Genomic DNA, 144,179 nt, shown 5'->3' on the forward strand with positions numbered 1-144,179 from the left:
TTCTAAATGTGTCTCATATGTGGAACAATTCTAGAAGCTCACCCATATATGGTACCTCATCCCAGAGAAGTTACATATGATTTGGTCCACGATTTCTAATTGGTGTTGGTGACCCTGTGGTCAAGTGGGTACTCTACCACACGTTCTGGTCATGCCCCATGTAATTCCCATTATGGACACTAGTATTCAAACTTATTGAGCAGGTTTTGAAGAACTCTATATCCCCAGATCCTCTAATAGCTATCTTTCATATATATCATGGGAAACTTACTAATAACAACTGCTACATAATGGGGCTCATATTTATTACAACTAAACTACTAATTGCTCAACAATGGAAATCAAGTGTTATCCCTAATATACAGGCTATCGAAAATAAAGTACAAGCTCATTATGAATTCGAGACAGCAGGGGTCCCTTATTCATACTCAGTGTCCAACCCTCCGATTCATTGGTTCGGTTGAAATGAATATTGGGAGTCACAAACGTTCCTTGGGTTACTAAACTGAACTAAATAAAATAATGCAATATACCCAAGGCTTTATTGGCCACAATTCCCATTGCATAGTAATGATATTACTATACAACTGATTATGATGTCAATTTCTGTTGTGTCCTTATATAGACTGAATGTGATCAATTGTGTATTTGGTTGTGTCAATGCTCTCTATTCCATTTATGGACCTATGGTCTATTCTGACCTAGTGATATGTTTGCAATGCATGTACCTCTTCCAGTTACTTAATTTTGTTTTATTCCCCATTTATGTTTTTCTGTCTTTCTGAAAAAAATCATAAAAACTCATATTGAAAATAAAGAAAAGAATGTAAGATCTCATGAGCAGGGCCCTCTACCCTCTCGTTCTTCTCCTTCCTTATTACTTTCATCTACTCCTCACACCTGTTTGCTTACACCTTGTTGCTTGATTCGCTACAGATCAATATTGCGCTAGCAGCTGTGATTGTGCAGAGGTCGGCTGCAAAAATTAGCAAAATAATGCAATCACAAAGCAGTTGGCACAGCCATCATAGACGCCTACTACCACTCACATCCGTAATACCTTGTAGTGTTGCGTATACATCGGCCCCCCACGCAGAATTACAGGTCTGACCTTATTCAGAAATTGCTAACCTAGTCACGCGCAGTGAGTACACAAGCTGCATGTGCCATTGCAGTGGCTAATTTATGCACGCCCATGCAACGGCATTCAAACGGACAAGCACACCTGCGTTTCTTCGACCCCTCCTCCGCTACTCACTGTGATAGAATTGCGATCACTCACGCAAAAAGCCAATTCGTGCACTGCAATGCATGCGCAGTATGCACCATCGACCGATCTGCATACACTGTTGCGATCAGTTATCAGATATAGGTACCTACTAACCATGAATAGCATGAGCGCAGCATGTGGGCTGTGCACAAGACGACTACATGCTGTCCATTACCATATAAAGGCAGCAACCAGTTATACATTCCAAATGGGGGTAGTCCCACTGGGTCCAATGCTGCCACTCAGAGCACACACTCCCCTGCTCATCATATACGAATGACCAGTCAACTCTTCTTACCTCAGTGGAAGGTAATAAAAGAATACTTAACATTGTCTATTATTAAATCGGCATTAGATCAACACAAACTAGTAGAAGGTTTGATAACTCAGGAAACATCCTGGATAACACGGGTTTAGCACATAGTTACATATTTACCACTGTAAAATGTGTATCATGTCCATGCAATGATCCTAATGTAACTGCAGTGGTTCATATCTACAGTACAACAAGACCTAAATAAAATGTTTCCAGTCTACAGCAGTCAAAGTAACAAGTCCTCAAAATCATCACATGCATAAATCACAGGGCTGGTAAATTGTGATTTAGGCTGTGTTAAGTCACCAACAAACTAGGAATACAGACACCCCAGCTGCTGGGCATCTTTATAGCAGCACAGCACAATTTACATTTCTTAATCTTGCAAATGTACAAAACCACCTTAACCATGAGCACTAGGGGGCAGTATCACTAGGGGCAGTATCAGTCTACAGACACCGGAACGTGATGGAAATGTGTACTAGTAGTGCATTAGTATAGGTGACAAACACTGCAAGTGGTGGCTGGGAAACATCACTCTCAATTTGTAACCGTGGAAGACGCGATCATCGTTTCTCATGAAGTGCTCCGAGAGCAGCCGTGCAAGACCTGTGTAGTAGCGCAGTTATGTATAGAACATTGTGCATCTACTTCTGCAAAATCTTCAAGTTGTCCATTTTTTGTTATTTTCCACATATCCTTAATGTTGGAGACTATATGGAACAAATTATAGACAGTGCTCATTAGTTACAATTTTCCTTGCAGCCCACTGGCAACGAAAGGTACATGATTATTAACGTTGTTTTCCAGACTTTTTATACTTCAGCTGATTTGTAGCTGCAGCAGAGATCAGAGCTAGTTTGAGATCTCTCCCCCTACCAGGTACTAGCTGTTGACCACACCCTCGGACAAATGGTCACACCTGTTGCACATGCATACAGGTGACCCCAGCCAAATATACCCCCCATTATATTAAGCAGCTATTCCAGATACTAAGAATTCAGGCTGCTGCTTCCCCACTCTCAGTAACAAACTCCTCCCACCTGTTGGACACCCCCATGGCTAATAGTGCAGTGCCAGATTAATGTCCACATGGGCCTGGAGCTGAAATTTATGAAGGGCCTATTGTGTGCCGCTGCAGGGGGTGTGACCAGCGCTGCAGCAGTGTGACTGGTGATGTGGGGTTGTGGCTAGTGTGGTGTAGCTGTGATTTACATAGGGGTGTGGCCTGTGTTGTGGGTGTGTTTTGACTGCATACAGTGCCATAACCGCAGGTATGCGACCGGTGATGCTGCACAGAGCGCAGGGCTCTGTTTGCAGCACCATCACTACCCCATGGCCTTTGTTACTGGCTAGCAGGGTGCTTGCACCCTGCAGCCAGTATCACTGCTGCAGTACTGCCCAGACACCCTGCAGTCTTTGCAGCCTCCTCCGGATGCTCTGGGCAGTGTTGCACTTCCAGGTGCCGGTGGCCCAGGCCCCTCTACACGACAGCATGACGTCATGTGGTTAAGGGGCAGTGCCGGCACAGGGCGCTCTGGAGCCAGCTGTTTGTGTGAGACACTCTGGAGCCAGCTGATTGTGTGTGTGACACTCTGGACGGCTTGTATAAAACACACTGACCCGTTTATGTAAGCAATGTTTCAGAACTTGTATTTGTCATTTTGCTAATCCTGATGAAATAATGAATACAAGTTCTGAGACGTTGATTACTTAAATGTATTCTAGTGTGTTTTATACAAGTCGACAGTTATAATGTCAATATTCATTATGTTGACATTAAAGTTAATTTAAAAATGACTGTGAAAGGGTTAGGCCGGTATACAATCGGGAAACCGGCTGCCTTAATACCGATAGCCGGCTTCCCGACTGTCATATCCCGGCGAGGGTGAAATGCCGGGCGTCTATATCTAGACGCCTGTCATTTCCCCGACGGGAGACAGGCGCCTGGCATCCCGACCGAAGGGATGCCGGGCGCCGCGAGCGGACAGCCATTTAGGCTAGGGAGAGGGAGGGTTAGGGCTAGGCACTCCCGGGGGGGGACTTAAGGTTAGGCACCCCCCCGGGGGACTTAGGTGTAGGCAGCGAGGAAGGGGGGGTTAGGGTTAGGCACTTAGAGGGGGGAGGTTAGGGTTAGGCACGCCTAAGGAGGGTTAGGTTAGTTTATACTTACCTTAGTGACGATCGGGATTTCCAGCGCTGTCGGGCTTCAGCTGCCGGGAACTCTGCTTTTGTCGGCCATGCGGCCGGCGGTATTTCATACCGATTCCGGTTAGACCCTAGGGCAGGGGAACCTTTTCTCTGCCAAGGGCCATTTTATAACATTATTCGCGGGCCAGGTGCAGGCCACGCTCCCTCCATGTGACATTACATGAGGCGGGGCCACAATCCCTGGCGATTACAGCTATGCCTGGGGCATCCTAAGGATTTTCCAGGGAGCTGTAAGGGCTCCTGGCGGCACTGGTGCATCGACTCTGGCTGCACGGTGCTATTCTAGGCACCCTGGTAGCCAGATGAGACTAGCAGAGAAAAGTTCAGAGGGCCAGACCAAATGATTCCGCGGGCCTTATACGGCCCCCAGACCTGAGGTTCCCCATCCCTGACCTAGGGGAAGGTTAAGGCTAGGCTGCGGGGGAAGAGGATAGGTTTAGACACTGCACAGAGGGTTAGGCATTAGGGGAGGTTACAGTTAGATTGGGGGGGCGTGGCTAAGGTTAGGCCCTATAGGGAGGGTTAGAGGTAGGGATTAGGGTTAGGCTGTGCCGGGGCGTTAGGCACTAGGGGAAGGTTAGGCTGCAGGGGGAGGAGTGGGTTAGGCACTACAGAGAGGGGTAGGGATTAGGTTTAGGGATGGGAGTAATACTCATCGGAAGGCAGGAGCAGCAGAGGTCATGACTGCTGGGACCCGGAAGCCGCACTGGAGCTGCTACAGCCATCAGGAGCATGTTAGTGGGCCAACAGGGATGATATGTCGGCATTCCATCACTGTCTACATGATGAATGTCGACATATAATACCACACCCACTTTCGTCCCCATAAGTGTGCCTCAAACTCCTGTACCCTCTCTATTTACCAATGTGTGTGTTTATATATATATATATATACACACATACATATACACACATATATATATATATACACATACACACATACTGTACTTATGTATATATACATACACATACTGTGTATGTATATATATATATATATATATATATATATATATGTATATACATATTTATACATTATATGCTCCTGTACCCACCTAATTTAACACACACATATATATAGCCATGTAAATAAATATATATACAAAACATACATAAATTGTACACAGGGGCCAAACATTACACTGACCTGTGGAATGTGACATGCTGGGCTGAAGTGCCTTCCCTCCTGAACTAGGCGATTGGTCTGGTGCACAGTCACAGGACACAGCTCTGCAGTAGGACGTACAGGAGGCGGAGCTTAAGGCACATAGGGGCGGGGCTTCGACGGCCAGTAGTGGGCGGGGCTTAGGTCGAGCAGCCGAGAGGAGGGGTTGGGGGTGACAATGGGCTCAGCATCTGGCGGGAGAGTGAGCTGGGAGGTGAGTGAGCCATAAGTGAGTCAGCTGGGCTGTCGGTGGTGACAGGAAAAAAAAAATATTTTTTTTCCTGTCTGCACTGCAGTCCTTGCATCCTGTGGGCCTATTTTCAATGGGAGGCCTGGAGCTGTAGCTCCATCCGCCCCATTGTTAATCCGGCCCTGTAATAGTGGTCATACACACAATGTACAATATTTAAAAACGGGGTCTCTGACTAGATGTATATTAAGACTAAAGAAAAACATATTATACAAACATGTACATAGTGTGAGGTCACAAGAGAATGAATATACAGGAATAAAACAGCAACACGCAGGTAAGTGAAGATAGAAAAACTCTAGTATACATTTATTCATGCTGTATATATATATATATATATATTTTAACACATTTCTGTTTGCAAGGAGTATTAGTATGGCTATGTAGATACATCATTGTCATTTTGAAATCTGATAGTGCAGTGTATTTTCCAAAAAGGAAGAATTTTTAAGAAAAAAAACAAAATCACCTAGAAAATTTCCCTTGCCGCCTAAGTCAATGTGGCAATAATATACATGTGTAGACATCCCAGCAAATAGGAGCCCCTTTTCCAACAAACGAGGAGAGATGCTGCACATTACATTTCAGTTTTATGGACGTGTGAATTCTTCTATTCAACAAATCTTTTTTGTATAAGGCATGGGTATAAAAAACATAATGCACCATACAAGGCCGTGATGACCAGACTGATATATTGACACTATTCAGACTCATTAAAAGGTGTAACATATTCCTTACATCTGCATATATAAACAGAGAATTCCCAGCACATTACAATCACAGGTTGGACCCTACTGGCCAGTAATTGCTAGCAGCAGACGTCTGTAGTCTCCGCTTGTATCACTGGAAATCATGGTGGCAAGGGTCTTCTGGTACGTCTGTGTGAAGGCCTGTTTGATCTGCACAAGATCAATCTGGAAAAGAAAGTTGAGAGTTTTTGTTTTTTTAGTGTATCAATTTTATGGTACTGTAACCCACCCAACACAAATTGTTCCAGTAAAAGAAAATAGTATTTATAACTTTACTGCAGGGTAAATATATTCAAAAAGGGACACGGGGCAAAGATATTCAGATCTCTAATGTTAACAGTTATGGTAGTGTCTAATGCGTGTCCTCAAACCTCCAATCAGAAACAGACATTGACAGTTAGGATTTGGTCATAATTCAGCGCAATACTGAGAAAGGAGATAGTGTAATACGTACAAAAAAAAAAAAATAGGTCAAATCTTTCACGTGCTCTGTAGTATCTGCTCATTGACGATAGACATTTACAGAATATTTTCTTTTTAGGACTTTCTTCTCTGATTCTTATATAAGAACATAGCATTAAAAGCTCCATAAACCACTGCTTCTCAACTCCAGTCCTCAAGTACCACCAACAGGTCATGTTTTGTGGATGTATTAAATCATGCACAGGTGAGTTAATCTATTTTGCTAGGTCAAAAAGTATTCCAACCAGACCGAAACACTAAAAAACATGACTTGCATTCATGAGGGTTTAGATTGAAAACTACTGCCTTAAACCATTATTGGAATTAAAACACTTTATTTACAAAGATAAAGCATCAAATTGTGTATTACAGGTTGAGTCTCCCATATCCAAAATGCTTGGGACCAGGGGTATTTTGGAATATTTGCATACTATAATGAAATATCTTGGGAATGGGACCCAAATCTAAACACAATGCTTTTATGTTTTATATACACCTTATACACACAGCCTGCAGGTCATTTTAGACACAATATTGTGCATCAAAAAGTTTGTGTACATAAATGAAATTAATTTATGTTTCATCTACACCTTATACACACAGCCTGAAGGTTATTTTATACTATGATTTCTGATGGTTTAATGTACACAAACCTTGTTTAAAAAGCACAAAATAATAAAAAATAAAGGTTTCACTTTTTCAGTCATGCTAAAAATATTCAGTATTTCGGAATATTTGGATATGGAAGACTCAACCTGTATCACACTCATGACTATGCTGGTGATGGTATTAAGCCATTGAGAGATTACAAAAATATATATAAAATATGAGATATGGTAAGAACTTACCCTTGTTATCTCTATTTCTACGAAGTCCATAGGGTTCCACAGGATACCTTGGGGTATAGGTGTGACGTCAGTCGCAGGGCACCAAAGAGTTAAGCTTTCAGCCTCCCAGGATGCACTAGGTCCCCCTCCTATACCCCGCCCCCGGGCCAAGGCACCTCAGTTAGTTACCAAGCCATAGGCCGGAGGAGGAGAAGGAAGAGAGAGAACAAAGATCTGGACACATACAAGAATCACATTCTCACCAGAGGGAGACGGAAAACCGGTGACCAGAGCAAAGCCCATCTGCAGCACAGGTGCGACAGGGCGGGAGTCCTGTGGAACCCTATGGACTTCGTAGAAATAGAGATAACAAGGGTAAGTTCTTACCATATCTCATATTTTCTACTTCAGGGTCCATAGGGTATCCACAGGATACCTTGGGGATGTCCCAAAGCAGTATCCTTTAAGGGTGGGGACGCTCCTGTGCAGAAAGGAGAATCCGCCGCCCGAAGGAAGCATCCTGAGAGGCGAAGGTGTCAAACCTGTAATACCTCACGAAGGTATGGACAGAAGACCACGTAGCAGCTTTGCAGATCTGAACTGCTGAGGCACCACGTCGAGCTGCCCACGAAGGACCCACAGACCTAGTGGAATGAGCCTTCAGAGAAGGAGGGACCGGTAGGCCTTCATGAAGATAAGCTTCAGAAATAGCCATACGGATCCAGGCTGCCAAAGTTTGCTTTGAAGCAGGTCAACCCTTTTTACAGAAGCCATAGAGGACAACAAAGCGTCCGACTTCCTAAACAAAGAAGTGCGGTCCACATAAGTCCTTAAGGCCCGCACAACATCCAAAGAGGCCTCACCCACGGAAAGACCCGGTGAGTTAAAGGCCGGAACAACTATTTCCTCGTTAACCTGAAACTGGGAAACAACTTTGGGAAGAAACTCGGGCCGAGTGCGGAGCACTGCCCTGTTCCCATGAAAAACCAAGAAAGGGGGTCTACAAGAAAGAGCCCCTAACTCAGAAACACGTCTGGCTGAAGCAACGGCCAGAAGGAAAACAGTCTTAGCTGTTAGCCATTTAATATCCACTGAGCCCAGTGGTTCAAACGGCGGTCCTTGGAGAGCCCTCAGGACCACAGCCAAATCCCAAGGCGCCACAGGTGGAACAAAGGGCGGCTGAATACGGAGAACACCTTGCATAAAGGTGCGCACATCCGGGATTGTAGCAATCCTACGGTGAAACCAGACAGATAGGGCCGAAACCTGTACCTTCAAAGAAGCAAGGCGAAGCCCATGATCTAGTCCCGCTTGCAGGAAGGCGAGAATCCGAGACAGACGAAACTCCCGCGGTGCATAACCTCTCGGTCGACACCACTGGAAGAACGTATGCCACACGCGATGGTATATCCTCGCGGAAGACGGTTTCCGAGCTCGTAACATGGTACGCACCACAGAGCTGGCAAACCCCCAGGACCTCAGCATGGCCGTCTCAACAGCCACGCCGCCAAAGACAGCCGAGTCAGGTCCGGGTGAAGGCAAGGACCCTGAGACAGAAGGTCCGGTCGTAGCGGCAACCGCAGAGGACTGTCCACGGACAGACCCTGAAGGTCTGAGAACCAGTGCCGTCTGGGCCACGCGGGAGCTATCAACAGGAGCGTCCCTCCTTCCTGTTTGAATTTCCGGATTACCCGTGGAAGAAGGGAGACCGGAGGGAACAGGTATGCGAACCTGAACGTCCACCGGACGGACAGAGCATCCACCAGAGACGCCCCTTCGTCTCTTGTGCGAGACCCGTACACCGGCAACTTGTTGTTGTGCCGGGACGCCATGAGGTCGATTTCTGGAAGACCCCACCTGTCCACCAGTAGTTGAAAAACGTCCGGGTGCAGGGACCATTCCCCTGGATGAACGTCCTGGCGACTTAGAAAGTCCGCCTCCCAATTTAGCACTCCCGGGATGAAGACCGCTGATATGGCCGGAAGATTGCGCTCTGCCCAAACCAGGATCCGAGAGACCTCTACGAGAGCCGCCCGACTGCGAGTTCCTCCTTGCCTGTTTATGTAGGCCACGGTGGTAGCATTGTCCGACTGGACCTGCACCGGGAGACCCTGGAGAAACCGCTGTGCCTGCAGGAGAGCATTGAAGACCGCACGGAGTTCCAAGATATTTATTGGAAGCTCCGCTTCTGTCGGTGTCCACCTGCCCTGGAACAAGTGTGGACCCGAAACTGCTCCCCAGCCCCGAAGACTGGCGTCCGTTGTCAACAGGACCCAATTTGGAACCCAGAACGGACGTCCCTTGTTGAGGTGGGTCGTCTTTAACCACCACGCAAGGGACAGGCGAACCTCCGGGGTGAGCACAATCGTCTGGAACTTCAGAGACTGAGGCAGCCCGTTCCACTTGGATAGGATCAGGTGCTGCAGAGGTCTAGAGTGAAACTGGGCGTATTCCACCATGTCGAACACCGACACCATGGAGCCCAGTAACCTCATCGCCGAGTGTAAGGACACCCGGCGGCTGTGCAGACAACTGCGCACCCTTGACTGTACAGCAGAGATCTTGTCCTCCGTCACGAAGATCCTTTGCTGTCCCGAGTCCAATAAGGCTCCAAGATGCAGAATCCTCCGAGACGGGATTAGAGTGGACTTCTGCCAGTTGATTAGCCAGCCGTGCCGTTGCAGCAGTGCAATGGTCAGGTCCAAGTGGTGTAACAGGAGCTCTGGAGATCCTGCCACCAATAACAGGTCGTCCAAGTACGGCAACATGCGGACTCCTTGCAGCCGCAGAGAAGCCGCCATGACCGCCATAGCGTCCTGTATGTCCAACACCATGTAGTCCCCAGGTTCCAGCGCCAGAATGATGGACCGTAGGGTCTCCATCCGAAACTTCGGGACCCGCAAAGACTTGTTGAGTGCTTTGAGGTTGAGAATCGGACGATATGACCCATTGGGTTTCTGTACCAAAAATAGATTTGAATAGAAACCCTGGCCCCTCTGGGAGAATGGAACAGGCACTATAACTCCAGCCTGGAGCATAGTGTGCAATACCTTCTGCAGCTCCGTAGCCTTGTTCCGGTCTGATGGTAGACCCGTGGTGAAGAATCGAGCCGGGGGTCTGTGCCGGAAGGAGAGGGCGTACCCGTGAGAGACCACCTCCAGAACCCAAGTGTCTGTCGTAGTGAACGACCAACACCGGGAGAACTGCAGCAGGCGGCCTCCCACCCTGGGATCCCCCAAGGGGAGACCCGGACCGTCGGGCCGCAGGCTTGTCATCTGGCTTGGGGGCCGGACGTCTGGTACTCCATGCCTGTTTCCGGGGCTTGACCGATTTCTTAGGGCCAGCCTGTCGAGGAAACGACTGTGGTTTGGGCCTGCCCTGGGCCCTAGATGACCGAAAGGACGATGGTCCAGAACCAGAAGGAGCAGCGGCCGACGGGAGACAAGCAGATTTGGCTGCCGCCAGCGTGGCCACAATCTTATCCAGATCCGGACCGAAGAGAACTTCTCCGGTAAACGGCAACGCTTCCAGACCTTTCTTGGATCTGCGTCCGCCTTCCAGGATCGCAGCCACAAGGTGCGACGAGCAGCTACTGCTGCTGAAGAAATTCTAGACACCAGAGTACTAATGTCTAGAGCCGCCTCGTTGATGTAGGTGGCCGAATCACGGAGATTGCCAATCAACTCCGCTTGTTCGGCCGGACAGTCGGATTCAAAAGAAGCCTCTAATGAATCCGCCCAGCGCTCCATCGCTCTGGCAACCCAGCAAATGGCCATAGCCGGCCGTACTGCCCCCCCTGCAAGGGAATAAGCGGACTTCAGGCAGATTTCTACCTTGCGGTCCGTAGCATCCTTAAGGGAGGACATGGATGGCATCGGCAATGTGGCACTACGGACAAGACGGGTCACGTGAGAATCCACCTGTGGAGGGGATTCACACTTAGCAAAATAATTATCCGCGAACGGATAAGCCACCGCCAGGCGTCTCTGCGGCTGGTATCTTTTGCCAGGTTGTTTCCACGCCTCCTCTAAATGGTCCACCAACTGACCCGAAAGAGGAAAGACTGTGGCATCGCCCTTCACATCTTTGAAAAAGGCATACTTAGATTTAGCCGCTGGGGGAACTTCGTCCTCAATCACCAAAGCTGTGCGGACCGCCCGAATAAGTCCAGGAATATATACTTTGGACTTAGCATCAGCGTCCTTAGTATGGAAAGGTTCCTGATCGTAAGGATCCAGAATCTCCCCATCATCAGACGTCCCTTCGTCATCCTCATAAGGAGCGGACAGAGACGCCACCGGCCTTTTATGAGGCCGCATCACAGACTCCCCTTGCAACACATCCGACAAGTGCTGTACAGAACTCATCAGGGAGTTAACCCACGCTGGCTCCTGAGAACCCGGGAGCGGGGAAAGACTGTGGGGTACCACCAATTGTCGTGGGAACCCCTGCATGGGTGACGACACCACAGACTGCTGGGACAAACCCATCGGAGTAAACGCGGGCTGCGGAGCTAACTGGCCCACTAAAGCTGTTAACGCCTGAGCGAAACAAGCCCAGGGCGGCTCCTGTACCGGTGCTGTAACCGTAATAGGCCGCGCCATGGACAAACACTGCCGGCAAAGGCCCTCCGCGCTACCCTCCCCCTCCGCTAACGGTACTTTGCACGTGGTACACTGTAGCCGGAGGGGAAAATCACTTTCAGACATGATGGCACCACGTATGTGACCTCTCTCACCAATTAAGTATTAAATAGGCGAGAGACCACCCTGCAGCACCGCACCGCAAGGGCTTTAGCAGAAAGAACAGGGACAGTAATAAAGCTGACAGTTTAGAGAAGAATAGTTACAGGCAGCGCTAGCACAGTCACATACAATGCAGAGAAATAACAAATCCTGCACTAACAGCGCTGATCACTCAACTACACAGACACAGGGCCTGGTAGGACACAGCGCTGCATACACAGACCTGAGCCACAGCGGAGGAGAGGTATGCGGGGGGACCCAGACCACGATGCTTCCTTCCAGACTTCCAGCAGCGTTCACCATGCGTTGCAGAGAAGATGGCCGCCGAGGAGCTGAGAGAAGCTGGCCTGGGGGAGGAGCGCTGACACAGGACCAGTCAGCACAGTGCAGAGAGGGCTGTGTGCAGCGGGGGAGGCGCCGGCTGTGAGACAGGGAAGGCACGCTCCCCTGGCATGCATTTAACCCCTGGGACGCCGCAGCGCTACCGCTCTGCTGCGGTCCGCTGTCCCAGGGGGTAGTGGAAGCGCAGGTTGGTCGCTTGGCTCCACGCTGCAGCCAGTCCCCAGGGAGCCCCCTGCCTGGGGACTTAGGACCATGTGATCAGCGGGGACCCACCGCGGGACCCCGCTGCTTACCTCTGTCCCCCTTGAATCCGGCCATGGTCCGGAGCATCTGGGGTCACCGCTAGCTGTGACCCCAGACGCCCACCAGCATCCCCGGATCAGTACCGGCGTTCTGGTACCGGCGGGGTGTAGGGAAGACAGCATGGACGTCAGGACTGACTGTCCATGCTGTTCATCCAGATGTGCAGCCACAGCTGCATGAAGAAAAAGCTTCAGGGGCTCTTCTAGCCCCCACTCCAACAGGTGCACCCGACTCCGGCCGGGCACCAAACTAAACTGAGGTGCCTTGGCCCGGGGGCGGGGTATAGGAGGGGGACCTAGTGCATCCTGGGAGGCTGAAAGCTTAACTCTTTGGTGCCCTGCGACTGACGTCACACCTATACCCCAAGGTATCCTGTGGATACCCTATGGACCCTGAAGTAGAAATAATACATTTTTCATATTGCATTTCTCTTATTTCTCTCTCAGTACTAAGCAATGTGGCACCTGCTTCTTGTCTGTGACCTTTCTAGGTTTTCTTCCCTAACCCACCACTATCTTCCTCCCCTGAGATTGTGGAAGAGGAGCCATGTGGTGTCCTTCACTAAGAATTCTGGTCCAGAAATGTAAGAAATAAAGCAGCAAATGGGAAATTCTTTAGTTCAGTGGTTCTCAAACTCGGCCCTCAGGACCCCACACAGGTCACGTTTTTCAGGTCACCCAGCAGGTGCACAGGTGTGTTCATTACTCACTGACACATTTTAAAAAAAATGCACAGGTGGAGCTAATTATTTAACTGATTCTGTGAGGAGACCTGTAAAACATGCACTGTCTGGGGTCCTGAGGACTGAGGGCCTGATTCAGACCCGCTCGCAAGCGCTGAGCGGGTCGATGGTGCCCTAGTGCGCATGCGCACGAAAGAGGGAGCTCAGTCGTGCGCATGCGCGAGACCCGAATAACGACGGGGTAGCCGTCGTTATGGGTCTCGCACCAAAGGGGGCGTGCTGTCGATGGTGAGTGACAGCACGCCCCCTTTGGTGGGCGTGGCTACCAGACGGAGGAGTTCCCATGGGAACGCCTACCGTCTGGGTCCGGCCCCACTGACATCACTAGTGATGTCAGTGGGAGTGATTTTGGCTCTGATAGAGCCAAAATCACTCCAGGGCTTGCGGTCACCAAGACCCTACCGCAGGGTCTCGTCGCAAGCCCGATGGTCGCGATGGTCTTGACCATCATCATGGACGCTCGCATAAGGTGTGGGTGGTAATCCACAGCTATGCGAGCGTCCAAAAGGCCGGACGGAAAAAAACAAACAAAAAAACAAAAACACGCCCTGATTCAGAGCAGGCGCTCGTTCAGAGCGTCCGGCTCTGAATCAGGCCCTGAGTTTGAGAACCTGTGCTTTGGTTGAATGCAAAAAAACCTATATGGACAGTTCGGAGAAGTGGTGGTGATAGAGGAAGCATAAATCACAAGCTGCACATATTGCTATTGTCCAAGCACATGGCACAGTTTCACCAACCCATGAGGACCTGCAGAGTAGCCAGACAGAATTCCTTCTAAACCTCAACACACACCTATTGAGGATTACTTTCTTTACCTTTGCTAGCTGTTAAATATGAGAAAAGATGCTTATGAATTGCAAATAGACATAGTAGAGTCGTGAAGCCTAGGCCACAGACTGGCAAGTAAAGTGATGTTATTGTATGTTACACTGGGCCCTATGTATCAAGCAGTGAAAAGTGTGGAGAAGTTGCCCATAGCAACCAATTGGCTCCTACCTATTTTATAGACTGTACTTGATAATGCTACCTCATTGGTTGCTATGGCAACTTCTTCACTGGTCCACTTCTCCCACTCTTTTCGCTGTTTGATACATCAACCCCACTGTTTCACTATAGAAACGCAACTCTTAAAACCTGCCTGTGACAAGCAAACAATTCAGTTATTTTAATAGGTTACCTTGTTAACATTACAAAAATGTGTACTTCTGCACCCAGTAATGGAGGCTTATGTGCTGCACTCACAAAGTACAGACATCATTTCCTTAGTCTCCAGGCAGCAAGGAATTGAGCCATGCATACTTTTGCAAGACGACTCATATTCCTCCCAGTGATGTGACCATCATGGAGGAAGCATAATGTGTTATATACGGCTGCATCCAGGCTCGGACTGGGCTGCCGGGGAATCTGTTAGATCCTTGGTGGGCCCCACCATTTTATAGCCATGTCCTCTATTGCGGGGGAGCAGGGCCTAGCCAGGTCATTGGTGCAATGCACAGTGCAGCTGCATGCAATGCCGGGCAGTCATCAGAGGCTGTTGACTGACAAGGCAGTGGGCTGAAGGAGGGCTCCAGCATTTCCTGGAATCAGTGGTGACGTCAGGTCACATGCAGTTAGCAGGCGGAGGAGTCAGGCTGCTGCAAGCACTCCCTGCAGAGACATAGAGGAGCCATGTCCAGGCATCAGTGAGGGATAGATCCTCCTTTTGAACATGTAAATGCCAGTGGAAGATGTGTGTAAACAGGATTTTGGTACTTACCGATAAATCTCTCTCCGATTCCACAGGGGACACTGGAGCTCAAGAAAGTGGAGTATAGACGATGGTAGAGTAGAGCCTGGCACTTTAAATCATTTAGAAGTGTGACTGGCTCCTCCCCCTCTATGCCCCATCAGCCCCAGTTTAAGAAACTGAGCCGAGAGGAGAACAAGGACAACAGGAAAACGAGGAGAAGGATAAGTCCACAGAACGGACTGGTATAGTATATGCACACTATTAATAGGCACAATTTTAAGTAAGTCCTACAAGTTTATATACTATAGTGCAATTTTGGGTTGATTTTTGGGGCGTGGGTCCCCTAGATTGCTTTGGTTGGTCTGCTCCAGGGCATTGCATTATAACATTTTCCTTTCTGCACAATTTTAATACTTTGTTTCATTATATTTGTATTTTCACCTATCTATGCAGCCATAGCTGCTCTTACTTTTTCTACTTCACTTTTCTCACTATGGCAATGCCCTGGGGTGGCTAGGCTGCGCTGATTTAGGGGTGTCCTGCGCTCTGGATTTCAACCATAGTATGTTAGGGACCTACCCTAAAGAGGTTACCTGGCTATAGTGGGCAGGCCCATAACCTTGGCCATGACTGTGCTAAAAACCTCTATTGATTGCAAAATCTTATTGCATTTATATATTATCAGTACTTTGGAGTTGTGCACCTGCAATCTGTCTGTTTCTGCACAGAACGGACCAAGACACACTGAAGGAGAACAGAGGAACCCACTGCAGGGAACATAGGCAGTCACACAACCAGAGAATGAACCAAACGGCAGTTACGCAGTGCTGGGCGGGCGTCCAGTGTCCCCTGTGGAATTAGAGAAAGGGATTTATCAGTAAGTACCAAAATCCTGTTTTCTCCTTCATCCACTAGGGGACACTGGAGCTCAAGACAGTGGGAACGTCCCAAAGCTAACCTCCCTGGTGGGAAGCGCAGAGAACTTGCCAACCGAAACAGGGGCCGCTATGAAAAAGCAAGAGCTGAGGATCAAGCGTTGTAGAGCACAGGACACGATTAAAATCCTTGCGACCAGCCACAGAAAATCCACAACATACAGTGTAAGTCGAATGGAATGGGAAAGCGGCTATCTAGTGGACAACAGCAGATGAGATTTGTCAGAACACTGTAATCTCAGCCGAAAACAGACCAACCTGGACAGTTGGTAGCAGTGAGCCCCAACAAGACTTCAGTAGAGAAGGGCGGTAAAACTTGCGAAAACCGTACCAGAGGTTAAAACATGAAGGTGCAACAGTCGCAGACAGTAGAATCCCAGCACAAACTGGGCATAAACACACAATAAATTATAAAGATCGAGAGAGGTCTCTATCTATATCAGATTCAGAGCTGATCCTGTCCACAGACTTCTCTTACAAAGAGCCATATAACTAACAGTCGACCACGACCATTCTTGAGGTAAGGGTGGGGGGGGGGGGGGGGGAATGTTCAACCAGCAGAAGATCGTAGAAGTCTACAAAGAGTGGAGATCCCACTGGACATGAGGCAGAGACCTCAGACAGGAGAACAACCCATTGTGGAACAGAGGGATAACGCAGCAACTGTAGCCCTCCAGCGACTCCAGGCGAAGTCCAGCATCCACTTCGCCTGGAAAAAAAAAAAACCTCCAGCAGCAGAGGAAAAGAATACCACAGCAGAAAAACCCCAAACATGATGGAAGCGTGTAGACAGAACCAGCTTCTGGCCCAAGCATAATATGAAAACAACAGATACCCTAGCTGTTAAGAATCACGGATGCAACAGCCACCCTGGGAGAGAAAGCAACCCAATAGGGAATCATCCCATAATGCAAGGCTAGAGCACTAGGAGGACATGTAGAAACTAGCAGAATTGTTAGTGGAGACATGCAGGTCATACAACAGAACCGCATTCTATGACTGTACCTGAGAGTGTTCCATTAGGGATGTGTACTCATATAGAGAATATACATATACCCCCAAAAAATGGTCTGCTTGAACACTATGTACAAAAGAGAGGCCAATCATTACAGGACCTCCTAACTGTGAAGGTAGCATTATATTAACAGTTATAATGGTGAATTGGTTATAATCTAAAGAGGCAGATTCACAGGATATTGTAAGATATTAACCCTGTACCGATCAAAGTACACATAGAAATATCACATATTTGACAATGAATCCCCACTAGTGACCCCTGACATTTATAGGAGGTCACAACAAGAGGGATATAGAAACAATGTAACACAACCCAGGCCTGACCCTACCTACCTACTTGGCAGGTGGCCCTCAGGCCTTCAGACATAGTAGCTGTAACTGCAGTCTGTTGTAATTTAACTAAGTAAGCCCTGAGGATGAAATAATATGAGATATGGTAAGAACTTACCCTTGTTATCTCTATTTCTACGAAGTCCATAGGGTTCCACAGGATACCTTGGGGTATAGGTGTGACGTCAGTCGCTGGGCACCATAGAGTTAAGCTTTTCAGCCTCCCAGGATGCACTAGGGTCCCCCTCCTATACCCCGCCCCCGAGCCAAGGCACCTCAGTTAGTTATCAAGCCATAGGCCGGAGGAGGAGAAGGAAGAGAGAGAAAAAAGATCTGGACACATACAAGAATCACATTCTCACCAGAGGGAGAAGGAAAACCGGTGACCAGAGCAAAGCCCATCTGCAGCACGGGTGCGACAGGGCGGGAGTCCTGTGGAACCCTATGGACTTCGTAGAAATAGAGATAACAAGGGTAAGTTCTTACCATATCTCATATTTTCTACTTCATGGTCCATAGGGTATCCACAGGATACCTTGGGGATGTCCCAAAGCAGTATCCTTTAAGGGTGGGGACGCTCCTGTGCAGAAATGAGAATCCGCCGAAGGAAGGAAGCATCCTGAGAGGCGAAGGTGTCAAACCTGTAATACCTCACGAAGGTATGGACAGAGGACCACGTAGCAGCCTTGCAGATCTGAACTGCCGAGGCACCACGTCGAGCTGCCCACGAAGGACCCACAGACCTAGTGGAATGAGCCTTCAGAGAAGGAGGGACCGGTAGGCCTTCATGAAGATAAGCTTCAGAAATAGCCATACGGATCCAGGCTGCCAAAGTTTGCTTTGAAGCAGGCCAACCCTTTTTATGGAAGCCATAGAGGACAAACAAAGCGTCCGACTTCCTAAACAAAGAAGTGCGGTCAACATAAGTCCTTAAGGCCCGCACAACATCCAAAGAGGCCTCACCCACGGAAAGACCCGGTGAGTTAAAGGCCAGAACAACTATTTCCTCGTTAACATGAAACTGGGAAACAACTTTGGGAAGAAACTCGGGCCGAGTGCGGAGCACTGCCCTGTTCCCATGAAAAACCAAGAAAGGGGGTCTACAAGAAAGAGCCCCTAACTCAGAAACACGTCTGGCCGAAGCAATGGCCAGAAGGAAAACAGTCTTAGCTGTTAGCCTTTTAAGATCCACTGAGCCCAGTGGTTCAAACGGCGGTCCTTGGAGAGCCCTCAGGACCACAGCCAAATCCCAAGGCGCCACAGGTGGAACAAAGGGCGGCTGAATGCGGAGAACACCTTGCATAAAGGTGCGCACATCCGGGATTGTAGCAATCCTACGGTGAAACCAGACAGACAGGGCCGAAACCTGTACCTTCAAAGAAGCAAGGCGAAGCCCATGATCTAGTCCCGCTTGCAGGATGGCGAGAATCCGAGACAGACGAAACTCCCGCGGTGCATAACCTCTCGGTCGACACCACTGGAAGAACGTATGCCACACGCGATGGTATATCCTCGCGGAAGACGGTTTCCAGGCTCGTAACATGGTACGCACCACAGAGCTGGAAAACCCCCGGGACCTCAGCATGGCCGTCTCAACAGCCACGCCGTCAAAGACAGCCGAGTCAGGTCCGGGTGAAGGCAAGGACCCTGAGACAGAAGGTCCGGTCGTAGCGGCAACCGCAGAGGACTGTCCACGGACAGACCCTGAAGGTCTGAGAACCAGTGCCGTCTGGGCCACGCGGGAGCTATCAACAGGAGCGTCCCTCCTTCCTGTTTGAATTTCCGGATTACCCGTGGAAGAAGGGAGACCGGAGGGAACAGGTATGCGAACCTGAACGTCCACCGGACGGACAGAGCATCCACCAGAGACGCCCCTTCGTCTCTTGTGCGAGACCCGTACACCGGCAACTTGTTGTTGTGCCGGGACGCCATGAGGTCGATTTCTGGAAGACCCCACCTGTCCACCAGTAGTTGAAAAACGTCCGGGTGCAGGGACCATTCCCCCGGATGAACGTCCTGGCGACTTAGAAAGTCCGCCTTCCAATTTAGCACTCCCGGGATGAAGACCGCTGATATGGCCGGAAGATTGCGCTCCGCCCAAACCAGGATCCGAGACACCTCTACGAGAGCCGCCCGACTGCGAGTTCCTCCTTGCCTGTTTATGTAGGCCACGGTGGTAGAGTTGTCCGACTGGACCTGCACCGGGTGACCCTGGAGAAACCGCTGTGCCTGCTGGAGAGCATTGAAGACCGCACGGAGTTCCAAGATATTTATTGGAAGCTCCGCTTCTGTCGGCGTCCACCTGCCCTGGAACAAGTGTGGACCCGAAACTGCTCCCCAGCCCCGAAGACTGGCGTCCGTTGTCAACAGGACCCAATTTGGAACCCAGAACGGACGTCCCTTGTTGAGGTGGGTCGTCTGTAACCACCACGCAAGGGACAGGCGAACCTCCGGGGTGAGCACAATCGTCCGGGACTGAGACTGAGGCAGCCCGTTCCACTTGGACAGGATCAGGTGCTGCAGAGGTCTGGAGTGAAACTGGGCGTATTCCACCATGTCGAACACTGACACCATAGAGCCCAGTAACCTCATCGCCGAGTGTAAGGACACCCGGCGGCTGTGCAGACAACTGCGCACCCTTGACTGTAAAGCAGAGATCTTGTCCTCCGTCACGAAGATCCTTTGCTGTCCCGAGTCCAATAAGGCTCCAAGATGCAGAATCCTCCGAGACGGGATTAGAGTGGACTTCTGCCAGTTGATTAGCCAGCCGTGCCGTTGCAGCAGTGCAATGGTCAGGTCCAAGTGGCGTAACAGGAGCTCTGGAGATCCTGCCACCAATAACAGGTCGTCCAAGTACGGCAACATGCGGACTCCCTGCAGGCGCAGAGAAGCCGCCATGACCGCCATCACCTTGGTGAAAACACGTGGTGCTGTCGCCAGGCCAAAAGGTAACGCCCGAAACTGGAAGTGGTCGCTGCGGATTGCAAACCTGAGGAACTGTTGATGGCGCAAAAGAATAGGGACATGCGTCCTGAATAGCAGGCAATCGTCCTGTATGTCCAATGACACCATGTAGTCCCCAGGTTCCAGCGCCAGAATGATGGACCGTAGGGTCTCCATCCAAAACTTCGGGACCCGCAAAGACTTGTTGAGTGCTTTGAGGTTGAGAATCGGACGATATGACCCATTGGGTTTCTGTACCAAAAATAGATTTGAATAGAAACCCTGGCCCCTCTGGGAGAATGGAACAGGCACTATAACTCCAGCCTGGAGCATAGTGTGCAATACCTTCCGCAGCTCCGTAGCCTTGTTCCGGTCTGATGGTAGACCCGTGGTGAAGAATCGAGCCGGGGGTCTGTGCCGGAAGGAGAGGGCGTATCCGTGGGAAACCAAGTGTCTGTCGTAGTGGTCGACCAACACTGGGCGAACTGTAGCAGGCGGCCTCCCACCCTGGGATCCCCCAAAGGGAGGCCCGGACCGTCAGGCCGCAGGCTTGTCATCTGGCTTGGGGGCCTGCTTCCGGGGCTTGGCCGATTTCTTAGGACCAGCCTGTCGAGGAAACTACTGTGGTTTGGGCCTGCCCTGGGCCCTAGATGACCGAAAGGACGATGGTCCAGAACCAGAAGGAGCAGCGGCCGACAAGCCGATTTGGCTGCCGCCAGCGTGGCCACAATCTTATCCAGATCCGGACCGAAGAGAACTTCTCCGGTAAACGGCAACGCCTCCAGACCCTTTTTGGAATCTGCGTCCGCCTTCCAGGATCGCAGCCACAAGGTGCGACGAGCAGCTACCGCTGCTGAAGAAATCCTAGACACTAGTACTAATGTCTAGGGCTGCCTCGTTGATGTAGGTGGCCGAATCACGGAGATTGCCAATCAACTCCGCCTGTTCGGCCGGACAGTCGGAATCAAAAGAAGCCTCTAATGAATCCGCCCAGCGCTCCATCGCTCTGGCAACCCAGCAAATGGCCATAGCCGGCCGTGCTGCCCCCCCCCGCAAGGGAATAAGCGGACTTCAGGCAGATTTCCACCTTGCGGTCCGTAGCATCCTTAAGGGAGGACATGGATGGCATCGGCAAAGTGGCACTACGGACAAGACGGGTCACGTGAGAATCCACCTGTGGAGGGGATTCCCACTTTGCAAAATAAGTATCCGCGAATGGATAAGCCACCGCCAGGCGTCTCTGCGGCTGGTATCTTTTGCCAGGCTGTTTCCACGCCTCCTCTAAATGGTCCACCAACTGACCCGAAAGAGGAAAGACTGTGGCATCGCCCTTCACATCCTTGAAAAAGGCATACTTAGATTTAGCCGCTGGGGGAACTTCGTCCTCAATCACCAAGGCTGTGCGGACCGCCCGAATAAGTCCAGGAATATATACTTTGGACTTAGCATCAGCGTCCTTAGTATGGAGAGGTTCCTGATCGTAAGGATCCAGAATTTCCCCATCATCAGACGTCCCCTCGTCATCCTCATAAGGAGCCGACAGACGCCACCGGCCGTTTATGCGGCCGCATCACAGACTCCCCTTGCAACACATCCGACAAGTGCTGTACAGAACTCGTCAGGGAGTTAACCCACGCTGGCTCCTGAGAAACCGGGAGCGGGGAAATAGGGAGACTGTGGGGCACCACCAATTGTCGTGGGAAACCCTGCATGGGTGACGACACCACTGACTGCTGGGATAAACCCATCGGTGTAAACGCGGGCTGCGGAGCTAACTGGCCCACTAAGGCTGTAAGCGCCTGAGCGAAACAAGCCCAGGGCGGCTCCTGTACCGGTGCTGTAACCGTAAGAGGCCGCGCCATGGACAAACACTGCCGGCAAAGGCCCTCCGCGCTACCCTCCCCCTCCGCTAACGGTACTTTACACGTAGTACACTGTAGCCGGAGGGGAAAATCACTTTCGGACATGGCACCACGTATGTGACCTCTCTCACCAATTATAACTTAAATAGGCGAGAGACCACCCTGCAGCACCGCACCGCAAGGGCTTAGCAGAAAGAACAGGGACAGTAATAAAGCTGACAGTTTAGAGAAAAGTTACAGGCAGCAGCGCTAGCACAGTCACATACAATGCAAAGAAAATCAATTCCTGCACTAACAGCGCTGATCACTCAACTACGCAGACACAGGGCCTGGTAGGACACAGCGCTGCATACACAGACCTGACCACAGCGGAGGAGAGGTATGCGGGGGGACCCAGACCACGATGCTTCCGTCCAGCGCTTCCAGCAGCGTTCACCATGCGTTCTGGAGAAGATGGCCGCCGAGGAGCAGAGAGGAGGCTGGCCTGGGGGAGGAGCGCTGCCACAGGACCTGTCGGCAGCATGCAGAGAGGGCTGTGTGCAGCGGGGGAGGCGCCGGCTGTGAGACAGGGAAGGCGCGCTCCCCTGGCATGCATTTAAACCCCTGGGACGCCGCAGCGCTACCGCTCTGCTGCGGTCCGCTGTCCCAGGGGGTAGTGGAAAGCGCAGGTTGGTCGCCTGGCTCCACGCTGCAGCCAGTCCCCAGGGAGCCCCCTGCCTGGGGACTTAGGACCATGTGACCAGCGGGGACCCACCGCGGGACCCCGCTGCTTACCTTTGTCCCCCTTGGATCCGGCCATGGTCCGGAACATCTGGGGTCACCGCTAGCTGTGACCCCAGATGCTCACCAGCATCCCCGGATCGGTACCGGCGTTCTGGTACCGGCGGGGGTGTAGGGAAGACAGCATGGACGTCAGGACTGACTGTCCATGCTGTACATCCAGATGTGCAGCCACAGCTGCACTGAAGAAAGCTTCAGGGGCTCTTCTAGCCCCCACTCCGACAGGTGCACCCGACGCCGGCCGGGCACCAAACTAAACTGGGGTGCCTTGGCTCGGGGGCGGGGTATAGGAGGGGGACCCTAGTGCATCCTGGGAGGCTGAAAAGCTTAACTCTATGGTGCCCAGCGACTGACGTCACACCTATACCCCAAGGTATCCTGTGGATACCCTATGGACCCTGAAGTAGAAAGAACCTAGATTCTATATGTTCTGATAGGAAATCTACATGGGGCCAGTGCTGGAGAGACTTATTTTGCGGAGATAGCTCAGTTCCATCTGCGACAAGTCATTATGGAGTACCGGAATTTATACTGAGCAGGGTTCCTGTACAGAGACAGAATGTGTAGTTATCCCCATGAAAGAAGGGATATACCTGTAGTCTCCATAAACCCAGTTAGGGTTTTAACAGGTTTTCCAGATTATTATGAAATATTCATACAAAGAATTAGAATAATATCAGACAAAATAAATATACACACACACACACACACACACACACACACACATACATATGTAAAGATAGTTGTATGAGAAGTCAGTCTCTTTGAAAGGAAGAGATAGTGCCACGGAGTAAGTTTACTGACAAACTCCTGCGCCAGGAGATCAGCATGCTTATATATCACTTAGAATACTGTATTCTTATGGTGCGTACACACTGGGCGATTAAAGTGGACGACTGAATGATATAGTTATCGTTCAGACATCCACTTTATCGTCCATTTTTAACATCAAAATGACGAACGATAACGAGCGTTCCCGCGGGTCATTCGTTATTATCGTTCATCAAGTGAACATGCAGGCCAACCTGACGATGTCGTCAGGTTGCTGCATGTTGGGGAATGGGGGAGAGAGCCCGGCGCTGAACTATATCATTAATGATATCGTTCAGCGGGTGTGCTCAATGTCATGAACGACCTTGAGCACACCCTGCCGGAGACGCACTATGCTCCCTGAGCGATATCGTCTAGTGTGTATGCTCCTTTAGTGTCTTATAAGTACCGGGCACTGACCAAGTGCACCACAGAAGGGGCACGTCAGTTATAAACTGACGGGGACAGTACCACAGTTGATATAGTCCAGGGTCGCGATGCGATAGCCCAAGACCCAAGAGTTGTGAGCCAGAATGCCCCCTTGTATAACTGCCTAAGCTGAACCGAGACACGTAGTGTCCCAGGAACAACTATGCAAGTACATCTCATTGTATACATGTTCGGACATACATGGCGGCCACAGGATATGCATAGGGTCACTTACTTGAAGCAGAGTTTTTAGTAATGTCTTAGTTCTCAGACTGACTCCCAAACTAACCAGATCTGACCCTGCTAACTGCCAAGTACAGATGAGAATGGCCAGATACAAGGTAATGTGACCGTAGGCCCTGGAGATTGGCCTCCAGGTCTACAGAAGTAACAGCAGTGACTATAGGCTACATATCATTTTCTATGAGGATGGGAAATTGGCAAAATACAGAGACCCTGATAGGGGTGTGATAAAACCTGAGTATTTGTTATTCCGTAGTCCTATCACAGCCCCTCAAGGAGGGATAAACAGCCACAGACAGCCAAAAACACAGGAAGGGGTCTAAAATATTCTCCCCTGGGAGTAGCGCTCACACTTGAAAAAAGGTGAACCCTATATGGGGTATTTAATGTGGTAGTTGAAGTTTCGGGGACGTATCCCCTTCCTCAGGCAACAATACAGTGTGTAGTGGCATAAACAAACTACACTTGTATACCCCATGAGGAAGGATTGCAGGCAGCGAGAGATCTGATAATGGGCAACATGCAATATATTGGTCCTGATGTGGATATTTTTCTTAAGCTTTTGGAATTTACATTGAAGCATAATTTCTTGTTATTTAACGGTAAATTTTACAGACTTATGACTGGATGTGCCATGGGCCTGGCAGTAGCCCCTTCATTTGCTAATAGTTTAATGTGGAAGATTGAAAAGGGGTTGTTTTTTGAGGATCCCACCATTATTCTTTATTTTCATTATATATTGACGATCTTCTAATTTGGATATTGATAAATCAACGGAGATTGTGTTTAAACAAAATACTTCTGAGATCCCTGTCAAATTAACCTCGGTAGACGATTCCATGCAAATTTGTTTTTTTAGACATCTTAATCAAAATTAAATAATGGTGTTATCAGTACCTACTTATACTCCAAACCCACGGACCGCAATATGCTGTTACACTTTAACAGCTTCCATCCAGGGTCTACTGTGAGGGGTTTACCCTACTCACAATTTCTAAGGGTGTGTAGGAGTAACAGTGACTAAAATGAGACTATTAACCATTTGGATATTATGATGAAAAAATTCCTAGAAAAAGGTTATCCTTTGAAAGATTTACAAAAAGCTAGAGATAAAGCGTTAATGGTTGATAGAGAGGAGTTACTAGCTACCAAAGAGACCAGGAGGTCCTAAAAAAAAAAAAAAAAAACTGGGGTTAATGAATATGAGTAAACACACTAAGAAAAAGGCTAAAAATGCATGGCATATCATCACCTCTGATTCTGGACTTAAATTACAGGATACCCACCTGTTGCCAAGTTATACCAGAGGCAGAAATATTAAGGATCTGGTTGTAAAAACGGACCTTACGAATTTTTCAAAAGTTAGGCCGACTTCTTAAGCCGCAAAAATGGCTGTTTTTAAATGCCTCTGCTGTACTACCTGTACATATTTAAGCATTGGTGACACCATTCTATATCCATACTCTGGTAGGAGATTTCAGATAAAATGGCCTTTGACATGCAACACAAGTTTTGTAGTTTACATAATCTTCTGCCCTTGCGGCTTATATTACGTCGGGAAGACGGAAAGCCAATTTAAGATCAGGAAGGCACACCACCGATCAGCAATTAGAGTGGCATTACAGTCTGGCACAAGTGAACAGCCGGTGACCAGGCACTTTGCCTTATTCCAACACAGCATCGCCACTCAAATATAAAATTATAGATCATGTGCCAGTGTCTATACGGGGTGGTGATAGAGCTAGAAAATTGATCTAGCTTGAAATAGTGATGGATTTTTCGCTTATATTCATTAGCCCCCCCGTGGTTTGAACGATGCATGAGGTCTCAATTTTTTATGAGTGATACCCTAGGGGTGGGAGACAGGTATTTTTCTATGTAGTGTGGTAGGGATCTAATTATGTTATTCTAGGCAAATTTTTGAGGAGGGCTGATCCTTTTGAGGTTATTTTGATTTAACCAATAGATGGCGATGTTAGGTAAGGTATATGCAGTATGCTGCATAAATTGTCAGTCTTTTCTATACAACATTAGTCTCCGGGGGAGCATCCATTAAATATATATAGCTCATCATTGTTTTACACTGTATAATTTTTTTTTTCCATCTGTAAAGTATAGTCAATTTTTTTTTTTTTTTCACTTGTTCACTTTATACGTTTTTTTGTATACTTCTCAGGATGCAATAATTGGAGATGACACATTGATCATTTTAATATTTTTAGCATGTTTGATGCTTGTATTTTTAGGTTTTATTGCACTATATCCATGGACGTCCCGGGGAGGATCTTTATGACGTCACTTCCGATGCAACGAGATTGCCACGACCGGAAGTGGCTGTACTGTACGGACGGCCAGCCTCGGAGGGATAGGGGTAAGTGTTTTGCAACACTATTTATTACTTAGTTTGTTTATGCCACTACACAGTATTATTGTCCTGAGGAAGGGGATACGTCCCCGAAACGTCGACCACCACATTAAATACAGCATACGCGGTTCACCTTTTTTCAAGTCTCAGTGCCGCCTCGTGTTTGTATACTAGATTGGGGTTTTTGCTTGCCCAGAGGAGGGCACCAGAGCAAGCTGCATTGATTTTGGTACTGGGTGCCAGGGTTGTATCACTGATATAGATGGATATATAGATAGATATACACACAAACATTTAAAACCCTATAACAGTGAGGCACTAATGTTATCCGTGCTTACAGTATGACCTAATGCCAGCTAAAAGGCTGGAAAACGCTGCTATGTAGCACTGTTAACTGAGCACACAGCTGGAATCGCGTGGAATATAGTACCGCTACCTTGGGGGAGCGATCTCACACAGTGTAAAAGCCGGCGCTGGTGCTCTCTTACAAGCACTGGCGCGGCTCTGTGCATAAGCCGGCGCTTCTCTCATACAAGCAGAGGCGTGGCAACTAACAGCCGCCGTTAAGCCCTTCCTCCAACCCCTTATGCAGTGCAAGACAAAATGCCTGAGGCTGTAAAAATGGCGGGGCTGCGCATGTAGACTCTCCACGCTATGGGAGTAGCGGGACGCAGCAGACTCCCTCTCTGAGCATAGAGGGGGGAGGTTCAGGCATCCTATGTGAGATATGCTGATCACACTGCCCAGCAATTATCTCACCAACCCTGCTAGCAGAGGTAGTGATTAAACTTACAGGTTGCTGCGGCCGGGATGCTGGGCGGACAGGGCGGCGAGGACACAAGCCGGTGTCGGCTGTGACGGGTCCTCGCAGGGTTCGATGACGCCATTGTGGTCCCCCTCTTCAGGGTCACCAGACACAAGCTGTAATAGCTGTGGCAGTACCCTTCCTGGTGGCTGCCCTGTAGCAGGCAGACTGTCACAGCAAGCAGTCTGCGTGTCCTCGTGCTTGTTTAATAAAAATAAACAAACATATGAAAAAGCTGGAGACAGCCTGATGTGCTACCGGCTCTCTCGGGCACATGATCTAAACTGGGGCTGATGGGGCATAGAGAGGGGAGGAGCCAGACACTTCTATATTATTTAAAGTGCCAGGCTCTACTCTACCACCATCTATACCCCACTGTCTTGAGCTCCAGTGTCCAGTGGATAAAGGAGAAAAATGTTTTAATGCTAGCTAGGAGAGGGGGGTGGGGGGTATATTTACACAATAAGGGGAAGGTGGGAGGCTGTCTTAACATCTGTAGCGGGGGTGTATTAGTGTGTGTGTGTATTCATATTATCTGTTTCTATATGTGGGTCACTGATGGTCTCTGCATTACTTGGGCATCACTGATGTTCTCTGCATTATATGATGGACACTGTGATGCTCTCGTAATATATGGAAGTCATTGCGAAGCTCTATGTATAGTACAGCAGGGACTGCAATGCTCTGCGATGGGCGAGGTGGTGTAGTATAGGCAGCAACACTTAGCCATTGAATTTTGAGACAGTTGAGCCTGCATGCTCCTTTGAAAAGTGTAGATACCCCAGAATCACAAAAAAAAAAAAAAAAAAATGCAGTAGACGCTGGCTCCATAATGTAACGGGACTAAAAATGGGTTTTTCCCTCACCGTCAATACTTTTCAGACTTTACAATGTTGACAGCTGTATCTAAGCTAGCCCAGGATGACTAGAACTACAGCTTCTAATCTCTATGCCTTCTGGAGACTGGACGTAAAAATGACTTACTTGGTTTTAAACTATAACCAGAATACCAGTTTTGGCATCATTTTTAATTTGGCTCTGGACCTGTGCAGTTTTATTTTACTTATGTCAGTGGTTCCCAAACAGGGAGCACTGTCAACCACCACATAACTGAACCTAAGGGTGACACATAAGCACAATTTACATTACATTTTTGCTGAATTTCTCAAAAAGAAACTTTAGGCCCAGGGGTGCCAGGGGAAAAATTCTGATACTATAGGGCGCCGTGATTCATAATAGTTTACGAATCACTGACTTATGCTCTTCTGGTAGCCAGCCATACCCCTTCAATTTTGTACGGCCTAACTTCAGAAGGGTGCCTACCATTGCATTCCGACACTGGCTACGTCTATAAAGTTACTTATTTTTGATTGGTTGTTATAAAAGAGAGCTGCTTTGGGACCTTCGATCCAGAGTTTTTCATTCTGTCTACAATATCATATCTATAGTTTGCATTAGCTTTGGTGTCTATTAGCATATTCAGTGTCCGTTATGCGTTATTGTAGGATTGTGACTTCTCTATTGCCGTTTTGCCTTTAGCCACTTTAAACTATTGCAGTTTATATGCTCTTGATTTTAAATAATGTCTGTAATAGCCAGTTACCCAGAGTTATAAATCAGCACTGTTCCCAAAGTATCAGCTGCCTGTATCATGAACATGTAACAGCTACATGTTATTCTTCTACTATAGGTATCAGTGTTCCCCACACCTCCTAGATTGTAAACTCATTTGGGAAGGACATGTTTTTCTATAATTTCTTGCTGCTTAATATGCTGGTACTGAATAGAGAGGTTTTGTTTCATTCACATTGTTTTTGGTTTTTTTAAGATTTAAGTCATTGAGAACTTTTCAAAGACCTTTTCTTGTTGTATGCGTATTTTATTTTATTTACATATTGTACACAAATAGGAACATAAAGTACTACGTTTGAGCAATTTTCTGTGATAAGGTGTTTAAGATAGTAGAAAAAGAGCCCATTGAAATGCAGGGTATGACGACAACAGGACCTATTCAATGAATATAAAAGCCAGAGACTGTATAAAACACGAAAAAACATGACTGACTATATTAAAGTTACATACGTTGTGCTGATTATAGAAGACGTTTTAATAAGACACTGTAAATTCAGGAAATACATACTGTACCTCACTGCGTGTTACAATAATCCTGATCAGGGAGGAATCATCTGTGCCAGCTCCCTTCATGGACTTGTAAACTCTCTCCGCAAAAAATGCTGGACGGTTTAGTGCACACTGCACTGTAAAGAGTCAAAGATTACACACAACAGAATTAGCCAATTTGCAGACAACTTGAATGATGATTTTCAGGATATGATGACAGTATTAGCCAGATTATAACTTGCAGCATGTCAAGAATAAATACTCTAAAAGCAGTTATTTTAATTTTCTGCATGAAAGGTATAGGCAATAAAGTCTATAGTTCAGCACAAAATAGGTCATCTAAACTAAATGACCCCCAAACGTGCCTTTAAATTGTGAATAATCACTGTAAAATCTTCCCCTACATTCTTTGCATAGTGCCTCAATCCCAGCTCTCAGAGCTTAGAACAGAGCTAACTCATGTAATACCAGGTGATCTCCTGCAGCATGCACACTGTAAGATGCCTTCACATACTTAGTGTTTGCATTAGGTGAACAATCCCATTAACAGTGTACAGACTGTAGATCATATGACGCAGTTAGCCCAGTGTAGCACCTCTATGCGGAGCCTGACAGAGTAAGGTATAGACTGAACTACACATCCGTCACTAAATCTTCATGAGCTAGCTGTCCAGGAAATCGACAGATATGAAAGAAACCGTACAATTGTGTAACATACCTGGCATGTACATATTTTAATATGTACATGCCAGGTAGCCCACTTTTATTCTTGTTTCTAAAACAGTTAGTAACTCTCCTTCATGGAAAGGAGTAAGCTTAAGCCAAAATATATATTTCACCACATGTTCTTATTGCCTGCACGTGTTCACATCACATTTTCATTTTGTTGTGAATGTCCCAGCTACCTGAGGCAGCCGGAGAATACAAGTTTCTCCGGCTGCCTCAGGGGTTAAAAAGGGTTTTTGCTCCCCTCTCTCAAAAGCTACTAAGCATGAAAACACCCACTGCTTTGAAATAAATATTAAATAGACTGTGCCAAATCCAGAATTCAGTTTAGTGCCCTTGCTGAATCACGTTTAAGGATCCATATTGTACCAGGGACACCAGGAAGACATATCAATAAATGGTATGGCGCACCCGTCTGTTCAACAGAAGATGTAGAAGGGGGGAGGACAGCAGCAAAACAATGAAGCCACTTACACAGGGAAGAGTACTGGAAATATACATATAGGTAAACTGCTTAGATTTTGTAAAAAAAACTATTTCTAGTCCCTAGATAAGCATCCCCATAGCATTTATACTTGTACCTCAATACTTCATGCTGGCAATAGCTGTTTTGGGATTATGCAGTTTTAAACTTGCACCAATGTCTAGTATTTAGGCGATGGCGGCCACTTAACCTTCCTCTGTTTTTCACAAAGTACAGAGACAAGTGGGAGTCTAATAATTCCCCCCAAAAATCCAATTTTATTTCGCAATTTAAAAACCAGAGGAGTAAGGGGGTGTTAGCCAAGATTCCAAAATGGAATGAATACTTTTTACAGCCACTTTAAGAATTTTAAACAGTCTGCGGGCTCCTAACATTACGTTAAATTAATTTACTTACATACGGCCTTTAATCCATCTTCTATATACCCAGAGAATTCTCTGCCAATTGTACTAAGCAGGTCCCGCTTTGAGATCTAAAAGATAACATAAAAACCAAGAACAAGTTAGCGCAAGTACAGGAATAGTCACATAAACAACAAGTATAAAGAGGTATCAGGAGGGGGCTGCAAGTGTACTTGTAGAGTTCCCGCTAGGCTGTTTCAGCAGGGCGCCGCACCCTGCTCTTTCTCTAAAGAGCAGAAAGCACCGTCAGCTCTCCCGCAGGCCAGAGTGTCCCACGGGTGGGGAAAACAGCAGTGAAGCGGTCACCGCCGGTGAGTGGATATCGGGCGCATGCACCAGACATACATTTAAATTGACTGCAGCGCTTGGGGGCTGTCCGGCATGTCCGTTAGTGCCAGGTACGCCCCCAAGAGTGACGAAGAGGGGACGCATCATAAAGACATGCCCCTTTTCATTGGCCACACCCTTTTTGGGCGCACGTGCCCCGAAGGCGGGTGCAGAAGTGCCCTTTCTGTAGGTCCAGCACCCTGCCTGGTGCCAGGCCTAGAGTGAACATTATACTTCTAGTGGGCCCAGTTGTGTTTCCTAACAGAAGAGCGTTAGGGATCAAAGAGGTGCTTGAATCGAATAACATTTGATTCCAATAACAAAGACCATAGATCCAGCTTCATGTGTTTCTTGGAACATACAGTTTTACTGTACCATTTTAAAAAATTGTAGGGATTTATTTTGGTGCCTTCTTTAAACTTTATGAAATATACATGGAAACATAAGCAAACATAGGGAAAATGTATTACTTTACTATTACAGGAACATTGAAAAACAAATACACATTTTTCTTTAGTCTTCTGTTGATGTGTGTAAAATGCCAATATTACTCATAACAAAAATAGACTGCAAAATCTAGATCAGATCTGTCCAAAGGGTACCCATGATCAGGACGTGGCAAAGAAAGTAGTGTGTGTGGCCTACAGCCACTCCTGGGTGAAGGTTGTGTTTTTTTTTACATTATTATACAGGAAATACTGTTCTCCCCACTAGATGCACAGCCAAGTTAATAGGCAGCACTGATCTAAGCAATGAACTGGTATCCTAACATGTTCTGAAGTCAGTCTCATCTTCCATAAACAAATCACTTACCCTGGAATATGCCTCAGCTACAGCCTTCAACTGTGGGAAGCTTCTACTAGCCAGGACCAGATTGAAGGAGGACTCGTCTGTTCCTAGCTTTCCTTCACCAGCTTGATAGAGTCGTTGAGCATCTTGCTCTGCTTGTTGCATGTTCACATTGAGATTCTCATCACGGTTTCCCTGGGTAAAGACAAGAAGGCTTTTTACTTTTGGAAAAGAACTATTAGCTGACATTTCTTGAACCTGGTAAATAATAGTCACATGCAGTAAGGAAGTTTAATCAGGATACTTGGCTGCATAAATTCTATAATGCTAAATAAATAAATGTAGTGTTAACAGTTATGACTGTATTTTAAGGATTTTTACCAAGATTCAGCCTAACAGATGTGTATCTAGACTTGGGGTTATATTCGTTAACAGTGGTTTGTCAAAGTCACCAATCATACGCAGCTTTGACCAATAGTTTTAAAACTGTAATCAATGCAAAAAATCAGGCTGGTTCAGCATGGATTCCTGTTGGCATTTTAAAACTAGCAATCAAAGCTGCCGAACTCTGACACACTGCCAGTTAGTAAATATACACCTTCCTATGCGTTTCAGGTCTCATCCAAACCAAGTAAAACAGCAGCATTTTGTCTCTGTTGCAATTTGCCTTATCCACCACAAAGTCACCATTAAATGCAAAATCCGTACACAAATTATGAGTAGGCCTCAACCATTACAGCTGCATTCAACATGCTGTAAACACGAGATGTAGTTATAATACCAGAGTGCGGCATCCCGGCTGACGAAATCCCAGGGCCGCAATGCCACTACCCTTCTAGAAGACCTGCGCCAGAATACCAACAGGAGGTGACATCCTGATGCCAGATTCCCCATAGCCGGGATGCTGAATATAAGTATAGCGGGGCTGGTTAGGACGTGCAGGGGAAGGGGGGGTATTAGGTTTAGGTGTCACGGGGTCGGGAGATAGGGGGTATCCTGAGCATTGGGATGCTGCTGTCAGTATATTAGACAGCAGGCATCCCAACTGCCAGGATTTCGTACCCATTCCGTAGACATACTGCAAGGGTGGTAAAGGGCTATTGTTTTACTATCTGTATGTACTGTAAAGGTGCAAAACAAAAAGCTGCTTGATAAGTAGCGGGCGTCTCTCTGGGGTTGGCCTAGAAATTTAAAGTAGCAATAATAAGTGTAAAATACACCATACTGTGGCACATACTAATATTGCCACTTTCAATTTCCAGGTCAAACCTGCCAAGAAGCAGCAGCTTGCGAAAACTACTGCTTTGTAAATCTAGCCCCAAAGTTTTCACTTCTCAAAACCGAAATATAAAATTAAAGACTTTACAGATTAGGCCACTCACTTGCCTATGAAAATTAGGAGTTCGAATTGGACCAAATATTGAAACTTTTCCAACCTATGCATTTGTTGAAAGCCAAACATGTACAATTGACAATGAAGTTCTTAATAATAATAAAAAAATAAAAATAAAAATCACATTAGCATGTATTCCTTGCACTGAACAAAAAGGAAAATGAGTACAAATTCCATGTCAGACTTTGCTTACCGCTCAGAAACGGTTAGTTGTCGTCTTTATAACAAACATGAGAACTGCTCAGCTTACCTGGCACATAGACACAAGAAGCCTCTCGAAGTGACCAGAAGTGTCAGATCGGATGTCCTTCTCAATGTCTCGCCCAAATTCTGACTTGTAAAGTGCAACAATGCTCTTAATCTCACTGTTTGTCCTTGTGCACAGGATCTCAATAAGCACTCGTTCTTGTGTTCCTGCCCCCTACAAAAAAAAGGGATACAGATTAAAGGGCCTAATATATATATGGACACCATGTACTGTAATATTCCTGCTCACATCATCTTCTGTATCTTTGAGCTGGCATGTAATATTCCACACCCAAGTATTTTATTTGATCATTGATGCACGTTTTTCCCAATTCTTGTTATAGCAAATTCATTTATACATTGTCACTTTAGATGCCTCGTATCATTATCTGACTTTGGTCAGCTGTGGGGAGTCAATGAGTTAGGATGCGGTCAATATCCCAACCACTGGGATTCCAGCGTTCAGAATGCAGACTCCAGAATCCCGAAATGTTGGAGGGAGGATTAGTGGTTAGAGGTAGGCACTAAAAGAGAAGGGTTAGGGTTTAGGCACTAGGGAGGGAGGGAGGGTTACAGTTGAGAGGGGAAGGGTCAGTATTCTAACCCTGTCGGGATACCGGAGTCGAGATTCTGACCACCGAGATCCTAAACGCCGGGCATCCCGTACCCAACCACTCACATTAGGAGTTGCCATTTTTCAGAATGCACCTTCACCTGTAAAAAGTTGGACATGTCACTACATATAGCCCATAAATCACCAGGAACATTAGGGATGCAGGTTTGCAAAACGATCAAATGAATGGCAAAGAGCTTCAGGAGTAAATTCACAGTGCAATTGGACGTGGCGATCAATACTTAATATAGGAGATAAGTATTGGCATAGAGTCGGCTACAATTAAAAACATGTAAAAGAAGAAGTACTGGATAGATATCCTAAGTAATATATTGTTAACATGTGTACGTTAGCTAAGGTCTGTATAGCACGGACGTAGATGGCCTCTACAGGTCCAGATTATAATGCCTGGCTGTCCTTGTTTCATATCACTGTTGAACATGAGAAATATGTATTTATAGGTCATAAAGCCGAGACTCAAATTATGCACGAGCGCCATCTCAGAACTGATTTATACTGCGCAACTTACGCTGGCCCCTGGGATATTGTAGTATGTTATTCTAATGGAAGTTTTATGCTAATTGGAATAATATTTCTAATGGGGGAAGAGGTGGATCCACTGAGGTTTTTTTTTGAGCATGTATAACCTCTGTAGATTCTTTATATCTGTATAGTGGTGTTTGTATTTATTATAGGTGTATTCATTTATTTTATTTTTCCTTTGGTGGCATATGCCATTATATTGTTATGGTATTAATAAGTTTATGGAATATATTCTATTTTGGAAGAAGGAATTGATTTAATAATGTAGACCGATGTAGAGCTATATCTTACTCTATTATTATTAGCAGTTTTTTTTCTATGAATGTATTATTTGAACAATTCTATAATTTGTATTGATATGTTTTGATGTTTATTAGGTTTAATTTTTATTATTTGTATTCCAATACAATAATTTTTCTACAGAGTACCCAAAGTAATGCACCATGGCATATCTGCATGTATTTTATCACTATATTTTATTTTGGTCAGGATTTATATATTGCATTTTTCTTTTCTGTAAAATGTAAATTTTTAATAAAAAAAAATTACTCAATTAAAAAAAAAAATGTGTAAAGAATAAACTACACAAAATAAGTCAATATAATAAAATCATAATATTCATATAGCAGCATTTTCATGGAGAGACTATCATAACATGGGGCGACGCAGTTTATTGCATGCATTCCTTGGTGCCAGACTGACCTTGCCAATCTTCTCGGCATGCGCAAATCATAATTTTGTAACAGATTTTAAGCATTCCTCATACTTGTTGTGTACACATTGTTGTCTTTCATGGTGTTATTAGGCAGTTGATACATACATACTGATTGGCGCAATTCCCTGTTCTGCTGATGTTGGGGCTGAGGATATTCAACAAGTTGAAAAATCTCGATTCCCTAATCCGAAAATGGTCGGAATCGGGCAGTCAGGGCTTTTTAACTTGTTGATTTTCCCTGATCTGCCAAAAGGATTCAAGACTTATCGGGTTGGCAGAATGGGGAATTGCAGCTCAGGTGTATGGGGCCCTTAAATCTTCCCAAGGATTTGCTTGGTACTGTAATTTTTAATATTACCTTCATGGCATTATACAAACTCCAAGCATCATAATAGGTTGGTGGCATAAACAGTGCGATGATCAGTTCTTCAACATTCCCACTTAATTCAGACTTCAAATCTTTAATGATATCCTATAAACAAAACAAAAGAATCAGTCAAACACACTTAAAAACCATTTACCACTTCTATCAAGTCAACATACTGAAAAGGTCTGCAGTCCCTGCTCTCTAGGCAACTCACATTCAGAATGAAAGCATCAACTGATCAGTATAAAAAGTAGATTATATACAAGGTGGTCATGGCTTCAACTGTTTTCAGGAAGATCAGTTTGCAAATTTCTATTCTACATTATTGCTTTCAACATGCAAGCGTACGTAACAGCGAGTCATGTTCAAGAGTGCAGAGGTTTGAAAGTGTAACACTGCATTAAGCAATATTCTGAATAGCCATTGACTTTATGTCAGTTGCTGAACGCTCTTAAATTTTAGTTAATATTTGGAGAAATATAATATATATATATAAAGATTTTTCTATTTGTTGCGCTAGAACCAACCGTACCTTCAAAAGCAAGATCGGGTAAGATGGGTACACACTAGATAATATGTTGTCCAATCCCGTGAATTGGCGCAACGTGTCACGTACATCTAATGTGTACCCTTAATACGGCTGCAAGCCCGGCGGGGAATATCGCCAACGATGCCATGCAGCAGAATACAGCATGACCCGTAGCTCCCCCATCAGACGAGGCATCGGTAAGTGTATGCACTTGCCAGATCCCGTCGCTAGCGATGTCGTGCTGGGTACACATCATGTAAAGTGTACACAGGATTAGTAATCAAGGCCCCGTGCAAAACATCACCCTTTGTTCAGGTTATGAGGTTCCATACTAGGCATGTGTGTAACATTACACAATATGTACACAATGCGAAAGAGAACATTTTAAAACAGGAACAATTATGAAGGTTCCATATGCATAGACACAGGTCTTATTTTCAAGTACAGCTGTGTGAATCAAAGAAAATGGGATCAGAATGCACAATTGAACTGTAAACACTAAATAGAGGCTATGCGAGGCCATCTATTATTTTATAGAATGTACTTAAAAGGGGATGTCGCTATGATTAACTTCTCCTCTTGTCCTCATTGGAGGGTTAGATTAATCTCCCCCGATCATTACTACAGTTACCCAGTGCTATCACCAATATGCATCTACAGAAACTAATTACCTTTCCATAAGCAGTTTTGAATGCTGCCTTTATTTTTTGTCTCTGGTCATTAGAACGATTAGAAACCACATCAATGATTGTTTGTTCATCAGTTCCTGTAATTAGATTTATAAAAAAAAATGAATGAATAAGATTTCTGCTTCATGTGTACTAGTGACACATCCAGAAATGATAAAAGCAGACAAAGCACAAAATAAGAGATTCTGGAAAAGAAGAGCAAAAAAATATATTTCGTACCAAACCCCTTCATTGCCTTTCTGAGCTTTTCTGCATCCCCCAGCGCATCAAAGTTTGCGGCAGCTCTGATGGTGCCCTGAGTGGCTGTCATTGCTGCTGCATAAGGCTGTAAAATAAAATTACACAAGATGAAATAATAGTAGAAATGTACAGAATACAATGGTTTGCTTTGAAATTAATGTCCCCCCCTCCCCAATACATCTTTTAGGGTTTATAATGGCCATGATGAATTCCCAATTTATGAAATGGGAGGGGACATTACAGAAATACAAATCACAGAAACCAAAACAATCACAAGGGATATATTTAGTAAAGCTCAGTTTTAAATGGTGCAATAGTAATCAATCTGACTTGTTTTGCCTGTATTACTATTGCCCTTTTAAAGCAAACATTCAAAGTTGCTGAGTGTTGATAGCTTTGAACAAAAAATCGCCACATCTTTAGAAAATATATCCCCGAGTCCATACCACATGGTGAGCAATTTTACGCAGGACACACCGCATAATAAAGTGCCTCTATGCTACTCTTCAGCAATTCGTAACGTGTGGATGATTATTGTACAGCAATGGTTATAAACTTGTAGAATGCGAGCAATAGACTAGACATTGTGAAAGTAGCTCAGACCTAAATTTCCAGGAGTGGACAGACTGAATTAAGAAGACTAAAAGATCCATCCAATTTTGGCATCTGTTCACTTCACAGGAAACTCTGTAAAGTCCAGAGAAGACCAAATACCCCTTTTCCACTGAACAAATAACTTGTGTTATTGCCGCGCCTACCTGGGTCGACTTTTGGTGTAAAAGGGGCTTAAAATAATCCGTATCGAGTTACCTTGCTATCCGACCCTGGTAGCTGCCAAGGTTGAACCCAGGAAGGACCCAGGTAACGTTGCGGTGTGAACGGTGCAACCCAGGGTAACTTTAAAAGCCTCAGATTGGCTGTAGATGCAGAGGCTCGTCTCAAGGGGGGGTGGCATGCAGGGCAGACCCAGGTCCAGTGTAAGCGGGGAAACTGGCTCTGATACCAGCTGGAACAGTGCTCGAAAACCCAGGTCGGACCCAGCATTTTGGCAGAAATGGGGTTTACAGATGTGTCCTCATACATCTAGCCTCCTAGCGCGTTAAACAGCCCTTCTAATCGTGCCATGTCGTGGCGTGACTCGGTAGCTCCACGCGTCTTTGCGCAACTTTTTACACTTAAATGCGTCTTATTCACAGTGATGCAAATAGTTAGCAAAAGCAGCTCCTGCTGATTAAAATTATATGCAGCATGCCTATGTTCTCTGTGGATCTGCGGCGGTATCTACATGTGAAACGCTACATAACAGTATTACAGCAGCTGACACTAACGCAGCATTTCACATACAGATGTTACTGTCAGCACCTGTAATACTGTAGTAACGTAGCGTTTCACATGCAGATATCACCGCAGACGCACAGAGAACATATTCATGCTGCATATCATTTTAATCAGCAGAAGCTGCTTGTGCTAACTATTCACATCACTGTGTGAATAAGACGCATTTAAGGGTAAAAAGTTGCATTGAAGCAGCTCGGTACTACAGAGGCACACGGAGCTCCCGCGTTGTGTGGCGCGACTTGTAGTGCATGGAGGATAGATGTATGTGGACACATCTGTAGATGTCCAAAGGCAGACTCCCAGAAGAATATCAACTGCGTGAATTACTTTTGTCTTTAGGGGCAAAATAGATGATTGTTTTTATTTTTTTTTGCTTTAGTTTATATCAAACAATTTGGCAAACTATTCTAAACAGAGACATGCTTCTTGTAAAAGATCCCCAATAGATTGGGCAGGGTGCATGAGAGCTCTCCCGAAAGTTGTTTTCAGGGATTTCGGGACTCTGCACCGTTTCAACATCTTTGTGCTAGCGCAAGGCTGGGCATAATCGCAGAAGTCATGTAGCGAAGACATCCAACACCAACAACTATTGATGTGGAACTCAGGAGACAGTTTGGTTCGTTACAGAAATCTTTAATGAGATAAGCTGTTAGATGTTTCGCAGAGAAGAGCCTGCCTTCAACCATTATAAACAGTTTGACTGCTTATTAATAAATACTATAAAAGGCAGCATTAACCAAAATAATTTAAATTAATGATAAAAAATAAAAAATAGATGGCACCATCTATATTTAACTAGCTAATATTTCCACAAACCGCTCAGAAATTTTCTTATGACTGAATTCGGTCAAACGCAAACATTTCAAAATGTATCTATGATTTTAGATTTGAAAAAAAAAAAAAATTTTTTTTTTTTTTCAAGTCTAGAAATATAGATTTTTCTCAATGTATAGGGCAATCAATATGCATCGATGATCGGTGCAGACACCAGGTGTCGGGGCTCTGCTTGGGTTTCCCTGGCGGTAGCTCCTCCTGTCTGCAGCTGCCAGGTATTTATGCTGACTGGGGCCAGCGCTGGCTTCACTGACCCGGCGGCTGCCATCAGGGGAGCCGGGAGGTCCCAGAGTTTGGCAGCTGCTAAAAAATGATCTTCATGCAGCCACCCATTGAAGGTTTGGCTGGTCGCATCAGATGTGACCATGTCAGGGAAAGCCTAGCCTGGCATGGTCACATCTGATGAGACCATATCACACAAGTGGTTACACAAAAAAACAAAAAGAAAAAACAAAACAAAAAAAAAAGGCTGATTCTGAGTTGGGAGCAAACAAAAGCAAGTAACTTTGTTTGTGGAACAAACCATATTGCATTGCAAGGGGTATAAATATTTATTTTTGCATGCAGGGTAAATACTGACTGCTTTTGCATGTAGCCCACAACTGCTGGACAGCTTTATTTTTGTACTGTCATTTATATGTTCGTTGCATGTTTCTTTAGTGGTAGGAAAGGCTCAGCAACACCTGTATTTCCTTAGGAAATTAAAAGGATGTGGATTACCTAGGCCGTTGCTGGTAAATTTTTACCGTGGTATAATTGAGAACCTTTTAACTTATTCAATTACTGTTTGGTACGGGAACTCCACATGTTTGGAGCAGAGGGCCTGATTCAGAGCCGAACGCTCTGACCAGAGCGCTCGCTCTGAATCACGGCCCTCCTCCATGAAAAGAGCGTCCTCCTGGACGCTCGCATAGCTGTGGGTTACCACCCGCAGCTTATGCGAGCGTCCAAGATGATGGTCGCGATGGTCAAGACCATTGCGATCATCGGGCCTGCGACGGAGACCCTGCGGTAGAGTCTCGCTTCCGCAAGCCCTGGAGTGATTTTGGCTCTATCAGAGCCAAAATCACTCCCACTGACATCACTAGTGATGTCAGTGGGGCCGGCTTCAGACGGTAGGCGTTCCCATGGAAACGCCTCCGTCTGGCAGCCACGCCCACCAGAGGGGGCGTGCTGTCAATCAACATCAACAGCACGCCCCCTTTGGTGCGAGACCCGGAGCGACGGAGAGCCCGTAGCTATCCGGGTCTCGCGCATGCGCACGACGGAGCTCCCTCATTGGGGCAACATCAACCCGCTTGCGAGCGTCCTGCGCTCGCGAGCAGGTCTGAATGACCCCCAGAGATCGCTGACTAGAGTGATCAGGGCAGCTGAAAGAATTATTGGTCAGTCCTTACCTAGGCTAGAGGACATTTATGTTAAAAGGTGTGCTTCTAAAGCTTACAAGATGATTGTTGACCATAGCCATCCTTGTCACTCTCTATTCTCACTTTTGCCTTCTGGGAAGCGTTTTAGATGTCTCAAGTGCCGTACTAGTAGGATGCGGAATAGGTTTTTCCCTGCTGCCATAGTTAATTTAAATATTTTAAATGATGTTATGTAATTGCTGACTGAGTATCTTGCATTTTACTTTCACTGATGCATTTTATGTGAATGTGACAAATTAGATTTGATTGATTTTGATATTTCAGTTCGGACACGCTCCACTGGAATCTATGTTTCTGAACATTGTAAATCTGCCCCAAATGCAGTGCAACATGGTTACTTGCTTTCTTTGCTTCCAACTCAGAAAACAGCTCTTTTGCCAAGTATTGAATATGGGAGATTTTGGTCATACATACATGCAGCAATATAAAATGAAAGAAAGAACACACAACACAATGCACACACCCATGCAATCACCTTGCTCCAAAAGGACAAACTAGCATAGTGCAATTAGGAGCACAATGAAGGAGATATAAGGGAAAATTAGGGGCAGCAATAAATAAAACATTTTTGCTAAATTCATATTAGATTTACACAGCACTGCACTTACAGCAATTTAAATTGAAAAAAAAAAAAAAGTGTGCAAAGTAGCATTTTTTACCAATGAAAACTGCATTTAGAGGTAACAAAACGAAGGCTGTAAAATGATCCGCTAACATAATATTACCATGTAGTATGGGAACACTCAAAATGCTTCCCATAAAAATGTAAGTACATGTGATGCAGCCGCTCTTCTGTGACGAAAAACGCATGCACTAGCCTAAATATTGCAAGCAATTATCTGCAATGCACAACATACCTGATATTGCACACTAACCTATAACAAAAAAAAGTTATTCACTGTAAATATACTAAGCTATGGAAAACAATTATACAGGAAAATATATAAATATAAATATACATTGTGTACCGATAGAGCCAATTCAATGTTCTCCATGTGTGGTAGAATCTCAGGGGTATATTTACTAAAGTGAGTTTTTAGAAGTGGAGATGCAACCATAGCAACCAATCAGATTCTACTTAACATTTAACTAGTACCTTCTAGAAGATAAATAGCTAGAATCTGATTGGTTGTTATGGGCAACATCTTCACTTCTAAACATTCTCACTTTAGTAAATTTACCTCTCAGTATTCAGCAGAATCTTATCAGGGCAGAATGTTAAAAGTCACCATTTCCACCATAAAATACAAGAACCTAATACAGAGCTATACTTTGCAGTGTATTACACAAAGATTTTAGAATATTTCTATATACTTTAAGCCAGGTAAAGGAAAGTATTGAACACTGCTTGCAGATTAGGACTTCTTCTGTAGGAGTAACTTTAGAAGTCATCTTTCAGAGTGGTGTCAAACAGGGTACTAATATTCCATTGAATATTGATAAATTGCTTTGGCCTGATAATCTCAGCTTTAGAGAAATACATACCGCAGGTGACTGTCCGGGTGCTGGCCCTGACGGATATCCACCTAGTCAGGAACACAAAAACTTGTCACGCTAATGGACTACATTCTCATGTACACAACAGATGTAGAAATAAAGCTGCTTTCATTTTAGGTCTTCCAAGTACTTTATGCAGTTATTACAGGGTTGTCAATGGAGAGACCCGTTGAAATTTAAAGTACAAAATTATGTACATTTAAATATTTCTACATAGAAGATCAAGCAAATAAACATAGACCTTCCTAATATCTTTATGACAAGTAACATGTATGCTAAAGCATTCATAGGGAATAATACATATTATTCAAGACTATTTCCTAAGCTTTAAAACATCCAGGACAAGGAGAGATCAAAAAAAAAAAAAAAAAAAAGGAAAATAAACTATTACTATGAGCTTTTATTATTATCAGTTATTTATATAGCGCACACATATTCCGCAATGCTTTACAGAGAGAATATTTGGCCGTTCACATCAGTCCCTGCCCCAGTGGAGCTTACAATCTATATTCCCTATCACATGGGTGAACACACACACACACACACACACACACACACACACACACACACGTGTTAATTTTTGTGGGGAACCAATTAACCTACCAGTATATTTTTGGAGTGTGGGAGGAAATCGGGGCACCTGGAGGAAACCCACGTAAGCACAGGGAGAATACACAAACTCCACACAGTTAGGGCCATGGTGGGAATTTAACCCATTACCTCATTGCTGTGAGGCAGTAAGGCTAACCATTACACTGTCTGTACTGCCATGGACAGGTTTCTAGAGGATGTTATACCAAACCCAATACGTTTCAGATTGTAACGTCTAATCGACATTCAGAAAGTCAAATTTAGAATGTCGACATGGCAATTAGGTCCATAACCAATATGCCAACATGAAATTATGTCAATGTGCATAATATGTCAACTTTATTGCTTTTAGCCCAAACCCTAAAAATCAACACCATATCGACATAACAACCATGCCATTGACTAGCTGATTGGATACCACTTTGTGGAAGGTCTAATTTTGACACAAATATTTCACAATAGATGAGCTGCTTCCCTTCTCAATTTCATAGTATATTACCTAATACTGGGTACACCAAGCACGATGTCATCCGCGGCGGGTCGCGGCATTTGCAAGTGCATGCAAATGCCAGCAGCAATGGAACGTCAGCAGGGGCCATATGCTGAATTCAGCAGCATGGCCCCCACTGACAACGGTGCAGCTGATTGATGTGGACAACATATTGTCTAGTGCAGATGTTCCCAAACTCTGTACTCAAGGCACCCTAACAGTCCAGGTTTTAAGGCTATACATGTTTGATCACAGGTGACTTAATCAGTGCCTCAGTCAATTTAATTTAACCACCTATACTCAGCCATGGATATCTGTAAAACCTGAACTGTTAGGGTGCCTTGAGGACGGCGTTTGGGAACCTTTGGTCTAGTGTGTACCCGGTTTAAGGGGTAACCCAACCTAAAAGCTATTTTGTGCAGTGTTCACTAAATACAAGTGGCAACAATCTTACATGCTGAAGACCAGGCATACAGAATCTGCATCCTGACTGTCATTTGTTGGATATTACTGGGTGCCAAAAGCTTACTTGTTAACCTGGCTATGAGAAAAGTGATCTGGCAAGACTGAACAAAACAAATGTATTACTAAACATGACACGTCTCTGTGTAGCCAAATCAAATGTTTAACCCTAGGTTAATAATTACAAGCGATTGGTCGGCAGTCCTATACAATAAGATTGCATTATACAGATGGTGGCACAACCAGTTAACTCCCGGCATATTTGAGTATGGTAGAAGGGTGGGTGACCTGATCATTGGTCAGCTGCATCTGGCAGCCTCGATATTTTTTCCTGTTCCTTCACAGGAGAGGAACGAAGAAATGATTCCTTCCCAGGGCAGAAACCTAGATACAGTGTGGCAATACACTGCGTGACATCTCACAGTGTATGGCCACGATATCTGATGGTTCCAGGCTGTCCTAAAATGTCTACCGGCAAAGGACCCCAATATACACACAGAGTGCATTTATGTGTTATATACACCTTATACACACAGCCTGCAGGTCATTTTATACAATATTTTCAATAATTTTGTGGCTCAAACACAGTTTGTGTACAGAAATGAAATTCAGTTATGTTACATATAGCCCTTATACACAGCCTGAAGGTAACTTTATACTTTATATTTAATAATTTGTGCCTTAGATAAAGTTTGTGTACATTGAACCATCAAAAATCAAAAGGTTTCATTATCTCAGTCAAGCAAAAAAAAAATCCGTATTTCGGAATATTTGGATATGGGAGACTCAACCTGTATTATATAACAGTAACATTTACCTTTATATTTGTTTGCTGCTGTGGGGTTAGAGGCAGGGTTCCCACAAACTCGGTCCTCAAGGCACACTAATAGTCCAGGTTTTGAATATATCCATGCTTGTGTACAGATGTTTTAATCAAACAGACTGAGGTATAAAGTCACCTGTGCTTAAGCATGGATAGCCTTAAAACCTGGACTGTTTTAGTGCCTTGAGGACAGCGTTTAGGAACCACTGGATTAAGGTCTTATTACAGTCCACTAACCTGGTGCTTGGCCTGGTCCTCCTCCTCCATAGCTTTGAGGGGAAGGCTGCTGGAAACCTCCATAACCTGGCACACCGCCCGCAGGAGCACCATATCCACCTGCCGCAGGTGCACCGCCTGGAGGGACACCATATCCACCTGCCGCAGGTGCACCACCTGGAGGGACACCATATCCACCTGCCGCAGGTGCACCACCTGGAGGGACACCATATCCACCTGCCGCAGGTGCTCCGCCTGGAGGGACACCATATCCACCAGCTGCAGGTGCCCCGTATCCCCCACCTGCTGGAGCTCCATAACCATAAACTCCAGAAGGTGCTCCATAGCCTGGGCCACCAGGAGGAGCTCCATATCCTGCCCCTTGACCAGGAGCTCCGTATCCAGGGGCTGGAGAAAAAAAAAAAAAAAAAAGTTTAGCTTTGTTTTAATTGCACTAGAAAGTATATACCCCCCCCCCTCCCCAAACATACAAAGAAAAGACACAGTATGCCATTATACTGTACAAATGGGTCAGCATCAGCTAAATAATTAACATTCTTCAAACCTACACCTTAACCTTGTGACATTAGTGCAAAGGAATGACATTTGCTCTGATATTCCACCAACAGTTTAGTAATAATGCCTCATATGCGTCAAATGTGGAGGAAGAATTGCAAAATAAAGACAAAACTTGAAACACTGCAGAGTGAATAGAAATTTCTATTCAAGATATTTGAGGTGAGCATAATGATACAATGCTCATTTTAAAGTGTAATTGATCACATAGCTTTCATATATCAAAAACCGAAAGGAAAGAAAGTTCACTTTACAATGTACTGTTATCACAACCAATCATAGCTGTTAGGAAATTAGATGTTGGGTGACCCTCTTTCTTGTATAGTACATTATGATTTTGTGTTATTCACTAGACTAGTGTATTATGTAGGCTGACTCTTTAGCAACACTAGTCTCAGACATCCTGCGGTTTAATTAGGTTATAGTTTCCCAGCCAGCATAGTCCTCTCAGTACCTTAGGCGTTTATTTCTGAACATTCATACCTGCCCAGACATTCTACATTTATTTTATGTTGGATCTGTATTGTTTACTTATTTGTGGTGTGTTCATATAGCTTTAAGAGTGTAGACAAAATGTCCAACATGAAACAAACAGAGGGGGAGATTCAATTGTTTTATTGTGCCTGATCTCCAGGGTAACAGAAAATCGGGGTCAAATATTCAATGGTTTATGGTCGTACATGCCTTATTGCATATGACACACCCAAATAGACTGGGTTTAGCCACATAAAATGGCTAAACTCGTCTTAAGTCCTGGTTAGCGCGCCCAAACAGCAGTTTAGGCCACGGACACAAACATCTACTCGCCACCTCAGGAGCAGAAATGGGTGCTCCCTCCGCTATTCGCGCCTGAAAGGAACAATTGAATCGCCCCCAAAACATCTGGGCCAATATGAATATTCAGTGGTATTAATGATGTAAAATTATGAGCATAAAGCACAGAAAAGAAAAAAAAAAAAAAAAGTAGGTGACGCTACAAAAGCAGAGTAGCACAGAAGCACAATGTTGTGTAATATAAAACAGTTTAAAACGCAATATAATTACTCCCAGGAGTGAGACCAGAAAAAAAAAAAAAAAAAAAAAGTGTTTATTTTTATCAATTAACACAATGCATAATGAATGAACAGAAGAGAAATCTATATCAAATCAATATTTGGTGTGACCAGCATTTGCCTTCAAAACAGCATCAATTCTTCTAGGTACACTTGCACAGTTTTTGAAGGAACTCGAAAGGAAGGTAGTTCTTTGAGAACTAACCACAGATCTTCTGTTGATGTAGGCTTGCTCAAATCCTTCTGTCTGTTCATGTAATCCCAGACAGACAAGATGTTGAGATCAGGGCTCTGTGGGGGCCATATCATCACTTCCAGGACTCCTTGTTGTTCTTTACGCAGAAAATAGTTCTTAATGACATTGGCTGTATGTTTGGGGTAGTTGTCCTTTGCAGAATAAATTTTGAGTCAGACGCCTCTGTGATAGTATTACATGATGGATAAGTACACCTGCCTGTATTTCTAAGCAATGAGGACGCCATTAATACTGACCAAATCCCCAACGCCATTTGATGAAATGCAGCTCCAAACTGGCAAGGAACCTCCACCATGCTTCACTGTTGCCTGAAGACACTCACTGTACCGCTCTCCAGCCCTTAAGCTCAGAACTGGCAGAAACCAGTGGTATCCAGGTACACCCATCTACTGTTCGGAGAAGTTTGGCCAGAAGTGGTCTTCGTGGAAGAATTGCGGGCAAAAGCCATACCTTCGACGTGGAAACAAGGCCAAGCGAGTCAACTATCACGAAAACATAGGAACTGGGGTGCAGAAAAATGGCAGCAGGTGCTCTGGACTGAGGAGTCAAAATGTAAAATTTTGGCTGTAACAGAAGGCAGTTTGTTCGTCGAAGGGCTGGACTGCGGTACAATAATGTCTGCAGGCAACAGTGAAGTATGGTGGAGGTTCCTTGCAAGTTTGGGGTGCGTTTCAGCAAGAGGAGTTGGGGATTTGACAGTATTAATGGTGTCCTCAATACTGAGAAATACAGGCAGGTACTTATACATCATGTAATACCACCAGGGAGGCGTCTGATTTGCTCAAAATTTATTTTGCAGCAGGACAACGTCCCTAAACATACAGCCAATGTTATTAAGAACTATCTTAAGTGTAAAGAAGAACGAGGAATCCTGGAAGTGATGATATGGCCCCCACAGAGCCCTGATCTCAACATCATCGAGTCTGTCTGGGATTACATGAAGAGACAGAAGGATTTGAGCAAGCCTACAGCCACAGAAGATCTGTGGTCAGTTCTCCAAGATGTTTGGAACAACCTCCCTGCAGCGTTCCTTCAAAAACTGTGTGGAAGTGTACCTAGAAGAATTGATGCTATTTTGAAGGAAAATGGTGGTGACACCAAATACTGATTTGATTTATATTTCTTTTCTGTTCAATCACCTTGCATTTTGTTAATTGATAAAAATAAACCATTAAACACTTCTATTTTTAAAAGCAATCTTACTTTACAGCATTTTTTCCACACCTGCCTGTTTAAAACTTTTACACAGTACTAAAAAAAAATATATATATACATATCAACAAAAAAAAATACTGAATGCAGCAGTATTAAAGTAAGCATGTTAATATTCAATTAAATAAAAGTTAAACAAAATACAGATGATGCACAATACTTAATAGTTAACATATTGCGTGCTCAAACATATGGTTGATGAATAGATAGCTACCAATAGTACAGTTCCCTTAGGGCGTCTTCTTCCATCAGTCACCGAGAATTCCCTAGACCAGTGGTTCTCAAACTCAGTCCTCAGAACCCCACACAGTTCACGTTTTGCAGGTCACCCAGCAGGTGTACAGGTGTATTAATTACTCACTGACCCATTTTAAAAGATCCACTGGTGGAGCTAATTATTTCACTTGCGATTCTGTGAGGAGGCCTGGAAAACATGCACCGTTTGGGGTCCTGAGGACAGAGTTTGAGAAAATGTGATCTAGAGTCACTGGATTCATCCCATCAGCAGTGAGCATACTATATCTCCGGTATGTACTATGATCTGCTGTTAGGGGGCCTGCTGTATCGCCGACTATTTGAATTTCTCTGCCGGCTATCTATTCAACCACCATATATGTTTGAGCATGCAATATATTGGCCATTAAGTTTTATGCATCATCTGCACTGTGTTTAACTTGTATTTAAGCTTATGTGCTTTCATTAATTCTGCTGCATTCAGTATTATTTTATATATGTTTTTTATTGTATTTCTGTTCCCCCACCGTAAGTTATTAGATTGTGTATTATGTTATTATAGTAAATGTTGTATATTACACAGCTTTGTATTTTGTGTGACTGTTTATAGCACCACCTACCTTCTTTTTTCTGTGCTTCATTGTGAGGGGACTGGCATTCCTATCTGAATGAGGGCAGCTGTTAAAAACAAACAGAGCCTTCTTCCTGTATACTAAATACCAGTTGGCGCCAGGATTCATTTGTGACTGTCATCACCATGCTTTACCTACATCTAGTGGCGTATTAAAATAAAAATAAAGGAGCAGAGTACTTGCTTCTTGTGCATGTACCGTTTATTTGCAGATATGTCCCCTAAATTTGATATGCTTTAGTAAATTTTTAGTATATTATGTACTACACAAAGAAAAAAATAAGAAAAGAAATGGACTCACCTCCAGGGTAGGATGGCATCCCACCAGGTGGACATGCTCCAGGAAAGCCGCCAGGAGCTGGGTAACCACCAGCCTGAGGGTATCCACCACCAGCTGCCGGTGGGTAAGCACCACCAGGGGGAAACTGACCACCAGGAACTGCCTGCTGGCCACCAGGGGGATATGAAGGATCACCCCCCTAGATAAAAAGATGGAAAAAATAATTATATAAAAAGGCAATATAAACAAAACAAAACAAACAAAAACAAACAAAAAAACACACACACACACACACACACACACACACACGACAATCACTGTTCAAAAAAAATAAAAAATTTTACAAAAAAATGTCTCAGACCAATGCTGGGTACAAACTGGGCGATATATGTCGGCCGTTTAATTTACTGGCCAATATATTGTGGGTGCGTCAGCCAGTGTGTACAGACGATATGTCTGAACAACGCTGTTCACAGACATATCACGTCTATCTGCACATCGTGCTGTGTATACAGGCGGAAGCCGACCACCCATACACTTGTGCACCCACCTTAACAGACATTTTATCTGACAGCCTGAAACCAGCAGATATCGTGACCATACACTGCGAGATATACAGTAAAGCCTCCGGCGCATACAACTGAATACCCCTTTTTGCGGCCAATGCACAGTTGAACACAAGTTGGCCCTATTTGCACATGGAAGTAAATACGTATATTTGCTTACATACAGCAGTTGTAAACAGCTCTGTGGCTGGACTGCAGTTATCTATACAATGCACCTGCACAAACCTTCTCCTTGGTGCAAAGGATCCATCTGAAAGCAGGTGAATGTACGCATGCTCACAACTCTGCACAGCTGGTGCGAGAGTGCCCCATTACGCCGTCTTGGTCACAAGAGGAGGTGCATCTGAAATACACATGACTCCCCACCGCCTGTAGTTACGCAAGCTTAGCTCAGGTGTATGCCCAGTGCAAACCCATGCAAAACACGTGCCACAAATGGACTTCCACTCAGCTCTGCATCAGACCCTTTAAGGGAGCTTCTATTAGAGTAGCAATATGCCGTTGCAACAGCGTGGAAACACCAACAAGGGTACCTCACACTCCCTTATAGCAGATCTTTTTTTTTGCAGTTGTACATAAAACAAATTTGCAAGTTCAGGGTTATTTACAGCACACTTACTTGGGGCTAATTGAATTGTTCCCGTGTGTCCATTTATACTTTTACTAAAGCTCAGAGAATCAGCAGTGTGTCACCTTTTGATTCATAATCCGCATGTACAAACAGTTTTAAAATAAATATTTTACAGCTCAGAAGAGAATGAAGTGAGAATACTTACCGGGTACCCCGGATATCCTGGGAACCCTGAGTATTGGTACGCCATTCTGCAAGGCACAAATGAAAATAAAGTAATTGCCTATAGTCATCCATAAATACTGCAAAGCCAACATTTTAGCATGAGCATGTAATCCAGTATTCTCTTACTGTACAATCATGTTACATCATACTACACAAAAATCTGAGGCTAGAGCCATTCACTATACAAATTTCCCTAATAGACTTTGGGGACCTCAAGCAAGAATTGTGTACTGTTGTGGAAAACATCAGGTGTACCACTGTCTCCCAACACACCAGAGGTGCAGTTACAATATCCACATCTACTTAGCGCTTCTCCAATATTATCACCGGAACCATTGACATGCATATAAAACAAAATATATAAGGGGGGGGGCGTTTGAATTCAGTGCGATTTAAATAGCGTTTGGAAGGAGACCCAGGAGCTAGTCAATTGTCACCATCATGCCCTGCACTTAGTCTGGAGATTCTGGTTCCTGCGCCTTGAGCCAGGTGTTAAGTCACGGTAACTGACATTCTCCGACTTGTGCGAGCCGCAATGCTGTTAGTGCACGCGCTGAGCTGGAAAACAGCATCGCGGCCCTAGCTTAGTCGGATTTTTGGAGGGTGCGAGCAGAAATCCTCTAGTCGGGAGTTTACAGCGTGGTCAATTGAAGGAGTTCCAGGACCTAATCAATTGGCCTCACTGTTCGTCCGACTAAAGGATTTCTTCTCCCACCCTCCTGAGGGTGCCAGCAGAATTGTGCCCAAAGTGACAGCCGTGAGGCTGTTTTCCGACTTAGCACTGCGCTGACAGCCTGGCGGCCAGCACTTTAGTCAGGGAATGCCGTTAGCGTGACTAAACACCCATCTTTAGTCGCACTAAACGGCATCCTCTGACTTAAGTGGCTTTAGTTGGACTTAACGCATTTTATTGAATAGCTCTGGGAACTTCTTCCCGACACATTTAACATTGCGCTGAATTGAATATACACCGTTCACCCTATATTCTGAGTTTTAGCCCTCTCCGATGCTCCATTCTCCTGATCTGCCAAGTCCATTGAAGCCTCCTAAATGAGTCTGTAGAATACAGGTCTGCTTCAAACAGGCAGTCGAGTTCTCACTACCACCCCTTACATTTTGCTGTACTGGGACGTCCACACGAGGGAAGGTGTTAGCTATATACCACTGCCTGTAAACAGTGGCAGAATCCTCAGGCCAAGATTGTTTCTCTGGAGAATTTTATAAAAATTCTTCAAAACTTTGTAGTCACCCCTCTTACAAATCTCTATTTTCTCTGGTAATCCCAAACCTGTTTACTTCAATTATGCTATAATAAAAAAGTATTACCTAAACCAGGTAGAGATCTAACTCTTCCAGCTTCATATCGCCCAATTTCCTAATTGAATGTAGACAAGCTTTTTACAAAAATAGCATAACTGTTTAAACTGGTAGTACCTTCGTTGGTACATCCAGACCCAGTGTTCGCAAATACTCGCCATAGCGCGTAATTTTACCCGATATCTAGCACTGGGCACTCACTTTTATAAAGTAGCCGGGTCCCCGGGGACGCACTGTGCTGTGGCCAATCCCTGACAGCTGGCTGCAGCACAGCGCATCCCCGAGAACGACACAATGCTGTCTGTTACAGCAGCCAATGAGAGTCAGGCTCTCATTGGCTGCTGCTGTGGAAAGCCGTGCTGGGATCAAGTGTCTGATCCCAGCATCAGCACAGCAATCATGCCCGGCGCTGGGACAGTGTGTTTGTTCCCAGCACCGGGTAAACCACCGCGGCAGGTACCTGGTGAAGGGACTGCCTAGTCCCTTCCACCAGCGTTGGCGGTAAAGTGGCGGCGGGAGAAGCTTGGCTCCGGGCACAAGCTAAGCAGAGCTCGCTGCCCGGAAGCCAAGTAGCGGCAGCCTACTTGAATAAGACGCCGCTGGGCGGGAAACTTCAGTACCGGCGGCGGAGGGGAGGAGTGAAGACCTCCCGAAGAGAAGAGCGTCGCGGCAACAGTTCCGGCGGCAGCGTAAGAGGCAAGAAGACGACGTGATCAAGAAGGAAAAAAGGAAGAGGTGGCGCCGCTGGCCAACGGCAGTAGAATGGAGCTGAGGACCGGAGAGGACTGCGGGGGTGGAAAGAAAAGGAGCTAACGAAGCTCCCCCCCGCAGCCTCTTCCACAGTACGGGTAGGCGGCCTTGGGCCACTGTTATTTAACCCCTCCCTAGACCACCAGGCCCGTGGCATAAATTCAGGCAATAGGCCTGTGGGTATATAGGTGGGCACAAGGCCCGGGGTACATAAAGGGCCATAAGGCCCAATTGAAGGTATCTGCCCCACAAATAGGTGAGTGACCTGGGCATTAGGCCCAGGTCACTAAAAGGTAAATAGGTGGGCCAATACTGGGGGCACTGCATAGGGGGGGGGATTACTAATGGGGGCACTGCATAGGTGGACTACTAGAGGTAATGCATAGGGGGGATTACTACTAGTGGCAATGCATACGGGGACTAAAGGGCATTAATGTGCAGCATAATGTGTAAAGGCCGGGCATGGCTGTGCGGCAAAATGTGTAAAGACTGGGCATTACTGCATGGCATAATGTGTAAAGGGCATTAGTGTGCGGCATAATGTGTAAAGGCCGGGCATGGCTGTGTGGCATCATTTGTAAGGGCAAGAAAACCAAGGGAAGGGGCATAGGGGAAATAGTTTGAGCACAGGATCGTATGAATAATGGATGATAAGTGCAAATAGTAAATAGTCCACGATAATGAGATAATGCCTAAAAAAATAAATTTAGGAGAATATTTGGGTGTGGAGGTGCTCCCCCTGAGAGTGTGGGTATATGAACTTAGTAAAAGAAGAGAAAAGAAAACTCTCTTTTTGGGGGGCACTCAGCTGTAAATGGTATATATCAAAGTGGTTAATAATTAGCTTTTATTAAGTATACATTAAAATACATCAGCAGGTCCAAACAAGCTAACGTCTACGAGTACAGAACACAGGGACATGGACATGAACATATAATAAAAGCAAGGTCTCAAATATTAAGAAGCCAAGTGAAATATTACTAAGTAGTGTGTATAAAGTCAATCAACTGTGGTGGTATTTCTATCCACCTGGATATCTGATTATCCTAGTAAAAGTAATAACAAGTCAATCAACTGTGGTGGTATCTCTATCCACCTAGATGTCTGATTATCCAAGTAAGAGTAATAACCATTACTAGCACAATGGCTAATCAAAATTACAGTAAGCACAGAAACGTTAGTCGGCATAATAATAAGGTATATCGTCTTATAAAAACATTGTTTATGCTCGTGATAATATTGGTAAAGATAACAAAGAGATATACACCAATCAATTGAAATGACCGACAAATATATCAGCATGTGTATATATCCATGACAGAACATCCATAAGTCACCTAAGAAATTATTAACCCAGGTACAAGCGGACAGATGGGTATAGATATCAAGGAATACGGACAGATGGGTATAGATATCAAGGAATAGGGTTGTGACTACCCCCTTCTAGGATATCAAAATGGCAGCTGCTGCATCTCATTATAAAGTGTCAGTGAATGACATGTGAGCGTACCGTCTTGCTTCCCCAGGGTTGGGAATAAGTGCAATGGGCATCTGCTTTTGGACCAAGTACACCAGAGGGTCCTGGTATGCGTATATATTGCAGGAGCCTCTTATGACAAGGTACCAATGAGAGTGCCCATATGGAATATAAGATAATAGGAGACCATGTACTCTATATCACACAGCATGGAATCGCAGTCTGTGCTGCTGCCAGTCACATACCAAATAAGTAGAGGTGAGTGGTGGGAAGCCCAGATCACGCATGTAGTGTGAGAAGAAGAAAAGAGTACAGCTGCAGTGTGACTAATCTAGTGTGAGCAGAGCCCTGTTGCTTGTACGCATTGCAGGGTCATGTGCTCATACATCTGCCGGCATCTGACTGAGGAAGCAATCAGTGAAACGCACGTCTCAGACCCGTGAATCCCGCTGTGTACAGGCGGGATTCAGCACAACACCACAGTCACAGGCTCTCCATGACAGATCCTCTTCACCTAATGCTGGCTCTTTATTTAGGAGCACCCAGGTACTTTCTATACTTTCTTCTTACTTTTAGCACATGTGGTGACTATACATCTTATGTATGAGCACATGACCCTGCAATGCGTACAAGCAACAGGGCTCTGCTCACACTAGATTAGTCACACTGCAGCTGTACTCTTTTCTTCTTCTCACACTACATGCGTGATCTGGGCTTCCCACCACTCACCTCTACTTATTTGGTATGTGACTGGCAGCAGCACAGACTGCGATTCCATGCTGTGTGATATAGAGTACATGGTCTCCTATTATCTTATATTCCATATGGGCACTCTCATTGGTACCTTGTCATAAGAGGCTCCTGCAATATATACGCATACCAGGACCCTCTGGTGTACTTGGTCCAAAAGCAGATGCCCATTGCACTTATTCCCAACCCTGGGGAAGCAAGACGGTACGCTCACATGTCATTCACTGACACTTTATAATGAGATGCAGCAGCTGCCATTTTGATATCCTAGAAGGGGGTAGTCACAACCCTATTCCTTGATATCTATACCCATCTGTCCGCTTGTACCTGGGTTAATAATTTCTTAGGTGACTTATGGATGTTCTGTCATGGATATATACACATGCTGATATATTTGTCGGTCATTTCAATTGATTGGTGTATATCTTTATGTTATCTTTACCAATATTATCACGAGCATAAACAATGTTTTTATGAGACGATATACCTTATTATTATGCCGACTAACGTTTCTGTGCTTACTGTAATTTTGATTAGCCATTGTGCTACATTACTTTTACTAGGATAATCAGACATCTAGGTGGATAGAAATACCACCACAGTTGATTGACTTTATACACACTACTTAGTAATATTTCACTTGGCTTCTTAATATAGGAGACCTTGCTTTTATTATATGTTCATGTCCATGTCCCTGTGTTCTGTACTCGTAGACGTTAGCTTGTTTGGACCTGCTGATGTATTTTAATGTATACTTAATAAAAGCTAATTATTAACCACTTTGATATATACCATTTACAGCTGAGTGCCCCCCAAAAAGAGAGTTTTCTTTTCTCTTCTTTTACGAAGATCATTTGTAAGGGGTTAGGGGAGGTCAGAGTTATATGGGGAGCTCTAAGGCATAAATTATGATGGGACCCAGAAACGGTCAGGAAAGACCCCAGTACAACAAAACACGTCGGCTTTTCAACTATTTGGAACTGTAAAAAGCCTAGAATAGCTAGATAGAATTACTTTATATTAAGGATAAAGGAATTTAGGACTACCAGATATCAGAAGTACTCCTATGCAGAACAAATTCCGGTATACCACTGACTAGTGCCTAAATCAATCTCATATTACCAATCTCCGGTGAGAGGCGGCATTATTTTAAAAAATTTTCCCTCTGCAGCTTTTTTGCATATGCTGCGCTCAAAACTTCCTACGGGAATCACCCATAACATTTTCTTTATAGATACCTATAGGGCCTGGTCTGTTAAAAAAACACGTCTTGGATCAAACCCACATATTGTTAAATATTTACCTTTGAGGGGGAACCCAGAGTTCCAACCATCTCTCGCAATCTCCCATTATAGAAAGTGGAAACAAAAAGGGATTGCAGCAATCTGAAACATATTGGGGGAGATTCAATTGTTAGCCCCCGCAGCTGCATGTGCCAGGTGCCCGACAGAGCAATTAAATTGATGCTCTATACGGGCGCATACAGCCACGGGTGCGTACATATCAGCCGGGGGATGCGAGCTGAAATGTGCGATAAGTCGGCACTTTGGGCGCCAAAAAACAGGACTTTAGACGGGTTTAGCTTTACGCGGCTAAACCCTGTCTGTTTGGGCGCGACATGCATGATCGCCCAAACACAAATGAATATCGCACCCCGATCTCCCGTCACTTTAGACGGGAGATAGGGGGCGATAAAACAATTGAATCGCCCCCAGTTACCCAGGATATTTATAACATTACTAACTCCCAATTATTTTTATACCTTCAAGTCAGACACATTAATAGCAAATTGTCTTTCGATTCATATACAACACTACTGGATCCATCCCCATTACATTCACTTTTCATGCTAATAACTAGCACTAAATATAAACTCAGATATTTATATAATGATCTATTAAACTAATGATGTAATGGGTCTATGGAAGAGAGTCTGGTCATCCAGGAACCAAGATTTGTACTTTTCAGACCACAGTGTGACCTCGACTGCATCTATTATGAAGTGGATGGGCTCAGCTAAATTACAGGAAATTCATATTAAGTTCTTAAACAGGGCATATATTTCACAAGCCAGCAAAGTCATATGCTACCGAATGAACTGGACAATCGCCCAAAGTGTCCTGCAGCTGCAGACAATTTTGTACACAATGTTTGGTAATGTCCTAGAAAAATAAGGTTCTGGTATAAACTACATACTTTCATTGTTCAGATTGTTGGAGTTAAATAGCCATTTTCTTGGGAAATAATCCTCCTAGCTGATTTTAACTCTTGGTCACCAACATTACCTTATACTTTGTGTGAAATATCGCTATGTGTGTGGGCACCTTAAGAAAAGGTAACAATCTGGCCGATTCCAACGAATCGTGACGACAGATCGTGTAAAATATGGCCAAACCGTGAGGAAATCGTGAGTCCTAACTCACGATGCGATGCGCGTCCCCGCTGGTCGCACATCGCATCGTCAGATCTGCCGTGCAGTAGGGCAGATCTGACAATCTGGGACAAAATGCACTGGGAAAAAAAAAAAGTTAAGATGCAAGATAGATCTTAAGTCAGATTGGATGCTTTTTACTCCAAATCGTGTGTAGGAGCTGCCGAGGAGCTGCCGGGGGAGAGTTCAGGGGAAATCGTACACATCGTGGGATCGTGTGCAGATCGGTATGTGTGTGGGCACCTTTACAGTAAATGGTTACTCTAGCTAGAAAGATCCTTTTGCAAAAATTGATCTACAAAGCAGCTCCCTCTCTAGAAATGCTCAAACTAGAATTACTTGAGGGGTAATTAAATAGTTTTTTGACCGTTTTAAGTAATGGGCGTCTATCAAAGCAATTCAATTGTTTGTCTGATTGCTGCAGACAATGGACTTCTGACACATTGAGGAATCCTGAGGTGCGAGAAAAAAAATAAATCTGTGCAATGGAGTTTAGACGCCCAAACCAGGAGTTTAGTCGTGTTTAGCCATTTTGACCATCTAAACCTGATGCTTCTGGGCGCGTTAAACACTAAGGGAGCGTTTATCGGGAAAACAATTGAATTGCTCCGATAGACGACCATTAGTTAAGACGCCCAAAAAAAACAAATTGAATTCCCCCCTAAATGTACTCTATATTATGACAGACGCATGACAATGTACGACATCAAAGAAGGTGTGGTCATATTCCATCATAAATGGTAAACATATCTTGCCCATCTAACCCAGTACTACTTCAGATCAAATTATGAAGGAGTTTGAAAACACCACAGGGTCATTACTAATGCTGGGCATACACAGCCAGATAAAATGCCTGTCAGACCGACCGACATTTTATCTGGCAGCCTGCCAGCCGCAGATGTCGCCGGCATACACTGTGAGATTTCTCTCACAGTGTATCAGCCCGACATCCGCGCTCCGCCCCCAGGGGAGCAGACATTTCCCTGTTCCTTCCGTAGGAAGGAACACAGGAAATGTCTGTCTGTCGGCCGCGGCTGGGCATACACTGCCCGATGCGGCCAACAGTTTACTGGGAAATATCGCATCGGAAGGGCATGCTGGACAATCCGGCATGCCCGACCAAGCAATATTTAACCCTCGGTTGCCCCCCCACACGCTACAATTATCGGGGCGATCCGCCGATATCAGGCGGAGAGCCCCCGATAATTGTAGCGTGTATGGCCAGCATTAGAAATATCACTTGATTCATCTCTAAAGCAATAACAATTTTTAGGTCTTTAACAGACAAACCAAGTAGCACTCAATGTGGCTGACACCCTTATCTCCTCCTTCCTTCTAATCTCTTATTTTTTCTTTTGGGCACTTCTAATATGTAAAATCGAATGCTCAAAAAAAAAAAAAAAGTAGATCACATGGTTCTTAGAATAAACGCAATTAATGTTACTAATTTCAATCTTCATTCTGTTCCTTTGTCAACCATATTGTGATGCTAAATATTTCCTCTTATGATATGCACCATATAATATTCTTGATCTCTATCAAGGGGAGACTGATATTGTTGGTGGCTAACCAGGAGCAGGAAGTGGAGGTGGTACCAGGCTGATGGATAAAGGACACCCTTTGACTGTCAAATAGATACGCCCTCCTAATATTTGCATCTGGTAGGGGGGGGGGGGGGGGTCAAATTTTGACCATTACAAGTCTCTAAAAAAACTATACAACATATACAGTATGTATTTCAGTGTATGTAACAAACTGGTAGTTATGAGTCCGGCGGCCGCGATACTGCTGGTCTCAATCCAGAGACTGGAAGCCCGACAAGGGACTTAAGATAGGTGTCAGTTCGACACCTCATTTCCAAAGCTAGAATCCAGGAGGACGACAACCTGAGCAACGGTAAGTCGGGGCACCCTTAGTATTAGCTGTGGGGGAGGGGGGGGGGTTAGGTAAGATAGTGGGGTTAGCATTTGGTTTTGGGGCTAGGCACCAAAAAAGGGAGGTCTAGGCGGTATCCCAGCAGCCGGCATTACATACCGATTCCATAATAAACTATTTGCATTACATACTGTATTGCTCAAGATTTGTTTCTCTATTTTCATGCATACACACTCATGGGGTGAGACAAAGAATAAGGAAAGCTCCTCAAGAAGTGTTTAAGAGCACACAAGAATCCTAAGTGGAAGGGTATTATACCCACTATGTTGGGACCTTTTTTTCTTTGTTATTTGGATTCACTTAATTCACATAGCAATAATGAAATTACTATACATTATATTTTACACAAACATATACACACACACACACAGTACTGTGCAAAAGTTTTATCCAGGTGTGGAAAAAATGCCTAATGGCTGGAGAGCGGAATAATGAGTATTTGCACGCAACAGTGATGCATGGTGGAGATTCCTTGCAAGTTTGTGGCTGCATTTCATCAAATGGAGTTGGGGATTTGGTCAGGATTAATGGTGTCCTCAATGTTGAGAAATACAGGTAGGTACTTATCCATCATGTAATACCACCAGGGAGGCTCCAAATTTATTCTGCAGGACAACGACCCCAATCATACAGCCAATGTCATTAAGAACTATATTCAGCATAAAGAACAAGAAGTCCTGGAAGTGATGATATGGTCCCCACAGAGCCCTGATCTCAACATCTTGTCTGTCTGGGGTTACATGAAGAGACAGAAGGATTTCAGCAAGCCTACATCCACAGAAGGTTATTTTTCCAAGATGTTTGGAACAACCTCCCTGCCGAGTTCCTTCAAAAACTGTGTGCAAGTGTACCTAGAAGAATTGATGCTTTGAAGGCAAAAGTGTGGTCATACCAAATATTTGATTTAGATTTCTCTTGCTCATTTACTTTCCATTTTGTTAAAACACTTCTATTTTTTTAAAGTATTTTTACTTTGAAGCATTTTTTCCCACATATATTTATTACACATTGTTCACAGCGCTGAGAGAAAGGTTTATACGATTATTTACTATTGATGATATTTTAATTCTCCTTTCACATAACAACACAAATAATGCTGGGCATACACGGCCAGATAAAATGTCGGTCTGACAGATATTTTATCTGGCAGCCTGCCAGCCGCAGATGTCGCCGGCATACACTGAGATTTCTCTCACAGTGTATAGCCCGACATCCGCGCTCCGCCCCCGGGGGAGGAGACATTTCCCTGTTCCTTCCGTAGGAAGGAACTCAGGAAAATGTCTGTCTGTCGGCCGCGGCTGGGCATACACTGCCCGATGCGGCCGACAGTTTACTGGTAAATATCGCATCGGACGGACATGCTGGACAATCCGGCATGCCCGACCGAGCAATATTTAACCCTCGGTCGCCCCCACACGCTACAATTATCGGGGCGATCCGCTGATATCAGGCGGATCGCCCCGATAATTGTAGCGTGTATGGACAGCATAAATGATCCAGTCATACATTACATCCATGACGGAAAAACCCTAAAGACAACTTCCTAAATTCAACAGAGTCCTAGATAATACTAAAAAAAAAAAAAAAATGAAGCCAACATTTCCCAGCACGGTGTACTTTTATATTTCTGTGAATCATGTCACAGAACGACATAATACTTGGTTGGTATTTAAAAGGCTGCTCAACATTAGCCAAAAGAAAAATAGTTTGTTAGTCTATTTTATTGTAGTCCCACTTCCGCTGTGGTTATCTGCAAGTTCTCTGACCTAGTACAATTTCTGGAGGAGATCCCCTTCTCTAGACAAAGTGTAAGGGGGGGGTTAGGGGTTGTAATTAAACAGCTACCACTCTACTGGGTCTGGTGTTGACAATTAGTTTGCATATATAGTGTCACTTTACACCCTCACCTAAAAGCACTGAAATAGAGCAATTTGCATAAGAAAATAAGTCCTATTCCTAGCATCACAAATTTCCATCACAGAAACACAGGATCAGTATAAAAATACTGGACAGTCTTCCTCACACATCTTAAATGACAATCAATCAGTCTCTAGAGGCCATGGTTTACAATTACAATGTAACCGATTTCAAAGTTTTCTTAACCTGTACACAAACATTGACAACTCCAACAGTCATATACTCTTGAGGTTGTCACAACTCAGCATTGTGTACTAATTAAACTGGTAACATCACTTGTATAAAACAGGACATTCAAACATCTAATTCAAGGGGAGTACACAACACAGTACACTTTCTGTATGCTTTTAAAAACAGATTTTTCAGTAGGATTATCAGGATTATCGTGTAACGAACAATATTCAACATGTTGGTCATTAGTTGCTCAATGTGCTAACGTTTGCGTAACCTTTAACATTTCTCAATTCCTGTGTGGTTTGTACACAGAAACACTGAATAATTAGTCTTTGACATGTTCTGTAAGGAGTAGAACACTGATCATACAGATACAGGAAGAGAAGACAGCAAAACAACTAGAATACCTGAAGATAACAAATAAAAAAAAGTTGGCAGAAACGATTTCATCGTGGGCGAAGCCATGGGCAAAAGCTGGTTGTTAATTAAAGTTATCAAGTTCAACACTGTTACACCTATTAACAGCCTCCTACACTGTCCATATGGCCACTTGTTAAAGTTTTTAATAGTTCATTGAGTTCAGGAGGATTACCCCACCCTTTCATATTACACGTTTAATGTGCGATACTTGCAGGACAGCATAATTTGGACGTTTCTAAATGAATTGCGTTTATATTGGCTAAAATCCTGTTATGTCCACGGATTATTAATGGCTAATTGAATCTGCCCCTAAAGGCGCAATTCAAGTGTATTCCGCGCCCTCTACTGGGCATCTATATGAATAGGAGCCAGACAAATCAATTCAATTGTTTCTCTGTTCGAACGGCCCTTAGTATTTAACGCAGCTAAAAGCACCAGGTTTAAAACTGCTAAACCGCATCTCCCCCAATCCAAATTTTGGAAATACCTCCAAATACGGCATTTCATCACCACTTCTTGATCTCACCAGGACACTCACCTTATTGAATCCTTATGTTCTTCCTCTCAGACCCCATCCCATACTATATCCAAATTGTACTCATTGGAAATTTGTATAAAGCACCTTCTCAGTTTACCGTAGTGTGGGAAAGGTAACTCCAAGATAAAGTTCAGGATATTGATTGGGAGATTGTTTTTAATAACATCTTTGCCAGTTCTTCGTGTATAGTTACTCTTGAAACTCTCTACAAAGTCTTTACACGTTGGTATAGATATCCAGTACTTTTAAATAAAATGTATCCACAGGTCCCCAAAGTTTGCTGGAGATGTAACTCTGCACCAGGTTCCCTTCTCCACATATGGTGGGAGTGCCCTTCCCTGACTACTTTTTAGTTGAATGTGTTCGAGTGTTCCAAGATAATTCCTAGGTTCCTAGAGATCCCGGCTTTTGGCTATTAAACATTACCTCTTCGCATACGTCTTCATACAAGAATTCCTTACTGAGGCACTTAAACAATGCAGCTAAAGCGGTAATTCCTGTGTTATGGAAGTCCACCTCCCCTCCCTCTATTAAAGATTGGTTCAAGAGGATCGATTATTACATGGATATGGAGGACATCATATCCTTCTCTAAAGGTAGTCCCACCGATTTTACAGTTTTATGGTCTCCTTGGCTGCTGTTCAAGGGATCTACACAATATTCCATGTTTAATGGCTCCAACTCCGTACCTGTCTCTTCTTGATTCTGATATAATCTATTTGAGATTATGAAATTTGCCCCCATAGATCACCCACCTAGTTTCCTCCTTCCCTTCAGACCTCCCTTCCCCTATATTGTTTGTTTATTGTCTATTGTTGATTTTATTTTACTGCATAATTTACTATGTGATTTTTACAATGTATTAGTATTTTGATTGTATTATTCGAAGTGGAATTAACAATTGTCAATTGTCTGAATCTATATATCTTTTTTCCATTTTGTTCTATCAAACTGTCTGATTTTATTTTCAATAAAAACAGTTTGTGTATAAAACCTGCTAAACCAATCTAAACAAGTGGTTGGGGCGACCAAAACAATGGACTTTGCACACCTTTCTTCTTGCACCTCAGGCTCGAGAAGAAAAGTGTCCCCCCCACAGCCCTTAGGCAGCTGAACAGAGCAACAATTTAATTGCTCCATCGGGCGCCCAATCCTATAGACACCCAGCAGGGAGCCTGGAAAAAATTTGAGTCGCAGCCAAAGAGTCTCAACTTATAGTACGCAATTATAATGATCACTTCATCCTTCTATCATACACAGGGGGGCAATTAAATTGTTTTCACCCTCTTGAGGTGACTATCAGAAATTGGCATAAAGTCCTGGAGGTATATTTACTAAAGTGAGAATTTTTAGAAGTGGAGATGTTGCCCGTAGTAACCAGATTCTACTTAACATTTGATAATAGCTAAAATCTGATCAATTGCTCCGTCGGGTTCCTATTAATTATCGCAACCCAAAAAACAATAGCATTGCCCCCATAGAGTCCAGAGTATTTCACACTGACCAGACTAGTGTGTCACCGTCAAATTCGGGTAAAGCTGCACACAGAATCTAGAGTTTAAAATTGAGCACTGAGCGCAATTTCAACTATTTCTTGAAGGCAATATTTGAGTACTTGAGTAGATTTGGTGCCAGACAGTTAATTCTTGTTAATAACAACTAATTAAATGTACAATTGATAATATAGGCCTCATTTTGGAAATTATATTTTATAGACATGCTCACATTGTCGGCATTGACCATATCAACATTATGTCGACAATGATGAATTGTCAACATGATCAGAATGTCAACAAAACATCCCCAGTGGTCTAGTGGTGATGTACCTAGTATGGAGAGTTCGGCTGTCAGCTAATGTCGACTTCTGGCTGATCCAGCTATGAGTATGCATAACCCTTTAAAACATAAGCTCTTAAGAGCAGGGCCTTCTACCCTCTTGTGCTTCTCTTCACTTTCTTTTCATCTACTCCTTACTTCCCACTAGGGCACCTAACACTTGGCTGCTTATGATGTTGCCATTTGGTTTTTATACATTGCTAAATTAGCAGCCATATTATCCATGTCCTTGTCCTGCACTGTATTGTATTGTAAGTCACTGGTCACTTATTTGTCTGTGTACTTTGTAAGGCGCTGCGGAACACTTGTGGCGCCATATAAAACGATAACCCTCCGATGCCAGTCCATACAGAATGTCAGCGTTTCATGTCGTCATTCTGCACAAGCCAACATTTAGGTTACCATTTTGACCTACATCCCGTGCCCCCCCTCCCCCCATGTAGTGATCAGAAACTACAGATCTTTCATCCTATTAAACAGAGCGCATGAGTCTGCCACTTAAATGAGGAAAAGAGTTTGTGGTCCCAATCTAGACCAGACCCCTTACATATTATATTAAAAAGAGTAAAGTTAAAGCAACTGTTATATGGAATACTGGAAAATAAAAAGTGGCTATTGGTCAATTCAATGAGAAAGTTTCACGTGAAGGCACCAGGGTATAAAATTTGGCACATCATGTAATTTGTTTGATCCTTAGTCGTCCTGTAGCTATAACCACTGTCATCTCACAGTAACAGAACATTACAATGTAAAAGTACATAGCTGAACATAATTTATTACACAAAATAAGTGTTTAAAATGGCTTAACACTTCATGAAGAATAGGTCACTATACCATGTGCACACGTAGCGATGGTCAACAACAATACAGTTTGAGTCTTCCATATCGGAATATTCACATACCATAGTGAAATATCTTGGGAATGGGACACAAATCTAAACACAGAATGCATTTATGTTTCATATACACAGTTTGAGCCATAAAATTATTGAAATATTGTATAAAAATGATCTGCAAAGTTTGTGTACATGAAATGGGATTTTGGAACTAACTGGTTAATCATTTTCTCCGATTCCACAGGGGACACTGGAAGCTTAGTACACTGGGGTATAGAGGCGTGGGTTAGCTGGAGCTGGCACTTTAAATAATTTAGAAGTGTGAAACTCCTCCCCCTCTATGCCCCACCAGCCCTCAGTTTAGAAAAATCAAGACCAAGAGGAGATGGAGAACAGGAGTAAAGAGAAGGGAAGGTCACACAATAAAAAAACAGAACTACACAACACACGGAACAAACCGAACAGGCAGGCGAAGAGCGCCGAGGTAGGTGTCCAGGGTCCCCTGTGGAATCAGAGAAAAAACGATTTACCGGTAAGTACCAAAATCCTAATTTTCTCTTTCATCCACTAGGGGATACTGGAAGCTTAGTACACTGGGGACGTCCCACAGTTTTCCCCACGGGAGGGAGCGCTCTGAGGAGCCCGCAGAACAAGGTGGCCAAATCATGAAGCTGGAGCCGCAAACATGTCAAACCTATAAAACTTCACAAAAGGTATGTACCGAGGACCAAGTAGCCGCACGGCACAGTTGCGTGGTGGAGGCACCCCGACATGCCGCCCACGACGTACCCACAGAACGCGTGGAATGTGTTGAAATAGACGGAGGTGGCCTATTGCTGCTGACATAAGCCTGACATATAGCCAGTCGAATCCACCTAGTCAACGTTTGTTTTAACGTTGGCCAACCCCTCCGAACAGCATCATACAGAACAAAAGGCAAATCAGTCTTACGGAAAGACGTTGTCCAAGCCACATAAACAGTGTTCTAACAACATCTAGAGTCGAGGAAACACAGAAGCCCGCAACCAAGGAAGGCACCACAATAGGCGGATTTATGTGGGGAAGCCGACACAACCTTAGGATGGAAAACAGCTTGCTTCCTGAGCTCCACCCCATCATGAAAGATTAGGTATGGGGCCTTACAAGACAGGGCCCCCCAACTCAGAAACCCGACGGGCCCAAGCCAATGCCAGGAGGAGAACAGTCTTCCAAGACAAATACTTGATATCTACCTCATCAAGCGGCTCAAACATGGAAGACTGAAGAAACTAAAGTACCAAATTCAGGTCCCAGGGAGCTGTAGGTGGAACAAAAAGGTGACAGAGAGAGAATAAAAAAAAAAAAATAATAAAATCGGTGACCAGCAACATATCATATATGAAGCCAGGTGCGGCAGAGTGGGTGCCCTGTGGACTTCAAAGAGAGCGTTAACAAAAAGGTAAGTTCTTACCACAACTCATTTTCTTCAGGGTCCATAGGCTCCAGAGAGAGACCTTGGGGATGTCCCAAAGCAGTCCTTTTAAGGCGCCCAAAGGAAGCATCCCGAGAGGCGTAGCTATCAAAGGCATAGAACCATAGAAAGGTCTGGACAGAAGACCTCGTGGCCGCCTTACAAATCTGAACAGCCAAGGCAAGCTGCCCATGAGGGACCCACAGACCGAGTAGAATGAGCATTAACAGAAGTTGGAACAGGCCTGCGGGTAAGCTTTTGAGATAGTCATACGAAGCCATCTAGCCAATGTTTGTTTGTTGGCTGGCCTTCCCTTCTTGTGAAATCAATAGAGCACAAATAAGGAGTCTGACTTCCGAAGGGAACTGGCGCGGTCCACATCCAAGGAGGCCTCACCTGCCGAGAGGTCTGGCGATTGAAAGGCCGGTACTATAATCTCCTGATTAATATGGAAACTATAAAACAACTTTAAGAAGGAACTCAGGGCGAGTGCGAAGCACAGCCCTGTCCTGGTGAAATATCAGAAAGAACGACAGGAGAGCGCTCCCAATTCTGACACCCTCCTGGCAAATGCAATAACCAGAAGAAAAAAAAAAAAAGGTCTTAGCCATTAACCACTTACATTCCACCGAATCTAGTGGTTCAAATGGAGGGCCCTAGAGGACCATGGAGGGCCTAAGAACTACTGCCAAATCCCAAAAGGAGCCACTGGGGGGACAAAGGGAGGTTGAATCCAGAGGACACCCTGGAGGAAAGTGTGGATATCCGGAAAAACAGCGATTCTACGTTGGAACCACACTGACAGTGCAGAGAAATGCACTTTCAACGAGGCCAGGCATAGGCAGAGGTCCAATCCAGCTTGAAGGAATGCCAGGACTCTGAAAGTCCGAAACACCTGAGGGTCGTAATTATATTTTTATATTCATTACGAATACTTTTAATCCACAGGGATAATATAAATCATTACAGACATTGATTTCTGTTTATGGAAATTCCCCAGAGAATCTTTGTATCCTGGATTAGTATCAACATCTTCCTATCTAGGATTGTGTACACACGGTGATGGAGAGGCAGCGCAGACGTCCCTCGGACAGTCTGCTGCTGCGCGCTCTAGTTGAAAAGATAAAACAAATCAAATCATAAAAATAATAGCTTAAGGGATGCCTAAGCAGCACCCCTGCGTAATGGTGACCTGACTCCGGCCCGGCACCAAGGAAACTGAGGTGCTTCTGGGGTATAGGGAGAGTGGACCAATGCATCCTGGGAAGGGTTGCATAAAAATCAGATTTTTTTATTTATTAAAAAAAAAAAAAAAATCGGATTTGATTTAAATCGGATTTTGTTTTGGATTTAAAATCAGATTTTTTTTTATTAAACATTTTTTTTTTTTTTTTAAAGTAAACGGTTTCATTTTAGATGTTTAAACCTTGTTTTAGTAATAAATGAGCAATTTTTGCGGTGAGAACAGTAACAAAACGAACACAGTAATAGAATAAATACACACTAAAATGTTGCATCAAGAAGTACAATTAGGCTCTGAATTTCACTCACAGTTGTTTGAGTCTGAGTCAAACATGTACATGTCTTTTGTCCACGTCCTTACGTTTGTCCTCAGAAAAAAAAGGCTCTGTAGCATGCAAACAGCTTAGCTTTTTCATTTCCCAATCTGTTGCGTGTATTGTATTGTACAAACCCGTACGTTGAAAGAATCCTTTCAATTCCTGCACTTGACGAAACTGCGGTGAACATCTGCTTCAGAAGATTTACTACAGAAGTGTCTAACTGAAGCTGAGCTGCGTAGGACATCACCAGGCTAGAGGAGATACTTGGTGTCTACTTCAAACATGTATGGTGCAAATGGTTTCATGGATGCACCAAAGTTGATGACGGCATAATTTGACGATTATTGCCATGAGCAAACTCTATAGCAGTCTCAATTTCAGCAGCACTAAGATTTTTCCCCTGTACCTAGGATCAAGTAGAATAGCCAGCAAGTGGGCATCTGTGAGTGCAATTTTAGCTATTGCCTTTGCCATCTTTACAACATTGCTGTGGTGTCCAATCTCTTCAAGATCATCTAACAGCTTCTTACACACTTGTACGACATCACTGATTGTGCAGTTGCGTCTTTGTGCACGATCCAGAGCTACAGATACATCATTTGATTTAAATAGTTTGATTTAAATCGTGCAACCCTGATCCTGGGAGCTGAAAGCTTTTAACTGCGTGGTTTCCCCAGATTCAGGCCCTGATTCAGGGCCGGATGCTCTGACAGAGCGCTCGCTCTGAATCAGGGCCATGCTATTTTTTTCTTTAGAACGGCCTCAAGACCATCGGGCTTATGACGAGACCCTTGTGGTAGGGTCTCGTGGCCGCAAGCCCCAGAGAGCTTTCAGCTCAAACAGAGCCGAAAGCTCTCCCACTGACATCACTTGTGATGTCAGTGGGGCCGCCCCCACACGGTAGGCGTTCTCATGGGAACACCTCTGTCTGGGCAGCCACCCTCCCGGCCCGATCACCAAAGGGGGCGTGCTGTCACTGAACATCGACAGCACGCCCCCTTTGGTACGAGACCCGAAGCAACGGATTGCCCGTCGCTATCCGGGTTTCGCGCATGCACACGACAGAGCCGGCTCCGTTGTGCGCATGGCTATGGGCCACCACTGACCCGATTGCGAGCGCTCAGCGCTTGTGACCGGGTCTGAATCAGGCCCTCAGTTCCATCACCTACACCCGCAAGGTCCCCCTGTGGAGCCCATGTACCCTGAAGAAGAAATGAGGGGCTCACTTTTAAAAAATTAGTGGGTCCTGCAGGACGTGCCGTGTTCGCACTGCAGCAGCCGGCTCAGTAACTTCTCCCAGTGTCTCCCTAAGCAATCAGCGCGAGCGGCTGCATCTGCTCGTTCAATGTGTGTCCATTACACGCCCGCCCAGTTCCCAAATCGCTGCCCGGTATCTATGGATGACACAGCGTGACAGAGCGTACCAGCTGCTGCAGCCAGCCCATTGTACTAGCGGGGAAGGCGGCCCAGGTACAATAAGATGCAGTGACAGCAGAGTTGCTGCACTGCTCTGAAAGTGCACACAGCTGCTGGAGACCGGCTCCAGTATTACTTCTCCAACTGCGGCAACTTGGAGACAAGTGGCTAGGGCTCCTCCCACAAGTAGCATCTCCAACACCAGCGGCGGCAGACAGCTGAGTGAGTGACAAAGAACATTGAAGAGAATTGAGCTACCCAGATAGCTGCAGTGTTGCTGTCAGTTACCATTATGTCACATGTATGTGTCATGTCATTATTAGGTGTGGTATGATATTATCTCAGGCTAGTCCACTGACAGAGGGTATAAGTGTATTTGTGGCAGAAAAGCACTACGGTTTGGGTAAAGTCAGCTTGTCGCGGACATGCGTGTGTGTTTTTTACTTTCCATACACCCATTTTTTTTCCCCCAGGAATAGTAGTTACAGCTCTGTAGCCTCCCCCCCCTTCACACACACACACACCATGTCGTCAGAGCCCTACACCCCATCATGTCATTGCCCCATGCCTCCTCCACCCATCAGGTCATCACTGCCCCATGCAACTCGACCACAAAGTCATCATGTGGCCCTACTGTGCAGTGCCAGTGTTTCTGGAACAATTTTGTGCAGAGCCAGGGTGCTGCCAGTGTGTGGTGGAACACTTCGGTTCAATGCCATTAAAAGCCCCTAACCCCCTCCTTGCCCGCTGTACTGCGCCAGCTATCTACCCTTGCCCCCTCCCTACCCCCAGCACTGCCTGCCCCTAGGCCCTTTCATGCCCCCTCAGCACTGTCGCGAGGGGTGCGAGCTGAAATTGGCAAAAAGTTACCTGTTTGGGCGCCCAAACGGCACTTTTCACACTTTTGGTTGGGGGGGTAGCAGTTTTACACGGCTAAACCCGACCACTATGGGCGCGTTCAGTGCGAAAATCTGCAACAATTGACTAGCGCCCTGCGATCTCCCATCACTTTAGACAGGAGATCGGGCGCACTATAACAATTGAATACCGCCCATACAGCTTTCCTTAAGACCTTTTGACATTCTAATCCAGTAAAAATATAAAATGTTAAAAGTAATATATCATGCATGAGTAGATGATGGCAGAAGTATGCCATCAATGTAACCGGAAAATCTGCTTGTATTGGCACATTAGTATAGTAGACAGTACTGGAAACATGGCCCAATACTGCAGGATGTAGGATTCCGGATTATGATCTTATCGATATAGAGAAGCATAGCAAGACTGCAGTCACTCTGTACCAGCCCCAAACAAGCTGTGTTTTGCGTTATTTTCCAAATGCACTACGAGACTGCAGTGCAACTGGTTACTCTGCCCAAAAAGCAAAACAACTGCATCTAGTCTGATTTGTTCACCTGTGTGTGACTAAAGTGAATGATAGTTAGCTCCCAATCCTCAGGAGAGAGGTAGGGTCAGCTCATGTGAACCTTTTTAGACCATGGGCCTGATTCACTACCGATCGCAACTGAGATTACGCACATAATTGGCCGATTGTTGCGTTCTGCATAAATTATCTACTGCGATGCCATACGCAGCTTGAGTACTCATAGCATATGAGGAAGTTACCAATTCCTGAGTAAGGTCAGAGCTTGTGCAAGTGTGCGTGATGCTGCGATGGTACTAGATGTTACCGATGGTTTTGCAGTCTTGCGAAACATTACAGATGTGTGTAAGGTAAAGTGGGCGTCCTTATGTAGTGTAGCAGCGGCATTGTGATCGCAATGTATTAGAATACAATCGCAGCCATACTGCGTGCGTGATCAATATTGCAATCGCAGCTGCGATCCGTAGTGAATCAGGCCTTATGCACACAAAAAAAATGGGAAATTGCTATAAATCGTACAATGCGCACATGAATGACATGTTAACAATTAGGCAATTTCCTATTAGCAAAGAAACCACACTAGCATGTTACAGCAACTTCATGCAATTTACGCTGAAAATAAACTAGTGATAACATTTTACAGTAGTGAACAAAGGGGGAAATCCAATTGAACATGATGTTGAATAGCGCCAGGAATGAGTGCCTGGTGGTATTCAATTGTCTGCATTGCGCCCGACACTTAAGTGTTTAGTCGCAGTAAACGGCAGTTTCCGACTTAAGTGACAGGCGTAATGCTCTTAGTAAACGTGGAAAGATTGCGTCACTAGTTTAGTTGGATTGCTACTCGCACCACAGGAGGTTGCGAGCAGAAATCCTTTAGTTTTACAGCATGGCCAGTTGAATAGCTCTAGGCACTCATTCCCAGAGCTATTCAACATTGTATTCAATTGAATTCCCCCTAAAGATGCACAAGTAGCAAAGATCTGCAGGTTTGAAATGGATAATTCGCCGAGGCAGCCCAGCATTACATTCTCCCACAGGGCTCATGCACCATAACACTGTATTCGTTACCTTGTCCGATTAACTACAGTGAATTGGCCAACTTTTTATTGCCAACTGTTGGATCATGTAACAGTATCACGTGGTTCTTCCTGTAGCAGTTAATCTTCTGTGACTAAAATAGATTGTCACAAACATATTAAGGGGACACTAACTTGATTAAAAAAAAAAAAAAACTACAATATGTAAATTATACTATGGACAGATCAGAACATGTGAAGATAATTTATTTGTAAATTTAGCCAGCAAGCTAGAGAATGAGTCTTGTGTGTATTGCCAGGACTTGTCTCCTTACCTATGTGCCACCAATACATGTTCCTTAGAACTGTTAGTTCACCCAGAGTTTGCTTGTCCCTTTAAAAATATCTTTATTGTTAAGGGGCCTATCCATTATCCGACTTTGTGAACAATCCGACCAAAACCAGAAAGGTTTTGGTCGCATTGTTCACACAGTCGGGTAATGGATAGCCGGCAAGGACCAGCAATGCTGGGTCCTTGCTGTCCCCGACTGTCTACTGAACATGTCCGTCAACCTGACGACGCTCGTCAGGTTCGTCATGTTCAGAGAGAGGAGGTCGGGCTCCTTCACTGAATGACGTTCAGTGAACACCGATCAGTGCGGGCACCGCACCTCAGCGACCTGAAGGTGTGAACACTAGACGTGCAGACTTCCAGGTCGCCTAATGGATAGGCACCATGACATTAAAAAAAAAAAAAAAGACTGCAACTTTGACTCTGAGAAAAAAATATAATGGGGCTCAATACAATTAGCCATAAGTATTCCCGCAGCGCGAGTAAGTGCGGCTGTATGCCGGACTTAAGGTACCTCTGAACCCGTAAATTCAAAAATCTGAATCTGGGGCAAGTTCAGACCGAGAGGTGGGCAACGCCAACTTGCCCTCTTGATGCAGGCTTGCCTACCCTCCCGATTTGGTCGGGAGCCTCCCGAATATCGGGTGCCGCTCCCGACCCCCTGGAAAGGCAGGCAAGCCTCCCGGCTGCCGCATGACCCCCCCCCCCCCCCGACTACAGGTAGAAACCCCCCCGCAGCTGGGGGCCCGATGACGCGATTCGCGCCAAATGGCGTCATCGTGGCTCCGCCCCCTGCTTTTCGGCATTGTAGAGAGGGGGCGGGGCCACGATGACGCGATCGTGCGGACATGCCACTGACTCCGCCCCAATGAGTAGTCAGCGTCTGGCCACGCTCCCCGCTGTGAGCAGGCATTCAGCTCCCTCCCAGAAGGAGGGAGCTGAATGTCGGCAACTATGTCTTGACGGCTTAATTGGATCAAGTCCTTAGTATAGTAATCAATTATTCCCCCATGGATTCTGCACATACAGAGAATTTATATATAGGCATATTAAATATACTCAAAGAACTGTAGATTTTCACATTCCAAATTAAATTAAAGGAACACACCTGGGGTTTCCAAGCTCTTTAATCACTTAAGTGACGTGGGGGTATGGGATGTGAATGCAGCCAGCTGTGCCTCAGCTGACCGCACCACCCCGCTGTGTTTTTGAAGAGGAAATTTGTTCTACACATGTGCAGAACGGATCTCCTCAGACTACCCGGAATCTCCTGCGGACCCGCCAATTAATGACCGTTTTTTCTGGAAAAATAGTCCGTTAAGTGGTTAAAGTAGCTTTAGATATAGGCAAACTTGCAGTTTCAGTGGCTAATGATGCAACCACAATGTCCCAGGGCACTACCAGTCTTAAAAAATCTGTAACAATTAACTTTATTTTCTTAGTCCCTATACACCAGAACAACAAAATAAACTGGAACGTCTTTGGTAAAGACAATTATTTGACTGGAAAGAAGTGTGCCTGCTAGAGTGCGTGCAGGGCGCTGGCACAGAGTCCATGTGCATGCCAAAGGACGTGTGGTGAGTCCTTTGGACATGCCTCCAATTTGTCAACTTGGGGGCATGCCCAGCACTTAAGAGGTATTGCGCTTCCCCCAACTCTCCCTTCACGGTGAATAGATGTCGTGCGCATGTGCCACGCGTCTATTCACCCGGAGGTGATCGGTCACTGCAACTTTTAACTCCCATGGGACACTACGACCCGCAGGTGGAGCAAGAACAGGGCATCCTGTTTTAGCGGGGCGCCACTAATAGGGCAGGACGCGTTTTGCCTTTTTAAAATCAGACAGGACGCGGCACCCTGACTAGGAAAGTACTGATAACATCCTGCGTTCTTGGTGATAGCTACTGTGGTCGGGAGCAATTCTACTTGGAGATGTCCAGTCTCCTACATTGTCAAGATGAGCATATGGGTTGGAGCGCTTACACCTTAGTGCAGTCAGAGAGATATATATCTATATTCATTGTATTAGTACTCACAATAAACAATATATTTCAATTAGAAGGGTCTACAGTCACATATACTCACTACACTGAGGTGTAAGCGCTCCATATCATATACTCATCTTGACAATTATCAGGTCATATAAGTATCCTAGTTTCCATTTATCAACATTTAAATAGCACCACCAATTAGACAGCGAATATCTTGTCAACACACTAACACAATATGAGGTTGATTAACCTATAAGTATGTTTTTGGACCGTGGGAGTAAATCATAATATATGGAGGGAAGAAATGCAACCACATACAAACTCCACACAGGGCCCTGTTCGGGATCTGAACTCAGGACCCCTGAGAAGCAGTAATACTAACCACTGTTTGACTGTTGCTCCATTTAAAAAGGTGAGAGAGCACGAGAGCGAAACAAAAACAACAACAAAAAAAAAACACACACACACCCCACTCGCATATAGGGGGCGATTCAATTGTAAGAGTCAGCGGCTGTCAGAGCTGTGCACCCAACAGACTAAATAAATTGTTGCTTCTTTCGGGCGCGATAGCCACTAGCATTTCTGATCATCCCCTCCTGTGGGTTTTGGGTGCCCTAACCAGGACTTTAGATGTGTTTAGCAGTTTTAGGCGCAACAAGCATTATCATTAATGGGCACCTAAATACATTTGAATTGCCACATTGGGTGCCCATTACTTTGAGTGCCAACAAAAAACAAACAAACACACACACACACACACACACACCTGTAATAATAGGCAGCACTGACACTCAAACAGGTAAAAGGACAATCCTTGTTTTTTTATTTTAACATTTCAGTGGATGATGCCACTTTCATCAGGGAAAGCTGAGTGCTACAATTTTTGTATATTTATATGCATTTTATTAAGTATGGTTCCTGTATCTTTATACAAACCAAACTAAATATGACTCTTTATTACATAATACGTTGTTTAAAAGAGAATGGTATTTAAATCACCACTGCTGCAGGAAGCATACTTGCCCTTGGGGAAAAGTCTACACAAGCCTAATGCCAAAGGATTCCTAAACCAGACACTATAGAATTCCCAATGTATGTTGCCCAAGTCTACACAAGCCTAATGCCAAAGGATTCCTAACCTGACACTATAGAATTCCCAATGTATGTTGCCCAAGTCTACACAAGCCTAATGCCAAAGGTTTCCTAACCTGACACTATAGAATTCCCAATGTATATTGTCCATACATACAGTTCTTTCAGCAGCAATTATCTTCTATCAAAAGAAGAGAAACACATTCCAAGGACCATAAATCATTAGTTTGCAAATCTAAAACCACTTCCCCAGAATATTTGGTACATCTGAAATAAATAAATATTTTTATTTTTTTATTTTACATGTATATTGGGAAGCATGAAATGCAATGTTCGAGAGCTACAACAGGAACACGTCCAACAACCTCACCTCCTCACATCCAGCAGCAGAGAATAATATCCTTGCTGGGTGTGGTTCCATGTGGAAGCACTGAGGTCACCCCCTCCCTGATACTGCATCAGTTTCCCCTCGTTTCACTGACTGGCAACCCCTGCCTGCTGCTCCCCTGGGTGACCATGATGACAGTAGTATAAAGCACAGTGCGCCCGGGGAGAGTCACTGGAACGCAGATAGGTGACATGTGTAGCCGCCACCTCCCTGCACAGCCCGCGGCACCAGTAATACGCACCGGGCGCCAGGGACCAGTCACGGGGATGTAGGCAAGTTACATGGGGGCCACCTCTTTGCACAGCCAATGGCACCAGTACAATGCACAGGCCGCCCTGGGCCAGTCACTGGGATGTGGACATGCCACCTCCTTGCACAGCCCAGATGTGTCAAAAAGTTTCCCCGCACTTGTACAAGTTGCAGAGAGGCCGCACGCCGCAGCGCTATGGTAATGGGAGAGCCGGCTCACCTTGTCACTGACACCACGCAGGAGAAGAGGAAGCTGGGGAGCTGCTGCCAAGATGGAGCCGTCAACAGATTCCCCGGGGTGGGGGTGCACAAGTACTAATGAGCCACAACCCGGAAGATGTGATAGATCAGCCAGTCCGCCGATGACGCAGTCAGAGAGAATCGCTGGAGGCCGGGAAGGGGGAGAGGCCTGTGCGCTTAATTGACCCACCACCGTTACCACGGAAACCAAGAGGTGTGGGCCTGGTTAAAGGGAGGCCCTGCACAGAATGGCATTGCAGCATAGTTGTATAACCATACTGTGTCGTTGGAGGAGTAAACAGAATAAAAGTAAAACTTGTAGCTACTATATATACACGTTTGGGAAGTAATAGTAAGTTCCTGATTAAGTATTTTATTGCAAAAGATGCCTTACTCCCCACCTTCTAGTTGTAATAGATCCCCAATAGCATAACCCCCCCCATCTGTGTCCATAGGTCCCCGCTATCTCCCCTATGTGTAACTATATAGGACGTTACTCACCTCCCTATCTCCCCCACTGCCAAAATATCATCCTGTTAGTGACATTACCCCTCCCCTCAGCGTCCTGAATTTACAATCACAGCGGGCGTGTGCATCATGTACTACCATACTATCATATATGGCTGCTGGGTTTATTAGCAATGTGGTGGCTCTGCCTACTGCCAGAACTGAGTAAGTAAAGTGGTGCCAGAGGCAGAACATTGTTTCTAGTATGGTCTAGATGTCATCGAGGATGGGAAGGGCAGCATTGATACATTTTGCTGCCATCTTTACATACTTTGCGATGGCACGTAACCATTGCTTGTCAACCATTCGTTGGTTTGAGTCATTGATGGTTTGCTAATGATAAATAAATGGGAGTTTGCATTTGCACAAATTAGCTCTGTTACTGTTATAGTGTTCACTGTGACATCATGAAACTGGGAACCACAGTCAGAATGTAATGAACGATGGTTGCCACCGTTGCAGGGTGAATGATGGGTGATTACCTTCGGCCCATGAACTTTATAAAGCGGCCCCTAATTTTGTCGTGGTTACACCCAATTACTTGTAAACACTGATATATGAGGATGGGTACGGGATCCTGAGGCTCAGGATCCCGAAATAGGATACCGACACCTGTCGGTAGGTATCCTAACCCTCCCTCCTCAGTGCCTGAACCTAACCTCCCCCCCTAGTGCCTAAATCTAATCTCATCCCTCCCACACCCTAAACCTAATCCTCCCCCCTTAGTGCCTAATCTTAACACTCCCTCTAGTGCCTAACCCTCCCCCTAACCCCGCTACTTACCTTTGGTATTCTGGCGGTCGGGATGCCAGCACCGGTATTCTGACTAATGTTGTGATCCCGGCATCGACATTCTGACCGCCGGAATCCCTACGGTCGGGATATTAACCGCACCCCGATATATGTAGGAGAGGGACAAGATACAAGGCGCTAGAGTTCAGAGAATGTGATGTTATGCTCAAATAATATATCAAATGATAAAGAAAAGAAGGAAAAAAATAGGAACATTTACTTCCCTTAGCTGCTGACTTTCCTTTTTCACCACTTCATGTGAATTCTAAATTGAATGGTATAATTTTTCAATAGAAATGCAAAATAGAAATCCAAATAGTGTAACAATGTTTTCAACAATTTATTTCCATAATTAAAAAAATTCCAACTGAATAAAATCATCAATCACAATGGTAAAGAATGGAGGCGTTACCAAAAGATGTGAATAAAGAGCATAAAGATGTCATGGAGGTCAAGGTCCGGGACCTCAGGCTCAGCTCACTCTGCTACACGATTCAGCAACGCTGGTATCTCTCCAACCATCAATGGAAAGGTCCACCTGTCATAGGCCAACTCGTATCGAGCATGAGCTCTTCCTCAGCGCTGTATGCACTGGTTATATAGCATGATGAGACATAGCTTCCAGGTCAAAAGTAACCATTAACAAACATATAAAACCTGTAAATATTACCCCTATTGGGAACTTAGGGCCTGATTCAGAGCCGGACGCTATTTGCGAACGGTCGTTCAGAAAAAGGGGCCAGCTATTTAAATTGAGCGCTCGCTCTTTGCAGTCTGTTGACGCCTCTATGTCTGAGCGAGCGAACGAAACATGCGCTCGCTGTTTTGTAAAGACGCCCCTTGGCCGTTCGCATCATACGTCATCTCCGCTATTTATTAGATTAATCGAGTACATCGAAAGGCTTTTGAACTGCTCGCAGTGCTTGTGGTTGGATTTTCCTACCGCAATCATGCGAACAGTTCAGGCTAAGAGACAACCAAGTGACGTGGCCGATGACGCTGCTTTGTTAATTATGCACACCCTTAAAACGCCCGTTTTGACCGTTTGGCACGCCTGCGTTCGGATCACCACTCCCCGTTTTCAAGCACCTTCCCCTGTTACCACCCACAAACGCCTCATCCTGTCACTCAAATTAGCAGGCACTCGCTATTTTGCGAGCGCATAATTTCCGACCGCAATGACTGGTTGGCGCATGTGCATTACGACCCATACGCATGCGCAGATGTGCGAACATCGCTCGGAGCGAACGAGCGGCCGCTTACGAGCGGCTCTGAATCAGGCCCTTAATACGCACAATATAATTTATATCAATATAAATAGCGTGTATACATATGCAGATACCATGAATTACACATAAAAATTATACATAATGTGACACTCAAAATCAGAAGTCCATGATTCCAGAGCGATCGTCTAAAACAAAGTCCCCAAACGATGTTATAGAAAATGTTTTGACCTCCAAACTGTGTGGTAGTAACTTTTTCCTGTAGGGTAAAAAAAATATGAGCACTTTCTCCAGCTCTATACACCACGGCCTTCTACTTTCCTAGTTGTGGAGCATCAGTGGAACGCATTGCGTTCTACCAGAAGTGCCACGGACTCCTGTATCGTAGCTCATGTAAGAAGTTATCCGGATGTTGCAGGGAACATCCCAGGCCCAGTGTCCAGAACAAAACATACAGATAAGATAAGTTTACTCCCTATTAAATGAGTTTCAGTCAAACAAATAATAGCAGAACCATTAAAGACTAGAGAGCACTTGAGTTTGTCGCTAAGGCCCCGGACATTCCACCTTAAAATACTTAAAATATTTGTGTAGACATTTAGGGCTAAAAGTAATAGACTTCAAGTCAGCTTCGGCTCACAGTCTAATACATTTAGCCCTTATAATAGGATGCATAATAAAACATCAATACTCTAATGCTACTAAACCACCATAAATACGAGAGGTCATAGCATGCCGGCTGACCAGCAATTCGTATTCATCTTCTCTTTTGGAGTGATCACCGCATCCCGAGAACCACTGCCCCATTACACACCAATACGTGTGCATTTGAGAATAGAAAATACACATCATAGCTTTATTTTACTGAGTTGAGTAATGTATATGGAAAAACTGAAGTTGTTATACTTCACTAAATGTTTCTTCTATTCTCGCTTTTACTCTCCTCCAGCATATACTAACCTTCTTTCTGGTCCAAGGGGAAAGTGCTTTGGACCAGAATATTTCAGTTCAGCAATATTCTTGGGATGCCTGGTGTGAACCACTTTCTTCAGGCCAGGCCACAACACCTCAGTCAGGTTGAGGTCAGAACTCTCTTCAGTTATTCAGTTGATCTAGTTCTGTGTTTTGGGTCATCGTCCTGTTGCATCACCCAACTTCTGTGGAGCTTCAATTGACAGACATTCTCCTGCAGAATGTCTTGATTACTCTGGAATTAATTTTTATATCACTGAGAGCAGCATAGTAGCCATAAGACACAATGGGGGAGATGTATGAAGCCCAGAAACGGTATCAGCGCACGTTATGTTCGCTGATACCGCTTCTCCCCGATGTATGGTCGGGGGTCTGGGCAGTAAATGACTGGGGCGCTATGCACCAATAGCCTGGGCCATGTATGAACGGTCAGATCGTCTGACCATTCGGCCCGCTGTAGCTGTCATTATCGACAGCTACAGCCTGGCGCCAGCCTATCCCCACAGCAGGGACAGCGCTGTCCCTACAGCGGCTACTGCCGGCTTCAGGCTGCACACGGGGATCTCGCGATACTTGTGAGATCCCGCGCATGCTCAGTGGAGCCGGCCGGGACAGAGACACGGCATCAGCACTAGGCTGATGCGCTGTGGTCTCTAGCGGGCAGCGCCGGAGGGGGCAGTTAACGCTCCCCCTCTCTGGCCGATGAGGTGTTCTTATATCGGTAGTGCTTCCTGCTTGGCCTCGGTAACAAGCTGCATTGCATCTTTCTCCTGAAAGTAAAGGTGCGTACACACGGGACGATTTGTTCCATGAACGAAATCTTCCCCTGTGTCCCCAGCAGGGGTTTGCTCAGTGCCGTTAATGACACTGAGCAGAAACACTGAACAAAATCAAGAACGATTTCATTCAGTGCCGGGTTCCCTCCATCATCCCCAAACATGTTCAACCTGACATTATCGTCAGGTTGGATGGGAGGTTCGGGCGATGAACAATATCTACCAATTACAAAAGGGAGCGTGCATTGGTAGTTATCGTTCATCGTTTTGGGGCAGACGCTGAACGATTTTTTTGACGACTGAACGATAACGTCATTGTTCAATCTTCCAAAAAATCACCTTAAGTGTGAGATATGTATATATATACTGGGTTTCCTCTGCTCTGAACAACACCTCAAATGTTGTTTCATCAATTGGACACCAGGTTATCAAACTTCTGTCACCAATTAACTTTTTTAGAAGTCATTAGCCTCGGGTTTACTTTTTCCAACCTATACTTTGAATGTTAATAATACACCTTTTACAATGGGCTAATAACCCAGGCAGGGGCATTTCAAGAGGGGTGGCAAGTGTGCAGGCTCCGTCACGGGCCCCCTCCTGTCAGTCCGGCGGCCAGCAAAGCACTGAGCGCAGTGCCGCAATGATAGACTCTGGCAACTAGAGTGTGCCCAGAGTTATAGCGCATGCGCAGATCACCGGGAAAATGAGTGCAGCGTTCATTTTCCTGTACTGCGCATGCACAAAACGACGGGAAAATGGCCGCCATGGCCATTTTTCAGGCGTTTTTACAGCGCTGACACCGGCGGCGTGGGACTCCGGAGAAGTAAGAATAATATGGGTGCAAGGTGTGCAGTGCGGGCCCCCCTGCCCCCATTATAAATACGCCCCTGAACCCAGGTTATTGTCGTGCCGTGGCTCAGTGTAAATGGATCCCCGAAAAATAACCCAGGTCCAGTGACCCAGCAATCCAACCTGAGTAGCGAGCAGGTTTGGTCCCGGGTTACTGGGCAGTGTAAAAGCATTACCCGTGTCCCGTTTACAGCATGGGAACAGCCGGCTCACCGGCGCTTGAAGATGATTTCATCTCAAAGCACCGGTAGAGAAGCCCCGGCAGTAACCCGGGTTCAGCCTGTGGTGTAAACGGGTTTCAAGCCGCTGTGACACAGCTTGAAACCCGTGTTTAGTGACCCAGGCTGGATTCGGGAGTTTGGTGTAAAAGGGGTATAAGATGTATTCAATATGGACAAGAAAAGTAGTATAAATTGACTGTTATCAGTGTATCAGGGAGACAGAAATTAACACAAATCAGTCACATTATAATATATGGCACCGTCTTACTCCCACAACTTCAAAGTGTATATACTGTGCATGGATCTTATTGTCATTGGGCCTAATTCAGCAAGGATCACAGTTGTATGCAAACGGCCGATTGTTGCGTTCTGCGCATGCATATACATCGCTAGCACATGTGCAAGCCGGCCACTGCGATCGCAGAAGCTACGCAGACCCATCGCAAAGTAATTGACAGGAAGTATCGTTTGTGGGTGGTGACGGGGAGGTGGCCGTGCGAATGCAGGCATGCCAGTGCAAAGCCATACGCAGTGTGAGATCTCATAGCATGCGTGGCTGTTAGCAATTTCTGAGTAAGGTCAGGGCTTGTGCAAGGGTGTGTCCGATGGTACTCGATTTTTACCAGTGGTTTTGCAATTCTGCAAAGTATTACGTATGTGCATACGGTAAAGTGGACGTCCTTATGTAGTGCTGAGTTTGCATTGCGATTGCAGTGGAGTGCCTTACTATCACAGATGAACTGCGTGTGCGTACGCAGCATTGCGATCCATAGTGAATCAGGCCCATTGTTCATATATGACCTATAATCTCGGGTAAAATCCAGCTTGTGCATTTCTCCGCTATGTGTGTAAGCAGTTTGATCAGCGGAAATGGGAGAATGCTTTCATGGCCATATTTAAATTTTAGCTGACCAATCGGATTCCAATTTCAATTAATATTGTGCAGCTGTCTTTAGTCGAATGTATCACACAATTTATTTTAGCAATGCCATTTCTCATTACAGTAAAAATAAACATCACAAAGTATTAATCAAATCTAAACATAACACAGAGGGGCGTAGCTAGAACTTTGTGGGCCTCATAGCAAAATTTTGACAGGGCTCCCCAGCTTCTAGAGAGACACCTCTCTCCACAGTGCTCCACCGGAGTGGGCAAGCCTAGTGCTGCCCAGGTGGTGCTGAACCACCTGATTTCTTGTGGAAAATAAATCTCCTCTCTAGCTATCCTATAACGTTCCTAAACCTTAAATGCCTTTAGGCCAGTGGTTCCCAACTTAAGGTTTACTGGTACTTTGAAGGCTAACTAAGGAAAAGTCTGATTGAGTTCAGCTCTAGAGGAGTTCAGTAAACACATGGGTCTGGAAATAGCAGACAGATGTTACTGTAAGTTACAGGACCTGGGATGAGCAGAGTTTTTAATTATTTTTCTTTTTTTATTGCTGATGCAAATAGTTAATGTTTCTTTGCCCAATGCACCAGCCCCCAATTATGCTTATTCCTGTTATTTCTAGAAACGTGTTACCAGCACTGGCAGCTTTCCGGAGTGTTTTATTTTTTATCAAAAATGCATAGTTATTCCAAGTATTATATAGCTCAGAGATATGTACATTACACTAGTGGTTTCCAACTCCAATCTTAAATTCTCCTAGCACAGTGGTGTATCTATTATGGGCAGCACAGATGGTGTAATGGTTAGCATTACTGCCTCACAGCACTGAGGTTGTTGGTTTGATACCCACTACGGCCCTAACTGTGTGGAGTTTGTACATTCTCCCTGTGTTTGCGTGGGTTTCCTACGGGTGCTCCGGTTTCCTCCCACACTCCAAATATATACTGGTAGGTTAATTGGCTCCTAACAAAATGACCCCTAGTGTGTATGTGTGTGTGCATGTAGTATTATTGTGGGCCTGATTCAGAGCCGGACGCTCTTTGAGAGCGCTCGCTCTGAATCAGGGCGTCCCTTTTTTTTTTTTAAAGACGGCCTCCTGGCCGCTCGCATAGCTGTGGGTGACCACCCACAGCTTATGCGAGCGGCCAGGTGATGGTCGTGATGGTCAAGACCATCGCGACCATCGTGCTTGCGACGAGACCCTTGTGGTAGGGTCTCGTGGCCGCAAGCCCCAGTGGACTTCCTGCTCTAATAGAGCAGGAAGTCCACCTACTGACATCACGAGTGATGTCAGTAGGGCCGCCCACAAACGGCAGGCGCCTCCGTTTGCCCAGCCACCCCCCCTGCCCGCCTCCAAAACGGGGCAAGCTGTCAATCACCATCGACAGCTGCCCCGCTTTGGTGCGAGACCCGTAGCGACGGAGCGCCCGCCGCTGGCCGGGTCTCACGCATGCGCGCGCTGGAGCCGGCGTGCGGATGCGCAGTGGGGGACCATCGACCCGCTTGCGAGCGGGTCTGAATTAGGCCCATAGATTGTAAGCTCCACTGGGTCAGGGACAGGTGTGAATGGCCAAATATTCTCTGTAAAGCGCTGTGGAATATGTATGTGCTATATAAATAACTGTTAATAATAATAATAATGGGTGCATGGCCTGTGGTGCCCAGGGGGGCCCGTACAACACACAACCTGCATCCATGTTTAATACTCACCTCCGGAATCCTGTGGCAGCACTGCACAAATTACAGTGAACATGGTGCAGTGGCCATTCTCCTATTGATATGCACATGTGTAGCAGAAAAATAACTGGGAACATGTGCAGTAGAGAGAGGAGGGGCCCACACAGAGATTGCACATGTGCACCCTCTCCTATTCTTACGTGCCTACTGTCCCTGATTGTCAGGGAGACTCCTTCAAATAGTAGCAGACTCCCTGAAGAGTCTTTAACAACCTCCCTGATTGCACCGTAACCCCATTATGTAGCTGTTATATAATAACAAAGACAGAGATATATACATTCAAATTAGTATAATTTCCCTGCATTGGGTATAAGGCACAGTGATCCTCATGGCTACAGGCATTTTCTGAAATGTATCAGTGTGTTTTCATCAACAAGTACATCTTACTATACTTTGGGGCTCATTTACATTTGGATATAAATCAATTTTATGGCACGCCCCTCAGATGTAGCAGTACACGCCCACTTTAGTGCGCACTCTTAGATGCTGCTTTCACAATCTCCCTGAAATGCTTTTGCAAAAGTAGGCAAGTATGCCTCTATTGATACACCCCTGCCCCAGTAGGTCATGCTTTCTGGATTTCTGTCTGTGGAAGCAGAAGGGATAATTACTAACTAAGACAAAAATATGAATTCACAAGCAAATTATTAAAGAAATCCTGAAAACATGACCTGTTGGAGGTACTTGAGATTCAGATTTACAAGCCACTACTTAATAAAGAGAGAAACCTTCCCAATAGTAGCAAAACTATTGGTATATGGATATAAAAAACAGGATTGTTGGAGACTGAGATGTTGAACTAGGATGTGTGCCTACTTCCATCTTTAAGTAATTATACTTTTGTAATAAAATATGAAAATAACTATATAAAGTCTAACTCACAAAAAGGAAAAAGCAGTAGCAGCAAAGCTCTTCCCAGAATACAAATAGTTTCCTGAGTACTCTTATTTTGTACTTGCAAAACCAGTTTTTATTTGTCTTGGAAAACCTGTTTAACAACATAGACACCTACCTATGACAGAAAGAAAGGGCAGAGATTGCCATTAGTTATGATAATTATTGTATTACAAGGCTTCATGTGTGCGATAAGCTTAATTACCTGAACAATATTCAGTTCTTTTGCTGCTGTCTAGGAAGTAGGGCTTCAGTATATATAAGGCTGGTTACAAACTCCAACATGAGAAAATGGATATAACTGAGGGGAAATGCAAGAAAATATTGCCTTTAAAGCCCCAACCTTGGAAATATGTGCAAATGAGATTCCAAGTATGAATAGGATTAATACATGTTTCATATGGAAATAAGACAAAGGGGGAGTGTAGTAGCCTGTGACTTGCTGGCATATGCAAGACGTCAGTCTGCCTGACGTTTTAAAGTGGCATTTAAAGGGCCAAACCAAGTCACTGTAAAACATCAGGCAGACTCGCCGGAATATCGCCGTTCACTGCAAGGCGCAGACTTTTGCATTTTCCCAAAAATTGTTTTTATCTAATGACCTGGAACTGTGCCAACCATTTATACTCTTTGCCTCCCCCTCTGCATTTCCCTATTATTCCAATCTATAAATACCCTGAACTTTCTCCAAGTTTATTCTGTATCTCTTTTGGTCCATGGCTGGGTGGTGATATTAGATATTTATACAGTATAACCCAAGGCAGCTCTTTGCTCTCATTTTCTGAAATACAATCCAAAGTCATCACCCCCAACAAAATAAAAGTCCAATTCCTCAGACACTTCCATAGTAAAATTAAACAATGGGCTTCTAATAGACCTATGAAAACCATGTAAACATTCTGTGCAAAATTTACTAAGCGGCAGGTTCTAAAACCCGGTGGTTTGGTGGCGGTTTGGCAGCGGTTTTGCTATCTGCAGATTTACAGCCAAAATTGCTGCAAAACCGACGTCAAAACTCATTTTAGAATAGAATAGAGCAGGGCTGACATTACTAGGCGACATTTTTGGTGTCATTTAGAAACCGCTACCAAACCGCCGGAATTTAGAACCCGCCGTCAAACTGCCACCAAACCGCCTGGTTTAGAACCCGCCGCTTAGTAAATTTTGCCCTCTGTCTTAGATCCTCCTTTATAAAAGGACAACTTCCCCTGAGCTCCCCTTCTTCATCTTTACGAGATGACCTGGATGCTGAGTTGGTATTAGTCACTGAAGGCTGAGGAGTGGACAGAGGCCCTGATTCATGCAAATTTTTGCCATTGCACATGTGTGTAAGTCGCACGCGCAATGATTGTTTTGCGACTAGGCATGCACAAAGAACCCAACTACAAGTGAGTGACAGGGAGTCAGCGTTTGGCAGAGGTAACGGGATGGTTAGAAAAACACAGGGATGTCTGACTGTGTAAACGATGTTACATGAGCGTGCATAAATTAGCCATTGCGATCTCCTACGCAGCATGAGAGCTCTCTGCGAGTCAGGAGAGCCGCTGTATGTGAGAATGGTCAGACCTGCCGCAAACATACCTCCCAACTGTCCCATTTTTCTGGGACTGTCCCGCCCGTGGGCCGCAGTGTCCCGCGTTGGGGGGGGGAGTTGGGGGAAACATACACCGCTGCTCTGATATGCAGAGCAGCATGTATGCAGAGCGAGAATAGATGCTGTGCGCATGCGCACAGCATCTATTCACAGTACAGGTGAAGCCCAGGGGCAGCCCAGCATCTTGGAGATGCTGGGCACGCCCCATTAGTGATGTAAACGGGGACATGTCATCAGACCTCGCCCCTTTATGATCAGACCATGCCCCCCTAATGATCAGGCCATGCCCCCTATTCGGCCGCGCACAACTTCGGTGCGCGCAGGTCCCCCACTCCGTAACTGCAAATGTTGGGAGGTATGCGCAAGGGGTACATGGCTAGTCACTGTGCGTAATGTTACTGATATTTACACTGGTACGCAACATAGGACGTACCATTTGCAGGGGGAAGGGGGGGTGTAAATGTTCTATATCCTATACTATATTCAAACACTTAACTTGTGAGCTATCAGTAATAGTGTGATTTGTGTGACCCTAGTCATTCAGTTATATTGCCCTGTATTTAAAGCACACATTTCTAAGCAATGCATTGGAAGTGGTAATTCTAAGTGGCCACCCTGTGAAGGAGATACATATACACTTGGTGCTTTACATATATACAGATATACTTACAGATATACTCCTCACTTAACAACCTACCTGTTTAGCGACTGTTCAGACTTATGACTCGCGCCCTGACCAGCTAACTGTGGCTTGCACTGATACAAAAAAAAGACAGACTCTGCTGCGAGAGGGGGCCTTGGCTGTGGCGCGGGACACACAGGAGACAATGCCTCCCATGAGGGAAAGGACGGATGGGGAGCGGCGCTCTCTCGGAGGAGGTGGGGCACACACAGACACGTGTCATACTCTGCCCGGGTACTGCTGCTTCCCAGCCACTATACATCCTCGCTTAACGACCGATCCGTTTAACAACCAAGTCGTAGGAACCGGACTCGGTCGTTAAATGAAGAATGTATACAAATTGATGGATAAATATCTCATATGGAATTATAGTTATAGGTCTCCAGGAAATGTTAAGATCCTCTTCATAGCTCAACATAAAAAAGGGAACAAACAAGGATAACATAGTATATAATGTAACACCCTTTTATGTGTGAATAATCATTGTGTTTTTAAAGTTCTTCAATCACAAATCTGTGTCGCACACCATAAGGGTATCACTCACTGCTAGGGAAGGAGGCTTTTCTGGTGGTCTCAGAGTTTGGCCTGCCGGTCTTTGGGGCAACCACCCCACTGAATTTGTTGAGTCTTTCCTCTGCTCTGACAGCGACCCGCTGGGCACTGCCATGTAGCAGGCGCCTTTCCTTTCATTTCTGCTTATAGCAGCCGTCATCTTGAAGGAGGACTTACTCTGGGGGCATGCGTGCCGGGTCGCCCTGCTCTAGTGGCGTTCTCCCTCCTAATTGGGCACCCTATTTAAACCCATATCTTCCACAGCGCAAAGATCAGATCCTTGTCTGAGCTGTCTGCAGGGGCATATCTATAATGTCTGCAGGGTGTGCAGGGCACATGGGCCCCTGGGTCCAGGGGGGCCCTGCACCGCACACCTTGCACCCATAGTATTACTTACCTCTCCAGAGTCCCATGTCGGCAAACGACTGGAAAATGGCAGCCATGGCCATTTTCCTGTCGTTTGGGCACGCACAGTACAGGGAAAATGGGTGCCGCGGCCATTTTCCCAGTGACCTGTGCATACTCTATAGACTATGGGCGCACTCTACTTCCCAGAGTCTATAACTCCAGCGCTGGCCGCGTACAGCTCAGTGCATTGCCGGCTGCCAGACTGAGAGGAGGGGGCCCGTGTCGGAGACAGCACACGGGCCCCCTCCTCTCTAGAAACACCCCTGGCTGTCTGGCTACTGAAGTTGTTACTGAAGTTACCTTCTCCTATGGATATTCTGCTGGATACTCTCCTGCTCTCTGGTGTCTCCTTTTTTTACTGTAGTATCCTTCTCCTGTGGATACTGGAGACTCTCCAGTGTCTCCTGTGAATACTCTGCTGGATAATCTCCAGCCAGAGCCGTAACTAGGGTGGTGCGACATGTGCCACAGCACAGGGCACCACAGAGCAGGGGGTGCTGTTTGAGCCTGTCACTTTTTCTGTTTATAATCATTCTCACTCCTGGCCGCCCCTATCTAATCCCTGGTCGTCTCCCCCTCCATCTGGCCATCTCCCCAAGCACCTTCAGTCACATCATCTTCTATTTAACACCCACAGCTATCTGCCCACAAGTTCTGATAGCAGCCCTGAACACAGCCACCGATTCCCAACCCAGGTGTTACCAGCACATCTCAAGTACTCTTGCTGGTGAGTTCTTCTGCCGGTGCAGGGTACATACATGGGTCTCCCCGTCGCTGATAGTTGCTGTATATTCACGACAAGTAGTGCTCTTTCTATACCTTCAGTCAGTGATCTACACTGCCAGCTCCAGGCTTGTGCACGGCTGTTCTGACAAATCCTGCGCTCTCCTACATCTAGAGTTGGTGAGTTATACTGTATAATTAGTGTGTATCATCACTGCAGCCTTTGGATTCACACTGTATTTGGCAGTGACACTTGGATAACAGTAGCACAACAGGATCGGTACTATCGATTCCTACCTATCTATACACTCTAAAATTGTCGCTATTTAGCGTTATGAGTCGCACAAGAAATAATTGCTTTCAGACTTTGATTGTGGTTCCAAAGCACAAAAGTTATTATTCAGTATAAAAGCAGATGGTTACACGCTGTGATCTAAATACAATTAGCGCAAACAAATCATACAGTCACAAGGTACAGTCGTTACATACGCATGCGCTCCGGATCCAGATACCGGCATCAAAGATGAAACCTCCGTCAGCAGCAAAGAAAAGAGATGACTGGGTTTCAGATTGCCTGCATATATACCCTTTCAGAGATAGGCAATACAACAGGTTGGCATGATTCCATTGGTTCTTCATCCTGGTTCTTCTGTTACAGTATAGTTCATAGGTCAGTTCGTATGGTCACAATCCAGCCTCCAACAGCTCTTTGTGTCCTTATTCCCGCTGTATAACAAATTAACCTGGCTGCATTACAGGATACATTTTAATGCCTAACTCTCTATGATCCATAATTTGCAGACACATGTTGCGATTTCTTCACCGATGGAACCGGAAATCTGCAAAGACACAGTGGTTTAGAATGACACCAAACACGGTCTGCTTATCATGCACTAAACCTTAGATATCAAATAAAATGTATTTTGCAACATTACTGATAATGAATAAAACCTTAAATATTAACCTTAATGCTAGGGAACCTTTTTATGTAAGTGTGCAGTGTGTAAGTATTGGGGTATTGAGAAAAGACGTTAGTTAGCGTTGTGCGACTACTTCTTTGTGGAGTACACCGTGGTACGTGTTATGCAGGGTTGATCATATTATATGTTTTAGTAACTGTCTGTATTTATATAATGAGGACTTTTAAACATCTTTCTATTGTGTGGGGATCGCACGATGCTAAATAATAGCATCGCCGTATGTACTTATAATGGGTGAGATTCGCTAAAATGGCACTGGACGGCCAGTCGCAAAATGGTATCTTGTTGCCATTCGCAAAATGGCGTTGTGCAGATTTAATTTTAAACAGATTCTATCTCAGCCAATTATCCAGCTTTGACATTACCCTTCATCATTGCATGGGCTAAATCAGATTTGTCATGACCTCTACCCATGAGGCCACTTCCCTTTTGTGGCACGAGTCTTATATTCCTATTTGAAAAATGTGGATGGGGGTGCCAATGCTCTTTCTGGCCCAGGGCACCAAAAAGTGTAGTTATGGCTCTGTCTCCAGCTCTCAAATGTTTACTGTGGATACTCTGCTGGAGACTCTAATTCTCTCCAGTGTTTCCTGTGGATACTCTGTTAGATATTTTCTAGCTCACCTGTGTCTCTTGCTGATACTCTGCTGGAAACTTACCTGCTCTCCATGTCTCCTGTGGATACTCTGCTGTATATTGTCCTGCTGAGCTGTGGGCCTGATTCAGCAAGGAAAGCACAGTAGAGAATGCACGCACTTGGCCCGATGTTTTTGCTCTGTGCATGCGTACACATCACACTGCGCATGCGCGAACTGGCCAGTGCGATGGAGTATGCGTACACAAGGTACAAGTGACGACAGGAAGTGCCGTTTGTGGGTGATGACGGGGGAGTGGTTGGGCAAACGCTGTCGTGTCTGTGCTTTTGGATGGCGTTTCAGGGGCTTGAATAATTAAGCCTGTCAAAGTCAAATAATTGGGTATGATCGCTTTACAATTATTATCTGACGATAATCGTCTATAGTCTGATGGCGTATTACTAGGATGCTACTTTGCGTCGGTGCACTCCAATGCGCACAAATGCAAATGCACACATGTATTCACATACACACACACACAGACGCACATATGCGAATTTCACAAACAGACGCACATATATGAACGCATACATATAAAATGGTTCCCACACATTATAGATAATAATCAGAGTTATTAATTGTATTGTTAGCTAATAATTAAAATGTATTTAAAAGAGATCTAAGGTTCAGAACACAGTCGACATGTCATGTTTGGTATACTAAATCCCTGTTTATTTGTAGACATCCATTTCTATCGGCAAAGAAGTCGCATCATGCGTCTGCTAGCTATGGATGATAGGGAGTTATTGAGTAGAATGCTATTTCTTGTATGCAGTGTTGTAGCCAGTTTTAACTAGGGGTGTGCACCGGCCACTTTTTGTGTTTTGGTTTTGGATCTGGATCTTTCTTCGTGTTTTGGATCTGGATTGGTTTTGCCAAAACCACCCTTCCGTGTTTTGGGTTCTGGGTTTTGTGTTTTGGATCTGTATTTTTTTTAAAAAAAGCATAAAAACAGCTAAAATCACAGAATTTGTTGGTTTCTCTGCTCCTATGCTATTATTAACCTCAATAACCTTAATTTCCACTCATTTCCAGTCTATTCTGAACACCTCACACCTCACAATAGTGTTTTCATGTCCAAAAGGTTGCACCGAGGTAGCTGGATGACTATGCTAAGCGACACGAGTGGGCGGCACAAACACGTGACCCATCTAGGAGTGACACTGCAGTGGCAGACAGGATGGCAGTTAGAAAAACTAGGCCCCAAACTGTACATAATGCAAAGAAAAAAAAGAAGTGCAAGATGGAATTGTCCTTGGGCCCTCCCACCCACCCTTATGTTGTATAAACAGGACATGCACACTTTAACAAATCAATCATTTCAGCGCCAGGGTCTGCCACACAACTGTGGCTGAAATGATTGGTTCGTTTGGGCCCCCACAAAACAAGCTGGCAATTAATGTGTCCCTGCACAAACTGGCTCTACGGAGGCAAGATGTCATCCTCATCCTCCTCATCCACCGATTCCTCACCCTCTTCAGTGTGTACATCCTCATCCTCACAGAGTATTAATTCGTCCCTGCTGGAACCACAGGTCCCTCTGTACGTTCTGGAGGCTGGTCTCCCTGGAAGAGTTGATAATTCATTTTATGAACATCATCTTCTCCACATTTTGTGGAAGCAACCTCCTACGCCTTTCGCTGACAAGGTTCCCGGCTGCACTAAACACTCTTTCGGAGTACACACTGGAGGGGGGGCAACTCAGGTAAAATAGAGCCAGTTTGTACAGGGACCTCCAAATTGCTTCTTTTTCCTGCCAGTACAGGTACGGACTGTCTGACATGCCTACTTGGATGCTGTCACCGATGTAATCCTTTAACAGACAGACGCACGCTTGTCGCTGCTGCTTTGAGGATTCAAGTGCGACTACAGCCCACACAATTCACAAAGACAGAAAAAAGAACAATATTTTAATTGTTTGTGTAGAACACTTTGAGGGTGTCACCACCCTTTAACAGACAGACGCACGCTTGTCGCTGCTGCTTTAAGGATGCAGGTGCGGCTACAGCCCACACAATTCACAAAGACAGAAAAAAGAACAATATTTTAATTGTTTGTGTAGCACACTTTGAGGGTGTCACCACCCTTTAACAGACAGACGCACGCTTGTCGCTGCTGCTTTAAGGATGCAGGTGCGGCTACAGCCCACACATTTCACAAAGACCAAAAAAAAAAGAACAATATTTTAATTGTTTGTGTAGCACACTTTGAGGGTGTCACCACCCTTTAACAGACAGACGCACGCTTGTCGCTGCTGCTTTGAGGATGCAAGTGTGGCTACATCGCACACAAGTCACAAACACATTAAAAAAATAGTTTTTTATTTTTTGGAACACTTTGAGAGTTACACCACCCTTTAACAGACAGACGCACGCTTGTCGCTGCTGCTTTAAGGATGCAGGTGCGGCTACAGCCCACACATTTCACAAAGACCGAAAAAAAAAGAACAATATTTTAATTGTTTGTGTAGAACACTTTGAGGGTGTCACCACCCTTTAACAGACAGACGCACGCTTGTCGCTGCTGCTTTAAGGATGCAGGTGCGGCTACAGCCCACACAATTCACAAAGACAGAAAAAAGAACAATATTTTAATTGTTTGTGTAGCACACTTTGAGGGTGTCACCACCCTTTAACAGACAGACGCACGCTTGTCGCTGCTGCTTTAAGGATGCAGGTGCGGCTACAGCCCACACAATTCACAAAGACAGAAAAAAGAACAATATTTTATTTGTTTGTGTAGCACACTTTGAGGGTGTCACCACCCTTTAACAGACAGACGCACGCTTGTCGCTGCTGCTTTAAGGATGCAGGTGCGGCTACAGCCCACACAATTCACAAAGACAGAAAAAAAAGAACAATATTTTAATTGTTTGTGTAGCACACTTTGAGGGTGTCACCACCCTTTAACAGACAGACGCACGCTTGTCGCTGCTGCTTTGAGGATGCAGGTGGAATCTAGACGGGATTTGGAACCGAGGACACACTACCTCCATCAATTGTCTAAATCCCACTGCACTAATGTCGGATACCGGACGCACGTCTAACACCAACATAGCAGTCAAGGCCTCAGTTATACGTTTTGCTTCAGGATGACTGCTGTCGTACTTCATCCTCATCGCTAGGGACTGTTGGAGGGTCAATTGTTTAGTAAAAGTAGTGATGTTCCTACTTCTCTCTGGGATGATGAACAACTCCCAGCAGCAGCAACAGCACTAGGAGGAAGAGGTTCTTGATCTTTCCCTATTTTATTTTTATCGGAGAAAGTTTGGTCCTCCATTTATGTTATATTGATATATATACGTGCGGCTAAAGCGCACACAAACACAGAAAATATTATTTTATTTTTGCTGGAGAGTAGTGCACTTTGTGGGTTACACCACCCTTTAAGAAATGAGCCAGCCGGCTCTTTACTTATGGGACACAGGCGCACGCTTGGCGCTGCTCCTTTGTTGATGCACGTGCAGCCACAGTGCACACAATTCACAAACACAGAAAATAATTTTTTTGGGGGTTTGGACTGGAGTGTACTTTCGGGGGTTACAGCACCCTTAACGGTCAAGCCAGCCTGCCCTTTACTTATGACACAGGCGCACGCTTGGCACTACTTTGTTGATGCACGTGCGGCTACTGCGCACACAATTCACAAACACAGAAAATATTTTTTTTTTAGGTTTGGACTGGAGTGTACTTTCGGGGGTTACAGCACCCTTAACGGTCAAGCCAGCCGGCCCTTTACTTATGACACAGGCGCACGCTTGGCACTACTTTGTTGATGCACGTGCGGCTACTGCGCACACAATTCACAAACACAGAAAATATTTTTTTTTTAGGTTTGGACTGGAGTGTACTTTCGGGGGTTACAGCACCCTTAACGGTCAAGCCAGCCGGCCCTTTACTTATGACACAGGCGCACGCTTGGCACTACTTTGTTGATGCACGTGCGGCTACTGCGCACACAATTCACAAACACAGAAAATAATTTTTTTTTTGGTTTGGACTGGAGTGTACTTTCGGGGGTTACAGCACCCTTAACGGTCAAGCCAGCCGGCCCTTTACTTATGACACAGGCGCACGCTTGGCACTACTTTGTTGATGCACGTGCGGCTACTGCGCACACAATTCACAAACACAGAAAATAATTTTTTTTTTGGTTTGGACTGGAGTGTACTTTCGGGGGTTACAGCACCCTTAACGGTCAAGCCAGCCGGCCCTTTACTTATGACACAGGCGCACGCTTGGCACTACTTTGTTGATGCACGTGCGGCTACTGCGCACACAATTCACAAACACAGAAAATATTTTTTTTTTAGGTTTGGACTGGAGTGTACTTTCGGGGGTTACAGCACCCTTAACGGTCAAGCCAGCCGGCCCTTTACTTATGACACAGGCGCACGCTTGGCACTACTTTGTTGATGCACGTGCGGCTACTGCGCACACAATTCACAAACACAGAAAATAATTTTTTTTTTGGTTTGGACTGGAGTGTACTTTCGGGGGTTACAGCACCCTTAACGGTCAAGCCAGCCGGCCCTTTACTTATGACACAGGCGCACGCTTGGCACTACTTTGTTGATGCACGTGCGGCTACTGCGCACACAATTCACAAACACAGAAAATAATTTTTTTTTTGGTGTGGACTGGAGTGTACTTTCGGGGGTTACAGCACCCTTAACGGTCAAGCCAGCTGGCCCTTTACTTATGACACAGGCGCACGCTTGGCACTACTTTGTTGATGCACGTGCGGCTACTGCGCACACAATTCACAAACACAGAAAATAATTTTTTTTTTGGTTTGGACTGGAGTGTACTTTCGGGGGTTACAGCACCCTTAACGGTCAAGCCAGCCGGCCCTTTACTTATGACACAGGCGCACGCTTGGCACTACTTTGTTGATGCACGTGCGGCTACTGCGCACACAATTCACAAACACAGAAAATAATTTTTTTTTTGGTTTGGACTGGAGTGTACTTTCGGGGGTTACAGCACCCTTAACGGTCAAGCCAGCCGGCCCTTTACTTATGACACAGGCGCACGCTTGGCACTACTTTGTTGATGCACGTGCGGCTACTGCGCACACAATTCACAAACACAGAAAATAATTTTTTTTTGGTTTGGACTGGAGTGTACTTTCGGGGGTTACAGCACCCTTTAACGGTCAAGCCAGCCGGCCCTTTACTTATGACACAGGCGCACGCTTGGCACTACTTTGTTGATGCACGTGCGGCTACTGCGCACACAATTCACAAACACAGAAAATATATTATTTTTTTAGCACTTGGGGGGAGCACCCCTGATGGACAGAGCACCCCCTGGACAACACTACAGCACTCCTTTAGGACTGGGACACTGCACAGGACTTTGGAGTGGACACAGCCCCTATGGAGAACTGACTGCACAACACAGTCCAGCCAGCCCCTATGGACTTTGAAGTAGTGGACACAGCCCCTATTAACAACAGCAGCACAACACAGCCAGCCCCTATGGACTTTGAAGTAGTGGACAACAGCAGCACTACACTACACTACACTACACAGCCCTAACTCCCACCCTCCCTCTTCACTGTCCACAGCCGAGTGAGAAAATGGCGCCGACGCGGGTACCTTATATAGGATCCAAAACCCGCGAGACTCGGAAGGCGGGATGATGACGTTTTGCCTCGATTTCAGATCCGAGTCAGGCGGGAAAAGTCGAGCCTGACTCGGATCGGACTCGGATCGGGGGGGCTCGGGGGGGTTCGGATTTCAGAAATCCGAACCCGCTCACCCCTAGTTTTAACCAGTTCTTCGGCAGGAAGATACACAATGTGACCGTTGGAAGACTGATCCATACCCCTGATGACACCATATGAATTGACCAATGACCAGAAGCAAGAACCAATGAAAACTTGCCAACTTGTCCCTTTGTTATCTCTGTAACCTGCACCGAATATAGGCTTGTGTACTGGCTTCAGTGTACAGATATCTTCTTTGCGAACACAAACTTCTGGACTGAATGACTGTATACTGGGACCAGTGCGCATACGTATGTAGTGGCTGTACTTATTGTTTATTTTCTTGCTTTTTACTCTGATTGTTAAACTTATATCGTGTTACCCCTTTTTACATAAAATAACTTTTGTGCTTTGGAACCACACGATTAGACTGGAAAGCAATTCTTTCTAAAGCGACTTGCACCGCAAAATAGTGACTAAACGGCATTAATAAGCCCTTGAGGCGACCGACGTAGCCTGAGGTCTAGTTGCACACAGGAAGCGGCACAAATCCTGAGTGAGGTCAGGTCAACCACTATAAGGCTAATGTGTTTGATGGTTCTCGATGTTACTGATGTTTCTGCTGTCTTGCCAGGTATTAGAGGACCCACGTTAAGGGAAGTGGATGGTATTATGTAGTGCTAGGCGTCTACTTATTCTGCGTGCGTATGCATTCATTAGCATATTCTCGCAGTGGACGGGTGCATGCATCTGCATCCGTGCATTCCTTGCTGAATCAGGCCGTGTCTCCTGCTCATACTCTGCAGGAAACTAACCTGCTCTCCATGTCTCCTGTGGATACTCTGCTGTATATTCTCCTATTGTACTGTGGGACTGATTCAGCAAGCAATGCAAAGGAGAGAATGCACGCACTTGGCCGATGTTTTTGTACTTCGCATGCGTATACATCGCACTACGCATGCGCAAACTAGCCAGAGCGATAGGGTAAGTGTACGCAGACTACACGCAGGGTGCACGCAGACCCCTTTCGATTTTGATTGACAGGAAGTACCGTTTGTGGGTGGTGACGGGGGTGGTTGGGCAAACGCAGGCATGCCTGTGCACTGGGACACCGTTTAAGGGGCGTCCATAATTAAGCCAGTGCGGCGATGAGACTCCGTGCACATAGGAAGTTGCCAAGATCCTGCGCGAGGTCTGGTCAACCACTATTATGCAAATGTGGTCGATGGTTCTCGATGTTACCGATGTTTATGCTATCTTGCGATCAGGCTTTGCATAAAGGGAGGTGGGCGGCTTAATCAGGGCCTAGGGGCGCCAACCACTGGAGGGCGCCGCTTACTGTTCTTATATTTGGGCTACCGGGACAGTTCCTGCTGGGCGGCATTGCGCCCCAATTCACACAGTGGCTTAACACAGCCCCCTGTGCCAGGCCGATCCTTTACTGCTGCAATCAGAGCTGCTCATAAGGTGTGTATGGGTGGGCAAAATACTGCAACCGGCGAGTAAATAATAATCAGCCCTCTGCAAGGCTTTATTAAGGGCGGGCTCACTCGCAGGACTGTGAGTAATAGGGCCGCTGGCGGCATGGCCACTGCCCTGCAGTAATGGTTTACAGACTGGGGTTGAGGTGATCCAGAGCCAGGTGGAATGGCTTCCGGTCACCTCTATTGGTTTCCGCGGGAACCCCTGCCAAGGCCCTGCAGACTGCAGAGGTGAACGCCTGCGCTGCCTAAGTAGAAAAGGGACTCCTTCATTCAGACGCAGAGCATGTCTGCTGTGTGCCGCCCAGCACAATAGAAAATGTGGCGCCTACCATCTGTCAGTCCGTTTCCCCCTCCTCCTGTGGCAGGAACCAAGAAGGTGAATGGATGAGGAACCACCATACGGATCAACCAGCCAGCCCAGCCTATGACTGCAGACTATATAGAGAAGGTAAGGAGTGGGGCTGGGTGGCACAGGAGGCTGATGGGGGGGGAGGGGCACAAGGAAGGATGATAGTGGAGGGGCACAGGGCAGGAGGATGATAGTGGAGGGGCACAGGGCAGGAGGATGATAGTGGAGGGGCACAGGGCAGGAGGATGATAGTGGAGAGACACAGGGCAGGAGGATGATAGTGGAGAGGCACAGGGCAGGAGGATGATAGTGGAGAGACACAGAGCAGGAGGATGATAGTGGAGGGGCACAGGGCAGGAGGATGATAGTGGAGAGGCACAGGGCAGGAGGATGATAGTGGAGAGACACAGGGCAGGAGGATGATAGTGGAGGGGCACAGGGCAGGAGGATGATAGTGGAGAGGCACAGGGCAGGAGGATGATAGTGGAGGGGCACAGGGCAGGAGGATGATAGTGGAGAGGCACAGGGCAGGAGGATGATAGTGGAGAGACACAGGGCAGGAGGATGATAGTGGAGGGGCACAGGGCAGGAGGATGATAGTGGAGAGGCACAGGGCAGGAGGATGATAGTGGAGAGGCACAGGGCAGGAGGATGATAGTGGAGGGGCACAGGGCAGGAGGATGATAGTGGAGAGGCACCGGGCAGGAGGATGATAGTGGAGGGGCACAGGGCAGGAGGATGATAGTGGAGAGGCACCGGGCAGGAGGATAATAGTGGAGAGGCACAGGGCAGGAGGATGATAGTGGAGAGGCACAGGGCAGGAGGATGATAGTGGAGAGGCACAGGGCAGGAGGATGATAGTGGAGAGGAACAGGGCAGGATGATAGTGGAGAGGCACAGGGCAGGAGGATAATAGTGGAGAGGCACAGGGCATGAGGATGATAGTGGAGGGGCACAGGGCAGGAGGATGATAGTGGAGGGGTACAGTGCAGGATGATAGTGGAGGGGTACAGGGCAGGATGATAGTGGAGGGGTACAGGGCAAGATGATAGTGGAGGGGCACAGGGCAGGATGATAGTGTAGGGGTACAGGGCTGGATGATAGTGGAGGGGTACAGGGCAGGATGATGGTGGAGGGGTACAGGGCAGGATGATAGTGGAGGGGTACAGGGCAAGATGATAGTGGAGGGGCACAGGGCAGGAAGATGATGACGGAGGGACACAGTGCAGGATGATAGTGGAGGGCACAGGGCCAGATGTTGGTAATGGTGGAAGACAGTGCAGGATGATGATGGTGGGGGGTCTGCTATGTCTGCAGCAGGTGCGGGCTGGGTTCGGGAAGCAGGGACGGAGGCATGTGACTCCCGGGCCAGACCTCTTTAGAATGCATTTAGGACGGCTATTGGGGGAGGGGGAGGAGAAGGCTGAAGTTTTGCCTAGGGTGCCAAGAAACCTAGCACCGCCCTGGGCTTAATATAGGGCTGGGTGTTTGCATCTTGTGCTGCTGTCTCCGTGCGTATGCATTGATTTGCATAATCTCGCAACGGACGGGGGCGTGTGTTCTCAACTTTGCGTTCCTTGCTGAATCTGGACCTGTGTCTCCTGTGGACACTCTGCTATGAACTACCCTGCTCTGGAGAGGAACAGGGAAGGATGATAGTGGAGATGCACAGGGCAGAAGGATGATAGTGGAGAGGTACAGGGCAGGAGGATGATAGTGGAGAGGCACAGGGCAGGAGGATGATAGTGGAGTGGCACAGGGCAGCATGATAGTGGAGGGGTACAGTGCAGGATGATAGTGGAGGGGTACAGGGCAGGAGGATGATAGTGGAGGGGCACAGGGCAGGAGGATGATAGTGGAGAGGCACAGGGCATGAGGATGATAGTGGAGGGGCACAGGGCAGGAGGATGATAGTGGAGGGGTACAGTGCAGGATGATAGTGGAGGGGCACAGGGCAGGATGATAGTGGAGGGGTACAGGGCAGGATGATAGTGGAGGGGTACAGGGCAGGATGATAGTGGAGGGGTACAGGGCAAGATGATAGTGGAGGGGCACAGGGCAGGAGGATGATGGTGGAGGGGTACAGGGCAGGATGATAGTGGAGGGGTACAGGGCAAGATGATAGTGGAGGGGCACAGGGCAGGAAGATGTGGGGGGTCTGCTATGCGTGCAGCAGGTGCGGGCTGGGTTCGGGTAGCAGGGACAGGGAGGCATGTGACTCCCGGGCCAGACCTCTTTAGAATGCGTTTAGGACGGCTATTGGGGGAGGGGGAGAAGAAGGCTGAAGTTTTGCCTAGGGTGCCAAGAAACCTAGCACCGCCCTGGGCTTAATATAGGGCTGGGTGTTTGCATCTTATGCTGCTGTCTCCGTGCGTATGCATCGATTTGCATAATCTTGCAACGGACGGGTGCATGCGTTGTCAACTTTGCGTTCCTTGCTGAATCTGGCCCTGTGTCTCCTGTGGACACTCTGCTATGAACTACCCTGCTCTGGAGAGGAACAGGGCAGGATGATAGTGGAGATGCACAGGGCAGGAGGATGATAGTGGAGAGGTACAGGGCAGGAGGATGATAGTGGAGAGGTACAAGGCAGGAGGATGATAGTGGAGAGGCACAGGGCAGAAGGATGATAGTGGAGGGGTACAGTGCAGGATGATAGTGGAGGGGTACAGGGCAGGAGGATGATAGTGGAGGGGCACAGGGCAGGAGGATGATAGTGGAGGGGCACAGGGCAGGATGATAGTGGAGGGGTACAGGGCAAGAGGATGATAGTGGAGGGGCACAGGGCAGGATGATAGTGGAGGGGTACAGGGCAAGATGATAGTGGAGGGGCACAGGGCAGGAAGATGATGACGGAGGGACACAGTACAGGATGATAGTGGAGGGCACAGGCCCAGATGTTGGTAATGGTGGAAGACAGTGCAGGATGATGATGGTGGAGGGTCTGCTATGCCTGCAGCAGGTGCGGTCTGGGTTCGGGAAGCAGGGACAGGGAGGCATGTGACTCTCTGTGTGGGTCCTGGCGTGTTACAACACAGAATATCAAAAACACCTGTGAATCCAGACAAACTGTAGTTACCCATATGATGTTGCGCTTACTTGATTTCCTTAAATACTAAGCATGTCAAAAGGGTCTTTACAAGGAATGAACTATTCTACACAATTGAATGGTTTCCCATTAAGTGGACCCAGGAAATAGTGTAAATCCTTAAAAAAAAAAAAATCAACATTGTTTACTTTAACACAATCAGTGGCGTAACTAGGGTATTTGGAGCCCAGAGCAAGATGAAAAATAGAGCCCCACACTATGTACCGGAAAGAGGGCATGGCCACTGAAAATGGGGACGTGTCAACATGACACCACCGTTTCTCGTAACATTCCTTTCCATTCCATATGCACCTAAATGCTCCCAATAATAGTGGTCCTCTTACAATGCCCACTGTAGTAGTGCCCATTATGCAGTGTCCCCATAGCAGTGCCCCATGTAGCAGTGCCCCATGACGTCTTTTCTATCACCCACTGCGGGAGCCGGAAGGCGGAGCTCATGTGTGTGCTACCCGGCGCCGGCGGCGGTGTGTTTGTTACTGTGTGCTGCGTTCTGCACTCGTGTCCGCACTACACTGACTGAAATGGACCTGGACCGCGGCTGGCAAGGCCCCCCCCCCACACCGCTGGTCCGACGGCGCCCAGAGCACAAGCCCCAGCCAACCCCCCCCTGGTTACTCCACTGAACACAATAAAAAAATGGACTAACACCATTAAAAGCCAAATAAAACATAGTACATCTACTGTAGTAAAGCATGTCATGAGCACTGTACATGTATACCCAGAGGGTTCGTAATTTCCACTGGGTAAAGTAAATGATCCTGATATGCTGCTTGATGCAGGATAGTCCTCTTAAGAATTTGGATCCCACAAAGGCTCCAACGCATTTCGATATGATAACCTTGTCAAGATGTTATTAGGGCTTCAAATACTCTTATCTTTTACTATTTCTGGGTTGAAGCCCATTACCGGATGTGTAATAGGAGACTGTATTGTTGATGAGCTCATTCCTTGTAAAGTTTTTATATGCTTATTAATTTGCACACAGTGGGCCTGATTCAGAGACGGACGCTCTGAAAGAGCGCTCGATCTGAATCAGGGAGGTTTTTTTTTTTTGAGCTGCCTCCTGGCCGCTCGCATAGCTGTGGGTGACCACCCACAGCTATAGCGAGCGGCCAGGTTGATGGTCACGAGGGTCAAGACCATCACGACCATCGGGCTTGCAATGAGACCCTTGTGGTATGGTCTCGTGGCCGCAAGCCCCAGAGAGCTTTCGGCTCTAACAGAGCCGGAAGCTCTCCCACTGACATCACTGGTGATGTCAGTGGGGCCGCCCCCAAACGGCAAGCGTTCCGTTGGGAACACCCTCCGTTTGGCCAGCCACCCCCCCGGCCCACCCACCAAACTGGGCGAGCTGTAACTCACCATCGACAGCTCGCCCCCTTTGGTGCGAGACCCGGAGCGATGGAGCACCCGTTGCTAGCCGGGTCTCGCGCATGCGCACGACGGAGCCGGCTCGACGTGCGCATGCCCAGTGGGCAAACATCGACATCAGCGCTTGCGACCGCCTCTGCATCAGGCCCTGTGCCTACAGTTCATTATGATTGCACCCAGTGCCTCCAGTTCATTATTATTGTGCCCAGTGCCTCCGGTTTACATTATTGGCACACATTTGTATGACATGAGTAAGTACAACACCATAGGCATGTTTGCACTTCGGTGAATAAAAGAGAACTTTGGCCCTCATTCAGAGCCGTACGCTCTGAGCAGAGCGCACGCTCTGAATGAGGGCCGTCCTCCATAACTATGGAGCGTCCCCCTGGACGCTCGTATAGCTGTGGGTCACCACCCACAGCCTATACGAGCATGCAGTTTGATGGCCGCGATGGTCGTGACCATCGCGACCATCGAAACTGCGAGCCGGAGCCTGCGGTTGAGGTTTTCAACCGCAAGGCCCGGAGTGATTTTGGCTCTATCAGAGCCAAAATCACTCCCACTGACATCACTAGCTTCTGACGGGAGGCGTTCCCTTGGGAACGCCCCCGTCAGGGAGGCACGCCCCCGGCACGCCCACCAAAGGGGGCGTGCTGTCAATCAACATCGACAGCACGTCCCCTTTGATCAGACACAACGAGCGAAGGACTTTCCTCCGCTCGGCGCGTCTGGCGCATGCGCACGACGGAGCTCCCTCCGTCGTGCGCATGCTCAGTGCAGACCATCGACCCACTTGCGAGCGGACAGCCGCTTGCGAGTGGTTCTGAATCAGGGCCTTTGTCCTGTTTGGGCTATTTGAATCTATAAAACACTTTAAAGACACATGCTCTGACAATTCATACATACAGTATACATACATACAGGGTGATGCATAATGAAAGATATTACACGTTATCCTTGTTTGCGCTTTCTTTATATAATTGGGCGTATGACAAGGATCTGAACACTTTTTGGAGAACTAGAGCAACAATTGCAGATAAAATATTTCTAGTTAATCATCAATTTGTATAGTTATGTAGAGCACCAAGTGCTGTTACCTGTTTATACTTATCATTTTGTTTTCTTAGGGCCTGATTCAGAGATGTACATTTTTCCGATGTTCCCGCACTTAGCAATGTTTTGCTAGTGCGCATGTGTGAAAAGTCCAGGAATCCCTTACTGCGCACGTGCGACCCCCAGTGTCCTATGCCATTCGCAATTGCATAAAGAATCATTAACACTTGAGGAGGGGTTTGCGGTTAATGGGCATATCAGGGTGGAGACTGGGAGTTGACCTAAAGTGATTGCAAAAAGGGGCCATTTCATGGGTGTGTTGGGGAAGTGTCACGCGTGTGTCTTGGAATGCTGCTGTGTTCCAATAGCAAATACAATCTTCACAGGCCATGTTTAGTTGCATTTGAGGAGAGTAGCTAGAGCAGACCCTAGGCTATCGCAGATGTCGATGGTGTGACCAATGTTGGTGTGTTTACAAACTCCATCAAAATGCACAGACCACACAATGTCTCGTACACTCCATGTGGTGCGCAAAAGGTAGGCTGAGATTAGCATTGTCATATTTCCACAACTGCTATTGTGGAAGCAGCCATGAGCACGGCTGCATTACTAACCATCTCTGACTCAGGCCCTTATGGTGCATACTAGGGGTGAGCGGGTTCGGATTTCTGAAATCCGAACCCCCCCGAGCCCCCCCGATCCGAGGCAGATCCGAGTCAGGCTCGACTTTTCCCGCCTGACTCGGATCTGAAATCGAGGCAAAACGTCATCATCCCGCCTTCCGAGTCTCGCAGGTTTTGGATCCTATATAAGGTACCCGTGTCGGCGCCATTTTCTCACTCGGCTGTGGACAGTGAAGAGGGAGGGTGGGAGTTAGGGCTGGCTGGGCTGTGTAGTGTAGTGTAGTGTAGTACAGAGTAGTGTTGTGCTGCGCTGTGCTGCTGTTGTCCACTACTTCAAAGTCCATAGGGGCTGGCTGTGTTGTGCTGTGCTGCTGTTGTTAATAGGGGCTGTGTCCACTAGTTCAAAGTCCATAGGGGCTGGCTGGACTGTGTTGTGCAGTCAGTTCTCCATAGGGGCTGTGTCCACTCCAAAGTCCTGTGCAGTGTCCCAGTCCTAAAGGGGTGCCGTAGTGTTGTCCAGGGGGTGCTCTGTCCATCAGGGGTGCTCCCCCCAAGTGCTAAAAAATAATATTTTTTGCGTGTTTGTGAATTGTGTGCGCAGTAGCCGCACGTGCATCAACAAAGTAGTGCCAAGCGTGCGCCTGTGTCATAAGTAAAGGGCCGGCTGGCTTGACCGTTAAAGGGTGCTGTAACCCCCAAAGTACACTCCAAACCAAAAAAATATATATTTTCTGTGTTTGTGAATTGTGTGCGCAGTAGCCGCACGTGCATCAGCAAAGTAGTGCCAAGCGTGCGCCTGTGTCATAAGTAAAGGGCCGGCTGGCTTGACCGTTAAAGGGTGCTGTAACCCCCAAAGTACACTCCAGTCCAAACAAAAAAAAAATATATTTTCTGTGTTTGTGAATTGTGTGCGCAGTAGCCGCACGTGCATCAACAAAGTAGTGCCAAGCGTGCGCCTGTGTCATAAGTAAAGGGCCAGCTGGCTTGACCGTTAAAGGGTGCTGTAACCCCCAAAGTACACTCCAAACCAAATAACAAAATATTTTTTCTGTGTTTGTGAATTGTGTGCGCAGTAGCCGCACGTGCATCAACAAAGTAGTGCCAAGCGTGCGCCTGTGTCATAAGTAAAGGGCCGTCTGGCTTGACCGTTAAAGGGTGCTGTAACCCCCAAAGTACACTCCAGTCCAAACCAAAAAAAAATATATTTTCTGTGTTTGTGAATTGTGTGCGCAGTAGCCGCACGTGCATCAACAAAGTAGTGCCAAGCGTGCGCCTGTGTCATAAGTAAAGGGCCGGCTGGCTTGACCGTTAAAGGGTGCTGTAACCCCCAAAGTACACTCCAAACCAAAAAAATTATTTTCTGTGTTTGTGAATTGTGTGCGCAGTAGCCGCACGTGCATCAACAAAGTAGTGCCAAGCGTGCGCCTGTGTCATAAGTAAAGGGCCGGCTGGCTTGACCGTTAAAGGGTGCTGTAACCCCCAAAGTACACTCCAGTCCAAACCAAAAAAAAAATTATTTTCTGTGTTTGTGAATTGTGTGCGCAGTAGCCGCACGTGCATCAATAAAGTAGTGCCAAGCGTGCGCCTGTGTCATAAGTAAAGGGCCGGCTGGCTTGACCGTTAAAGAGTGCTGTAACCCCCAAAGTACACTCCAGTCCAAACCAAAATAAAAATTATTTTCTGTGTTTGTGAATTGTGTGCGCAGTAGCCGCATGTGCATCAACAAAGTAGTGCCAAGCGTGCGCCTGTGTCATAAGTAAAGGGCCGGCTGGCTTGACCGTTAAAGGGTGCTTTAACCCCCAAAGTACACTCCAGTCCAAACCAAAAAAAAATTTATTTTCTGTGTTTGTGAATTGTGTGCGCAGTAGCCGCACGTGCATCAACAAAGTAGTGCCAAGCGTGCGCCTGTGTCATAAGTAAAGGGCCAGCTGGCTTGACCGTTAAAGGGTGCTGTAACCCCCAAAGTACACTCCAGTCCAAACCAAAAAAAAAATTATTTTCTGTGTTTGTGAATTGTGTGCGCAGTAGCCGCACGTGCATCAACAAAGTAGTGCCAAGCGTGCGCCTGTGTCATAAGTAAAGGGCCGGCTGGCTTGACCGTTAAAGGGTGCTGTAACCCCCAAAGTACACTCCAAACCAAATAACAAAATATTTTTTCTGTGTTTGTGAATTGTGTGCGCAGTAGCCGCACGTGCATCAACAAAGTAGTGCCAAGCGTGCGCCTGTGTCATAAGTAAAGGGCCGGCTGGCTTGACCGTTAAAGGGTGCTGTAACCCCCAAAGTACACTCCAGTCCAAACCAAAAAAATATATATTTTCTGTGTTTGTGAATTGTGTGCGCAGTAGCCGCACGTGCATCAACAAAGTAGTGCCAAGCGTGCGCCTGTGTCATAAGTAAAGGGCAGGCTGGCTTGACCGTTAAAGGGTGCTGTAACCCCCAAAGTACACTCCAAACCAAATAACAAAATATTTTTTCTGTGTTTGTGAATTGTGTGCGCAGTAGCCGCACGTGCATCAACAAAGTAGTGCCAAGCGTGCGCCTGTGTCATAAGTAAAGGGCCGGCTGGCTTGACCGTTAAAGGGTGCTGTAACCCCCAAAGTACACTCCAGTCCAAACCAAAAAAATATATATTTTCTGTGTTTGTGAATTGTGTGCGCAGTAGCCGCACGTGCATCAACAAAGTAGTGCCAAGCGTGCGCCTGTGTCATAAGTAAAGGGCCGGCTGGCTTGACCGTTAAAGGGTGCTGTAACCCACAAAGTACACTCCAAACCAAAAAAATTATTTTCTGTGTTTGTGAATTGTGTGCGCAGTAGCCGCACGTGCATCAACAAAGTAGTGCCAAGCGTGCGCCTGTGTCATAAGTAAAGGGCCGGCTGGCTTGACCGTTAAAGGGTGCTGTAACCCCCAAAGTACACTCCAGTCCAAACCAAAAAAAAATTATTTTCTGTGTTTGTGAATTGTGTGCGCAGTAGCCGCACGTGCATCAATAAAGTAGTGCCAAGCGTGCGCCTGTGTCATAAGTAATAGGCTGGCTGGCTTGACCGTTAAAGGGTGCTGTAACCCCCAAAGTACACTCCAGTCCAAACCAAAAAAAAAATTATTTTCTGTGTTTGTGAATTGTGTGCGCAGTAGCCGCACGTGCATCAACAAAGTAGTGCCAAGCGTGCGCCTGTGTCATAAGTAAAGGGCCAGCTGGCTTGACCGTTAAAGGGTGCTGTAACCCCCAAAGTACACTCCAGTCCAAACCAAAAAAAAATTATTTTCTGTGTTTGTGAATTGTGTGCGCAGTAGCCGCACGTGCATCAACAAAGTAGTGCCAAGCGTGCGCCTGTGTCATAAGTAAAGGGCCGGCTGGCTTGACCGTTAATGGGTGCTGTAACCCCCAAAGTACACTCCAGTCCAAACCAAAAAATAAATTATTTTCTGTGTTTGTGAATTGTGTGCGCAGTAGCCGCACGTGCATCAATAAAGTAGGGCCAAGCATGCACCTGTGTCATAAGTAAAGGGCCGGCTGGCTTGACCATTAAAGGGTGCTTTAACCCCCAAAGTACACTCCAGTCCAAAAAGAAAATTTCTTTTCTGTGTTTGTGAATTGTGTGCGCAGTAGCCGCACGTGCATCAACAAAGTAGTGCCAAGCGTGCGCCTGTGTCATAAGTAAAGGGCCAGCTGGCTTGACCGTTAAAGGGTGCTGTAACCCCCAAAGTACACTCCAGTCCAAAAAAAAAATAATTTTCTGTGTTTGTGAATTGTGTGCGCAGTAGCCGCACGTGCATCAACAAAGTAGTGCCAAGCGTGCGCCTGTGTCATAAGTATAGGGCCGGCTGGCTTGACCGTTAAAGGGTGCTGTAACCCCCAAAGTACACTCCAGTCCAAACCAAAAAAAAAATATTTTCTGTGTTTGTGAATTGTGTGCGCAGTAGCCGCACGTGCATCAACAAAGTAGTGCCAAGCGTGCGCCTGTGTCATAAGTAAAGGGCCGGCTGGCTTGACCGTTAAAGGGTGCTGTAACCCCCAAAGTACACTCCAGTCCAAACCAAAAAAAATAATATTTTCTGTGTTTGTGAATTGTGTGCGCAGTAGCCGCACGTGCATCAACAAAGTAGTGCCAAGCGTGCGCCTGTGTCATAAGTAAAGGGCCGGCTGGCTTGACCGTTAAAGGGTGCTGTAACCCCCAAAGTACACTCCAGTCCAAACCAAAAAAAAAATTATTTTCTGTGTTTGTGAATTGTGTGCGCAGTAGCCGCACGTGCATCAATAAAGTAGTGCCAAGCGTGCGCCTGTGTCATAAGTAAAGGGCCGGCTGGCTTGACCGTTAAAGGGTGCTGTAACCCCCAAAGTACACTCCAGTCCAAACCAAAAAAAAAATATTTTCTGTGTTTGTGAATTGTGTGCGCAGTAGCCGCACGTGCATCAACAAAGTAGTGCCAAGCGTGCGCCTGTGTCATAAGTAAAGGGCCGGCTGGCTTGACCGTTAAAGGGTGCTGTAATCCCCAAAGTACACTCCAGTCCAAACCAAAAAAAAAATTATTTTCTGTGTTTGTGAATTGTGTGCGCAGTAGCCGCACGTGCATCAATAAAGTAGTGCCAAGCGTGCACCTGTGTCATAAGTAAAGGGCCGGCTGGCTTGACCGTTAAAGGGTGCTGTAACCCCCAAAGTACACTCCAGTCCAAACCAAAAAAAAAATTATTTTCTGTGTTTGTAAATTGTGTGCGCAGTAGCCGCACGTGCATCAACAAAGTAGTGCCAAGCGTGCGCCTGTGTCATAAGTAAAGGGCCGGCTGGCTTGACCGTTAAAGGGTACTTTAACCCCCAAAGTACACTCCAGTCCAAACCAAAAAAAAATTTCTTTTCTGTGTTTGTGAATTGTGTGCGCAGTAGCCGCACGTGCATCAACAAAGTAGTGCCAAGCGTGCGCCTGTGTCATAAGTAAAGGGCCGGCTGGCTTGACCGTTAAAGGGTGCTGTAACCCCCAAAGTACACTCCAGTCCAAACCAAAAAAAAATGTATTTTCTGTGTTTGTGAATTGTGTGCGCAGTAGCCGCACGCGCATCAACAAAGTAGTGCCAAGCGTGCGCCTGTGTCATAAGTAAAGGGCCGGCTGGCTTGACTGTTAAAGGGTGCTGTAACCCCCAAAGTACACTCCAAACCAAAAAAATTATTTTCTGTGTTTGTGAATTGTGTGCGCAGTAGCCGCACGTGCATCAACAAAGTAGTGCCAAGCGTGCGCCTGTGTCATAAGTAAAGGGCCGGCTGGCTTGACCGTTAAAGGGTGCTGTAACCCCCAAAGTACACTCCAGTCCAAACCAAAAAAAAAATAATTTTCTGTGTTTGTCAATTGTGTGCGCAGTATCCGCACGTGCATCAATAAAGTAGTGCCAAGCGTGCGCCTGTGTCATAAGTAAAGGGCCGGCTGGCTTGACCGTTAAAGGGTGCTGTAACCCCCAAAGTACACTCCAGTCCAAACCAAAAAAAAAATTATTTTCTGTGTTTGTGAATTGTGTGCGCAGTAGCCGCACGTGCATCAACAAAGTAGTGCCAAGCGTGCGCCTGTGTCATAAGTAAAGAGCCGGCTGGCTTGACCGTTAAAGGGTGCTGTAACCCCCAAAGTACACTCCAGTCCAAACCAAAAAAATATATATTTTCTGTGTTTGTGAATTGTGTGCGCAGTAGCCGCACGTGCATCAACAAAGTAGTGCCAAGCGTGCACCTGTGTCATAAGTAAAGGGCTGGCTGGCTTGACCATTAAAGGGTGCTGTAACCCCCAAAGTACACTCCAGTCCAAACCAAAAAAAAAATTATTTTCTGTGTTTGTGAATTGTGTGCGCAGTAGCCGCACGTGCATCAACAAAGAAGCAGCGCCAAGCGTGCGCCTGTGTCCCATAAGTAAAGAGCCGGCTGGCTCATTTCTTAAAGGCTGGTGTAACCCACAAAGTGCACTACTCTCCAGCAAAAATAAAAAAATATTTTCTGTGTTTAGCCGCACGTATATATCAAATCGATATAACATAAATGGAGGACCAAACTTTCTCCGATAAAAATAAAATAGAGAAAGATCAAGAACCACTTCCTCCTAGTGCTGAAGCAGCTGCCACTAGTCATGACATAGACGATAACATGCCATCAACGTCGTCTGCCAAGGCCGATGCCCAATGTCATAATAGAGGGCACATACAATCCCAAATGACAAAGTTCAGGAAAATTACCTTGAAAAAAACATTTAAATCAGCTGAAGAGAAACGTAAACTTGCCAATATGCCATTTTCGACACGGAGTGGCAAGGAACGGCAAAGGTCGATCCCTAGTATGTTCATGACTAGTGGTTCAGCTTCACATTACGATGGAAGCCCTCCTCCCACTAAAAAAATCAAAAGAGTTAAGCTGGCAAAAGCACAGCGAAGAACTGTGCTTTCTAAGAAGATATCACAAATCCCCAAGGAGAGTCCAAGTGTGGTGGTGGTTGCGATGCCTGACCTTCCCAGCACTGGACGGGAAGAGGTGGCTCTTTCCACCATTTGCACGCCCCCTGCAAGTGCTGAAAGGAGCACCCACAGTCCACTTGCTGATATGCAAATTGAAGATGTCACTGTTGAAGTACAACAGGATGAGGATACTGGTGTAGCTGGCGCTGAGGAGGAAGTTGGCGAGGAGGATTCTGATGGTGATGTGGTTTGTTTAAATCAGGCTCCGGGGGAGACAGTTGTTGTCCGTGGGATGAAAAAGCCCATCACGGTCATGCCTGGGCAGAAGACCAAACATTCCACCTCTTTGGTCTGGCAATATTTCTATCCAAATCCGGACAACAACTGTCTTGCCATATGTACCTTATGTAAAGGTAGAATAAGTAGGGGTAGGGACGTTAACCACCTAGGAACATCCTCCCTTATACGGCACCTGCAGCTCGTTCATAATAAGTTACTGTCAAGTTCAGAAACTTTGGCTAAGACCGTAAGCAGTCTAGGGACACCTAAATCCCGTTGTCCTGTTGTATCCAAGCGCCTGCAAACCACACCGTCAACTCCCTCCTCGTCAATTTCCTCCTTAGTCAGGATCGGAAGTAGTCCTGCAGGCCATGTCACTGGCATGACTGACTCTCCTATCGGGGATTCCTCCGGAGGATCCTGCATTGCTACGCCTCCTGCTGCCACTGCTGCTGTTGCTGCTGCTGGGAGTCGTTCATCATCCCAGAGAGGAAGTAGGAACACCACTACTTTTACTAAACAATTGACCCTCCAACAGTCCTTAGTGAGGAGGATGAAGTACGACAGCATCCTGAAGCAAGACGTATAACTGAGGCCTTGACTGCTATGTTGGTGTTAGACGTGCATCGGGTATCCGCCATTAGTGCAGTGGGATTTAGACAATTGATGGAGGTAGTGTGTCCCCGGTTCCAAATCCCATCTAGATTCCACTTCACTAGGCAGGCGATACCGAGACTGTACAGAAACGTCAGAAAAAGTGTCCTCGGTGTCCTGAAAAATGCCGTTGTACCCAATGTCCACTTAACCACGGACATGTGGACAAGTGGAACAGGGCAGACTAAGGACTATATGACTGTGACAGCCCACTGGGTAGATGTATCACCTTACGCAGCAACAGCAGCAGCGTCACCAGTCGCAGCATCTCAGAAACGCCAGCTCGTTCCAAGGCAGGCTACGCTGTGTATCACCGGTTTCAGTAAGAGGCACACCGCCGACAACCTCTTAGAGAAACTGAGGGAAATCATCGCCCAGTGGCTTACCCCACTTAGACTCTCCTGGGGATTTGTGATATCTGACAACGCCACCAATATTGTGCGGGCATTACATCTGGGCAAATTCCAGCACGTCCCATGTTTTGCTCACACAATAAACTTGGTGGTGCAGAATTTTCTGAAAAGCGACAGGGGCGTGCAGGAGACGCTTTGGGTTGCCCAAAAAATTTCTGGCCACTTTCGCCATTCAGCGACTGCGTGCCGAAGACTGGAGCGCCAGCAAACACTCTTGAACCTGCCCCGCCATCACCTGAAGCAAGAGGTTGTGACGCGGTGGAACTCAACCCTCTATATGCTTCAGAGGATGGAGGAGCAGCAAAAGGCCATTCAAGCCTATACATCCACCTATGACATAGGCAAAGGAGTGGGTATGCACCTGACTCAAGCGCAGTGGAGAATGATTTCCGTGTTGTGCAAGGTTCTCCAGCCCTTCGAACTTGCCACACGTGAAGTCAGTTCAGACACTGCCAGCTTGAGTCAGGTCATTCCCCTCATCAGGCTTTTGCAGAAGCAGCTGGAGAAAGTGAAGAAGGAGCTAAAACGGAGCAATTCCGCTCGGCAATGTGGGACTTGTGGATGAAGCCCTTCATTCACTTTGCCAGGATTCCAGGGTGGTAAATCTGTTGAAATCAGACCACTACATTTTGGCCACCGTGCTCGATCCTAGGTTTAAAGCCTATGTGGTGTCTCTCTTTCCGGCCGACACAAGCCTGCAGAGGTGCAGAGACCTGCTGGTGAACACACTGTCAGCTGAAGCGGAACGTGACACGTCAACAGCTCCTTCTTCATTTTCTCCCACAACTGGGGCTGCCAGGAAAAAACTTAGGTATCCTAAGCAACCCGCTGGCGGTGATGCAGGGCAGGCAGGACCAAGTTTGGACATCTGGTCCGGACTGAAGGACCTGGCAACAATTTCTGACATGTCTACTGTCACTGCATATGATACTGTCACCATTGACAGAATGGTGGAGGATTACATCGGTGACAGCATCCAAATAGGCATGTCAGACAGTCCATACCTGTACTGGCAGGAAAAAGAGGCAATTTGGAGGCCCCTGTACAAACTGGCTCTATTTTACCTGAGTTGCCCCCCCTCCAGTGTGTACTCCGAAAGAGTGTTCAGTGCAGCCAGGAACCTTGTCAGCGAAAGGCGTAGGAGGTTGCTTCCACAGAATGTGGAGAAGATGATGTTCATCAAAATGAATTATCAGCTCTTCCAGGGAGACCAGCCTCCAGAAGGTACAGAGGGACCTGTGGTGGTGGATTCAAGTGGGGACGAGTTAATACTTTGTGAGGATGAGGATGTACACACTGAAGAGGGTGAGGAATCGGTGGATGAGGAGGATGAGGATGACATCTTGCCTCCGTAGAGCCAGTTTGTGCAGGGACAGATTCATTGCCAGCTTGTTTTGTGGGGGCCCAAACGAACCAATCATTTCAGCCACAGTTGTGTGGCAGACCCTGGCGCTGAAATGATTGGTTTGTTAAAGTGTGCATGTCCTGTTTATACAACATAATGGTGGGTGGGAGGGCCCAAGGACAATTCCATCTTGCACCTCTTTTTTTTCTTTGCATTATGTACAGTTTGGGGCCTAGTTTTTCAAACTGCCATCCTGTCTGCCACTGCAGTATCACGCCTAGATGGGTCACGTGTTTGTGCCGCCCACTCGTGTCGCTTAGCATAGTCATCCAGCTACCTCGGTGCAACCTTTTGGACATAAAAACACTATTGTGAGGTGTGAGGTGTTCAGAATAGACTGGAAATGAGTGGAAATTAAGGTTATTGAGGTTAATAGCATAGGAGCAGAAAAACCTACAAATTCTGTGATTTTAGCTGTTTTTATGCTTTTTTTTCAAAAAAATACAGATCCAAAACACAAAACCCAGAACCCAAAACACGGAAGGGTGGTTTTGGCAAAACCAATCCAGATCCAAAACACGAAGAAAGATCCAGATCCAAAACCAAAACACAAAACACGAAAAGTGGCCGGTCCACACCCCTAGTGCATACATACACGGTCAGATTTTTCTTCAGATCTGAACGATAACGATTTAAAAAATCATTCAATCGTTCATATCTGAAGGAAAATCTGACATATCTGACATGTCTGAAGGTGCCCACACACATAGCGATTTTTTTCCCGATCTGGCCAATTCCGACACAGTGGAATGACAGATCGGTTAAAAAATGCCCAAATCGTGAGTCCCCACTCACGATCACGATGCAATGTGCGTCCCCGCAGGTCGCACATCGCATCTTCAGATCTGCCGTGCAGTACGGCAGATCTGACAATCTAGGACACACTGCACTGTAAAAAAGTCTGGCTGCAGGAGATCGTATGAAGATTGGACAGCATATCGTGTGCTGAGCTGCCGGGGAGAATTTCAAGGGAAATCGGACACATCGTCGGATCATAAGTATATCGGTATGTGTGTGGGGACCTTGAACGATGAACAATGCGTGTTCCCGATGGTCAGATAACGATATCTGATATCTGATGTGTTTGCAGTCAGATTTGGATGATTCCATTCATTTTAATGCAGTCAAAAATCGTTCATAGTTCAAATTGTTGGTCAAATCGTTCAGATCGTTCACCTGACACATCTGACAAATCTGACCGTGTATATTCACCGACATTGCACAGACTACTCATTACATTACAAAGTTCCAGGTTGTGTTCACTTTATTTCCATTATCCTATGGAGGGGGCAAGATCAGCCCATACAGTGCAAAAGTAGTGTCTTCATATACATTACATCAGGTGTGGACACATTTCTTGAACAGTTTGGAGCCATTGCCAAGTGTCAGGAGCCAACAATTTTAGAAGAAAGTATGTATGTTGTGCACAGTGGCCCTGATTCAGACCTGGTCGCTCTGACAGAGCACTCGCTCTGATTCAGGGCCGGGCTTTTTTTTTTTTAGAACGGCCTCCTGGCCGCTCGCATAGCTGTGGGTGACCACCCACAGCTACAGCGAGCGGCCATGATGATGGTCGCGATGATGAAGACCATCGCGACCATCGGGCTTGCGACAAGACCCTTGTGGTAGGGTCTCGTGGCCGCAAGCCCCAGAAGGTTTCGGCTCTAACAGAGCTGGAAGCTCTCCGCTGACATCACTTGTGATGTCAGTGGGGCCGCCCCAAACGACAGGCGTTCTCATGGGAATGCCTCCGTTTGGGCAGCCACCCCCAGCGGCCCGCCCACCAAAGGGGGCGAGCTGTCACTCAACATCGACAGCTCTCCCCCTTTGTTGCAAGACCCGGAGCGACGGAATGCCCGTTGCTATCCGGGTCTCATGCATGTGCACGACGGAGCCGGCTCCATCATGCGCATGCACTCTGGGCCACCATCGACCCGGTTGCGAGTGCTCAGCGCTTGCGACTGGGTCTTAATCAGGCCCAGTATGCCAACAAAAAAGAATAAGGCAGAGGTTCCCAAACTTGGTCCTCAAGGCACCCTAATGGTCCACTTTTTAAGGATAACCATGCTTGGTCACAGGTGACTTAATTAGTATTAAGGCAATGTTATTAAAAGTATAATGTATAAATTTTTGTAGCATCACAAATGTGTTGAACACACTGCAGCTCATCCAGTTCACATTATGCCACACTGTAGTGCCCTCAATTCATACAATGCTTCAGTTCATGATGCTACACAGTACCCCCAAATCACAGAATGCCACACTTTGGGCCTGATTCAGACCCGGACGCTAAGCCGCTGCCAAAAGGGGTCGGGTATGCAAATTCTGCGATCGCATTGTGTGGCGTAAGGACGCCCTCTATGTCTTAGAGAGCGATGGCAGTGAGCGGACGCTGGTGTATAAAGACGCCCACTTTCCTTTCTTAACACACGTCATCTCCAGGAAGTGTATGATTAATAGGTAACGTCGGAGCTGCACGCTGCGCTTGAGGTAGCCCCTAATCCGCTGCAAGCAAAGCGATCAGTGCTTACTGAAATACAACCAGGTGACGAGTACAACGACACCTCCATGCTAATTATGCATGCCCTTTAAATGCCGTTTAGATGCTCAGACACTTCTGCGTTCGCACTACCACTCCCCCGTTCAAAAGCAACTTCCCCTGTTACCACCCACAAATGGCGCTGTCACTCAAGGTAGCACTCAGTCTTTGTGCTACGAGCGCACGATTCTTGATCACAGCGACTGGCTCGCGCACTGAGATGCATACGCATGCGCACAATGTGAACCATCGCTAGCTACGAGCGAACGCTTCTTAGCGTCCGGGTCTGAATCAGGCCCATTGTCCCCACTTCAAATAATTCTGCATTCTAATGCTGCCATTTCACATTATTGCCACATGCTGCTCCTAGTTCACACTCATTACCACATGCTGCTCCTAGTTCACATCATTACCACATGCTGCTCCTAGTTCACATCATTGCCACATGCTGCTCCTAGTTCACATCATTACCACATGCTGCTCCTAGTTCACATCATTGCCACATGCTGCTCCTAGTTCACATCATTGCCACATGCTGCTCCTAGTTCACATCATTCCCACATGCTGCTCCTAGTTCACATCATTGCCACATGCTGCTCCTAGTTCACATCATTCCCACATGCTGCTCCTAGTTCACATCTTTGCCACATGCTGCTCCTAGTTCACATCATTGCCACATGCTGCTCCTAGTTCACATCATTATCACATGCTGCTCCAAGTTCACATCATTGCCACATGCTGCTCCTAGTTCACATCATTGCCACATGCTGCTCCTAGTTCACATCATTGCCACATGCTGCTCCTAGTTCACATCATTCCCACATGCTGCTCCTAGTTCACATCATTGCCACATGCTGCTCCTAGTTCACATCATTCCCACATGCTGCTCCTAGTTCACATCATTGCCACATGCTGCTCCTAGTTCACATCATTGCCACATGCTGCTCCTAGTTCACATCATTATCACATGCTGCTCCTAGTTCACATCATTGCCACATGCTGCTCCTAGTTCACATCATTGCCACATGCTGCTCCTAGTTCACATCATTGCCACATGCTGCTCCTAGTTCACATCATTGCCACATGCTGCTCCTAGTTCACATTATTGTCACATGCTGCTCCTAGTTCACATCATTATCACATGCTGCTCCTAGTTCACATCATTGCCACATGCTGCTCCTAGTTCACATTATTGTCACATGCTGCTCCTAGTTCACATCATTGCCACATGCTGCTCCTAGTTCACATCATTACCACATGCTGCTCCTAGTTCACATCATTGCCACATGCTGCTCCTAGTTCACATCATTGTCACATGCTGCTCCTAGTTCACATCATTGCCACATGCTGCTCCTAGTTCACATCATTGCCACATGCTGCTCCTAGTTCACATCATTGTCACATGCTGCTCCTAGTTCACATCATTGCCACATGCTGCTCCTAGTTCACATTATTGTCACATGCTGCTCCTAGTTCACATCATTGCCACATGCTGCTCCTAGTTCACATCATTGCCACATGCTGCTCCTAGTTCACATCATTGCCACATGCTGCTCCTAGTTCACATTATTGTCACACAGTTCCCCGTTCATATAATACCACACTGTGGGCCTGATTCAGACCTGCTCTGTTGCAGCAGCCGGAGCAGTCTCCCATGGCTGTGGGGGGTAGTGATCACACTGATCGCGCCCCCCCCCCCTTCCTGCTTCGCATCGGGCTGGGGGGATTACAGTGTAGCGGCGGCGCTGAAAAAGTGATTATTGTTTATTTTTTTTCAAGGGGGCGTGGCCACACCTCCTGCGATTAGGCCATGCCTCCTCCATTACCCTGGCCCGGCCAGGCTCTCAACAGCCCTGCATGAGAGAAGAGGGCCCTGCTCATGAGACTTTACAAAGAATTTCCACGTCCAAAGGAACCATCTTTTCCACAGGAAATGAGAAGGTGCCCACAAGTAATTTACAGAATGTGTCCCCAGAGATAGGTACTGGGCATGGTCAATAAAGGTTGAGCTCTACCCAGAGCCACGCTCTGAACAGTTAATGGATACAGGATCTCCATAGGTGTTCTTGTTAAAAAGTACCTTAAAAGAGTTATAATCGTCTGTGGTAACCTTTACTACAAAGAGTGTCATACACACCATTTTCTAATATACACACAGTATCTTCCCTCAAGACAAAACTGTTCAATAAGATGGTTTCACAGTCTACACCAGAACTTCTTGGTTTGGCAGGAACTCAAGAACTTGGAAAAGACTGCAAAAGGTACATTTTTAGCACAATTGATTATGTCCTTTTTGTTTTGTTGTGACATTGAGTAGGGTGTCTGGGGGGCACAGTCTCAATCCAGCTCTTGAGAGGGAATCAGTATGTAATGCCTGCTGTTGAGATGCCTCCTGTCAGAATACCGACAGCGGCATACCAATGGCTGGTATCCTGACGGGTCGGGTAAGTATACTCACCCTCCCTTTTTGTAGCCTAGCCCTAACCTTCCCCATTAGTGCCTAATCTCACCCCCCCCCCCCGTGCTCGGCTAACGCTAAGGGCTCCCCAGACTTACCTCGTTCGGGCTGGCATCCTTCGGTGTTCCGGCGTTGGGATTAAGATAGGCATTGGGAGATAATGGACACCAATTGAAAAAGCCTTGACACACCAGAGCAAGACTGGGGGAACATGAAGTATGTTGACACTTTAAGATGGGACTGACTAATGATATAGGCTGGACTTTCAAGGGGAGGAGGCCACGAAGAAGGACCTGCTGTCCTATTCCTTAATACCCAATCTCTGAAGGTCTTGTGATGTTCCAGGATGGCTTTTATTTTTTAGTAGTAGGAAAAGATCTGCGCCATGCAGCTATGAACTGATTAATGTGGTAGGGAGTATGGATTGTAGGCTCCACTGGGACAGGGACTGATGTGAATGGCCAAATATTTTCTGTAGAACACTGCAGAATGTGTGCGCGCTATATACAGTCAGGTGCATAAATATTGGGACAGATATACACCTACCTCCTGGAGAGTGTTCTTGATTTGGCCAACTGTTGTGATGGGGTTTTTCTTTACCAGGGAAATATTTCTTCTGTCAGCCACCACAGTTGTTTTCTGTGGTCTTCCGGGTCTTTTGGTGTTGCTGAGCTCTCCGATGCATTCTTTCTTTTTAAGAATGTTCCAAACAGTTGATTTGGCCACACCTAATGTTTTTGCTATCTCTCTGATGGGTTTGTTTTGATTTTTCAGCCTAATGATGGCTTGCTTCACTGATAATGACAGCTCTTTGGATCTCGTATTGAGAGTCGACAGCAACTGATTCCAAATGCAAATGTCACACCTAGAATCAACTCCAGATCTTTTACCTGCTTAATTGATAATTAAATAACGCGGGAATAGCCCACACCTGTCCATGAAATAGCTTTTGAGTTGATAGTCCCATTACTTTTGGCCCCTTAAAAAGTGGGAGGCACATATAGAAACCGTTGTAATTCCTACACCATTCACCTGATTTGGATGTAATTACCCTCAAATTAAATCTGAAAGTCTGCAGTTAAAGCACATCTTGTTTGTTTCATTTAAAAGCCATTGTGGTGGTGAATAGAGGCCAAAATATGAAAATTCTGTCAAGGGCCCTCATTCAGAGCCGCTCGCTAGCAGCTGTACGCTCGTTCCGAGCGATGTTCGCACATCTGCGCATGCGTACGGTTTTTAGTACGCATGCGCGAACCAGTCAGTGCGGCCGAAAATCGTTTGTACGCTATATAGCGAGTGCCTGCTATTTTGAGTGACAGAATGAGGCGTATGTGGGTGGTAACAGGGGAAGGTGTTTGAAAACGGGGGAGTGGAATTCGAACGCAGGCGTGCTTAAAGGTCAAAACGGGCGTTTTAAGGGAGTGCATAATTAATACAGCAGCGTCATTGACCACGTCACTTGGTTTTTTTTAACTCAGAACTGCTCGCAAAATAGCGGTTGAAAAAACCAACCACAAGAATAGCGAGCAGTTCATACGCTGTACGATGTACTCGATTAATCTAATAAATAGCGGACATGACGTATGGTGCGAGCGGCCAGGGGGCGTTTTTATCAAATAAACGAGCGTATGTTTTGCTCGCTCGTTCAGACTTAGAGGTGTGAACAGACTGCAATTTGCGAACGGATCATTTGAATAGCCACCCCTTGTTTTTGAACGAACGACCGCAATTAGCGAACGGCTCTGAATCAGGCCCAATGTCCCAATATTTATGCACCTGACTGTAAATAACTGGTAGTAAATAATAATAAAATTGTTCCAGTAGTAATTCGTAGTGTGTTTTGTGGGTACCATTTTAGTTTAGAGAATTGCACCTTGTGTAAAATTACATGGATACCTGCAGGAGGTTACGATTTGCAACGTTGTCCCCTGGAATTCCAGACTTTGTCAGACGTATGTTTGCTTTGGACAATTTGGAACCCCGAGGTCCTTCGGTGTCTTTATTATGAGTTATAAGGAAACCCTATTGATTGTAGGAGAAGAATTACATACTGTGAATTCTATACAGTACTCCCTTATTAATAAATAATGTATCAATAGATAGAAAGTTATTTATTACATGCAATTAAATTTTAATCCATGTTAAAAAAAAAAATGAATTACTTGATAAAACAGGAAATTAACAACAAATATAGAACAATTATTATGGATTATAAAAGTAAGAAATAAAAAAAATATATTAAATTGGCGAAGTAAATAGGAATAAAATAATCTCACAATTTGTGCAACACCTATCGGGCAAGCAAATCTAAGGTACAGATGTATCTATTTACTGTATATCTGCATAAAGTTCATCATCTCCTGAGGGCAGGTGTAAATAAGATTCAGTATTAAAGAAAATGTGATTATCCAATATTGCGACTGTAGGATGCTCACTGTGCCCCTGAATATCTCCTGTAACATCACACAGACTCTTGGGTGTGTACCCAGCTTAACAGATATATTTGCAAATCGAGTGATCTAGAGCTATATCTGCAGATGATGGTTGTTCATACACGCTGAACAACCATCACCTGTCTTCTGGCCATGTGTCCCGCTGGCTGGGGGCGTGTCGCGCCCTCCGTTGCAAGTGTATCTGCCATTGGCTGCACATCAGAGCCGACGCAATATGTCTGTGAACGACGTCATTCACAGACATATCACCTGTACGCAATGGCCGACGGGCACACGATATATTGGCTAATGAATTGATCGGCCAATATATCAGCCAGTGTGCACCCAGCATTACACTCATATAAATGGCCATTAATCATAAATGTGTTTGTGCATATTTCCTGTAGGTACATTAACAGCTGTTGGCTAAACTCATCAATTAGATGTAGTAGCATAACGACAGCTATCAGTCAAATGTAGATTACTATCTTATTGTCTAAACAAGGGGACGGATCATGGAGAGTGACACCATCCCACCTGAATAGTTGTTGCCCTTTTATAAAGATTTTAGACTAAAATAAATTTAAGTTACCACTAGATGGCACTGTAATACAAGAAAATGCTACGTGCCTTTGTCTCTAGAAGAGTTCATCTCTTTTCTAAAGTAATTCTAATAAATTAAATGCAGAGGTATATACTTGAATACACAGGGCCTGATTCAGAGTTGTGCGCTGTGCCGATGTTCGTGCAGTTGAGCAATTATCGGAGGACTGTGCATGCTTCACAGCCGCAATGCGTATGTGTGGCGATTGAATTGCCAATATGCTAGGCCACAGGATTTATTAGCAAGTGATTAACTTGTTTTGTGGCTGTTTTGTGGGAGTTAACGGGGAGTGTAGAGAAAAAAAACACGGGCGTGTACCAGCCTCCGACTGCGATTCCATACGCAGGATACATGACTCCGTCGTCTATTAAAACGGAATCTCTATGTACAGTAATGCCGGCTGTCAGGATGCCTCCGACAGCGGTATCCCGACAGGGAGTCGGGTAACTATACTTATCCTGTCCCCTTCTCTCCCTGACCCTAACCTCCCTTTTTGTAGCCTAACCCTCCCCCCTTCGTGTCTAACCCTGTGCCAAAGGACTTTTTATCTGTAATTATGTGGCAATTATTTTTAATGTGCGTTTTATATCATTGTAATTAACATTTATGTACAATTATTCTATGTACAATTAATTTATATGTGTACATTTTCATATTCACACAGTTGCTCCACTATTTTTTAATTATTATTTGAATCACTATATATGTGATCTTTTATATTGATACATTATATCCACTTTGCGCTGTCCTCTTAGATCTGTCGATCTATCTATCAATCAAACATACATGCTTTAAAATATTTAACAAAAAAAAAAATTCCATTTAAATAAGTGGAAGGTAGAACCCAGGCTAGTAAGCAAGGAGACACCTTGGGAGTCAACTTACACAGAAAAATGGTAAAGACAACAATACAACTTGGAAAGCGCACCTTTTTAAAAGCAATACATTTATAAACCATAAAGTAACGCTTCAGTAACAATCAGTAGTAAAGAGCTACACACCAGGGATGTGCAGTCAGAGTAGGCATACTCCTTCCCATTCACTAGTACACACTAAAAAGTAAACTTAAACGCAACCTAGTGTGAAGATATTTATAAATTAGTAGAATGTAACATAAACCCCAGTACCTAATGCATAGGATGTGATCGCGACCCACTACAGGGAGTATCACTAAAAAGGTGATCCTGGGCACCTTTAGGACATATGTTTTACATACCGGAGAACAGTCATTACGTTTTTCGCCGAAGGCTATGGAAAAATCATGGAAGATAATTATTTTATTATTGTGAACAATCAATTGTTTTAGATGTTTCTTCGTTAACAGTAATTTTTTTTAGCACTGTAATTTGTGGAAAGTACTTTGTTTTTTTAGAAGTAGTGGGTGCTGCTACTTGGTTCATATGAGACTTTCCTTTCTCACTTGTAGTATTGCAGGATGTTTGGTTAGCCAGATGGCACTCCTTTCTAAAATATGATTGATTGATAAATTAAATTATATGGTCTTGGTAATGTGATTTTTAACAATTTATTTAAAAGAAGTAGGGTATATACAGGTGTAGTTAAAGTTCAATCTATATAAAAAATTGCAATAAACACAAAGAATATAAAACATATTACCACATTTGGCTAATATAAGAATGGTGGATACAAGGTAAATGCATAAATAAATGGTAAGTACCTGATTGGGTGAAACGCGTTGGTAACACCCCTAACATCACTCATGGATCCTAACCAGGAAGCAGCAAGCAAGACAGCCTATCAACCGGGCAGCTCTTCAAGCTGAAGAAACCTCCAAATACCAAATACCAAATGGCGCCAGGCGGACAAGGGAAAGAGAGGTGTCGAAGCGGGATGATTGGCTGAGACAGAATCTGTTTAAATTCAAGATCTGCAAGACGCCATTTTGCGAATGGTCGCAAAACACCATTTTAGCTACAACTAAAATAATCCTTACATTAAATATTCAGTGATGACAAGACAGGTTTTTTTAGATTTTTCTGTAACAGATAAGTAAGAATACACAAAGGTATGGTGATCGTTTGCTCTGCACCAGGGGTGCCGAGAGGGGGGGGGAGCGGGTACAGATTACCCGGGCCCGGGCTTCCTGAGGGGCCCGGCGGGGGCCCGGGTCTGGCGCCGCTCCCCCTCCCTCACAGCAGCCCAGCACACAGCGTGTGCTGAGCTGAAGTGGAGACTGCTCGTGGCTGCTGAGCAGCAGCCACAGCAGTCTCCTAAGCCTGTGGGGGGAGCGATCACACTGATCGCGCCCCCCCTGGCTTTGCGCCGGGCTGAGGGGGCTCAGAGCGCCCCCCTCCCCAAAGTGCAGCGCCGCTTCACGCCGCTGCATAGCTTTTTTGTTTCTGGGAAGGGGGTGTGGCCTTGCCTCACGTGATTAGGCCATGCCCCCTATTACCTGGGCCCGCCGCAGCTCTCAGCGTGCCTGCTCTGCACACAGAACAGTATGCCTATGAAAATTGATACACAAAAACACTGATATACCCAGAGTGAATTTGAAAACAATTGTTAGGCATTTAAGCTATCGTTAGCCATTGTAGGCATGGTATCTTATGGGGTTAAGCTAAATAAACCATTGTATTTAAGTCTGAGGCTTAAACAAATTAGCCTTACCTGTGTGATCTCATCAAAGGGCCTATTCATCAACACTAAAATAACGTTTTTAAGGACATTTTCCTTAAATAACGTTATTTTGGTATTCATGTAGCCACTTAGCACAGGAGATATCACAGATATCTCCTTGCTAAGTTCCCCTGCGTTAATTTCCACACTCCCCATACGTTAGTATGGGGATGTGGAAATTATGGTATTCATCAAATTCCGAAAATTATCAATTTTCGGAATTTGATGCAGTTACTATTCGCCACTGTGCAGGTGAAACTTACCTGTATCCGCGTGTGCAGGTCCCCCGACGAGTCCCTCCGGCGCTCTGCTCCGTCCTCAGGCTCCGGAGGCTGGCCGGACATGTGTGCTCCCCAGTAGAGCACAAGAAAGTTTAGACAAAAAAAAAAAGTTTTTTTTTTTTTCCTAATCTGTCATGTGGTCTGCTGGGAAACCACATGACAGACCAGCAGGACGGAGCCGGAGGCTGCTGCACGGACAGGTAAGTCGGGGGGGGGAAGGTGAGCGGAGAGGGGGAGGGGTCGGGGGGGTGCACAAACTTAACGCATCTGTAGGCAGTGCTGCGCATGCGCTGGTTTTACAGATATAACAGCGCATGCGCAGCACTGTTTCCAGATGCGATAAGGTAGTGTAGGCAGGGAAAAGTATCCATTTCCCGAAAAGCTGTCATCGCAAAAATGACAGCTTTTCGGAATAGATACTTATGGAGAGGTGGAATGATGAATTCCACCTATAATTAGCTAGAACTCCATGAGAGTTCTAAAGCTAATTATCTCCAGAGAATTTTTAGGTTTAATGAATAGGCCCCCAAGCCTTTTTGATCAAATGTGTAAACACATTGCCTGTCATTATTGTAGCCCAGTAATATTAAAACCAAGTAATGCATAGAGAGAGATATGTGTGCATATATTTATATATATATATATAAATATCTCTCTCTCTCTCTCTCTATATATATATATATATATATTTATATATATATATATATTAATTCATGATATATACATGCATGCACATAGACAATCACATGTGTACCCACAATGCATGCTTATACATATACAGTTGCTATTTCAGATATAAACAGACACACAATGCATACTTACATATAATCATAAATATACACACAATTACATTAAAAGGTTCTGCAGTATTGTAGGTTAATATTCAAGATTTATTCAGTGTTATTAATGTTGTGAAGTAAATGTTATATGATAGCTATGGTTTAGTACATGATAAGCAGACCATGTTTGGCGCCATTCTGATCCGCGGTTTATTTGCGGATCTCCGGTTATATCGGCTAGGGAATCGGATCATGCGTTCGGGAGTTATGGACGATAGTGAATTATTGGTTGAAATATAAAACTCTGTATGCTGAGCCTGTGGTTAATTTAAATCAATTATAGAAAGACAATGCAATCTGGAGAAGATTGGACATACCCCTAGAACTGCCCAATAAGAAGATCACCCATGAGCAAGAACCAATGAAATTATGTTTGTCTGTCTACATTGTTGTTATCATGATCTGTAAGGTATATAACCTCGTCCCGACTCCAGTTAGGAGCCATTCTTCTTGGATGACCGCAGGCTTTTGGATTGATGACTGTGACTGGGACCGGTGTGCTGGCGTATGTAATGACTGTAGCTTGGGTCTGTATGATTTATTTGCGCTAATTGTATTTAGATCACAGCGTGTAACTATCTGTTTTTATATTGAATAATAACTTTTTGTGCTTTGGAACCACAATCAAAGTCTGAAAGTGTTTATTTCTGTGTGCGACTATTGATAACGCTATTTAGCGGCATCTAGGGTTTAGAGGTTATAGGCAGGATTGCATAGAGGTTTTAAATAGGTATCCATAGATGACACAGGCAAAGTTAAGAAGGAACCGAATGGGGCTCACGGAGCTGAGACGAGAAGGCCAGCTGCACCAAGAAGGTAGGACACTGCGGCATCAAGGTACCTTATGCTGCTACAAATTTTTTATGTGAAAACACGTGGATCGTTTTTTTCAAGCAAAGTAAGGAAACAGAGTGTTAATGACATTGACATGTATTCATGCTCTGGGGGAGAAAAATATTAAACAGCGTGCCAGCAGCAATTAAAAGTGACACTTATTCTGCTTTCATAGCAGACGGGCATTTCCAATACCAGCACTGGGCAATTGAAATACCAACACCGTGCCAGTATCAGTTACAAGAGAAACTGTTATTCTGCTCTCACATCAAACGGGCGTTTGCAATACCCTGCGCAGGACTGTTCATATTATCAGCTTTTTATATGATGATTATCTCTACTGTTTTATGTATGTTTTTATATGTTATATGCGATTTAATTATTATTTTGTTGAAGTTGCTTAAATAAAGCTTCTTAAATAATCTGATGATGATCTGGATCATTTAGCGCTAGGGAGTATTAATAATTATTTTGGTTAATTATTTGTACTTAGGGGGCTTTTAGTACTCCATTCCCGATAGCAGCATTCAGACCCAGTCGGAGCAGCGCAGGTTTTCTGACTTCCCCTATTTCAATTAAGTACAGGGTTAGGTCTTTTTAGGGTAGTCCTGAATATATGTAATAGGTGCACCATCAGCTGGTATATGCCCTTATAGAGTCTTTATAGAGTGTCCTTGTAATATTTAAAATAGTTATAATAAGTTCTTCTTTCTTCTGTGGTTGCTCCGTTATTTGTAGTTATATTGGGTGGTATATGATGTAAGTTTCTGTTTTATGGCTTCCTTTGATGTATAATTGAGCAACACTGACTATCTTCTTAGGTTAAGTACACTAAACCCAATGTCACCATCTAAGGTTGTTGTGGATCTGTCTTGGGACTGTAATGAATCTCCTCTGTATTTGTATAAGTCTCCTGGAGTCACTCTAGGGAGGGCTTCTGCCTAGAACAACCGCTCGTTGTTCCCATAGAGTATGACACACTCACAGATACTCAGGATGCCGCCAGGTCTTAACCTTCGGACAGTAATGGGTTATTCAAACAGTGGGAGTTCGAAAGGTAAAACTGGAGGAGTAGTACAAAGGTAATATACACCACTGAGCAGCCTGCAGCCATGTACACAAGCAAGATTGCCTTATGTTATATCAAAATTAAGTTATCTTAAAACAGACATTCCGCAGCATATATCCTAACCCACTGCTCCATGCTCCTTCCTTACTATCTACCCATCTGTGGCGCCCCTATCTGTCTGCCCCTCCCCTTTAGAATGTTAACTCTCAAGAGCAGGGCCCTCATCCCTCACATGCTTCTCCTTCCCCTACTTATACTATAATTTACTCCTAACTCCCCAATTGGACCTAACACTTGGTTGCTGACACCCTGCTGCTTGTGTTATGCAGCTATGTTTATAAACCATGTCCTGTCCTGCATTATTTTGTACTGCTAATAACTGTTTTTCTTGTGTGCTTATTTATGTACTATGTAAGGCACTGTGCAATCTTTGTGGTGCCACATAAATAAAGGATAATAATAATAAAGATAAATTGCACACTAATAAACAGGTAGTGTGAATATTAGCAATATTAAGTGATAATATTGCAGGGTAATTACCACAGAGCAGCGTGCACTGCGGACAACAACATGATACGATTGCATATAAACACAACTACATAAAATAGTGGCAATCACAAACAACCGATATATTGCAAGATAGTATAGCAATAAACTAGGATATACATGCAGCTGGCAGTATGGAAATACAGCATAACATATAATGCAGAATGGAATAGCAATATATTAACCAGTGTGTGTTTTGCAGAGCATAATAGCAGCAAGAGATATGTACATTTATTGCAGGATGAAATAGCAACAGTACACAACACAAATGGCTTGCAGACGGCTTTGCAGCACAATAATGATCCACGTATACTTGCAACAGATACAGGCAGGGTTGGACTGGCCCACAGGGATACAGGGGAAACCCCCGGTGGGCCCCACTGCCTGAAGGCCCACCCCTCCTCTAGGGATCAGGTTTCAGACTGTGCTCTTGAAATATACATGACCAGCAGTATTACTATATATATATTTTTAAAGGTACCCAGCCAATGCACTCTCTAATAGATAGCCAAGCCTCTGTGAAGGCTGGACACACCCCTAAGTATTTATCACCGCATTCCCCCAGTGGGCCCTTCATGTCTCAGTCCAACACTGAATACAGGTAACACAACGCAGAGCCAGGACAAGAACCAGGAACACCAAACAGCAGATACAGAGACCGGATAGCACGACTTCCACAAGAAACTATCTCCGGCAAGACAGGAATGGGCTGGCTACCCTATAACAGAAGTCAATCCCGTGTAGGGGAAACAAGATCAGCCTCTGGAAATTACCACCATGAGCAGCTACTTGTTCACAAAAGCTTCCCAGCTGGTAGCAATCAGCCTAGATGAAACCGCACAGTGGCTGTCTTTGCCTGTTAACCCTCTCGGCTGTGGCTGGAACCTGCAGCATATATGAGCTGTCACAATGGCTCATAACAGGGACGCTTAGACCTAACAGGAGCAAATATGAAGTGGAAAGTCCTTATGGGATTCTGGCACAAGCAGAGTAGACAGTCAAGTACAACTAGTGATTGTGGTCATATGTGGAATCCAAGATAGTAGGACTAGAATACGTGTTTGGACTCTGAGCATGGGAAGATCCAGCATTGGCCATGGTGAACTAAATCCAGGGACCTGACACACCAGATTGGAACCTACTAATGGGCACTTAGGCAATTTCCCCACAGACACTCAGAACCGCATAGTACTGAACCTGGACTTGAACTCTGAGCTGCTCATAGGTATCGAATTCAAGCTGACCGCCAAAAGGACTTGACAGCCTGGAACTTCCCTCTGACCAAACCGCAGGAACTGGAACCTGGGAACAGAACTCAGAAACTGTATACCAAAAAAAAGAGAACTCAGGACTTGACAACAGACCCAGTTGAAAAGATCTGGAACTCTCACTCTGATTACAGCCCTGGAACTGAAACCAGTTGAGACACAGGACCTGCCCCAGCTGCCTATACCCAGAACAGGAAACCTGCCACTCAGTGACATAACTAGGGGGGGTTGAGCGAGGCACGTGCCCTGGGTGCCGTGGAAGGCCCAGCAGAGGGAGGTGGCGTCGGCCAGGGCATCATACCTGCACCGCCTGCCCCGGCCACCATTGCACCTAGACTGAAAACTGTTCACTAACGAGCAGGCAAGTGTGCCTGCTGGTGCTTGCTCGGGCTGACTGTAGGGGGAGCTGCAGCAGAAGCACTCAGCCCCTCTCAGGCTGTCTTCCCATTCTCCATCCTGAGAACTGCCGCCATGTCATGGGGTGATACTTCCCTCCACGGCACTCTCTTCATGCCGGACCAGCCAAGTGGGCATTGTTTGTTTTGTTTTTTTGTATATTTTTGCGGGGGGGGTTGGACTGCCACGAGGGGGATGACTTTCAAAAAATAATTGATGCCAGCGATGTATTTATTTGGCCAGCTGCATTTGTGTGAAAGAGGTGTGTGTGTATCTGTGCTGGTGTGCTGAGAGACGACACAGGGGGAGGCAATGTTGTGGCTGAGAGATGACTCAGGGGGGTAGGTGATGGTGTGCTGAAACTATGCAGGGGGGAGGTGATGGTGTGCTGAGAGAATATGCAGGGGGGAGGCAATGGTGAGGCTGAGAGATGATGCAGGGGGAGAGGAGATGGTGTGGCTGAGAGACGACACAGGGGGGGAGGTGAAGGTGTGCTGAGCGATGACGCAGGGGGGAGGCATTAGTGTGGCTGAGAGATGACACGGGGGTGAGGTGATGGTGTGCTGAGATACGACGCAGGGGGAAGGTGAAGGTGTGCTGAGAGATGATGCAGGGGGAAGGCGTTAATGTGGCTGAGACACGACACGGGGGGAGGTGATGGTGTGCTGAGACACGACACAGGGGGAGATTGTGTGGCTGAGAGACGCAGGGGAACAGAAGTTACACAGGGGAAACGAGTCTGGTTGAACTGCTGTTGTAGGATGATGACCTTGTTAATATTCATACACAAACAGGCATCTCCAGGATGATGTGACCTACATGAATAGTGATTACCAACTATCAACTATCAACTACACAGTCTTCCCAGGGAGGATACATTTCTTCAGAGGTTCCACATTGTGAGACACCACCGTATAGGTAAGGTGTATATGGAATGGAAAGGAATGTTCCCAGAGTGACAAGAAATCGGTGGCACGTCATGTTGGCCCGGAGAGCTGTTGCCTGGAGCGCTGCATCCTAAGGGCGCAGCCACAGTGTCCCCGCCGGCACTGTCTAAACAGACGACACCTGCCCTGCAAGCTCCCACTTGCTCCCTCCCACGCCCCTTCATTTTTTGCCACGCGACAAGGGCATGCAAATATATTTTGCTATGTGTTTGTGGGGGGGTGCCGTTCTTCAACTTGCCCTGGGCTACAAAGACCCTAGTTACGCCACTGCTGCCACTCACCAACAGTACAGCATTACAGCCAGTGGCGGTTCTTGGTGCGGGCAAGCAGGGCTGTTGCCCGGAGCACTGCATCCTAAGGGCGCAGCGACAGTGTCCCCGCCGGCGCTGTCTACACAGACGACACCCATCCTGCAAGCTCCCACTTGCTCCCTCCCACATATCTCCCAGAATGCCGATGCGGCACCTCTGGGAGTCCCAGAAAGCTAGGAGCGGCTGTCGACGTCACTGAGCATGTAAGAGAAAGCACCGCCAGGACGGACTGCCGAGAGAGACGCGGGCAGCACTGCAGCCATTGAACAGAGCCCAGTTGGAGAGCACAGCCTTAAGTGGTGAGTTGGGAGCGGCAGGGGTTGCGGCCATCCTGGGGGGGGAGCGCTGTACAGACAGCTGGCGGTGTGAGCTGGACATGGGGTGCATGTGCCCACACTGACCCGGGTAAGGGGGTGCTGCTTTTCTACGTGAGTGTAGACTTGGGCTGCACACAGGGTTTTCTATCCCCTGATCTCCCCTTAGAGACTTCAGGATCACCCAGCTGTTATAGAACCTGATCCCCCTGTGGATGTGCTCCCTGCTTTATCCTCCTTGTACTATGATGATGGCATAATGGCTTGGTGCTGCAGACCTGGCATTTGGCAGGGCATAAGATGCTGTAAGTGACACAGGCATATTATTGTATTATTTATGTGCAGTCATCCTGAGACCCTCCTTACAATGAAAAGGGACAGTGTGCTAATGCTAGAAGTGATCATTTATAGCCCATAGCCCCATGCTCCTTTCTGTCTTGTTAATGTTTCGCATATAAACTTTTTAGCTCTATATTACAGTGTGACATAATGTGTTATAAAGGCCATTACTGCTTGTGGCAAAATGTGTTAGAAAGGGCATTACTGCGTGTGGCATAATGTATTATAAAGGGTGATGAATTGAGGGTGTTCCACAAGATCACGCCCCCTCCCCAATCGGCCGTGCCCCCTTTCTGGTAGCTCACGCCTACGGCGCGCACAGAGGATCTCCATCTGTAAATACTTTTTCAATACTTTTTCTTTTTTTCGGGGGGGGGGGGGGGGGCACAACTTGGAACTTCCACCCTGAGCTCCACAATGTCTAGAACCGGCCCTGATTACAGCAGATGGTTTGTCTCGATTGATATATTATATGTACTTATTTATATATACCATTTATTATTTCATATTCAGTTTCATAATGTCATCCATTTATTTATTCCCTCGATATACATACATGTGTTTTAGTATTTAGATCACTGCATTCAATTTATTTTATTTTTCTCATTAGCGCTCTTAGGTTTTTTTCTTTTGCTTGTACTACACATTAGTAAATCAACCCCTTAGAATTAAGGGCCTGATTCAGTCCCGCTCGCGAGCGCTGAGCGCTCGCAAGTGGGTCGATGGTGCCCTAGTGCGCATGCGCACGATGGAGGGAGCTCCGTCGTGCGCATGCGCGAGACCCGGGTAGCGACAGCCAAGCTGTCGCTCCGGGTCTCGCACCAAGGGGGGCGTGCTGTCGATGGTGAGTGACAGCACGCCCCCTTTGGTGGGCGTGCCGGGGCGTGGCTGCCTGACGGAGGCCTACCGTCTGGGGCCGGCCCCACTGACATCACTAGTGATGTCAGTGGGAGTGATTTTGGCTCTGATAGAGCCAAAATCACTCCAGGGCTTGCGGTCACCGAGACCCTACTGCAAGGTCTCGTCGCAAGCCCGATGGTCGCAATGGTCTTGACCATCGCGACCATCATCATGGACACTCGCATAAGCTGTGGGTGGTAACCCACAGCTATTCGAGCGTCCAGGAGGACGCACCAAAAAAAAAAAAATGCCCTGATTCAGAGCGTCCGGCTCTGAATCAGGCCCTAAATCCTTATTTCTGAGCAGATTACACTCATAAAGTTTTTTCCATCCCCAGCTCTATTGTCACTGTCCATAGAAACACAAAAAAGTAAGCTTTCCAGAGAACATACATGCATAGCATCCCCACTATTTTTTTTACTAGAACAAAAGGAAATCCGGGCCGATCTAAGGTGCCAATAAAAGGATTGTGCATACCCTCGCAGCTTCTCTTACACATTATGGCCTTTGAGGAAATTTAAGACGCCAAGTATCACAAACTAGAGACTACATCCAATTTTCGGCCCCTCACCAACACTACTCGAGGATTGACATGATTCATGTCTCATCCTCCATGTCCTGGCTGATTGCGGATGCTGGTATTACTCCTTTTACATGGACAAACCATGCATGAGTATACATTTTACTTTATATATATAGATCTTGTAGAATTTGCAAATGGCGTCTAGATGAATCTCTCCTACAGCACCCCTCAGCTTCGAATTTATATAAAGTTAGCAGTAACCCAACACTTTACAGAAAATACTACTCCAGATATTTCCCCCAGTATACTTTTTGAGGCTCATAAGGCCACCATAAGGGGTTTTATCATGGCTAAAACTGTGGCGATCAGGAAAAAAGCCACGCAGGATATTCTGTCTCTTGAATCACAACTCTGTGCTGACTGTCCAACACAAGGTATCTCCAGGCGCCTCCCTATTGTCCCAAATAGAGAGCTTGAAAGGCCAACTAAATACACTTTTGTCCCATCGTGCTGATCTGGTAGTACAGAAACTTTGCTAACGTTTTTACGATAAAGCTGATAAAATTGATTCATTGTTGGTGAACTTAGGAGCAAACAAGCAATTGGCATGGTGGACAAAACATACTCTCATAAACTTAATTCCCTAACCTGTGACCCCAAGGTGATGGTTGATGAAATTAGAAACGTTTATAGTGCACTATATAATCTCTCCAACTCCTCACTGGCTGCCCCCACTGGAGCTGAGGAAGTGCGTTCATACCTTTCTTCGACTCCCCTGCCATGTGTATTGGAATCCTAATTATCTGCCCTTAATGAGTCTATCTCGGTAGAGGAGACAATCGCTGCCATCCAGTCGATGAGGTCCTCCGCTGCTCCAGGCCCTGACGGTTTCTCAGCCCAATAATAAACTATTTGTAAAGGAATTGGCTCCACCCCTTACTCCTCTTTTTAATGACATCCTAGATGGTACATCTTTTGCGTTGGATATGACCCTAGATGACATAGTGGTAATATCCAAACCTAATAAAAACCCAACTCAGTTTCCTAATTACAGACCGATTTCTTTATTGAATGTCGAATTGAAAATTTATGCCAAAATCCTAGCCTCGCGCTTGGCCCCACTCCTCCCTCACTTAATTTATCCAGATCAGGTTGGTTTTATTCCAGGACACCAGCCCTCGGATAACACCAGAAGAGTCATTGATCTTATCCTCTCCATTCATAGACAAAAGCTTCCTTCTCTTATCTTAGCCTACAGAAAAAGCATTCAATCGCATTTCGTGGCCCTTTATTTTTGAAGTCCTCCTCAAATTCTATTATGGAGTTTCAGCTCTATACCGCTTCCCAATGGCTAGGGTCTCTGTTAACAATGTAACTTCCACTAACTTTGGGATCACCAATGGCAGTCGACAGGGCTGCCCTCTCTCACCATTAATTTTCGCTTTAGTAATGGAGCCTCTGGCGGCAAGGTTACACTGCAATGCTAATATTCCGGGTGTGAAAACGGGTCCCTCAGAACATAAAATAGCGCTATATGCGGATGACGTTTTAATCTCTCTCTCTAATCCCATTCTATCTCTTCAGCCTCTCCTTTCTGAGAGAGACTTTTATATTCCCATCACTCGGGGTATCCAATCACTTCCAAAAAAAGTTCTTGATTTTTATATCCCTGCCTCAGTAATACAAACTTTTGAAGCCTCATTCCCCTTTACATGGAATAAACGGAAAAATTAAATACTTGGTGTTTATTTAACTCCCCAACATCAATTATTTCAATCCAATTATCCCCGAATCCTAGACCAAATTTAATCGGACCTCACTGCGTGATTTACCCACTTTATATCTTGGATAGGCTGAATTAATTCTATAAAGATGAACATACTCCCTCGGCTCTGATATTTATTACAAACTCCTCCGATATATGTCCCTCCCTATGTTTTCAAATTTTTACACTTACACTAATCAATCTTCCCAATATATCTGGGCCCGAAAACGCCCCTGGATTAAACTGAAATTGCTCCAATGTCTTTCTCAGGGTGAAGGACTAGGTATTCCCAATTTTCAGAAATACTATTGTGCAGCTCAGCTCTCTCATGGTGTGCAATGTGCAATGGTGCGCTTTTGATGCAAGGAAGGTCTGGGTTGATATTGAAGCTCAGGAATTGGGCTTATCGACGCTCTCCTCCCTCTTGTGGCTGCCCAGGACTTGTCGTCCTTGGAGTGTCACCTATCACCGTGGCCCGTTCACTGGCCATCTGGATCTAACATATAGGCGCTTTCAATTATCTCTGGGTTCTCCTCCCCTCATTCCATTATTCCATAATTATGAATTCCCCCCAGGTATGTGTAAGTTTTTGGAGTTTTTTTTTAACTCTTGGAGAGCTGGGAATATTTTATATTTAAATTAGATTACAGATTATGTTCATTTCCCCCAATTTTCAAATATTCAAGAAAAATCGGCAATCCCAACAAGAGAAATTTTTCATTTCCTATAAATTCGTCATTTTCATTCCAAGATCAAACCAATCCTAACTGGGAGGCGTTTATATGCCTTTGAATTCCTCTGTTGGAAGCGATTTCTAAATTATATCTATTGCTTAGCGAGGAAATATCCCATACATGGGACTCCCATGAGCTGGCATGGGAGGCAGACTTGAAAATCACATTAGACCCTGAGGAATGGTCAGAAATCGGGGACTATGCCATTTCTTGCTCCATTTGTGTTAAGATCAAAGAAAATGTATATAAGCTCTTTTACCACTGGTACTATGTGCCTTCCTGTTTGAGAGCCATGTTTCCTGATACCTCAGATAGGTGTTGGAGAGGTTGCTTGGAAGAAGGCACCTTTTTTCACATTTTCCAAGGATCTTGCCAATTTGGCAAGAAGTGATTGCCCTTCTGTCTCACCTATTCGGGGGCATTATTCCATCTGACCCTAAATTCTTCCTTCTTCCCTTAAGCCTACCCACTCTCTCTGGACACCAAAAGAAGTTATTGTGACATGTTTCCGCAGCCATGACTTGCCAAATAGCTGCTGACTGGAAAAGGCCATTACCATCACCTATGCAGACAGTCTTGGGCCGGATTTGGTATGTCCACAACATGGAATATATATTTAGCATAATTAACCACTCATCTAAGTCTTTTAACAAAATCTGGGCCCCCTGGTATACCACTCAGAATGCATCTTCCCCGTTTCACAGTTGACCCCTGAATTGGTCCTGTTATTATTACTCTCATCCTCGGTCCCTCCCAACGGTCTCACTACCTATTCTCTTCTAACTTATTATTTTTTACCTGTTTCTGTCCTCGACACTTTCTCTCTTGCTTTTTTTTTTGTCATTACTTTATTTAAGTCTCTCAGTTCTTTTAATTTTTTTCTTGTAAGATTGGCTCACTCATTTGTTATCTGGGTATTATAGCAATGTTGTAAGTATTTGTATATGTTTATACTTTGTTTCTCAAATATTTCTGCTTTTTATTTGATGTACTGTATATTACAGTGATCTGTTTAATAAATAATATTTAAAAAAAAACAAAAAAACATTGTGCAATAGATTGTTCTAACTGTAAAATAAAAAGCATTTTCTACTTATCTAGTCGTAAATATTCTAACTCCTATGCAGCATTTCTGAGTAAAAGGTTTATATCTTAAGCTCCTGGTACAACACTTAATATACAGTATTTGCAAAGAATTTAACCCATAAAAGATATTTATTTTAGAAAGGAAACTGTCATTATAAAGAATTATGGATTTTTTTTCTAAATAAGACTTGAAACGAAAGTGAATTTGTTACCCTGTGGAATAATTCTATGATTTGTCCAAGAAAGATTAAAAGAATTTTTTTTTTGGGGGGGGGGGAGGGGGGAGTGAATATGAAAAGGAAGAATGTGCGAGAAAAAAACAACTAAACGTCTTTAAAATAAAATAAATCGCACTGCAATCACATACACAGATACAAAGTCATCGCAGATTGAGTGACGGGACGTCAGCATTTGGCGGTGGTGGCGGGGGAGTGGTTGGAGAAACGCAGGCGTGCCTGTCCCTTTGAACGCCGTTTCCTGGGCGTGCATAAATTATCCACTGCGATAACATACACAGCTTGAGTACTCACTGTGTGCAATGAGAGTTGTAATTTCTGAGACAGGTCATACCTGCTGTAATTCTGCGTGAGGCTCCAAAGTTACTCAATGTTACTGATGTATACGCAAGCTTGCGAAACACGGATGTGCGAAAGCGGTAGTGGGCGTCTCTATGCCAGGTGAGCAGTTGCAAACAGCATATTTTCTCAATAGAACTGCGTGCGCAATCGCAGCTACGATCACCATAACGATCCGTAGTGAATCAGGCCCTGAGTTACAGCAGAAAAGTTAATTTCAGGCCTCAGACATCTTTTAGTACAAGCATTATATAGTTACATTGAGGGAGATGTATTACACGGCGGCTAATGGCCATTATTTTATTTGTTTGGACCCGCTTCACCTCCGGATTGTGGTGAAGCGTGTCTTGATATCGGCCGCATGTATTAAAAACACTTTTGCCAAAAAGGGACAGTGTGATTCGCCGAAGCGGGCAGTTAACAATCTCCCTCTTTCGGCTGCTGACCGACGCTTGCAGTTCATCTGCGCAAGCGCTGGTCAGAAGCCCCCACCCCTAGCGGCACCGGATGCTAATTCCAGCAGCCAGGGACAGTGATGTGGTGCAGTAGCGACAGATGCAGCTGTCGAAATCGATAGCTGCAGCTGTCGGAACAGTCAATACCACTGACCGTTAACGTTAATACATTTTCCTGCACATCAGGGCACTATCTTGAAGATAGGAGCTCTGATAATGACGGGGGCGCATCTCCACACCTCAAACGCATCTCCACATTCGTACATGTGGGAGGGGGAGAAGCGGTATCAGCACACATAACATGCACTGATACCACTGAACCCCATAACACCCCTTCATACATCTCCCCCATTATTACGAAAGACCAATATCAATGTCTTATACAGACAGACCCTGTCTTTCCCATTTTCTATTTACTTCTGAAAATCCATACATCATTAAACAAGCCAATGGGGAGGCCCAATCTAGTTGGAAATGATTGGATCACATTGCACATATCTGAATATGTAGATATTTTTCTAAACAATTATGTGAAGGACTTGACATCTATGTTTAGAAGGAAATTACAGCCATTTTACAAACTTTAGGTCATTTTAAGTGGGAAGATGGTTACCTATAGGCTATAATTGTTGTACAATCTTTGTACACATTGATTATACATGATAAAGTTATGAAGTCAGTAAAATAATTGTTAATGTCAGATTAGGATATGGATATTATCCATAAAGTATTTATGTTATTTATTTGTATTATAATACATAATTATTTAAAATTTGTAGATACATGTTATTTTCAAAAGTGTGGAACTGTTATGGGGACTATTTAAATTACAATTTACAAATTTGTATAGGTAGTTGGGAAAGTCATTGTGTTTTGCAGAAGACCCCTTTGTATAATATTTGATCGCACAAAAAGAAAATAGATGACACTATCATTGTATGAAAAGGATGAGAAAATATTGAGTACTTGGACTAAGGGGTCTATTCATGTACATTTCAGAATGCTTGTGTTTATTATCACTATATAGCGCATCATATCGATGTGATATATATATATAGGGGTTTGTTCATAAAGATTTACGTTATAGAATTGTTACTTATCACTATAGATCTCATCACTTCGATGCTATCTATAGTTTTGATAAGTAGCAATGCATATACACTTACCTGTTTACTGAAGCGAAGCGGTGTATCCAGGTCCTGCGATCCTGTCTTCCATTCTTCTTCTCTGCATCTTTGGGGGGTTTTCTTTCTTTTGCACATGCGATGGCGTCTGTGTGGGTCAGTACGTAAGGAGCAGGGGAAGGTGCAAGGGGGGGTCGTGGGGAGCAGAACGGATGAGGGTGACACAGCTTATTCATAGGCCGAGTCACCTTACTTTACGGTGGCAGGGGAAGAAACAGGAGGGGGGCCGCGGGCAGTCAGGTGACCCGGCCTATTCATAAGCCAGGTCATCTTACTTATACCCCTTTTACACCAAAATCCCGGGTCCGACTCGGGAATTCGGGTCGAATCCGGCTTCAGACCCAGTTTTCATTGCAACTTGACCCGGGTTGTTCCCGTTTACACTGATCCCGGGTAATCCCTGCTTTTCCCTATAGATGTCATTAAAAGTTGACTTTTTTAAGGGCTGACAAAGATGAGATCACATAAAGCAACAAAAGGGAGGGGTGGGGACTGCTCACAGCAATGCAGCACTGATGGCAGACTGCAGTTCCGCCTGTGGCAGGCTGTGTATCAGCTGGTCAGGCTGTGGTGCAGGGTGCAGCTCTGGCTGTTGGTCAGGCTGCTGTGGTGCAGGAGGTTAGGCAGGCAAGTGTCGGCTGCATGTGTTGTCTCTCTCTGCAGGGCACTGACAAATGAAATCATTTCCCAGTGCCCCAGTAGCTCCAATCAGCGTCTGGAAAAAAAAAAAGGGGGAAAGTTGATGTACAGTATGTATATTAGTATCAAGGGGCAAGGAAATATAGAGGAATCATAGAGGGCATCTACATTTTCACAAAGTTTTTGGGAGTAGTCTGTGGAGTCGCTGTAACATGTTTAATTTAGAATAAAGACCAAACATAACTAATAGTAGTTGGTAAGGACAGGAGTGTCCTCTTGTTTCCTTACTGCTAGTGCGACAAATCGAGCAATGTATGGTGTGAGATGCATGCCCGCGGCTGGGTGCACGCACTGCGTTCGCACCCATGATCCATAGGATTGCATGGAGAGAACGATGCCGTGTTCTGGCATACCGTGGCGTGTGTGCGCACATTCTCCGTCAAAGCGGCAAAGATGAAAGAGGACACATCTGTAAGACTTACTGTTGCATATTAACATTCCTTTTTATATGTAAATATTCTCATAGAAAGTTGTCGGCTATAATTTGGATGTGACTTTAGTACAGATGTGTCCTCTTGTACCTTTTCTGCTGATGCGGCAAATCACGCCACACATGGCATGAGTCGCATGCCCGCGACCGGGTATGCATGCTGCGTACCCACCAATGATCTATCTCAAATTTACTAAACTTTTCAGAGAGATTAATTCTTTTACAATACCACATATCTAGAGATGATGAGAGGTGGGGAAGAGAGTGGAACATGGACCTGCCAAGGAGGTCAAGCCATGCTCCCAAGGAGATGTGGCTATCCCTCTCCAGCAGCACTGATTTTGCATTACTATGGGGCCCGATGGTCATGCCCCACACCCCCAAAAGCAATGCCCCCTAAGTGTACATGGACCTGACAGTTTTCATGTTGGTCCTGCACAACCTGCACACCTATATTGTCTACTCATATACTTATATACTCTGACCATTCTTCAGAAAATAAGACCAGTACCAGAGAAACTAAATTAGGATACACATTATGGTGCATGGAGCCCAGTCTTTCACTAACAATTATAACTGGCACCACAGTAATAATGACTGTTCTTAGCAATTGTTTGTGTTATTTTCAGGTTGTAATCCCTACTTTTGGATTTTGGCAGCACTTAGACCACTGCCTGCCCTGACTGCAGTATTTCAATTTGAATACTGAGTACTCTAGACTACAGCCTTGCTTAACCAGTTGCTTGGATACTTCTTACTGGTCTTCACAGAAACTTTCACCTGGTGTGAAGCTAAGCTTTCTGTCACCTGGGACAAAGACTCTGCTCCTCCCTCACACCTCAGTATATAGTAGTTACTGTTGACTTGCTTGAATACAAATGTCATCCAGCATTGTAAAGACTGATATGTTTTTAGGGTGAGGAAAATCCATTTTAGGCACCTCCCCAGTAGATAGTAGTCACAATCTACTGATGTGACAGCCATATAATGCAGAGAGCATCAGTGACCACCATGTAATGCAGAGCATCATGGACAACCATATAATAAAGAGAATCAGTGACCACTATATATACAGAGAACATCACTGTGACTGCCATATAATACAGAGAACATCAGGGACCACAATATGATACAGAGAGCATCAGTAACCTCTATATAATACAGAGAGCATCACAGTGACCTCCATTTAAATATGTAACATCACAGTGACCAGCCTATAATGCAGAGAACATCATAGTGACCAACGTATAATACAGAGAACATGTGACCCTTATTTTTAGTATTACTTACAATAAACACATATTTATACTTGTACACAGCAGCCATGTGATAATATGCTAATGGCGCAAGAGGTGTAAAATGGCTTGTGTAAATAGGTGCCTCCTGACAGTTTCTCTAATTCGCTGCTGCATCTGAAGATGCAGCATTGGATCATCTCTGTGAACATTGGTCATCTAGGTAACCCTCAGGTTAGAGGGAGAGGGCTTGGTTACCTTCGGGTTACTCAAGATGACCGGGAAATTTACAGTGAAGCTGCATCCAAGTACGCAGCCCTTTTTTTTTTCAGCACGCCCGGGAACCAGGGGTCAACACGTGAGTGAGATCTATACATGCGCAGTGCTGCATCTGCACATGTGCACATCTCACACCATTGGAGATGTACGTAAACCATTGGGGTTGTGTACATCTCTGAATTAGTCCCATACCCACAACTGCAGAGTGAGCTTATACCTTTATTATTTGGAGAGAGTGAATATACTCCTATCTGAATTTCTATTGAGAACAGGGGTGAACCACTACTTCACTGGGACCCAGAGGAAAACTTAGGGCCAGCAATGTGATCCATCCTTCTGCAGCACCCGTTCTGCACCTCTGGGTGTGCAGGGGCCTACATATGTGTGGTAAAAGGTTTCATTGTTCATGCTCTGCAATGTTAGTGAACCTGTAGGCCCCGTATGCGCTGCTCCCCCTGCAATGATGTATTTCTGACACTGGACATGAGGAGCATCCTGAAATACATTTATATTTGTATATTTATGTGAGTTTTCTTTTCAAAGTACTAACTTTTAAAATTCTGTTCTCTGTGGGTGGATAACAGGCATTAATTGATGGAAGGAATCTGTGGTTGGTTTATACAATTACTGACACTAGCTGTCTGGATGCGGAGAATTGGTAATCCATTAAATGTCTGCATTACATATACTTAGCAATTGCTTACATTGTGAAACATGTTTATATTTTCCCTATGGCTTCCCTGTCTATTCCCATGGCATATGTCATATATTGTTAACACATTACCAGGATATTTGTATATAGATCTCCTCAGTGATCTTGTTTCCTTTGCCGCTTACACTCCAGGGACGGAATATAATGCACCCAAACACACTAGTAATGATAAGGCCTCGTACATGAGCCTTTTTTAAGGCACTTAATGCAAGTGTTCAAAGAATAATAAACGCAATATGATGCTCATAATCCATAATCCAAGAGGGAATGTAAACCTGGTTGATTTTGCCTTTTAAATGACTGCTGCTTTAAAACATCAGGTAGTCTTGCATGGGACTCACCTATGCCTGCAGTATGCAGGCTATTATTACTTACAGGCTGTTATACCCCCAACTGTCAAACATGCAGGATGAAGAGTGAGAGTCTGGGGCTCTTTTGCTAGAACATCCATCAGCAACTTGCACAAAGTGACCGGGACCCTGAACAAAAGGGCTACCACTGGTCTACACCTAGTTGGGCAAGGGTTCATCCTACAGCAAGATAATGAGCTAAAACATACCTACAAGCAGAGTCAGAACGAAGGGCCTGATTCATTAGAGATCGCAACTGCTATTATGAACGCAATCGGCTACCTGTTGCGATCTGCGCATGCATCACAGTGCACGTGCGCGAAGACTCCACTGCAATTGGGTCTGCGATTGCAGTGATTACGCAGACCCATCGCAGAGTGATTGACAGGAAGTGACCATTTGAGGGTGGTGACTGGGGGGGATCGGAATGAAATACTGACTAACCCTAACCCCCCCTGTAAGTGCCTAAACCTAACCCCCCCTTCCCCGCAGCTTAAGCATAACCCCCCAGGGGGGTGCCTAACCCTAACCTCACCCCGGGGATGCCAACCCTGACCCTCCTGGGGGGGTGCCCAACCCTAAGTCACTCCCTGGGAGCCCCTAACCTAACCCCCCCGCAGCTGTCCGTGCCCGGCTTGCCTTCGAATGGGATGCCGGGCATCCGGCTCCCGGCGTAGGTAAAATGACAGACGGTCGGCATTTAGACCATCAGCATACCGAGTGGGGGGTGGTTGGCAAAACACAGGCGTGCCAGTGCGTTTGAATGCAGTTGCAGAGGCTTACATAAATTAGCCACTACGATGCCATATGCAGCTTGGGCTTTCACTGCGTGCAATAAGATTCCTGAGAAAGGTCAGACCTTGTGCAATTGTGCATGAGGCTCCGATTGTACTCGATGTTCCCGATTGTTTCACACACTTGCTAAGTATTACGAATGTGTGTAAGGTAAAGTGGACATCCTTATGTTAGGCTGCGATGGCATTGCGATTGCAATCATTAGCATATCTTTGCAGTGAGACTGTGTGCGCAATCAGACACTTCGGGCCAAATGTAAAGCGACCTATCCATTACACGACTTTGTCAACAATCCAACCAAAACCAGGAGGTTTTGGTTGCATTGTTCACAAAGTCGTGTAATGGATAGCCGGCAAGGACCAGCGATGCGTGTGCACGCTGGGTCCTTGCCGTCCCCGACTATCTACTGAACATGCTCGTCAGGTTCGGCATGTTCAGAGATAGGAGGTCGGACTCCTGCACTGAATGACATTCAATGAACGCCGTTCAGTGCGGGCACTGCACCTCGGCGAACTGAAGGTCTGACTGCTAGACGTTCAGTATTTCAGGTTGCCTAGTGGGTAGGCGCAGGGCCGGCTCCAGGGGTCTGAGCACCCTGTGCTGCCTTTTAACAGGGTGCCCTTACATCGCGTGCAACTGAAAATGGGGGCATTGCCTAATTACCATAAACCACGACCCCAACGTGACATTAATTTGAGGCGTGACTGCATGGCACGCC

General features: G+C 45.6%; 1 protein-coding gene across 2 annotated transcripts; it reads right to left on the reverse strand.

The window, feature by feature from the left end:
* Nucleotides 1-5,491: 5,491 nt before the first annotated feature.
* ANXA7 (annexin A7) lies at nt 5,492-76,774 on the reverse strand. 2 transcript variants are annotated; one of them, XM_088475865.1, is made up of 14 exons: nt 76,596-76,774; nt 51,072-51,117; nt 49,751-49,928; nt 45,510-45,896; nt 42,895-42,935; nt 42,267-42,284; nt 37,790-37,895; nt 37,553-37,647; nt 36,344-36,457; nt 34,119-34,289; nt 32,500-32,670; nt 31,355-31,430; nt 29,773-29,885; nt 5,492-6,123 (listed from the first exon to the last, which is right to left on the reverse strand). In XM_088475865.1, exons 2-14 carry the CDS (start codon nt 51,114-51,116, stop codon nt 6,001-6,003), a joined length of 1,638 nt encoding a protein of 545 aa, XP_088331991.1. In that variant the 5' UTR covers nt 51,117; nt 76,596-76,774; the 3' UTR covers nt 5,492-6,000. The 2 variants fall into 2 exon arrangements, with proteins under 2 accessions (XP_088331991.1, XP_088332000.1); XM_088475874.1 differs by lacking the exon at nt 42,267-42,284.
* Nucleotides 76,775-144,179: the final 67,405 nt, after the last annotated feature.

Source organism: Taudactylus pleione, unplaced genomic scaffold (assembly GCF_031769625.1).
Source record: "Taudactylus pleione unplaced genomic scaffold, aTauple2 ptg000016l, whole genome shotgun sequence".
Taxonomy (NCBI): domain Eukaryota; kingdom Metazoa; phylum Chordata; class Amphibia; order Anura; family Myobatrachidae; genus Taudactylus; species Taudactylus pleione.

Excerpts from the sequence above, each read along its gene's own strand:
- ANXA7 (XM_088475865.1), bottom strand. The coding sequence starts at position 51,116 with ATGGCGTACCAATACTCAGGGTTCCCAGGATATCCGGGGTACCCG. Across the intron at positions 49,929-51,071 it reads CAGGATATCCGGGGTACCCG|GGGGGTGATCCTTCATATCC; the intron begins GTAAGTATTCTC and ends CTTTTTATCTAG. Across the intron at positions 42,936-45,509 it reads AGGACCAGGCCAAGCACCAG|GTGGATATCCGTCAGGGCCA; the intron begins GTTAGTGGACTG and ends GTTCCTGACTAG.